The 144,179-nt window shown below is 36.4% G+C and overlaps 1 protein-coding gene and 1 long non-coding RNA gene across 3 annotated transcripts in view; one reads left to right on the top strand and one right to left on the bottom strand.

Annotated features, from left to right (window-relative positions):
• Window positions 1-9,653, bottom strand: part of LOC145673814 (uncharacterized) — a 23,935-nt gene extending 14,282 nt beyond the window's left edge. Inside the window, exon 1 of the mRNA XM_081743580.1 lies at window positions 6,709-9,653. Within this exon, the coding sequence (XP_081599706.1) occupies window positions 6,709-9,640 (2,932 nt within the window). The 5' untranslated portion in view covers window positions 9,641-9,653. The remainder of the gene's footprint in view (window positions 1-6,708) is intronic.
• A 14,033-nt stretch (window positions 9,654-23,686) lies between these two features.
• On the top strand, window positions 23,687-91,512 carry LOC145673816 (uncharacterized). Of its 2 annotated transcripts, XR_014128823.1 has the most exons (3): window positions 23,724-24,409; window positions 54,036-54,259; window positions 91,240-91,512. It is a non-coding gene; the product is annotated as an uncharacterized LOC145673816 (long non-coding RNA). The 2 variants fall into 2 exon arrangements; XR_014128822.1 differs by lacking the exon at window positions 54,036-54,259 and having other exon boundaries at window positions 23,687-24,409.
• Window positions 91,513-144,179: the final 52,667 nt, after the last annotated feature.

Raw genomic sequence — 144,179 nt, forward strand, 5'->3', positions numbered from 1 at the left:
GAATGATATTTTGTTTGTCCTCGTTAGCAAGAAAATTGCCATTTTATTTTCTAAACAGCACGGCCTAAGGATCTAAATACAAAGCAAAGACAGTGATGTGTTTATTTACGGGTTACAAACTTTAGAAGAAAAGAAATAGTTGTGCTCCCATTTGAAGATTTCCAAAGAGTAAGAAAAAAAAGAAACGAAAAAAGAAAGAAAAAAAGAAAAAGTAGGGGATTTGGAGGGAAGTCGGAAGTGTTAGGAACCGGCAGCTCCACGGTTTTTGTGTTCGGAATAGCGTGTGCTGCGATGTATTTCGTCACGGTATATTTGACGTTTTTCTTTTTTCTTTCATTCTTTTCACTTATAAGGGTGAAAGATATCGCAGTACGCGTTTTCCCGAATACAAGAGACCATGCTGCTGTTGGCCCTTAATACTTCCGACATCCAGCGAAAGGGTTCTGTGTTCACTGCTGTCAAGGCTCATCTTTCGCCTACTTTGGACCAATTAAAAAATCACAGCATCTCAAAATTAGGTTGACGCCATGTCTGGAAATTACACCCTGCAGGGAATACTCTGTATATCCATTGAACATGGAAGAAATATGCATTTTTTGGATTGCGTATGTGTTACTCCCTGTACGCTCATAAAGACCACTATCAACAGTTTCTCGAATTCGAAAGAGGGTCTGTTGAAATTTAACTGTCTCGCGATTTTGGACAGCCCTAACTCTGAAACTATGTACTTTTCCAAACAAGTCCATATGAACTTTTTTCTCTTATTTTGACGTAAGGAGTCACCTCTTAAAGTTTTTCGGTATAGTTCATTAATACCCTGTATAAGCATTTACTGCTTTTTAGTTCATTTTATTAAAATGTCTGTCCTAAGGTGGAGAGGGGTTCCAATGTGTGCCAAAGTAGAGTATCTCAGGAGGTCCTATGTTAGGGAGATGAAACTTGGTGTATAAACTCCTTATTTAAAAGAAGCGGACACATCCCCAACTTTTTAAAGAAAATCTACTTTTAACAAGAAGAAGAAGAATTCGTGCTATATGTTTATTTTAACATGGGTTCAAATACTGGTAAATCAAGCTTTTAAAATAAAGAATCTGCATTTAACTGACAAAGAACGTCCATGTTTGAATGCAGGAAATTTATAAATATATATATACTTAATAATTTTGTGATATAGTACATTTATATTAAACAAAATTTCAACTCCTTTTCCTCTTGTCACATTTACTTCTGTGTGAGAGAACCATATTCGGTTCCATGAGAGCTCATGTAGTTCGATTCCCGGTGGAAGAACACATAAAAATTATTTCACAATCATTAGCTTTTATTAATCATCCCTCTGCTTTAGCCTAAAGACATAATCTTGGGATGCAAAACTAAAATGTCATTGCATTTGTTTGTATTCGAAAGGAACTGAGAGAGTATTCCACCCTGACAGCAATAATTGTAAATACGCCATTGTATGCAACAGAACCAGGATATTGTATAGAATTTACTACTATAATTAGGTTTGTGACAACTGTGTAAAAATACCGCTAGAAAATTATTATATATATATATATTATTTTTATTTTTCCCAAGTTTTTAATTTTTTACTAGCCTTGGTTAAAAAAGTAAAGCAGATTTTACCCAAGATTTCTCCATTTTTATCGTTCCTTTACAATACTATTACTGGCCCAAAACCACGGTTGATTTTTAGGGGGGAGACAGATGTGTAGATTATCATAGTTTGGACCAGAAAAAGAAAATATCTCGTAATTTTATATTTTCTATGATACTTTTACATTACTATCTCCTGACTGTCTGAGCATCCCAACAGGTTCTCTGGGCATGTACGGAGTGTGATGTTTCACAGTGGCCCTTGTTTCCAAAAACGTGGTCAAAAGTCAAAAAAATAAATTTAATCCTTCTAAAACTTAGCACATGGAGGAATTTTAGATTCTTGATGTCGAAGTAGATATTTAAAAAAGTAAGCAAAAATGAAAACAAAATGACGAATCCGAAATAGCAAATATAATGAAAAATAATTAGATTTCAATTAAAATTAACCCTTTTAGGTTCTTTTGTAACTTTTGTTACTGTGCCGTGGTATCGTCTTTGATCGCTTATTTAGGTTCTATAACAGATATTTAGGGCGGAGTTTTTTTTATTGTTCAAGTCAAGAATAGACCAAAGTACGCACCAGATGCGTTTTGAAACCAAATGGTCAACTTGGCGGCGTCAAGTGGGGACGAAGGGGCGTGACCTTTTTGTTTTTTCTTAAGGCAAATTTCAAAAAAAATTCACGCGTTTAGTTTTCAGGATATAAGATTGGAACTTTGCATACGGATTGTGTGTACCTTTTAGTATGTCTCAAATTTTTTGAGAGCCCTATGCGAAACTGGAGCCGAGCCCGAGGGGCGCAAGTGTTCCCAAAAGGTGATTCTTTTCAGAAAAATTTCCGGATTTTCCGATTTTTCCGACTCAGGTGTATGATACGGACATGCGAGTGGTACCGTTGGAAAGGGCATGTTATACTAAAAAAATGACGTTTGAACCATGACTAGGCCAAATAGTAATGACGCAGTAAATTTTCATAGGGCCTACATGAAACATTTTTTTTCCGCCCTTTGTTTTCAGATACAAGATTGGAATTTTGCACACACATTATGTACACAACAATGTATTATTTTTTTCAAAATAATATCCCTACGTGAACTCAGACCCGGGCCAGAGGGGCAAAGTGTTTTGGTGGGTTTCTCAAAAAATATTCAGGGCTTTTCCTGAATTTTCCGGTTCATGTGTAGGCTATGATACGGACACGTGAGTAATACCGTTAGAAAGTGCTAGTTATACTAAAGAAAATGGCGTTTAAACCATGACTATTGGTCAAATAGTAATGACGCAATACATTTTTGAAGTATTCTTATATATATATATGTATATATATATATGTACCGGGTGCGTCATTTATAATGTCAAACCTTGATGACGGAGAAACCAAAAGAGAGAGAGAAGCGAAACTTTGCACGAAGCAACTATACAAAGGGGCACATTGGTAGACGTATTATTTGACATCACCGGATGAACAGTGTTCCCAACCCAATATAAAGATATGATTTTTTAAATAGAACGACCTAAATTGTATTTCATAATTTAATTCAACACTAAAAAGGAAGACGAAAGATATGCCACCCGCAGGTCAGTGTTGCAAACTTCTCGAGAAATAACGTTAAATATGTGTCACATTTAAACGCCTTTTGCACACACAGGGAGTGAGGTACACACTAGTTTTGCACAATAATTTAGATATTGGCCAGATCGGTTTAAATTGACACCAAGTTTAGATGGGTCCGTTAAACAGTGTTGACATAACAGAAAAGACAAAAGTCGAGTTTGCATATGGAGCAATAACTCGAAAAAGGCCATAAGTGCATTACGGTATAAAATTTATAAGACAATTTGTTATGTCATAAGAAGCATTCTCACGTTTATTTGAAGTTGATAAGTCAAGTACTTACCGATATATTCGGAATTTTGTAAAAGCTGGGAATTTTGCGCTGTAGAAGTTGGTAACGCTGTCTCAAATTCCCACTTTTCCCTCAACGTTGAGAAATTCGTAAAGAAGTGGTTGAAACAAAATATAAACATTAATAAACACACAAACGATGAAAAAGAAACTTTTTTCAGTACTTGAAATGACTAATTAAGCGAAATTTACTGGATATGAAAAAAAAACGTAAGGAATTAATAGGACTTCATATGACAAGATAATACAAAGACGTAGAAGACATGTAGGTACCTAGTACCTACTTTCGCAGGATGAAAATATTTATCCTCTTATAAGTTTGGGATACCAATATCAAAACAAACCAATACTCACTGTGTACATTACCAGCATGTTACCAATTCCTGTTAACAGATACATGGAAAAAGTATTCAGCATGTCACACATTATTTTTAAAAAAGTACAAAAAAATATTCCACTTCAAAATGAGAGGGTAGAAAAGTGAATATCTTGAAAAACAGTACATGTACTCATAAAAGAATACATCTGGTAACCCTACATATCAGTATGTGCAAATCTTTCAAACATATGATACATACCTTCGTAGCTCAATCCAGATTTGTCACAGTAAAGCAGCTTGACCTGTCGTATCGTTTAGTGGTGGTTATCGTTAATTGGATTGTTTTGATTTTGGTGTCCCAAACTTATAAGAGGATAAATATTTTCATCATGCGAAAGTAGGTACTAGGTACCTACATGTCTTCTACGTCTTTGTATTATCTTGTCATATGAAGTCCTATTAATTCCTTACGTTTTTTTTTCATATCCAGTAAATTTCGCTTAATTAGTCATTTCAAGTACTGAAAAAAGTTTCTTTTTCATCGTATGTGTGTTTATTAATGTTTATATTTTGTTTCAACCACTTCTTTACGAATTTCTCAACGTTGAGGGAAAAGTGGGAATTTGAGACAGCGTTACCAACTTCTACAGCGCAAAATTCTCAGCTTTTACAAAATTCCGAATATATCGGTAAGTACTTGACTTATCAACTTCAAATAAACGTGAGAATGCTTCTTATGACATAACAAATTGTCTTATAAATTTTATACCGTAATGCACTTATGGCCTTTTTCGAGTTATTGCTCCATATGCAAACTCGACTTTTGTCTTTTCTGTTATGTCAACACTGTTTAACGGACCCATCTAAACTTGGTGTCAATTTAAACCGATCTGGCCAATATCTAAATTATTGTGCAAAACTAGTGTGTACCTCACTCCCTGTGTGTGCAAAAGGCGTTTAAATGTGACACATATTTAACGTTATTTCTCGAGAAGTTTGCAACACTGACCTGCGGGTGGCATATCTTTCGTCTTCCTTTTTAGTGTTGAATTAAATTATGAAATACAATTTAGGTCGTTCTATTTAAAAAATCATATCTTTATATTGGGTTGGGAACACTGTTCATCCGGTGATGTCAAATAATACGTCTACCAATGTGCCCCTTTGTATAGTTGCTTCGTGCAAAGTTTCGCTTCTCTCTCTCTTTTGGTTTCTCCGTCATCAAGGTTTGACATTATAAATGACGCACCCGGTGTATATAACTAACTAACTAACTAACTCTATGGCCTATGGAACCCGGAGATTCAATGCCGCGTTCACAAAAGCTCTCCACTGACTTCTATCCTTAGCTAACTCCATCCAGTTTAACATATATATACATGAAAAATGGGTCACCTGCAGACTTTCAAAAATTTCTCTCGACCTTAGTTTCTAAGATACAAGATTGAAATTCTGCACACGTATTGTGTATATAACAATATCTTTTTTTAAAAAAAATCCGATCCCTACGTGAAACCAGGCTCGGGCCAGAGGGGCGCAAAAATTTCAAAAAATTATTTTTCGAAAAATCTCCCGGATTTATCCGATTCTCACGTTTTTGGTGTATAATACGAACAAGAGAGTGGTACCAGTATAAAGTATGTTATATCCTGAAAAAATCGAAGTATGAACCTTGATCCTACGATAAATAGTAAGGAAGCAGTAGCTGTTTACGTGAAAGTCTAAAATTTACCTCAAAAAGTGGAAATCCTAAAAGGGTTAATATTGGGATATTTCCGAGGATTTTACAGGATTTTGTGTAACTATTTAGAAACAAAATACTGGATATAAGTTAGCAGTTTTAAAATAACAATGATCCATTTTTAAAAAACAAAAATCTGTATTGAGGGTTTCGCAGGTCGCTGATTTTGAATTTTAGATAAACAAATCATAAATCAGATTTATTACTAGATTAAATGAGCATTTTTATTTATTTTTTTTTATCAAAGAAAAATAGAGCTTGCAATGCGTGCTGGAAATGAAATTTATATATTGCTGGTGAAAACCTAGATACAGAGCAAGAGGGAGAAGCTGTTTTTCGTTTTATATATATGAAGAACGATTTGGAAAGTGAAAAATTGTTTGAGAGTGGAATCTCGTAAACTTTAGACTTTTGGATATTTTTAATGTTTGCGATTTAAACTGAAAAGAATAAAAAGTAGTATAAATGCTCCAATAATTTAATAATAATCATTTTTTGCATTTTATTGACAGTTGAAATTATCTACTTTCAGCCGTTGACTCCATTAAAATAAGAAAAAAATAAATTACCTAGGAATACAAGAAACTTGGAGCGCGATTCAAAGCTATGTTGACTTGAACTCTGAGGGAGGTCCGATGTGACAAGTTCGATGCTTAAATTGAAATTGGGTTCTCGTCGTTTCTGACGACGAAGAGACCAACTTGACTATTTAGGATCTTAAAGGTCTCCAAATTAACCTTCGATTTAGAGGATTTTCTGCAACATTTCTGGTAAAAGGGACCACTATGTCTCATATGCGTTACCTCGGTCGATACATAGTTGCGTTACAGGAAGGTTTTCTACTAGATGTAAGGATAGGGCATTCTGATCACATCAATCCAATAGAATTTGGAGGAGAATATGGTTGACTAATATCAAATTTTATAGGCACGGTGTGCTGCATTTTGAATCGCATTTCCCATCTGATTATCAACGCTGAAACCTACATTACATCTTTAAATAATAACAATTGATTTTTGTCAAATGTACACCTAGAAATTAATTTTAGTGTATAATTATAATTATGAATTGAAAGAGTATTTGTCCACAGCTATTCCTCATTCTTAAAAAAAATCAATTTAAAGGTAACTGTCAAACACATACCTTTTCCTTGATCTACTTGGTCCTGGATTTCAGAACTTGTAGGTGTTGGCGGTCCTTCAATAGTAGTAGTATTACTAGCTGTATCCACCTTCAAAGATGTCAAGGAAATTTGTTCTCCATCTGCTGCTGGAATAGAATATCTTCCTTCATCATAACTACTTCTATCTCCTACATTTCCTTCACCACTACTGCCAGTATCTCCCTGGTGGCTCTGGCTCTGAATGAAATGCAATTTAGGTTGAACTAGAGTTGGGTTTTGTGATGAGAACGTTCCTAGAGGGAATGTCTGAGAGCGCTGAAGAGGAGGACGATCTTCTTGTGATGAGGGCGTTCCTAGAGAAAAGGTCTGAGATCGTTGGATAGGAGGACGATCTCCTTGTGATGAGAGTATTTCAACTGGGAACGAATGGGATCGTCGAATAGAAGGACGATCTTCTTGTGATAAGGACATTCCTAGAGTAAAAGTTTGAGATTGCTGAAGACGAGGATAACTTCCTTGTGATAAAGACTCTTCTACAGGGAAGGTCTCAGACCGCTGAAAAGGTTGATCTATAGGTCCGGCAGGACGAGGAATTAACTGGGGCAATGCTGCAGACGACATAACTGGACCTTCAGAGCTGTTCATTTCTTCCAATTCTGCGGAATTTCGGGGGTACATACCTTTGCAAGTGGACGTGCTATCTCTATGATAAATATCCATATATTGAGTCTGACCTACCGAAGTAGTCGAAGAATCTGAGATAGTAGCGATACAAGGATTTGTAGACTGCACCACTAAACCTGACACAGGTTGGTTTTGCGACTGTGACTGAACCTGGCTTTGCCTGAAATGCCATTCTGGTTGTACATACGTTGGATTCAGCGATGAGAGCGATCCTAGAGGGAACGTTTGAGATCGTTGAAAACGAGAACGATCTTGTAATGAAGGGAAGCTCTGACTTCGCCGAAGGCGAGGACGATTTTGTTGTGATGCCGTCTCTCCTAGATAGAAAGTCTGAGATTGCTGAAAAGGACGATCTCCTATAGGTCCAGCGGGATGAGAAATTAACTTTGACAATGTTGCAGACAACATAACTGGACTTTCAGTGCTGTGCATTTCTTTCCATCCTGTAGAAGTTCGGGAGTACATGGCCTCGTAAGTGGGCGTGCTATCTCCAGGATAAATATCTGTATCTTGACTCAGGAATTCGGGAGTATTCGAAGAGTTTGAGATAGAAACAGCAGAAGAATTTCTAGAGAGAGATATTCGCTCTACTAACTCCTGTGCAGGCTGGACTTGTGACTGTGACTGAACCTGGCACTGACTGAAATGCCATTGTTCTACTTGCGTTGGATTTTGCGATGAGGATGTTCCTAGAGGGAAGGTCTGAGATCGTTGGAAAGGAGGACAATCTTCTCGTGATGAGGGTATTCCTAGAGGGAAGCTCTGACATCGCCGAAGACGAGGACGATCTTCTTGTGATGCCGTCTCTCCTTGTGATGAAGGCTCTTCTATAGCGAGTGTCTCAGATCGCTGAAAAGGACGATCTATAGGTCCAACAGGACGAGGAATTAACTTGGGCAATGCTGTAGACAACACAATTGGACCTTCAGTGCTCTGCATTTCTTGCAGTTCTGCGGAATTCTGATGGTACACAGCTTTGCAAGTGGACGTACTATCTCCAGGATAAATATTCATATATTGAGTCTGAAATATGGGAGTGGTCGAAGAATTTGAGTGCACCACTGATCTTGGCACAGGCTGGATTTGCGACTGTGACTGAACCTGGCTTTGACTGAAATGCCATTGTGGTTGTACGTACGTTGAATTCTGCAATGAGGGAGCTCCTAGAGGAAACGAATGAGACCGCTGAAAAGCTGGACGATCTTCTTGTGATGAAGGTATTCCTAGAGGCAAGCTCTGATATCGCCGAAGATGAGGACGATCTTCTTGTGATGCTGTCTCTCCTTGGTAGAAAGTTTGAGATGGTTGAAAAGGATCATCTCCTATAGTTCCAGCGGGATGAGAACTTAACTGGGGCAACACTGCAGAGAACAAAACTGGATTTTCAGTGCTGTGCATTTGTTGCCATTCTGTAGAAGTTCGGGAGTACATGGCCTCGTAAGTGGGCGTGCCATCTTCAGGATAAATATCTGTGTCTTGACTCAGGAATTCGGGAGTATTCGAAGACTCAGAGACAGAAACGGTACAAGAATTTGAATAGAGAGAGGTCTGCGAATGTGATTGCTCAAGAGGAGGACAATCTCCTCGTGCTGAAAGTTCTTCTAGGGGGAAAGTCTGAGATCGCTGAAGAGGATCTTCGATAGGTTGAGTAGGATCGGAAATTAACTGCGGCAATATCGCAGTCAACAATACTGGACTCTCAATGTTGTGCATTTCTTGCCGTTCTGCAGAAGTGTGGGGGTGCATAGTTTCGTAAGTCTGTCTGCTATCTCCAGAAGAAATGTTCATATCTTTAGTCTGGGTTAGGGGAATGCGTGAATAATTTGAGATAGTAATGATACCAGGATTTCTGGAAAGAGAGGTCTGCACTGGTACAGGCAAGATTTGCGACTCAACCTGGCGTTGAATGAAATGCCATTCAGATTGTTCCTGCATTGTATTCTGCGATGAGATTTTTTCTAAGGATAATGTATGAGATCGCTGAAGAGAAAGACAAACTTCTTGAGATGAACCTTCTTCTAGAGAGAAGATCTGAGATTGTTGAAGAGGAGAACGATCTCCTTGTGATGAAAACTCTCCTAGTGGGAAAGTCTGAGACTGCTGAAAAGGATGATCATCTATAGGTCCACTAGGATGTAAAATTGACTGAGACAATCTTGGAGCCAACAAAGTTGGATCTTCAACGCTGCATATTTCTTGCGATCCTGCAGATGTGTCGGAGTACGTAGCTTCGTAACTTTGCGTACTATCTCTAGAAGGAATATCCATATTTGTAGTCTCTGTTCCTAATAGAAGGAGAAGAAATAACATTAGTAATGTCATATTTATACTAAATACCACAACATATATAGTCTACAGTCATTTTAGAAAAAGGTTTCGTGCTTTAGCTACACGTCTATCTATTAGAACTAAAACTGGAAAGATGCATACAACTACGAATTCACTTATAGATCAGTTTCTCTTAAATTTAGGAACTATAATACGAGTTAATAGACCTGAAAAGTGGCGTGACTTTAGGGCCTGAAAGACCTGTAATGCAGGCGATCCCGTCATGACTTGGAGACACTCAGCATCTTCCCTTTTCTGAACAAGAAAGGTTAATTTATGTATTATGGTAACATTGTAGAATAGTCGTAAATGTTTATTATAGGTAGAACAGGAAAATTATCAAAATATCAAATAATTTCATATTTTAATTTTCAACTGATCAGTGCAGTTGTTGAAAATGCTCACAGTCCTGGAAAACTCGATGATAGTTCATCGGCTCTCTCTTACGCATTCTGCTCTCCTTTTTCCAGCGTTGTCATACTTATCAGGCATGAAATTAACAGATTCGAACATAAAAACCAGGGAGAATATCTATTACGAAAAACGGAACATATACCTACGCAATTAACGATGCACAAAACAATAAATACTTAATATTTATCAAATTTCTGTCCACCCTACCCACATAAGAAATTTCGTATAATCTCTTGTTAATATTTGTCACTTTTAATGTACTTTAGGAAACATTTGTGACAGTGAAAGAATTGCCATGGGAATTGAATAAATCTTGGTATAGTTTTTATGCTTAATTGATTCCTTTGTTATGTTTCCATCAAATTCCCTGATTTAAAAATCGATATATCGTTATGCTGTAACACTGAAATGAGAGAAACTCGAGAGGTACCAAACAAACATTGATAATGGAAGCACTCCACTGAATAATGATGTATGACACTTTTTGGAACGTGCTGAGTTCCCAGTGGAATCAACTACTGTACGGAACATGATTACCATCCGCTGAAAGGCTCGTTTCTTCATTATCCAGGTAATTTCACTAGTATGCTGGCAAACCGTTTTTCAAAGCGATGCTATGCTATAAACCACAAACATACCGTTTTCCTCGAATTCACTGAAAAGTGTCACACATCGTTATTCGGTAAGATGTTTCAATTCTGAAATATCTTATACTTTAGTTCGCGGTATGTATTTCTCTTCCTTCCTCCACAAATGCTTCTACTGCGCACAAAAGAGTAATTTCAGCACTTAATTCAATAATTTCCGAATTCAAGGCAATTCCCATTGATTGAAACTTCACAAATTACTCCAAATAAGGCGTGCTCAGGGCTCAGGTTGCACCCATGAGATTTTGATGGGACATAATTATTCAATGAAACTGGCACAATTGATCTTACAACACCCACAAATAATGTAGAATGCTTAGAAGGAATACAAGATGGCCCAAATGTAGGTATACAGTCCTATACTAATCGGCTAATGACATTTTATATCATTTACTAATTGTTACACATATAGGCATTGCCTTAGTTCCTTTATTATTTGTTCTTAGTTCTTTTCACTTACATCTTAAGCTCGGAGAAGACCTAAGAAAAGACGATCATTATCTTAACAAACAAAAATGTCATACTGATTAATGGAGAACTGTATACCTACTTTTGGGCCACTCTGTATAGACTGATTCTGTTTGAGATGAAGAAGGCACATGCTACGAAATGTACAGTAGCCTCCTATGTATTTGACTTGCAAATTAATAAACCATACACCTAGCTTAAATATAGGCGTGTAAAAAAAACTTTCACGGCTTTAAAGTAATCATACAAAAACGAGCGCTACAACGATTTGCTATTTGACTTAGTATGTGAGCATTAATGGTGAAATAGAGTTATTACTAGATTTAAATACTTGCACAAACTGAGATTTGGAATAATATACGAAGAAAGAAACATTATATATTTGATTTATTACATTTTTTACGAGTAATGCCAAAATCGCGTGAAAAAAAATAGTTACTTTCTAAACGTATTTCGCAATAAATTCTTGTAAAGTTGAGAAAGTACTTAAAATAACAAGCAGCACATTGTCAAAATAGCAAGAATTACCAGCAAATTTCGATACTCAAACGCGATATCGGAAAAACTGCTAGTTTTATCAGGGAAATATCGGATAGTATCTTGTTCAAGGTCAGGATTGTTAATTTTTGAACTTACCTCGTAGGCTGGTGATGTTTTCTTTGAGAAATATTTTCAGGGAATCGTGGGACAAAACAAAATAACTGCATTATTTGGCGAAGGAGTGTCCTGCACAAGAGTAAAACGTAATTTATCTTTGCTATTGGGAACAGGTTTATTTGTGTTCGGCCGGTGGTAACCAAGTTCCTGGAAGAAACATTGCTTTTGGTTGCGCTAACCTTATCTTTTTTCCTTGTAAATAGCCGGGTATCAATTATAGATCATTTTCAATTCGGCGATAAATTGGTCGCATGCTGTGCTTGTTTCTTTAACAGGAAGGCACCGTGGCTCAGTGGTAGAGCGCTTACCTCTGGTGCGTGTGGTTCCTGATTCGATCCCCGTCCAAATAAGTTTGTGTGGACAACATCGTGTCCGTGGGTTTTCTCATGGTACTCTCGTTTCCTCCCACATTTCATTCCACCAAGTCTCTCATCATCATTCACTGACCTTAATCATCATCTCAATTAGCCTAATCGGCATAATGTGGGACGTTAAACTCAAAGGTTTTATTTCAATTCATTTCATTTCAATATCACAATATGGGTAACTCTGAAGGTGTGACTTCATCTTTATAAGCGCCTTTACTTCTGTGAAAGAAGTTTAGCGAGCCTATATGAGAAGTAGAATCCGAATTCATGAACTCCCGCCGAGAGTCGAACAGGGCGTCCCGCACTGACGACGCGTACGCTGACTATATAGCCATGGAGAAGCTCTTATCATTTGCGAATTCAGATTAGGAAGTATGGGATTTAAATACTTCTTTTTCTCCATGCAATGAAATTTAATTATGAATCTCGTTTTGTGAAATAGAAAATATTAATTTAGCCGAGATCATGTATTGTATAGAAAGACTGAAACTAGATTGGAATGATGATTGCTGGTGAGTGTACCAGCAAACCTCAACAACGATTCGCGAAACAAATCACGGACAGTATTTTTCTTCTGAAAACAATAAGTGCACGGCTATTCGTTGCGTTCGCAACGCCTTTTTATACGCTGCATGCGCTTGGAATACGCTGACCATGTATTAAAATGTGGATGGCTAATCACAATGCGCTGCGAACGTGAAAGCAATAAAAATGCGCAGAAAACGTTGGCTCGAGCGTATTTGGTGCGTTTCGGAACAATAAACCGCCTGGCCTTTCGGAATCAGTAAAATATTTTTAAGGAAGGGAAAAAAGGAAACACGTGTTGCCAGGCAAGAAGATTTTAGCAAGAAACAGCTGCTTGGAAAATGCCTTGTGCAGAGTATTGGAACTTTGCTATTACAGACGTGGACCTGGAAGCCCTGACTGCCTCACAGTATGATTTATAACTCTGGCAAAAGTAAAATTACCGAGCAGCTACCTAGTTCGCGTTCGCTGCAGGGGTAACGCGTCGGAAACGCATCCATGTTAGCCATACACTAAGACCAGACAGGTGAGAATGCCGTGGGAAGGGCAAAAGACCACTTGCTGCTCTTAAACTCTTTCATCTGAACTGCTTTTACGTACTGGATTTACTCCCAAAGTTAAAAGCACCCAGATTCTTCCAGCGTATAAAAATTCGATACGTGTCCCATACACTAAAGTATTGACAGCTGATAACAAGCAGATGTGCTTAAGCGGTAGAGATAGGTGAGTCAAGATTTGTGAGTGGGTGATTGGGTCGTGGATCGACATGACGTGACCCATTGCAACCCATCATCCAAGTGACCCATTCTGGCCCACCCATCAACTATGACCCACCAACGAACTCTGTTCAGTTCCTTGTAGACAGCATCTCCTGAACAGTAATGAATTTGTTTACCTTTTACCTTCAAGGCCTCCATTTTTCTTCCTCTTTCATTTGTTTCTATTTATTTACCTGAGAATCTAACGAGGAAACCTATCCAAGTGCAACTCTGACTTCGAGTCGAGACTGTGGCCGTTGGATACCTTGTCCCAAAAGAACATAACATGAAAAGGGATACATCCTCGATCGCGACCGTTGTGGAGATATAAGAGTGAAAAGTTAGAAATTGAGCTCCATACTATACCTTACAAAGTCAGATTCCGGGTAAGATTTTTCGGAAACGGTCGGGTAAGGAAACTCAGGGAATACATATCAAATTAGTGTGGGGAGCCCAGCACCTATTGAATGAAAAATTTCTGTCCCCGGGGCACTCGCAGGGTCCCGGCGGGTCCAACTCAAAATTTGCAAATGGGGTCAAGTAACATATTGTATGAAAGCTATTGTTAAATAAAAGAAGATAAAACAAATCTCAACTCTCTACGATAACCCTGTGCCAACGGGCAACTGGTCAAAATGTCAATACAACCTATATCTATGGCTACGCTTCTAAATCCGTTAAGTTGCGACAATAACAAAACAGAAAAACACGTTTAAAAGTGCAAGGTGTTGAAGTGAAGCAAATTGCTCTCTCACAGAGTCGCACAACGGACCTTATCCAAGTATAAGTGTGACTTCGAATGACCAATGGATCACAGAATAACCATGACCATTGGATTTCGTGTCCCAGAAGAGAAAGAATACATTGTCAATCGCAACCGTCGTGGAGGGCGAGAAGGTCAAAAGGCAACGGTATATGCTTCGAGCATCGGGACCCCAGATTCACAGAGTGTACCGTGGAATTTTTATCGGAGGATTTGCTGAACGAGAAACATGATGGTAAAGACGAATATTAGTGACCTAGAAACTGTGAGGCAACTTGGAGAGGAGTGGGGATGGAGAAACCTGGAATAATGGTGCAGAAATAAAATATATCGGAGGATGCTTTTGAGAGAGAGACTCTGCAGCAATTTGCTTTACGTCAATGCCTTGCACTTTTAAACGTGTTTTTCTGTTTTGTTATTGTCACAACTTAACGGATTTAGAAGCGTGACCATAGATTTTCTGATGTAGATTGTATTGACGTTTTGACCAGTTGCCCTCAATATGCACAGGGTTATCGTAGAGAGTTGAGATTTATTCTATCTTATTTTATTTAACAATAGCTTTCATACAATATGCTACTTGACCCCCGATTCCATTTGCATATTTTGAGTTGGACCCGCCGGGACCCTGCGAGTGCCCCGGGGACACAATTTTTTCATTCAATAGGTGCTGGGCTCCCCACACTAATTTGATACCTGAGTTTCCTTACCCGACCGTTTCCGAAAAATCTTACCCGGAATCTGACTTTGTAATGTATAGTATGGAGCTCAATTTCTAACTTTTCACGCTTATATCTCCGCAACGGTCGCGATCGAGGATGTATCCCTTTTCATGTTATGTTCTTTTGGGACAAGGTATCCAACGGCCACAGTCTCGACTCGAAGTCAGAGTTACACTTGGATAGGTTCCCTCGTAAGTGAAAAAAGAACTTCAGGCCCTTTTGGATAATGATGTATGTAATTATAATAATAGCAATAGGACTTAGTACTTGGCTTTCAATACACATCCGAATTTCAGTTTTTTTTCCCTTTACATTGGCCTACTTTGCCTTGATTTGAGACTTTCAAATGTCATTCTGTTTTCCACCAGTACTCTATATCGAGAACGACAGAATGCTCATCGTTGTCCGACTTACTTCTTACTATAAAAAAACATATATGTATAGGAAATTCTAGTCCCACCTACAAATAAAAAGTAAAAATCTTTGTTGCTTTTCTTTAGGGGGGATCATCTTGTTTAGGTCTAGATTGGTGTTGAATTATACCAATATATCCAGTCTGGTATTTATGGATTTTTAAGGAACTCTTAATGCCGTTTTATGTTGTATAAAATCAAATTAAGTCGTTTTATCCAATGTAAATTTGGCAGTTAACTATAAGCTTCATTCTGCAAAATTCCATGCACTGATTAACTTCTCTGTAGCCTGATGGTTAGGGCGCTAGACTTCGGTACAAAAGAAATAGATGTAATATAGACTTTAATTATGAAACAATGTTCCCTCCCTTATACTATTCCCCCAAGGGATTAAAAAAACTAATATGTGAGGGGATAAAAAGGTAAGTGAGAGGGAATTTCTCCCTACACCCTCTTGGGAAGGCAAAAAAGGAAAGAGAATGTAGATTATGGACAGCAGGACAGCATACAATGTGCAATGTTGAAACCTGGCCCCCCCAGTTTTTCCTCTAGAACGCCACTGGTGGAAAACCATTTTATGTGTCACAAAACACATTCTCTCTGTATGGCACAGCTTTGCGACACTTCTGTGATCACTTTGTACACTGCTTTATATAGCACTTCATTTCACTGTCTTTCGTATGGAGTAGGCTACTACGTGATAAAGAGCACGCTTTGCATTTCGTATTCCTACCTTATCATGCACGAAAAAAAGATCCAGATATACAGGGGTGTAGCCAGCAGGTTTGTGTAGGGGGGCCCGTCGTTTTTGAGGGGGGGGGCAGCTACAATGTACAAAGTCAAGAAAAATGTGTTGCTGTTAGTGTTTTTGAGGCCTGAAAGAAAGGAAAATTTTGGTTTCCAGCTGGAAAACTAAAACACTATTTTAGCTTATTATTATTATTATTATTATTATTATCCATAAATTATATTCAAGGTAGTTTTTATTATGCTTAATCAAGAACTACTGACCGAGACCAAACGCTATACTTTTGTGCATAACTATAAAGATAACCAAGAAAATTCTGTCGCTTTTCGTGGAGGTCTGTGTTCAATTGGACCTCACACCGTGAGTTGAATGCGAGTGGAAATAAGGCGAACGTCAGTTGTTGGTGTGGGTATATCCAACATACTACCTGGTTGTGGCAATTCAGACACAACGTGAACTTGCGTAAAGACAGAGGGAACATGGGACATCCACAGAGCGTCATAAGAGCATGTATGCTGAACGAGTTCAAATGGAGGTCAAACGCCGCTGTAGCGGGACAGAAGATATGCCAGGCCTTTGTTGAGGGTGTCGTGACGACGCGGACATTGCAGCGATGGTTTAACAAGTTTAAGGACGATGATGAAACACCCGAAAACACCACGTGCCAGAAGACCAACACATGTACAAACAGGAACTGGGACTACAATTCAGTGTATGGAGAAACCATTCGGATGCACATCCATCAACTTGTGAAGCACTACAAGTTGGGTCGATGGGTCTCACATATTTTGACCCCGGGCCAGAAGGCAACGCGGCAGTCGCCTGTGTTTATTTACTGTTTCGGAGCCATTTCTGGACAGGGCGTTGACATGTGATAAAAAGTGTGTCCTATACGAAGCTCCACGGCGACGTCATCATTGGTTAGCATCCCATGAACCGATTTCAAAACAGCCGAAACCAACACTGTACCAGAAGAAGGTCCTTCTGTGTTTGGTGCTTCGTGCATCGGGAACCGCTACCAGCTGGTCAGAGTATCAATGCAACTGTGTAGTGTCAGCAGTTGAGCTGTGCTCAACAAAAACTCAAAACTCTGGAGCCATCACTTCTGAATTGCAAATGGGTCCTCGTTTACGGGACAACGCTAAGTCCCACGTGGCTAGGATGACTCAGGACACCATTTTCCGCCTTGGATGGGAAACAATATTGCAACCACTATATTCCCCGGGTATTGCACCGTCCGATTATCACGTGTTCCATTCTTTGGACAATCGCCTTAGAGGACGCCAGTTCAAATCCCTAGTAAAAGTCCAAAATGCACCTGATACTTTCTTCGTTTCACGGCCCACCAAGTTCTACCGCGATGGATTCCATGGCCTTCAAGAACGTTTTCAGAAGGTCGTCGATGCTGATGGGGACTATTTTTGATCCTCCAGGTTAGGTGACATATCAATGTTCGAAGGTGGTGGGTGAAAAAGCAACAAATCTTTTCTTGGTTACCTTTATATTTAAATTTAAGACCTTGTATACAGAACCTATCTACACAAGATTGATTTTCTTTGAAATTTCACTTAATTTCTTTACGGTTTCCTGACAAAAATATTTATTTATTATTCGTGACTACAAAACGTAATTATTTTATTACACTGAGGAGAAATAAAAGAGAGACCAAATGAAATCCAAATTGAACAAAAGCATTGTTTCTCACCAAATTTTCCATCCTCTATGTCTTTTAAAACACTTGTTAAAGCATATAAAAATATACTGTACTTACAAATCAGTTTGGTACCTTTGTTTTATGTCTGTATTTGTAGTACCTTGTTAAAACGTTTGTCTTCAAACTGTCAAATATAAATCGCAGTAAATTGTGTAATCTGCTGCCACAAAAAAGTATCCTATTTTTCGATCGGTACAAGGAAGAGATACTATACTATTTTTCGATCGGTATGGAAAAACAATATTTCTCCATATTATTAATTGTCAATAAACTTCGTTACTTTTAATGAATGAAGCAAGATAATTTTACTATGATGTTTTAAAAGCTGGTCATTTGGGGGGCCAGGAAACCATTTGGGGGGCCTGGCCCCGATGGGCCCCCTTGACTACATCCCTGCAGATATATCATAATTACCTGTACAATCCTATCGTGAAATCAAGTAACATATTTCTACCGTGGAATTTATGTGCCTATAAAATGAGATAGTACCCAATATTTGGCCCCATTTGATTCAGATGCAATTCCTCTTCTTCTTAATACACGGCTATTCGATGCGTTCGCAACCCGTATGGCTCATGCATACGCTTGTAGTAAGCTGACCCTGTATTTTAATATGGATGGCTAATCACAATATGCTGCAAACGCGAAAGCAATAAAACCGTGCAAAATAGGTCGGCTTGATCGTATTTGGTACGTTTTGGAACAATGGACAGCCTACTGTTTCGGATTCAGCAAAATATTTCTAAAGGAAGGAAAAAAGGAAAGACGTGATGCCAAGCAAGGGGATTTTAGCAAGAAACAACTGCTTGGAAGCTCTGATATTATAAAATATGTACGTGTATAAGAAAAGAAAACTCACAAAAATAAAAGAAAATTCCGAAAAATTAGCTAATCACAGAAAAATCTATGTAACACAATAGAGTCAGGTCTATTTTTCGTGATTTGCATTAATAAGAATAAGGGTGTGGCAGTAAGACCTAGAAACTCTGACTGGTTCACAGTATGATTTATAACTCTGGCGAAAGTAAAATTACTGGCTAGACACCTGGGTCGCGTTCGCTGCGCTGGTTAACGCATTGGAAACGCACCCTCGTTTAGCCATACACTTAGTTTCCTTTCTACATTTCCATCCATTACTGTAGCATACACGTCCTACGTTAGTATGCACCCATATACTATTGCTGCGCAAAATTACTCACGAATTACTAAAATAATGAATACTTATCAAACTAGGGCCTACTTCTTTCCTGCATGCTAACCGTTCAATATGCGAATACTTACATTTGTATTTTTTTTAGGACCACGCGCACTCGTACAGCCTTAACAGTGTGTGGATGTATGGCATAGGAACTAGAGTGCATTAACCACAAACCAACTTGTGCTAGGTGGCCACCAAAAAGTACAAAAGGCTTGCATTACCAGTATGAACACTGCCTTCGGGTTAAGTTCTAAAATTGGTCGTCCGTTTCTAGCAAAATTTTGAAAATTACCGGGAAGAAATATATAATTTACTCGTTTCTGTGCTTGATAATGTGTAAGGCGAGCGGAAGTTATGTTTATATATATGTATACCCCTTAAGGGATCCGGGGTTTTTGGGATATTTTTTAGACTTTCAGTCAAGCAGCTACTGCATCGTCACTATTTATCCTAGGATCATGGTTCATACCTCATTCTCTTCATAATAGAACTGGCTTTCAAATGATGCCACTTGCATGCTCATACCATATACTAGGAGCGGGAAAAATAATGTCAAAGGAAAAATTTCGGAGGGAAAATTTTTTTCTCGCACTTTGCGCCCCTCTGGAACGGCCCTGTGTGAACGTAGCCAACTAAAAAAAATCTGATAAATAGTACTTTGTATACTGAATGTGTGTGCCAAATTTCAAATTTCTATCTTGAATACCAAGGGCGGGAGAAATTTTATCAGGAATTCCCACCATGCCCCAAATTACCGTAAAACACCATGATCTCGGGAAAAAATTTCCTGAGACATCCCTAATTACCCTAGGGTCATGTTTCACCCATCATTCTCTTCAGAATAGAACTGCTTTTCAGTTCACGTGTCCCCATCATGTATCTAAGGCAGGAAAATGAGAAAATACGGGATTTTTTGGGTTTAAATATCCTTTTTTCAAGATTTAGCCTCCCCTGGACCCCCCTGTTTTAACGAAGAGATCTGAAAAAAATCTGGTAAATACTACTCGGTGGGCTGAATGTTTATGCACAATTCCAATTTTCCACGTGCAAAAGTAAGCCCGGCAAAAAAAAAATATATACCGACAATGTCCCATTTTCCCGTATACAGAGGGAAATTTTTAAACATTCCCTGAGACATCCCTAATTACCCTAGGGTCATGTTTCGCCCATCATTCTCTTCACAATGGAACTGCCTTCCAGGCGGTACTATTCACTTGTCCCCATCATGTATCTAAGACGGGAAAATCCCGTGAAAGGGATTTTTGGTTAAAATTTCCCTTTTTCAACGTTTAGCCCCTCTGTACCCCCCTGTTTTAACCCAGAAATCTGAAAAAAAATCTGGTAAATACTACTCGCTGGACTGAATGTTTGTGCACAATTTCAATCTTCTAGGTGCAAAAATAAGCCCGCAAAAAATAGTACCGAAAATGTCCAAAATTCCCCTATACAGAAGTATATTTTGATAAAAATTCCCTGACACTTCCCTAATTACCCTAGGTCCATGTGTCGCACATCATTCTCTTCAGAATAGAACTGCCTTTCAGATGGTACCATTTACTTGTCTCCATCATGTATCTAAGGCGGGAAAATGAGGAAAAACTGCATTTTTGGGTAAAAATATCCCTTTTTTCAACTTTTTGACCCGCTGGATCCCCCCTGTTTTACCGCAGAAATCTGAAAAAAATCTGGTAAATACTGCTCGGTGGACTGTATGTTTGTGCAAAATTTGAATCTTCTACGTGCAAAAATAAGCCCGCCAAAAATACTTTACATAAACCACCCCCAAAAAGTATTACACGAAAATATAAATTTTAGACTTATGACGTCATCACCTCCTATGTCTCGACGCAGGAAGGTGTGAAACCATACGTAATGTCTTCTAAAATGCCTCTGGACTTGAAAAACAAAAAAAAACAAAAAAACCGGACGAAAAAGCTCAAATAGGAGAGTTATAACGCAATGTACCATGAAACACCCCGTATGGTACAAATTGTACCATAAGATCCCCAAAGGGATATATATGCGCAGTTATAAATATGGAACTATTTGACAATGTTATACAGCATGCTTGAATTTTGGAAAAGCAACAAGCATTTGTATTCTTTGAACATGGGTGCAGGTATACAGAGACGCTCCATTGGGTATCTTTAACCAGAGACGAGAAATTACACTATTAATTTTAACAAAATGTGTCCAAACTTCTCTAGCCCTAAGCTAACCCGACCCTACCTAACTCTACCCTAATCTATTCTATTATATAGTTTTAAAGTGGTCCTAAAAGTTGATGATTCTTAAATTATCGACTTTTTGTCGAAAACCAGGCGGAGGGCCAACTTCGGAATAAATGCAAAATTTGAATCCTGTATGACATACCACTTCCTTTCATTATGTCTTTCGTATTGAGTATTATGTGATACACAGTACATTTTCCGTTTCGTACTTCTATCTTATTATACATTTAATTTGTAACATCCCGATATATACTTTTTAATCATATAGGTAAATGAAATATAAAACTTTATACGTGTAGGCCTACTTTCAACAGTTATGCCCCCTTAAAATGGAATATAGCCCAACATTTCTCATTTCACTAAATTTACCTCAGATGCATATCACCCCTTAGTGGCTGCTGCTCTGTATTTATTTCCGTCCGTTACACCTAAATACACATCCTACCTTAGTTATTAAAATAGTAGGTTTGAAACACTGTCCTATGCTCCTCTGAACGTCCACATCATATCGAATCAATCCACAAACTCATACAGTCCAAGTTTTAGGTTTCTCGCTTATTAATCAACCTACACTGACGACCATTAACTTCTGTTTTTACTCTCATACTGACATTTCGTTTGATTCTGTTCATTTTTTTTCGTAAATTTTGCATTTTGGGGCCGCTATCGGTGGCTATTAACACCAAAAGTCATATTTGAATTATGATTGTTTCGGCTAATAACTAGCCCGCTAAAATATAAGATACATGACGAGATTTACATTTCATTATTTGTCCACAATTTTCCCTTCCCTTTTATAAAGTATATCCTGTCAAGCAATCCAGCATTCTTTGTATAGTAATACTTTGTATAATAGTGCCCCATCAATTTAATGTGTACCGAATACAAATGTCATCGTCCAGAGCAAGTCTTTTGCAACAGAATAGGAAGACAATTAGTAAATTTGAATTTTTGATCAATTATTTCCAGCAGTGCTCTTAAACTTAATCTGCACGTTAGATATTTATGCTTAATCACACATATACTTGAAACTTATAGTAATGTATCTAGATATGCATTATATTTATTACTGGAATTGTATCTTGTAATCCCTAACAGTTCCAAGCTATCGTTACGTATAATATATCCACTAAATACGCATATTTTAGTCTTTATGACTTTTGCCCTATTAAACCTACGCATTTGTTTGCCTTTCTGCAACGCAAAGATTTGCCTTCTATTTCCGGTTCACAACACAGCAATTACAATTTAGGTTTGTTTTTGAAACATACTAAAATAACTAATCAGGTGACAAAATTATCTTTCATGAGGATATTAAAAGGTAAATTGCAAATTTTAGCCTATCATAAAAGTGACAAGAACCAGCTTGTGTGGAAAATATTCACCTCAACATGTAGACAACATTCATGCAAGAAGTAATTAATTTAAAAAATTGCTTCCTTGCTGAAAGCAAAATTTACTAAAATAACATTCAACTACTTAATGCATTTTTCTGTTGGATTGAAATTCGAAAATTTTAAGTAGACTTCAATGTATTGAGGAGTCTGAAAAATATATCCAATGTCTATTAAAAGTAGTTAATTTCTAGTATTAAAACAAATTTTCAACGAAAAATATAAATTATACATATATTTAAATAAAATTATTCTAAATAAACATTAATTATCATCACCTTGATTTATGCTCAAAACATTTGATACTCAAATCAGTGATATCAGGTACATAGTCTAAGGATTTCGTGAATGAAGCGTAGAAATTCTCACAGAACTGTGATTTTTTTGTGCATCTGAAATAATATTAGAGAAATAAAATTTAGTAACAGATCTACAAATAAACGGAAGCTCTGTGTTCCATAATGGTGTAGTAAGACACAATAAACTATTTTATTTTACATTGATGCCTTAATTGGCAAAAATTTCTGTAATTCTTGTATCTAAACTACATATAATCCCCAATATCTCATTCGAATATCATCAATTCCAAAACTAGGTAGTTCACATTCAGGCCTTAAATTCACTTAATTTAGAAGTCATGATATAATTTATAACAGGGACACATGGTCTGAGATATTGAGGCATGAGGGGGCATTGCCCAACCCCCCAACTTTTTAACAAAAAAAAAATAAATAAAATTCCACCTAAAAGATGTCACCTTCCAAAACCTGTCAAACAGGTCCGAAATCAACTAAAGGTCCTAAGCGGTGAAAAGGAATATCTAGACTTGTTTCGTCAATGGTTACGAAATAAGAAGTAATTTTTTTGACAGCACAAAAAAAAAAAATGTTAATTGTACCTTTGCTGCTGTTTCATTTCATGGACCTGATTTCGTATGGGTTTGCGTTTACTTTGCGATAATTGGCACATACAACTGATTCCAGCTTTGCATTCCATTCCGATCTTACAACATTGGGAATTCTGGTTCGGACGAGATCCGATATTATTATTTCTCACATCTATTATTTGCATTCTGTGTGCCGCATTTGATCGTGTTTCAAAAAAACCTAATTTGCCTGCTATCTAGCGATAAATAGTGGAAACATCCGCACAAGAAGGAGAATATGAGAATAATTGTAGCATACTGTAACATGTTAAAACACAGGCATACCTTTACCATTAAAAATGTTAAAGATGAAAAAGAATACGAGAATTGGAAGTCAGTGTAGCACCGAGACATAGGAACTATTAACACGTTGCCAATTTAAGATAAGTTTTTACTTTTATTCATTTCATTCATTTTTCCGCGGGTCTTCGATTCGGTGATTTCGCTCCGGTTATGAGAACTTAACTGTTCCATTCATTACTGACATCAAGTCACGTGAGACGTGAGGTACTGTTTATGTTTTTTTGTTTAAGCTGGACGGAGATTTACCTTTAAGATTAGCTCCATTGAATGTTGATTTTTGTTACATTAATATGTACTACAATTCTAGAAGTTGTTTTCTGCAGAAAATGATGGAAAACAAGACAAAACCTTGGTATACAAATTTTTGCAAGAAGAAGAAGCGAAAATGGTAAAGAGTTAAAATTTGAACTGATTTTTCTTTGGATGAAAATTCTCGAGAAGGAATTATGGAAGTAAATAAAGTAAGTACTGAAGTTAATACGGTGCAGTTTTACTATACGGATCCACAAATTCTACAAGACCCAAAGAAATTTAGAGAATTCTTCAATTTGCCCATTTCATGTCTAGAACAGAGCCCAGCGAACCACTGTGGGCTTCTATCACGTTTCTACTCTTACTGCTACCCCTACTACTAATAATATGGATCCGTGTAGTAAAACTGCACGGTTAATAAAAGACAAGGTTCTAGATTACTGGTCCCCCTTCCCATTGAGCAGTTATAAAGACAGAAAACAACGTGCCCTGCGGAGCTCTAACACGCCTTCACTCGCTAACGCTCGCTCGGCAATACTGTGTAAATTAAAGGTATAAACTTTAGCACACAGAAAGAAACCAAGCCAGCTACTAACCTACATGGGGGACCAGTAATCTAGAACCTTCCCTTAATAAAAGAATGTCAACTTGTACATAATAACATACGTTTAACAGATCTTGCTTGAAATGATTTCGGGTAAACTTTGCAATAGACGCTCCAGTGGTTCATCTATAACTAGGGCCACTTGGGAAGGTTCTAAAACACATGTCCCCGTATATAGTTTGGTAGCTAGGTTGATTCCTTTCTGTACCAGTTTAATATTTAATTAACATAATATTGCCGAGGGAGCGTTAGCGAGCGAAGGCGGGTTACAGCCCCGCAAAGCACGTTGTTTTCTGTCTTTATTACAGCTAAATGGGAAGAGGGACCTGTGTTCTAGAACCTTGTCGGGCTGCCCTACAGTAAGTAGGGTAGGGATAGTAACCTATTAGCTTAAGATAAGGGAAGGTTTGATCCATTTTCAAAAAATTAGTAGACTGTAATTTTTCGTTTGTAACTGAGTGGGCGTATACCAGCTGGAGCAGGCATTGTAAAGTTAACCCATGATGTCTTTATGTATACTACACTGCTTTTTTCTTGGCGCACGCAGGGGTCACAATAGCTCCGTAGTAGATTGTTTTCCTCTAGTGCGTGTGGTCCGTGGTTCGATCCCGGACAAGAAAGTTTGTGCTGGACAACGTTGTGCCGATGGGTTGTCTTGTTCTTCCGTTTCCTGCTATATTAGTTGTTCCATCATCTCTCACTTGCATTCATCATCGTCTCCCTTGGGACAATAAGGTGGAATATTTCATTTCCTTCGCCCGTGTGCAAAAAGTTACGTACAGATTGATAAAATGCATGCAAATTGATTTCCAATGTAAATGATTATTCATACGAAAAAGACGCACCAACGTTCAATACAGCGTTTCAATCGGGCAAGCAGGTCTAAAAATAATTATAGCTAAAATATAATGTGAAACATTTTTCGTGAAGGAATGAGAGTGTAAATATAAGTGATTACGGCATTACTGCTGTATCGTTGGACCAATTTGAAAATCGAAAAAAGTACCAAAATGTTCTGCATTCGGTTATGTTTGGTTGGATTACATTACGTTACGTTAGATTACGTTATTAGACGTGTAGTTTTACTATACGGATCCATAATATAAGTAGTAATAGTAGTAGGAACGGGTTAGAAGCCCCCCATGGATAGTTGGGTTCTGTTCTCGACATGAAATTGGCAAATTAAAGACTTGCCCCTTTCACGATCTAGGGATCCGTATAGTAAAGCAGGTGTGCCGCTTATAACATCAAAAACAACAAAAAAATACAACCATTTTCTTAACTTTTACAATTTCCCTTACCTGACTTTCACTTATTCTTCCTCACAAACTTAAATCAATTCTCCAATTGACCCGGTAAATTTCCTAAAATTGGTCCGGCTATACAGCAGTTAACCCGTGATTACTATCAGTGACGAATGTACAGCATATTGAAATGAATTTTTAGTGATAGTGCAAAGGTTTTATTTGTGACTGTGTTCTTACACTGCCCTCGGTTATGTGCATATCCCTCGTCGCTGACGCGCCTGCTGCGCTCCTGCCCTGACTCGATTAGATAGCATTTTTTTCTTTTTTTACTCACAACCTACCGCAAGTTGGTTCACGTTTTATGCCGTACATCGTAACTGTATTTATGTTGAGTCCTCCTGAAGTCAAACTGCAAGTAGCAATGGAGCTTTCATTTATTGTATACTCTGCGAAAAGAAGTACAAAGCTGTGAGCCAGCTTGACAATGTTAGAAATGTCTCGGAATTTGGTAGAATCGTCTGCTCCAGTAATGCCTACTTTTACGGTTTCAATTTTTTATTTTATTTTATTTTATTTATTTATTTATTTTTTATTTATTTTTTTTTTGGCGTTAAATGATTTTTTAAAAAACTTGGCAGTGTTATTCTCTTCGTGCATGCGTAAATAAATGCATAATGTGTCGTACAAGTGGTTATTTACGTACAATACACAAGAAAATGTGCTACAATACCGTAGAAATAAATTTTTGGGGGGAAGTTAATAGAATGATATAAAATTAAACATCAGACGAACGAATAAAGTAATAAAGTTAGTCACTGTACAGTGAGTAATCACGAAGAAAATTGGACTACATGAAGGTGCTTGGTGACACCATGTTAGGTAAAATATCAGTAGTACATAATGTCTGTGTTTCAAACTCACTATCATTGTTAGTAACCCGGGAAGTGTTAGGCAACACTCAACAGTGCCTAAAACATGGCGTTCCTTTGGTGCTCTGTGCTAACCTATTTTAGGTGGCGTAAATTAGTAAAACCTACGGAAGAATTTTGCGAAATAATTTCACTACAGTATTGTATGAGCAAACAAAAACTATATTGGGATCTTGCCTCTCATATGTAGAATAAGAGAAGTACAAAGTGCAAATTGTGCTACACGTAAAACAAATGTTTTTATACCATAAGAAATATTTCACTATCCTCGTTTTCTCGCATATACCCAACAATGCTACCGCGATTGGTTCCCTTGTGCGCTCCTGCCCTTGCTCGGTTAGATAGCATTTGTGCCTTTTTACTGGCTATCTAGCACAAGTTGGCTTTGTTTCTATTGACACATTGTTTTCGTTATTTCTGAACGTGACAAGAGTTTGCAACACAGAACAGGTGAAATGTACTACTACTGCACAGTAATACAATATAGATCCATGTATAGTGAAAAATAAAACATATGAAATGAAAACGAATTTTTTGAGTTTTACGTCCCACGCTTATGCCGGTTAGGCTAAAGTGACGGTGATGATGAGTAATGAATGAAAGGGTGGAATGAAGAAAGTGGGAGGAAACGGGAGAACCCCGAGAAAAACCACGCACACGGTGTTTGTCCACCGCAAAGTTCCCTTGGCGGGAGCAGTGTTTGAACCCGAGACTCCAAGCACCAGAGGTGAACGCTCTACCACTGAGCCACCGCGGCCCTAAAATGAAACATAAAATTAACAAATATTCGCGGAATACGATAACGACTGAAGCAGAGAAATGAAAGGAGTATTGTGAATAAGGTATATAAACATAATCTTAAGTAATTAAGGAATTGAGTTGAGTTGAGTTGATTTTAGTTTAGCGTCCCTTTCAGCAGCGAGGCTATATGAGACGTGGACCTACTGATTAAGGTGGAATCCGAACCACATGAGCTCCCGCCGGGAAAATTAAGGAATTAATGACTAAAACGGCTTTATGCTCCTTGTACCGTGGAGTGCATTCAGACAAACCTTAATCCAGTAGTGTAGTTAATAGGAATGCTACGTTAAGTTATTAGAATACTTAGGTTAGGTTAGTGGTTGTTACATTTTCAACTGTTTTTAATGTGGATTCAAAGTGATAATTGCTCCTATAAAAATTGTGATGGTTTCACGCTAATAACTCTATATTTACAAACCTAAAATAAAGCTTTTGTACACTATGCAAAAATACTTCACCGGCAGAAAGTAAGGGTAACTTTTACCTTCTCTCCCAACCTTGCACTTATAATATCTCCACTGTTACTTCCTTCACAAAATATAGCTGAGTGAACGAAGGGGGTTAGAAGCCCCGCAGGACTCGTTGTTTTCTACTTCTTATCACAATTTAGGCAAAAGGAAAAAAAAAAGTTTCTGGAGACACGGAACTAGTTTCGGGGAGATTCTAAATGCCACCAGAAAATAAAATATAATACGGTCATTTTTTATATGGATCCATTATTTTAACTGTCTTATAACGCTTGTAAACATAAAATGCAGCTGTAGTACGATGTTCAGATATACTTCGCAGCCTGAAATTAATACCTAATACAGTTTTCTTCCATATACAATCATTCATTTTAACCGTAAAAATACCGTACCATTTATTGGCTTAGATTGCTTAGTTCGCACCCACTTTTCGTGAAGTATTATTGTGACAGTACTCATTGTCCGTGAAAGTACTTCAGTAGCTGAGTGTTAGTGTTCAAGTTCGTACATAGGGTGAAATTTATAACACTGACACAGAATTGAGGGTTCCCCCACACTCGTCTTTTTTTTAATAATAATATAGCTATTCGCAACTCTTGAGTGCTACAACAATCGTGCAGTTATTTTTATTCAGTCAATATTTACAGTAGTTAAGGAAATGAGTTCTCGGTCCCGTAACGTAATTGTTCTTCGGCCTATTACTACGGATATGACTTTCATATGTATAGTTCTGAGCCTGTCCTCTTGAGTGATTCGCGACCAAGGATGATATAAAATAGAGGATTTGCCCATATGTATATTCAACCTATTAGCTCAATGAAGCCCAAAAGATAACCGAGCACCGGCACGTCTGATTGGCTACTTTCGTTGCCGCCGTGAATGTTGGCTCAAAACATTGCGATCTTCTTGGGCGGAATGGGGATGGTGAAACTGTGACGTATGACTTGAAGGTTTTGTTTTATAGGCAGATCCTCTATTTTATAACATCCTTGTTCGCGACGGGCTCAGATTGTTCCATTCTCTCCTATTTTAGAGTTACATCAGGAGATTGTTTGTTGTGGGAGTTCTATTTTGGGGTAAAAATTCATTTTAGAAGTGCTTAACCGTTATGGATATAAATACGCTACAGGCTTTAAAACGACAATGCAAAAAACACCAACAGATCTACACTAGGTTCCGCGAAAAACACGAATTGTTTCTAATCGAGGAAAGGGCAGGATGAAATTGGTGGCCTCTCGCAAAGGTTGTCCGTAGGGGCAGACGCGTCTGCGATGGTGAGTATGCTCGTAAGCGACAACAACTTCAGTACATTTTGAGTGAGTGGTGGTTCGTGATACCGAAATAAGACAAAGTATAGACCAACCTGGGTCTATGCACAAATGCCTCGTCTCGGTTCTATGACCAGCCAAACATGTGTCGGAAAAATGCAACATTAGTAGTAGGAAGGTCAGAACGAGCAGCTCCATATATGAGAGACCATACGAGTCCCAAATTGTGGATTCGAATGAGCTTCCAAACTTAAAAGACTTCGACACATACAGAAGAGGGTGTTCGGAGATAACACCAAACAACTTTGGAAAATAATTTCTTACATCTTCTTTAAAAAATCGTAAATGCACTAATACACTATTTCGTAGCTGTAGTCCGTTGGAAATTTGAGGGAATTAGGTTGGGAAGGACCATAGCTCAAAAATGAAGAGTCGCATCATGGTCAGGTAAAAAGATACAGTATTTACTTTAGTTATTGTGTACTAGTCGGTGTTAAACAGGGCAGGCGCAAGGGTTAGCCTAAAAGAAGGAAATTTATGATATCTTCAAAAGCATCACTAATAGTTACCATTGGTAGATAATTAGGAACAGTTTGCAGTGTATTAATGTTCAGCACTGCAACGTTCTGCACCAGCATCTACACCTTCTAAGGGTGAAGTGGTGGTTTGGGATGCGTCCTGTTCATTGGATCACGATCAGTCATTACCCTGACCGTTTTCGTTTGTCGTAGCCAATTGATTTGTTCATCGCAGGTGGCAGTCCGATGCAAGGATATTTCCCGGTTATGCACTCAGAAAATCGCGCACTTCACAACGCATCAATGTATTTTAATGTTTCCATTTTATATGTAGATTTGATATGTAAGAACCTAACGTACCGCTTGAAGAAAATTATTCAGGTTGCAACGCTATTAATCTGTTTATATTGTCGAGTAGGTCAAACTTGTTCCCCCTCCCCCTTCTGATATTTGCTTGGTACAAAATTGCGGCTAGGTGGCGCGGTGGCTCAGTGGTAGAGCGTTCACCTCCGGTGCTTGGGGTCCCTGGTTCGATCCCAGCTCGCGCCATGTGGACTGTGTGGTGGACAAATCGTGCTCGTGGATTTTCTCGGGGTTCTCCCGTTTTCTCCCACATTCTTCATTTCACATCATCACCGTCTCCTTTATCCCAACCGGCATAACCGTTGGACGCAAAAAAAAAAACTCAAAATTTCAGCTATTTCTGACAATTTAGAAGTTACATGGAGCGTCACTTTAAGTGGTTCACTGGATAGCTATATATATTGTTTGAAAGTGTAGAAATCCTTAACAGTGTTCGTTCAATTAATATCGTGTGGTCTCAACAAGTCATCGTATTGAGAACCACGTTGATATGATTCTGCGCGTCTCTTCTGCCACATGAAAGGTATCCTTGCTGTCACTTTTGCTGTTTAGCAAAACAGCAAAGCACAAGGCACTTTGTTGTTCATGTAGATGCAACCCTTATAGTGATCGATCGGGAGTTATGTTTTAGTTGTGTGTGCCGTGTGTGGGGGTTCTGTAGTGCAAGCTTATGAATGTTTTTTGTCACATTTCTGTTTCACATTTAAGACGCATGTAATATATTGTATTCACAATTTTCGTTTTTTGCTAGGTATACTAGCATCACACGCTTCTGTATTCTAGCGCTGTCGGATGTGGGTGAGCCTCAGAGAGAAAAGATAGACGAGTAACACAATTGGATGGAACGTCAAAGGCGCCAACGTATGGAATTGCTTCCCTTACAGAGATCTCAATATGCGTCGGTTACCTCAGTCTCTTTGGCATTTTTTTCTTCCTTGAAATACATTTCTTTCATATTCCCAAGCTTATAACTAAACCGTTAAAAAATAACGATTAGTCAGTTATAAATTTTGCTAATTTTTAGTCAGTTAAATTTTATAGAAGTTATTTTTTAATTGTTGATAATCGTTAAAAAAAATAGGACGATTAAGAAATTAATCATGATTTTTTCTCAAAGTATGTGTGGAATTAATATTTTCTACGGTTATTTTGTGACTTATTTCAAAAACTTCATGGGTGGCTGGGATCTGGCTAGCCAATGGATATCGCCGAACTTGGAGATGATGCGTCCCCGTAAGTGTCATCGAAGGGACATTGACACCACTGCAGTATGACCGGTGTCACTGTCCTGCTGAGTCCACATGTTCCTTACGCCAAGCCTCGTCATATCGGGAGTGAAGGATGTTCATAACATTTTGTTGAACCGCTCAGTGATGACTGTGTCAATTATGTTCGTTCTCAAAAAATAGGGATCTATCACATAGGCGTGACTCGCTGCAGACCACACAGTAACTTTGGCACTGTGCAATGGCGTTTTATGGAACAGTTGAGGAATTTGTCTAGCCCAGAATTGACATTTTTATTTATTGACATAACCACAGAGGTGGAAATGAGGTTCGTCGGATGTGATAAGGTATTGCACAAAATCATCTTTACTGATTAGGCAATCACAGGATGTGGTTTGTTCGAACAATTTATGTACCACCTGTAGCTTGTATGGATACATTGTAAGCCCTTTCTAAGGATACGCCGCATACTGGTACGTGGAAATTTCACTTAATGTCACAGTTGCGTAGTTGACTTCTTTGGACTTTGGTCCATTACATTGGACTCACGTTCAATGTTTATTGCAGTAGCAACGATCAAAGTCTCACAGGGTACCGTTGTTTCTTCACTTGTGCGAAAGTTGTGAACAGCACGCAGTATGACCTTTCAGGATGGTGTTACCCGTTTCTTGAATTGTTGTTTGAAACGCCGTTCATTTCTGGTGATAGACCTTCCACTACTGAAGAATTCCACGACGTGCGAAATTTCAACGGCGGTCCACATCACGATGATTCCCTGTAACGATGAAACAAATATGAATCAGTAAATACCATTCTTTCACTTCCTGGTAAGCTATATAAAGAACATGCATGACTGTTATTGTTCGCAGTACTAAAATATAAATATCTCATATCAATGTGGCCAATGGGACTTAAATAGTTCTATTCTTTATGACATTTATGGCGTACGTTAAGTTTAAGAAGCATGCACGAAGATAGTCAGTACGGAAGTTATCTCTTTCGGAAAACAGTAAGCGTATAAACTATATACTAACTGAGGCTATGCTAACCTAATCTACGTTTGCAGAATAACCTTAATGTATTTGTGTGGCCGAGTGGTTAATATGGGTGTTTTATATTCATTTGTTTCCGGGTTAGATGTCTGGTATAGTTTTGCTTGCCGTGGATTCAACCTCGAGGAGTGGTTCAGATCCCTCTTTGACCAGCATCTCCTGTCTCATATAGCGTTGGTACAGAAAATGACGTTTAACTTGAATAAAACAACAAAACCAACCCACACGAAGCTAAGTTAACGTCATGACTTTAATGTAATTGGAGCTCGTGTTCTGTTTTGTGTCTGTACACAACACTGAGGCTCTGAAGGATAGACCCAAATTTAACATGGACTCTCAACCACGACCTGGGCTTGAATTGACTGCATAGACCATCATGCAAAATCAACCAACCCTCATACTATAAACTCTTCCCAATCACATTGTCTTGCGTGTAAGAGAGCTAGTTTACGGGACTGTGCCACCGGGCCCGGTTTTACACCGTATTTACGAGAATCTAAGACAGCCTTAAATGTAAGACGCACCTTTGGCGAAAATGAGAAAAACCTACATTGCATTGATTTTAAAGAAAGATTAAGAAATATGTGAAAATAAAGGAACATTGAACGTACTGCTGGAATTTACTTTATATTCATGTGCATCTGTTTTTTAGGTGTAATTACGGAAAACACTTGCTTGCGTCAGATTTACAGCAATCCATTGTCGGCATCGAATTAAATCACACCAGTATGTACTCACATACACACAAACAAACAACACTGATACGTTACTGCTCATCATCTGTTTCCTCATCGACATCACTATCTTTTGCAATTTTTCCACTTTTGATGGTCAAATACACGCGTTCTTTACAGAATCGTGACTAACAGGGTTAACAATTTTTGGCAAAACTCCATCTAATATGGTCTAAATTTGCATAACTGAAATCTAAGATGCACCTTGATGTTGGAGGCAAAAAAAAAAAAATGCGTCTTAGAATCGCGTAAATAAGGTAAATGGAGTTAAGGTATACTACAGTTACGGAAGCTAGTCTAAACTAATAGAAAGAGTACGTTTACTTCAAGGAAAGCATTTTTATTGTTACTTGTTTCAACTTATTGTTACTTATTTAGGGTGCATATTAAATAGTTAAGATTATACAACAGTGATGTACTTCGGCAAGCAATAGTTGTTTTTTTTTTTTTTTTTTTTCTGAGAAGACCTGTGGTGAGAATGGCAACAAGCATTTGCCAAAACGTACAGTTGAATAAATAAAAGTGTGTTCATAATGGGTACAATTTTAACATTTATAGTTGTTTTCTTTATGAACCTCAGACAGGGTTTGAACCTTACAAACCGGAGAGCCCTGAGTTAGAAACCTCCCGCACACGGTGTTTGTCCACCACAAAGCTCACTTGTCGCTAGCTGGGATCCAACCAGGGACCCCACGCAGCAGAGGTGAACGCTCTTCCACTGAGCCACCGCGGAAATGTTTTAGTGGGTTTTCTCGGCATTTTATCGTTTTCTCCTACATTGTCATTCTACCAATTCTATAACAAGAGGCCGCGTCATTAAGTGGTAGAGCTCTCACTTAAGGTGCGTGCGATTCCTGGTCCGATCTGAGCTTGCACCAAGTGGGCTTTGTGGTGGACAAAGCGTGCATGGGTTTTCACGGAGTTCTCCCGCTTCCTTCCCCCCTTGTTCCTATTCGGCCATTTCATTCATTATCTTCACCATACTCCACAGGGCACAGCCATGACATATAAAAGTGAAAGATTCAATTTCGCTTCTTCCATGCCAACGAGACATTCGCAAACTGCTGGATCGCTCGACGTAGGTCTGTGGAGTGCCCCAGCTCGATTTCCTGTTTTAACTTCACCTGACTTTTTCTTATGAGGTGTTTTAAAGGACAAATGTGTCAACATCACAAACGCAATTTGGTCGAACTACGGGAAGCGATTTCAAAACAGTCCCAAAGGACACCAGTACGAGTCTGTCAAGCTGCTTGTGAGCAATTTGCTCTTAGTCTCCAGATATGGGTCGATATGCATAGTGCATTGGTGGACCATGCCATGGAGAACAGAGATTAAAAGTTTTGTAAGGAAAGGTATGGGAGTGTTCATGTTCAAGCTATGTTGCATTTTTTTTTTTAACCGCAGTTTTTGTAATATCATATACATAATAATTATGGGCTACTCTGTATTTACCCGTTCATTCATTTAAACTAACTTTTTTTCGGAACTTTTAGGTAAGATTTTTAGTCTGCACAATAGTGAGCACGGTTTTAAGAAAGAAAAAAGGGGGGGGGAGGAATACCGTAGAACTATGTCTAATTTGTTGAGGTACCATCCCAGTTGGGTGCAAAATCATAATATTCAAAGGGGACTGAAGAAAGAGTGGATTAAAAAATAAATTACGGCCGAGAAAGACGTAGACAAATCCACAGGGTCGTTCGCTCTCTTCCCTACTGGCAGAAGAACCAGTCCTGCAAAAGCACGAGTGTGTACATAAATAAAACTAAATTAGCTTTAAGCGGTAATGTTACAACCTATCGCCTCCCCACCCATGAATCCATCCTTGATCCGCTTCGATCACACATTTTAACATCCATTATTATTAAATTCGGTAAGATTAGAGATACCACTAGTTCACCCAATAATTGCATATGAAATACATGAAATACTACAATTAATTGCGAACTTCTGACAACAGTATCACTATTCCTCCTCAGCAAGCTATTACTAATGATTTCTTCCAAAAATATTAAGTTCAAGAATTCCTCCATTCATTCCCCTTCCCAGTATTTCTCACCCTGATCAAAGTATTCTTCTGACTTTATTAAGGGAAAAACCCAGTCCAAATGGCATGACATCATTTTAGTTAGTTACAGTTAGAAGAAAAAGTGCATTCCCACATCTATAAAAAAAAAAATTCGGAATAAGTGACCCAATTGTACAAGGTTTTTGGTACTATACTCAGAATAACGTTTTTCCGCGTCAGGGAAATTTTCTTAAAATCCCTCAGTTTATTTCGAAACAGAAAGTAGTTTTTGTAATGCACTTTTGCTTCCGACTGTACCTACATATTATTACTATCAGTATTATTCCTTCGTTGCGAGTGGTCCCAACTTCGATTCCTGGTGGTGTCACTCGGTCGAAAAGGTGAAACAGCTCTTTCAAGCCATACTTCCTTGGTTTTCCTTATTCACACCATGTAGATGCTGAGACAATACCTAACACACTGCTCCCAGGCTGTTTCCTTCTTCTTTCCCTGAATAGTGCTCGGCGACGACTTGGGACCTTATCCCTCATATTCTGATGGGTTTCAGGCCATAGGCAAGAGCGCCGATTTCTCTACTTTTTGGGGGACGGAATTCAGATGTTTGGTTACAGACAAGGGTCTAAGAAGGCATATATGAGGATTTTAAGAAAATTTGAATTCAAATTATGTCAAATATTGTATATTCATAAAAAATGCATAAAATACATATAAGAATACATGGGGCCCATATGAGCATTTGCAAGTCCGTGCCTCCTATCCCCCCCCTCCCCAGGATTGGCGCCCTAGGCCATAGGTGCCGGTACTACCAGTAAATATGTAAATACATTAATAAAACTATTGGTATTGTTACTTACCTTTGATGGTATCACAAGTATTCTTTGGTAAAATTCGGTTTTCCAACATCAACATTCGTTGTTACTCTTCATATAAGTAAGTATTCTGTAGAAGCAACACCAGCAGAATTCAAACTTCCGTACGCTAGTGGAAGTTTCGATGTACAGTAAAGAAACCTGAATTTTCGGTAAAAACCCATTGTGTGTGAAACCTGCTCGGGAAATTCCCGTAATTGAACGCACAGAGCATAGGAAGTGAATACTTCAACAAAAAATCTATTTATTTTACGCTAAAAGATATTTAAATTAAGATCTTTTGAAAGATTTACATTATAAAATGTGAATTATATCTTTATTAACCCTTTTCGTTGTTATAACTACGATAGGGTGGTGGTTATTTTTTTTTCTTATTTAAAATGGCGGAGTTAAGGCATAACCTTTTCTTTCACTCAACCATTTACATTTTTCTTTTACAATCGGATCCTTTTTTGTGAATGGTATTGTTTAAAAAGTTGCTTTATTGTGCGAGATATGAACCATGATACTACGATAAATAGCAATGAAGCAGTACGTGCTTAACTGAAGGTCTATAATTTACCTAAAACAGACAGAATTTTAAAAGGATTAATTGTTTTAAATTAATTTCCGGGAAAGAACCGTCTTCCTACAAGTGCTCGGGAAATTCCGATAATTAAACGCACAAAATATCGGAAGTGAACTTCAACAATAAAACCATTTATTTTACACCGGAAGATGTTTATTTCATATAAGACATTTTGAAACATTTATTTCATAAAACATGAATTATATCTGTTTTAAATTAATATATTTGGTATTCATATTTGGCGAACGTTACTGAAGCTCCTGGGATGACTCGATCAACATTTGTTCGTTTGCCGTCTTGTATCACACACACTACAGGATGCAATTTTCGGTCTTTTAAGTTGAAATATTCAGGGTACAAACACGAGTCACTAAATTTCCTGTTTAGATTGTGGCGGCAATCCAACGTAAAATTGCAATTTTTTTTCATAATAGCGGGTATCCACGCTACAAAGCGAAATTTTCGATCTCTTAACTTGAGATTTCCAGAGTAAGAACGAGTCATTCTAAATTTGCTGTATATATTTTCTCGGCGATCCAATGTAAAATTTCAATCTGGCAGCCATGTTTTCAAAACAGCAATGAATAGAAAATAGTTGAAATTGTGACAATGACAATCTTGAAATATAAATCACATTTTAAAACTTTTACCCCAGAAACATTAAGATATTTCAAAAAAACTCAATTAAATCCGAAAAAACCCATATGTGTCCAGGCGGGTTGGGTTTTTTCAAACCCTGACCTTACAGCTACAGTAAATTTATATGTAAAGAAAATAGCGTATGTACAGGAACAACAGTGTGTTTTCTATAGCCTTTGTACACTGGTATTTTGATCTAAGAGCAATATTAGATTTCTGTGTGTAATCGTTATTACTTTTCTTTTAAACTTCCGTTCAAAAACTGCGTTTCGGAAATAAGTTATTTTCATAAAAGAAATAAGATGGGCCAGTACTTAAACAGAAGTGGAAATAAAGTTCCTCTACCTCTTGTAGTGTTGTACTTCTGAACATGTCGAGTTATACGGTGACGCAACGGTAGAGCGCTCGAGACAAGATGTACTTGATTCGATCTTTTGGAAACACGTATCCACTTGCTGACGTAACGGGTTGAATGATGTAAGAATGATTTGTCGCATGATCACTCCGCACCAAACTTCTTACCGACTTTTCTCCCTTGAAGTTCAGAGTTCGTGATGAATGAAGTTCCTTCCATATACCACTTTGATCGGCATTATACATCTGTATATGTTCCATTGTGTTCATTAAGGACATTACCTCCTTGCGAAACGCTTCACATCACACGTTAGCATCTGTATTCCAGGCTTTAGTGGTTACCCATTTTGTTATTTCCTGTGAGCCAAGATGGTGTCTCCGTTTAATCCGTGCAACCCAGCCATGGATAGATCCAGTGAATCAGGTCTGTCCTATTTCTCGGGCTTTTTCCAAACCCCATGCATGAATATCGATGTCGTGAACATTAGCGCCTAGAACATTTCTCGCTAACCTTAAATTTTCAGATGCATGATTGTCAAGCACGTGCAATTTTTAGCGCTGGCCTGCCTCCCTTCTCTCTACCACGTGACGTAATTATGTCTTGCACCATATGATATCGTTTCTGTACTGTATTGAAGCTTAATTGTTTAGGTTTCCCATAATATTGGAATGCAGTTATCTCGCTTGCCTTTTCAAAAGATATATCAGCTCACTTCTTCCTCTACAGTAGGCTTGGCGCATAAGCAGTCTTCCATCACTTCGTAACAGCTCTTCGTCACCATCAAGTTCTGGATCTTCACAATCGGACAAATCTTCAGCATATTCATGTTCTTCAGTATAGTCTGTTGTATTTTCGTTTTATATGTTATCATCATTGGTTGCCACCGTTTCATCTATTACATTGATTACGAATGCAGTTGCATTTCTTTCCTTTACTGTAATGTTTATGGATCTTCTTTTGTGTTTGTAATGGCTAATAATAATGCTCACTATATTTGCAGGATTCATTATCACACGATTGCGTTAACAGTGAGAGTAACATGACGCGCTAGGAAACCGGTAACACCACACACGGATGGATTAACTGCCGACGTTGATTCAACACAGACGGGGGTCTCTATTATACTAGGTTCCTTGCTCTTATGCGTTCATGTCTGTCTGGTTCCCCTAGATGTCGCCTCAGACCCTTCGTCAAGTGACCTTCGGTACGGCGCGGCGAGTGTCCACTATAGCATACACTGCACATACCTACATTAGCTAGAGGAATACTGTTTAAGATTAATACACTTACTAACGTCACGTTATCATATTCGGTTTTGTCCACTGAGAGCGGAATATTACATCTTCGTAGCTCACAAAGTAATTGGCGATGGCACTTAGTTTATACGTGTTTGTAATCAGCACTCCCAAACATATTAACACAAACCACAACTCAACTGCAATTGCAATCGCAACTTGCGCTAGCTCCCTTGTTAGATTTAATTTCAAATTACAGAAAATAGGTATGAACTGAAAATGATTTATGTCCGTTATGAATGTGTTACTATAACTTTTCTGGGGAAAAAAGGCTGTCGATGTCTGAGAGTGTCGCTAAAAGAAAGGGTTCTGTCACGTAAAAATACATACAATTTTTACCGGGACAGAATATCTGTCCATATTATACAAGTATCCATTAAGGGATGTTTCACTTCTGCTACATTTTCCAGCATTTACATAGTTAATATTTCCAATGTTTCTTATACCAGCATCTGGAAAGATTTACTTAAAAATGAATTATTAGAGTGCACATAAAATGCTAATAAAGCTTGTATTCAAGTAAGCACGCAATCAGTAGACAATGATAGTTTTGTCCATATACCTTTCATCGACGATTTGTTACCGTTATCAGCAACAACTTCCTAAGAAACCACTGTTGTTTGGAGACTTGCAGTGTCTGTAATTTCCAGCACTATAGAAACAAATTAAAACTGAGCTATCTTTTTAACTTGTTTACTGTAGAAATAACATTTCATCGGTTAATGAAGCATTCTTCCAGCTTTCCTTTGTAATTATTATTCTAAATTACATTTTCTAGTAAGGTTTGTGGTTTTCGACACTCACAAAATGTGGCGATTTCATGCCTCCGGGCTTGAATACAGATAGAGAGAAAGCAATATAAATAAAGTGTCCAAACGTTGATTTTTGAGGACTGATAAAGGAGACAAATCATTCTTGAGAGGTCTACGGCCAATATTAGCATTGTTTATCGGTTGCTTGCTTAGTTGGGTACAAGCTTTACTAGTATTTGGATGGATTGTTGTTGTTTCTTTCGCCTGTTCTCGTAACATCCTTGTTCAGCCTTGAGTAATGTAATTTTTCACAGGAAACATCGAGGATTTTGTTCTTGTTCGCTTAACGCTATTCCGCGTTCTATCTTCACTAATGATTGTGTCGCCATGTCCAGTACAAGAAATCCTTTTCTTTCTTTCTTTTTTGCTTCTTTCTCTTGAGCGACGATAGGAGAAAAGTATGTTAATCGTGAAAAAGATCGAATTCGAGATTTCAATGGATTTACACGTTTCATGGTCCCTACATACCGAAAAAATGATTTTTCGATGTCTATCCGGCCGGTCGTCCTGAAGTACACTCTCCTAGAAGTCACCGTTGAACGGATCTGGACCAATGTTTGGTGTGAGATTCTCGAGAAATTTTTTCGATTTTTTTTCTTATCCGCAAAAATAAGAATAGTTTACTGAAAGGTAAAAGTAATAAAAATGTGATTTTCTCGAAAACAATTCTAACGATTTTGTTTATTTTTTATAAATCCCATCAAAAACCCTATAATATAGTGTAAGCGTTCTTCCGGGAAAAATCCAGAAGGGAATCTTGGGGATGAATTTTGCTTGGACGATTTTTTCAAAAACAGAATCATTCAGTGATTACTTTTATAGAAACTTCTTAAATCCAGCCGGTGTCTGATTCTCTTGCTTGTCTTGAACCTGTATGTTCGTATTCCATATCTACACTTTCTACTACGCCTGCTGAAGTCAAGTCTCTTCTGTCAACTCTCCCTGACCATCGACCCATTGGACCTAACAGTATCAATACTATATTCATACGCAATATTGCTAAGTTAATTAGTGATGGGCGAAACGATTCACCGCTCATTGGTTCGCTCACCAAAATGAATAGGTTCATTTGAACGGCTCAGTGATTCACTCACATTTTTTACAGCCGGCAGAGGGTGAAGTTAAAAAATAAAATTGTATTAACACACTAAATACAATTTACAGATGTAATGTACAAAAAAAGTGCAATTTAAATGCAAAATAATGTACAATTTGGATTAAAAATACAACGCGAATGCAAAATACATATACAATTTAGACTAAATAAAAGTACTACTATTAAGTATCAAAGTACAATACAAATGGAAAAAAGAAAAACTATCTAGAAATTATTAATGAATCAAAATACACAGTGCAAAAATATTACAATTTTAGACTCAGTGAAATAGCATTACAGTTTTAGAGTCACGGCAAAAGTGTTACAACTTTAAACTCAACGCCAAAATATTATTGCGTTGAGCTCATCCTTAGACAACATCCTCTCACAAGAAACGATAGTAGTAGGTAATCTTTTTACTACAACTGAATATACATTTGGGTACTCATTTTCCACCAATTAAGTGGATCACTAGAACGGGGTAAATATGGTTAGGTAAGATATATATCTAACTCTATTACTGCCTCGACGGCAGGATCGTGTTTCTCTTGCAGACGACACAAAGAAGCGTAAAATTCTTCCTAAATGGACGATGAATTTTCAATCTGTGGAACAGGTTGGTGATTCGACACTGTGTCTTTGTTTTGTTGAGCAGCCCTGACCTTACCAATAAGCATTTCGTAGGCTGACTTGTATTTTGCTTCTTCGCCAAATCTTTTTTACCTTGGCTCCAGAATACATTGTGATATTAATCCATTTGACTCCCTACCTCCAAATCTTTTGGGTAAGGCGTCTGCAAATTGCTTGCCTAATTTAGATACTCTTTCGGGAATGTCGGGGTTGCTTGACCTTCCTTAACATTATTCTCGACCATGTAGTAGTTTTCGACAAAGAAACATTACTTTCGGAAGGCACTTCTTTTGTGACATCATTAAAAACCGACAGCATTTTTATAGTTTCCATTCATGGTGCTGAAAAACAACTTGTTATCTTTCAAGCTTAACAACGCAACTCTTGACACTATCGGTTCCTTATTTATCACTAATCTCTCTAACATGTCATAAGTGGAATACCAACATGTTGTCATATCCTGTTTAAGCTTCAGATTATCTTTTTAAAGAGAAGTTTGCGTTTCGTGAAGTTTTGCTAGAAGTACTTTTTTAAAATATTGTACAACAGTTTTTGCTTGGTCTAAAAGTTCATTAATAGACGATAATGTGGCGTCTTTAACAGTTAAATCCAAACTATGACCAAAAACGCGTAATTTGTCTTACGTTCAAATCGGCCACAGCAGCTTTCATTTTGGCGGCGCTATCAGATACAACAGCGCAAATTTTATGACGTATGGAAAATTTCCAGAACATTGTTAATCCAGGATGATATCTATTAATATTCGTGTGCCGTTCAGAAAATTCCGCACATTCAATTAAATATGATCAGAATTGAATAGCCTTGTCAATATAATGAGCAGTTTGCGTAAAAACTGACATTATTGATGTTAGTGCATCCGTTGCACGTTATACAAATAGCTTCAGCATCAACTAGCTCTGCTTTAATTTTTTTCTAAAATATTATAAATGGAAGGTAACAATTTATTCGTAAGTGTTTTACGGCTCGGGAGACTATAATTACTATTTAAGAGATCTACAAATTTTTTGAATACTTCGTTCTCCACAATAGAGAAAACATGGTGTTCTTAGCAAATCATTTTCAATAACTGAATGCCAATAGACGGGTATGGGGCGGATAATATCTACAAATCTACTCATGGATTGTTGAATCTGAGGCGTCGTTGCACGGGAGACTGAAGATCGTAGAGTATTGTCCACTGTGTATGAGTGGTCCGACGAAATGTTGACACCTAAAGAGCTAGGAACTGATGTAAAATCTGAAGAAAAAAAAAAACACGGTAGGTTTTTTTGAGGGATTCGGTTTGTTTCCGAATCCCAGTTCTTGATCGCTAACTGAAGGAGAACGAGATCGGCTTTGTCCTTGACGACTAATGGGCACTGTGGGATGTTTTGTTGATAAATGTCTTCCCAGATCTGAAGGTGAACGTGATGAAGGTATCGATAGTAGCATTTCGCTTTTTTATCCAGTTTTTCAAAATGATACCAAACATCGCTCGATGTCTTGCTTTTTGAAAACATATTCAAAACTGTAAACAAAAGAATACGTGGTTTTGGTTCTGTATCGATCTTGTGGTTTTCTCGTAAAAGGTAAAGGTTATAAAAGTAGATGAAATACAAAAATCAAAAAATCGTGCACACCAAGAAAGCGTATGCGAAATATATGAATCGCTCTTGTAATAACTGTATTGCTAAAAGGTGTGTGTCATTTTCCCAAGAGCAAATAAATTTTATTATTGAATATTATTTCGCCAGTCGCTCTTACGCACTTGCTATAGAAGAGTTTAGGCAAAAATATCCACAATATCAATTCAACAATAAAGAAACTACTCTCTGCTTTCGATAATATGGTTCAGTTGCAGGCGGGAGAAGTTCCGAGAGGCCAACCGTTTTGACGCGATTGGACTGGCGAAAGTTATAGGAATGATGCAGCGATCGTCTTCAAAAAGCCTAAGGAGGCTAAGCATCATCAGAAACATTTAAGGAAGTGCTCAGAAAGAGATGAAAATACACTTTTCTGCACATCATGTTCATAAGAAAAGAAACCGAATAAGAAACGCTTAGCGTACTGTATGTGGTTCAGTTGAATTGCTAATAAGCACGGATTGAGGAACTTGATCAGGTTTTCGCCATCAATGAAGTATGTTCCATCTTATTGTTTACGTAACTAATCAAAACAGTAGAATTTGGTCGTTTGAAAATGTGTTACGTGAAACACTGTTGCACTTCAGAAAATTGGAGAGTAAGTTTTGCGTATGTTATATCACGTCCTCGATTAGTGGTTCACATTGCCTTTGAATATATAATGAACAGTATAATAATATAACAAAGACACCTTACACAGTTTATTTCGATTCTTGAAGTAAATGCTACGTCCAATACAGCGGTGTTACATGTCACTCCTTCAATGAAACCATGCAATTCTTGCGTAAGTTTTTCGATAACTGCATTATTTCTGAACGATTATGGTTCCCGCGTTCAACAAATTTATCGTTCGCACATTTTTTTCCCGTTTGGGAGCACCTAAAGGAAAACTATATACATCCACTATAGTATTTAGAGGAACATTATGGCGGAAGTTTACAATATCAATGTACAGGTGTTAACACACGCACCTATACACAAAGCACGTAGATTTAAACGTGGAAAAAGAACTCGCGCATGCATTACTGAACAGTGTAAGCCGTTTCGAGTATATGTTATAAAGCAGGCTTTGATTCTGCATTTCTACATAGTTCTATGTAAGATACTAATCATTTTTAAGAGGTACCATATGTCTTGTAGTTTGTTTTAAAACAGCAAAATCTACTTGCTTGCATTGGTGTTCGGGTATTTTTGATCTGTGTTAAAAATAATAATAATATAAAACCTCATTCGGATTATTACCGACACATGTAAACAAATTTATGATAATAATTATTAATTAATTGGTATTTTACATGGTTAATACTACATTGAATAAAGCATGACGTATTTCTATTGCGATAATGCATGGTACATTTTCTATTGCGTCACCTATTTTCAAACTTTACAGTAAGATCGCAGAATTGTTCCTAAATCTATGTCAATATAAAATATAAGCAATATCATTGGTTCCCCTCTTAGTCTGCGAAACTCCACTCCCCTGTGTTGACAGGGGCCGCGGTGGCTCAGTGGTAGAGCGTTCACCTCTGGTGCTTGGAGTATCGGGTTCGATCCCAGCCCCCGCCAAGTGAACTTTTTGGTAGACAAACACCGTGTGGGGGGTTTTCTCGGGGTTCTCCCGTTTCCTCCCACTTTCTTCATTCCACCATTTCATTCATTACTCATCATCACCGTCTCCTTTAACCTAACCGGCATAACCGTGGGACGTAAAACTAAAAGATTTCATTTAATTTTCCCCTGCGTTGACCTAGTTATGTCTTTGATATTTATCGTTGCATGAGAACCAGAGGAACGTAACTCCATCTTTGTAGGTTTACAGGCGAGAGGACAAAAATATTTTCTTAGAAAGATGTGTTTTTGATAAGACGGTAATTGAGCTACAGTACAACAGATGATCGACAAGGAGAGCAGATGGCGTTACGTTCCACTTACACCAAAAGGGGCTTTCAAAATTATGTCCAAACATGAAGAAAACGAAACACGCATTTTTGGAGTTACGTTCCTCAGCTCTCATGTGACGATATGTGATACAAAACTGAGTTTCATGTTCTGCCTTGACGGATTCGTAAGATACTGTATTCTTCACATAAAATTTGAATCCCTCTACAGTCTTACGGTATGTTAAAATTTGAATCCCTCTACAGTCTTACGGTATGTCCTTTAATCAAAGAAACATGATAAAAACTTAGCTCGTGATAAGTACCATGTCCCAAATTTCATTGCAAATGTTTAACCATTTGTCCGAGATGCGGTTACGAACAGCAGGCAACATCGCTTTCAACGTGAAAGGAATTATACAGCATGCCCCCTCTCCTCTCTTCAAAACAGAAATTTTCAGTAACGCTAAGACACGTGTGCACACATTTTTAAATCGGAGTTTGTATACCGAGTTTCAGCTTCCTAGTTTGATGGGCTCGTGAAATTTTTTTTTTCAATAAATTTTGATCCCCTCCTACCTTCTTAAGATGCGTCCTTTAATCAAAGTAATATTATAAAAACCAGTTCAAGGTAGATACTAACTTGTTCAAAAAGTCATTTCAAATCGTTCAATTGCTTCCCCATGATGCGATCACAAACAGCCGATAACATCGCTTTCAATGTGAAGAAAGAAATTATAGAAATGCTCCATTCCCCCTTTAAAACTGGAATTCTCAAAACGCTGGAATATGGTTCCGCATATTTTTAGTGAAGAGTTTACATTCCGAGTTTCATACTGTATTCCTAATTTGACAGCGTCGTGGGTAACTAATTTTTTCTTTTAAAATATTGACCACCACTCCCCCTCCCCCGCCATAGGATACGCATTTTAATCAAATAACATAATAAAAACCGAGTTCGAGGTAAATAATAACTGTATCCAAAAATTCATTTAAACAGTTCAACTGTTTACCCGTGATGCGATCACAAACAAGATTCTTATCATTTTTATATAAAAGATTTATTGTCATTAATATAATATTGCGATTTAAGAATTGTTTAAGTATACAGTCTAAATAGCGGCATCGGCTCCAACCCTGTGTACTTCCACAAAATTCACCTATGTTTTAGATACACTTAGAGGAATTACGTTTTGAATTTTTTACATCACATCCTTAAGAATTTCCATATATGTTACAAATGTATCTTAAAATACCCTTAAGCAGACCTTCATTATTTAGGCTGAAATTACCTTCTACAAAGAAAATAATGAACCAAGTCGTCGAAAGAATTGATTCTCTTATTATTAAATATAATTAAAATTTACTGCAATTATTAAGAATTATAGCTTGCTAAATTTTATTTGCAATAAATGAAGTGCATACAACATTGAATAGTAAAAATATTACAATAAAATAAATCTGTATAGCTTATGAACATTTCAACTCCCAATAAATGTAATATAACAAGATGTCATACTTATTCCAAGACATATAATTATGTAATTTTTGAATTATTTTATTGAAGATTTATTCTAATAAGCTATTACAATAAGTCAGAATAAAACTTACTATTATAAGATTATTAACCGAAATGACATATTTGCACTGCATTCATATAAATTACAATTTAAATACGTCAAAGAAAAACTATTGTCCATGGATTAATATATATAAAACTCTTCTTACCAGAGTATAAACACCTCATCCAGTTCCTTTCCAGGACGTAAACTGCCAAGGACCGACGAGACGTTACCACGTTCGATGGAAACAGATATGCGCTGTATTAGATAAGATGTGGAGCGAACTTCGCCGTAAACGCAAGAAATGCGTCTTTCTACCTCTCTAATGAATTCAAGACTTCTTACACTCGAAGCACCACTGGTTTCAATAGCGATTGGAGTGAATAAAAAACTTTCGAGAAGGTTGTTGTATTTACTTTGCTTTTCAGCTTCTCTGCGATTAGCAACAACTCCAGTGTTCATTACTGACAGAGAGAGACTTGAATGAGCGTATGTATCAGCGCATTTGAAGTTCCAAAATAAATATTTACCTCTCATCCATGGAACCAGTGTCATGCCATACGGTCGTTTTCCATCAGAACGACAGCAACCAGAAGGTTCCCGTATTAAAAAAAATGAAATGAAATCTTTAAGTTTTACGTCCCAAGGTTATGCCGGTTAGGCTAAAGGAGACGATGATAATGAGAGATGAGTGAAATGGTGGAATGAAGAAAGTGGGAGGAAACGGAAGAACCCCGAGAAAACCCACGAGCACGGTGTTTGTCTGCCACAAAGTCCACACGGCGCGAGCTGGGATCGAACCAGGGACCCCAAGACCGGAGGTGAACGCTCTACCACTGAGCCACCGCGTCCCCCGTTCCCGTATTAAGAATTTATTTGAATTATATATGCTCATTTTAACATATCATTCCCTCTTATGTGTACTTTCTTTGCACTTAAGAAATTATACAATAGTTTACTGTCTGGTGTTGATGTATATGACTCTGAGAAGCATTTTAGAATAAAATTAATGTCTTTGTAAATATGGTACATATTTTTCTTTTTTTTTTTTTTTTTTTTTTTTTTTTTTTTTTTTTTTTTGTTTGTTTGTATATTTTGTTACATTGTTCCAGTATGAAATGAACTGATTCCATCCCATCTTCCTAACGATTTATCAGCCGCTGATATCTCCAAGATAAGAATGCCCGCCATTTTAGGCAAGATGGGAGTTCCCATCTTGCCTAAGATGTAAGAAGGGAATTTCTGCACTAAAGAAGGAATTTCTGTAGAGGGAATTTCTCCATTAAAGAAGGAATCATTTTAACCAGATGTTTCAATCAATATTCGCCGTTCGAATATGTCGGCAGTACAGATACATGGAACAATTACTACATTTTCTGAAACCATCACAAATCTTGGGATTGATCCATATTTTGAGTGGAAACCCCGTTCAACGTTGTGCGTAAGAAAGCGTTCTGGTCTTTTCATTCACTCACCAGACTAAAGAAAATTCTAACCATTGACACAAAATCACTCCTTGTAAAATCTCTAATATTTCCTCACCTCGAATATTATGATGTAGCTCTATCAGACTTAAATAAAGAACTGTTTATAACGTATCCAAAACGCCTGTATACGGTTTGCTTATAATCTTAAACGATCAAACGGCTGGGACTAATGAAACTTTCCGATAGACGGTATCTGCATCGACTCACACTTCTCTCATTTTGCGCTTTTAACAACTCTCTTACTTATTTCAACGATTGCAACTATTAAATGCTCATCACGATCACGATACAAGATCAGGGTAAATAAACTCTTTTCACTTCTCCTACACTCCTCTAAATATTACTAGAAATCATTCTTTGCATCCACTGTCCGTGCATGGAATGATCTTCCACCCAACATACACAATCTCAGTCAATCAATCTATTCAAGAAGTCGGTTGAGCAGACCATCCATGGGTCTCTCTAGGCCAGAGTTTATCAACCTAGGGATTGCAAGAAGCTTTCATGGAGGTCGCGAAGATAATTGGAAGAGATAAATATGATTAGAATCTAATACAGAAAAGTATTTTTAAATATTATTTTGAATTTTGTTCTGATAGGCATATTTTTTTATACATACTGTTAAGAACAACAAAAAATGGTGTCTTCCCACTTGAGTACGTTCCCATTTTCGTACATGTCAAAATCCTTCCCAGTTGCGTACAAGTGCCAGATGCAATGAAATGTCATGATTTAAAAGCGAGATAAGAATTCCCATTTCCGTACAGGTTCAATAGCTGGTACTATTTCTGTGAATTTTTGTTTGTTTTTGAGCAGAGGTGGATGTGGAATCTATTGAAACCAGTGGTGCTTGGGGTGTAAGAAGTCTTGAATTCATTAGAGAGGTAGAAAGACGCATTTCTTGCGTTTACGGCGAAGTTCGCTCCACATCTTATCTAATACAGCGCATATCTGTTTCCATCCAACGTGGTAACGTCTCGTCGGTCCTTGGCAGTTTACGTCCTGGAAAGGAACTGGATGAGGTGTTTATACTCTGATAAGAAGAGTTTTATATATATTAATCCATAGACAATAGTTTTTCTTTGACGTATTTAAATTGTAATTTATATGAATGCAGTGCAATTATGTCATTTCGGTTAATAATCTTATAATTGTAAGTTTTATTGTGACTTATTGTAATAGCTTATTAGAATAAATCTTCAATAAAATAATTCAAAAATTACATAAAGGTTTCGTTTCGAGTAGCAGCCACAACGAATAAGAGCCCCTGAATAGTTTCATTTTGCACGCCAGCACGACCTTCTTTATTGGCAGACATTTAAGAGCTACAACAAACTTTCTTCCCATTTTTTTTGTAATTCATGCAGATATTGAAAGTTCAATAGAGGAAACTAATGTGATTCCAGTGGTTTTTAGCCTTCTCCCGAACAAGAGAAAGTATATATATGAAAGGTTAGTCCTGAAGTTGTAAATGTAGACTTCAAGGAAGCAGTAATAAATTCTTTTAGCACAATTTTCCCTTCAGCTTCCATAAGTGGGTGAAATTTTCACTTTAACCAGAGTCTTTGGTTTAAGATACAGGATTTGTTCTTGGTTACAGACTACAAAAACAATGACTTCAGGTTCGAATGTTTGCGTCATTAGCTTTTCTTCTGTTAGAAATGGTCGACAGTGGTTGACTGTCTATTCAAGAAGACATCCCCTAAGCTTGAGCAGTTCTATGGTTATTTCATTGACCAGTGGCTAGAAAATTCTACAGTCCTAATTAGCATGTGGTACTGTCATAAAGAACACCATAGAACAAATAATTCCGCAGAGGATTGGGATAATAGATTAAATACTCTGCTAAATAAGCAAAATCCTCATGTCATCGAATTAGTCCGTTTTCTCAAGTTAGAAGCCAGGAGAAGTGACCACGCTTACGACGTAAAGTATCTCAGCTTGCAAGGTAAAAAAAGGATATATGCATCTTGGAAAAAAAAAAAAAGTTTTGGGTAGTTTCGATGTTTCAAAAGATGTTAGATGATATTTGGTTGCACTTTCATATATTCATAAGTTGTCATAAACTGTAAATCGTATATCTATATATATTCATAAGCATTACTTATAGATGGTGGTAACAACGGTAAACGGCCTACTGCACATGGACCAAGATCATAGAAGTTCTACATCAGGGGCGGTCTGGCCAGGTCGGCATGTCGGCAATCGCCGAGAGCCCCGGAGATGTGGGGCCACCAAGAACAATACGATAAATTTTTGGTTGTTATTAAAAACGTTTACTACTCCATCGCATTCAAGCATAGGATGTGTGAAAATTATTTCAAAGCTGTAAGGCTATGCCTCGTTCGCACTAACTTGTAATAAGCATTAATATAAACTTACCTTGCAGTACACAAATTTGGTTGAAATTCTGAAAGAAAGCAAGCCTGGTGGGCTGCTGAAATTTAGACCAAAAATATGAAAATTATATAACTTAGTGATACTCAGTAAAGAATAGCGACAGTGGAAGCATTGGGACGCGCAAGGGCCCCCGCTCAACCCGTTTATTATTCCGTACTTAATATTTATATTGTTATTCGTTTATTATGTGTGAGAAAGAATTATTGTGAAATTTTAGATTACTAGCAATTTTTGGTACCATTTTCTTCTGTTTTGGGGGGCCCCCTTTGAATTGTCAAAATACAAGAGACGTTGGAAATTAAAAATATTTTCGCTGATTGGCACTTTCAACACGGCGACAGTCATGGCTTCGTTGAGAACGCTACTTTTCTTTCTTCTTGTTCGCGCCAAAAATGACCTATCACAGACCAAAACAACTGCAAATCGTTGAACGAAACTTACACAATCACTGCACGCCGTTTCGAAGCACAAATGTAATAGGGGACACTTCTATATCGATTTTAACCAACCCGCACAATTGTGTTTCCCCGTGTTGAAAGGGTTAGTATTGTTTAGCTAAATGGTTAGTGCACGTGCCTACGATGCTCATGGTCTCGAGTTCGATTTCCAATGGGGACACTCAAAAATTTCAGTGTTGACCAGCATCGTAAGGACAATTGGAGAGCTATCTCAATTAAGAGGTAACGGACTCTGGTCTAGAAATCGACATTAACGACTTCGGGTGTCGTTGCACTGATTTCGCATCCTCGTGGCGATGGCACCTTTCGAAAGCCAAAGCGGACATGTTATTTCAACATTATTAGCTTCCAATCAGATAAAAAAGAGAGAAGCAAAAATTCAAACCAGAAGATTGGTTATACAGCGTTTAATCAACATAGTGTTATTTATAGGAAGATAAGGTTTTGTTTACAGAGGGGCGGAGAGGGAGTCAGAAGGGGCGCATTCATTAGATTCTCTCAAAAACCATGGGAATTCCTTGAATTAGTCATGCTCATTGCAAATTATGATGTGATTTTGCAAAATCATGTTACAAAGTGTATTGAAGACACCAAAGCACACAAACTGAAAACAAAGAAGAAAAAAAAAAGGAAGTAGAAGGAAAGTCGACAAAAGGACAAACTGGACGAGGCTCGCTCCGTTCTTTTTTTTCATCAAAAAGTTAATCAAGATAATACATTTGGATGAAATATTATTTTGAAAGACCTTCAAGACAGTGTTGTTGATAACTTGATAGTGGATAGTACACAAAATATAGCTTTTATGGACCAGTTGGCAATCTGTGTCCGCTACATAGTCCAAGGAAAGGTATATGAAATACTTAAATTTAACAGTTGTGATGATTCAAGTGGACTTGCTTTGTGCAAATGTATAAAGTCAGAGCTACTTGAATGTGGCATTAAAATTTCGAATATTATTACGTGTTCTTTTGATGGGGCGAGTAACATGAGCGGCTATTACAACGGTCTTCAAGCGCATTTCAAAAGGGAGAATCAGTATTTAATTTACATTGCATGGGGCACGTACTAAATTTGGTTGTAGCTGTTCTACAGTAAACTTGCTCCAAGCAGAAAATTTATTTGGTTTAGTAGAGGAATCGGCTTTTTTATAAGTTCTTGTTACAAGAGAATGACTGTCTGAGAGAAAGAGACTAAAAAGAAACAGAGCCAGCACCAAACTATGCAGACTCAAAAATTGGTGCCACAAGATGGTGGAGTAAGCATACGGCACTTTCATCAATTATTGACGAACAGTTTTTGATAAGTGATATCAACTCAGGAAAGTTGACCCATTTGTTGAACGTTTTAAATAAAATATTGAATGGAAGCTTAGATTGCAAATCAAAGTTCGCGGTCATAAATCTGATAAAGCAGTAGTCCAAATTCGAATATGTTCTCATGCCTTTTGTCATGCTCGATATTTTGATCACAACTCCCGTTTCAAAATACTTACAGAAATGGATGAATGTACAGCTTGGAAATTGCTGCAGACTTTGTTATAACAAATCACTGCTAAAATTATTCAGAGCACTTTGAATTTCTGCTTGAGAAATCAAAATAGTGTGCAATTGCCACTGCTCCAGGCTTACTGATCTGACGAAAATGCTGATTTTTTAAAATTCTTCTAACACTTTATTTTTCTCTTCTTCCCTAAATATATCTGAAAATACTTTGTATTATATGTTTATTTGTAATAATCTATATGTGAATGTGACATATATATGTGTGTGTGATTGTGAATGTAATTTTTGTTGTGATTTCAATGTTCGTCATTTCAATTATTATTTTATAAATACTTCGTATTGTCATATTAATTCTGATGATTGCATGGTCAAGTGGTAGACAAGGCAGATTAGCCTTAGTTTCACCATGTAAAATAAGACTAAATAAATTAATAAAATATTGGGAATCTCTGTCAACTAGAATATAAATATCTAATAAACACTACACAACAAGAAAGCACAGGGGGGAAGGCGATTTAGTGAATTTAGTTCACTTTTAGCTTGTTTTGGGAATACTGGAAGATGATTGGCTGACAGGAGCCATAAAAATATATACTTTTAATGAATTGTGCTGCTGATATATATAAAAGTAGCAGCAGATACACTTTATGAGATTGTTGTAGTTAAACATGGCTGTGACTTACTTGGAGAGTATACGCGGTGGGAAGTTAGTGTGTTATGAAGAGTACATATATCGTATTAATAGAGTTTGTGGTAATAAAACCTATTGGAAGTGCAGTGAAGGTTGTAAGGCTACTATTGTTCTAGTGGAAGATTCTGTTGTGCGTACGTCGGGTCTGCATGCACATGAGCCCAATACTGCAAGGAAACGAGGGTAAATATTGGTGAACAAAATGAAAGAAGAAATCCTACCTCTACTGTGCCAGCAATATATAGGTAGGTTAAGTAAACTAAAACCAAATGTTGTCTTACAAATGGTTGACATCAGGTTCGTTAGAGCAAGCTGCTGATCATATTGATCATACAGAGTTAAAATAAAGAACTGCTTAAATTATAAGAATATTATTTGATAGTTCCATATATTAATATTCATAGTTAAGTTTGTATATGACGAGAAAAAATCTATCAGTCGTGACAAAGTAGACAGAGCATCTAATAGTATAAACTAGTATTGTGCACCTAAAATCCTTTATTAGCTGCAATTAATCTTATGCTGTGATTTGAGTTTTTTTCTGCTTATGTCAAATGTGTTGTTTACGTAGGTGGTAGTATGTAGCTAGTATAATTTTACTTATTTCTTATAATGCTACCGCAGGGACTAGTTCCTCTAAAGGTTGTGTCCTTTATTTAGGTATATACTTATGTCTGTCTGTATTCAAGATTATATCATCTTTTTATTCATTCCAGCAAGATGTGAAATCATTTCAAAACTGACAGTGGAAGGACGAACAATCCGGCGGAAGGATGGCATGCGAAATGGAACAGAAAATTTCCAGGACACCATCCCAACACATTTTCATGTATCCAAGCCTTATAAAAAGAGCAAGCTTCGAATGAATTAGTTATAAGAATGTTGGGGCTGGGCAATACCCCACAAAACAAAAGAAGAAGTGGAGAATAATTGATGAAAGGTAAAAAACTTAAAACAAAGCCTAGTGAGCGAATATATTGATTTGTTCACTTACCTTAATGCAGTATCCCATAACGTTCACATAGGGTAGCTTCTCTTTTTCTGTGTGTGTATATACTATTTCATGGGGCAAATCATTGTGACATGAGCATTAATGTGCTTTCTTGTTGTATAGTGCTTAATATATATTCATATTGTAGTTAACAGATATTGCAAATGTTCATTGAAACATACTGAAACTAGATTATTGATTTTCTTATGTAGAAAGATTAATACATAGATTATTTCTTTTCTGAAATGTGCGTATGATTTCACAATTTCTTAGTGTTGGTGGTTAATACTAGTACAGGAATTCCCTCTTTAGAGCAGAAATTCCCTTCTTACATCTTAGGCAAGATGGGAACTCGCATCTCGCCTAGAATGGCGGAGATTCTTATCTTGGAGACAGGGTTGGCTGGTTTAAACCAAGGTGGTTTAAACCATGGTTTAAACCAAGGTTTAAACCAGCTGTTTTTTTCAAAAAAACCAACTGGTTTAAACCAAAAAACAAAAAATGTTCGTAAAAGTGTAAGTGTTTGTAAAATCTTGATGAACACACATTTGTGGGTTATCACGTTTCACTCCCGTATATTATTCGTATTATATTCAGACCTAAATTCCCCATTCATTACTCAAAAAGATTACACTACAAAAGCAACTTTTTTTTACAAGTTTATAAATGTTTATTTTGTGATTTTTTTGTAGTTGTTATTATTGTTATGTAATTGCAATCGAAGAAAAATTCTAAATATTGTTTCGTTTCAATGTTTACTATTGATAAAATACATCGAAAATGCCGTACTTTTTGTGTGTGGGGGGGGGGGGGGGTCATACAGACCCCACGAGAGGCATTTAGTGAAATAAGTATCTTTGGTATCTATTTATGTATAAATGAGTTTGAGCCAAAGTGGACTCAAATAATTCGTATCTTTATTCACTTTTCTTATTGATATGCAGATTAAGTCGGTGTATTTCTTTAATTTGGACCAATAAAAGTCGTTGTTAACTAACTTGAACTAAATTAGTTCTTCTGTACTCCGTAGTACTTTGAAATTGTTCATATGTAATTCTGTGTAATGGTTTCACTTGTGCAACTGTTTATCTTTTTGTCCTTCTGAAATGACTCTTGACAGGTTATATTAAGAAGCAGGTAAAGATCAGTACATCGTATTTTTTATCAGGATTCCTTCGTGAGTGAGTCGGCAGACGTATCGCATTTGTGGCCAATTAGTCCTGGTTCTGAGTTCAAATGGACGACAATTTCTCTCAGATTTAACTCGAGAAGCGGTCTTTATTCCGCTTTAAGCTTATGTGACCCTTTCCAGCATAACCCGGTTGTTGCATAATAACATCAAGGCGAAACAAACTTATTTCTGTCCATATATGATATGAATATATAGAGCAAATCATTTAAACCATAAAAACCTGGTTTAAACCAAAAAAACCTGGTTTAAACCAAAAAAACCGGTTTTTTTGGTTTTTTTAATAAAAACCATGGTTTTTGCCAACCCTGCTTGGAGATATCAGCGGCTGATAAATCGTTAGGCGAGATGGGATTAGGCAAGATGGGAGGACACCAATGAACTAAAATTTGTATCTTAAACATCTGTAAATAAATAAATCATTTTTCGTTTTAAAAAGAGATCACAAAGGCTGTTCGTTTGATTTTGAGGGTAGTTTTCTTCGGAACGAAATTTGTCGAAAATGGCTATTGTAATTTTGCTCATATTTCGTAAATAAATGATTCCGTAATAGCTACAGAATGATATTGATTCAATTTAAGGAATAAGATCGAGAAAACTTAGCGTGGCGTCCCGTACCCTTTATTTATTATTTATTTTATTTATTTATTTATTTATTTAAGTTGGGGTGAATTCACCCTCTTATCCTTGACTGATTTCAATCCTAAGCGATATAGATGGTTCCTAATTTTCAAAGAGAACAGTGTCTTTGTTAGGAGATGGGATGAGAAAGAATCACCTGTGTATTCCCAAGCTACTTCAGCAGCAAACAAATTGTGATCTGTTGAATCCTCAAACAAAATACGTATCGTATTTAATTAAATTAGTTTTTTCTATGTTTCTGTCGAAAGCTACGTCTACGTAAGAAATTCACATTAATTCAGGTGTCCTATATATCAAAGAGTTGAGCTTGTTAAACTTCAGGTCAATTTAGTTTGTGGTTGTTTGTAAGTTACGGCAGCTAGTTACTTGTGCTTAAGCTCATTAGGCCTAAGCTAGGTTTGCGTCTAGTAGTTGACATCATATTACTTTATTATAGGTTAGGTTAGAGGTTAGTAAATACACATTTATAGTCATTTTTTCATGCAAGTTCAAACTTCATATGAAGCAATAATTAAGGTGTCGCTGCACTAATACGACACCTTATAAATGAAGAAATAACTTCTAACTTGAAACAATGTATGTATGGCTATTGTGTGGACTAAACGGTAAACTTTTATGAAGATGTGTAAATGTGATTCACTGATACATGTTACTTTGTGTATACATACTCCTTTTTCGTTTGAGATAACAAAATTGTACCGGGATAACCAATTTGATGCAGTCAACTTCTTCCTCTACATGAATAAGGCATTAGGAATCAATTTATTACCAGTATTAGCGATGGTCCCATTAGATATGATTCCATGAGAGGATTTGTTTCGTTACTTACCGGAAAGTTTGGTTACCTAACTAAATGAAGGCAGATGTGAAACAGGATTTAACAAGAAAACGTGAGCAAGGGTTCTACTTAAAGTCGCTGTCATTTACAGGATTCTCGTAATTTTCCCCTGATAAAGTAAGTGTTTTACAAATTTCAAAAAAGAAAAATAAATGTTTTCCTGCCTTTTGCGTCTTTTATGTGTTTATAAATCCTTATATTTCATTCACTTGCTTCTGTGAGCATCGTCACAAAAAAAAAAAAAAAAAAAAAAAAAAAAACCTTTTGATTATGTACAGTCATGTCCAAAATGATTGTCGCATGTCTATAAATATGTTGTTGTAGGAATATAATTTGATAACGATTTCGCCTTGTGTTTCTTATAAAGTTAGTATGCGTATAATCGGCAGACATGTGTGTGGTAAACTTCATGTGAAAAGAGCAGTAAATAAGAACAATAAAACGAAAATAAAACTTTCTTGTCCATTTAGCAACATTTTGTTTTACTCATTCTAATTTTCGTATTTATAATTCTTTTCCTGTGAAATTTACCTCAAATATACATTTCCCGATTATACACATAGTAACAGTATTAAAAGTACCTTGCAAAATCATTATCAAATTATATTCCCACAAGACAGTTATAGGTATGCGACAATCATTTTGGACATGACTGTACCTGTGTGTTTTCTTTTGTTTACTTCCTCACGTATCTTCCTATGTAAGGGACTTCTCTGCAAAGTCTTAAACATTTGAATGAAAATATCTTCTCAGCAAAATTCTGAAATACTTCACACTATTAAAAAATGAATTCACAGTTTTTTTTATTTATTGTTTCATAGTAGTTGTGTGTTAGGTGTATGCGTAACACTGTGACGAGAAATCAAGCATTAAACACAGTCTTCTAGATAACAGTGTACATTCTTCATATTCAGTACATCAGTAAATAAATGAATCTATTCTAGCAGAAGAAGGACTATATCAGATTGACAACGAACAAGTACTTTTTAACACCATAAAATTCGTATTTCTCTATTTTCTGGGAAATTACGCATGAGAATTGTAATTTTGTGTAGCTCGATATGATGTATCGATTGATACACGTCTTATCGTTGGACAATGTGATAGTTAAACAAGAATTGAGGTTTAAATCTAAATAGGATAGCCCCTAATTAAGCTACGAAGATAGTATTCATATCAATGTATTCCTGAACGATGAACCTTGCCGTCGATATCCATTTAATGTATGTAGGGGTTACCACGGCGGAGTTGGGGCCAGGGTAAAGGTCTTTTTTTGTGGGCATGGGATATTCCTCCCGGGTACAATCATAAAAATTTGTATGTGAAGAAATAAAGTAGTCCACTACAAGCTAATACCCTGAAAATAAACGTGTTTCTTATATGGAGGGAGTAGGAGAAGGGTCTCGGTTTTTTGAGTCTCGGTTTTTTGACGTAAATTATTTATTTTCTGGACGGTTCCATATAAGACAAGATATCTTTTCAATAAATTGGTCTAGAAGCATAATTCTCGTTTCGGTATTTTCTAAGGAGAAGGACAATAATCAAAAAATGATATACATATAACGTGGTACTGTGGAGGAAGGGGGCAACAGCCTTTCGAAAATGATATATACGAATTTTGTTCTGAATTTTTATTTCTTTCTGTATTGCAGCAATGGCTACGATTTTTTTAGTATTATTGTCACAAGTGTATTGCCTACACCAGAGGTTCTCAAACTTTTTGCAGTTGAGGCTCCCCTCAACCACCAAAATCTGAACGCGCCTCCCCTGTTAAAAATGAAATGTGTCACAACATAAATACATTTATCCGTAAAAGAAAGACTATCACTATGATAACTATGTTTCATTTATTAATCACTAATGGAAATATCTCATTAACACAGGTGATCTACATTGTACACACTGACTACACTTTTTAATGTTATTAGCCGGTGTTAATAATTATTAATTGTGATAAGTCAGATATTTATGTGAAAATTGAAAAATACGAGCAGAGAGGGAGTTTAAATAATAAAAACCGGCACATTTAAATATTCAACAAAGTCAATGTTATAGTCCACTGTTTATTATTAAGGAAGAAGGGTGAAGACTTTATTATGCATGGTGCATTATAAATATGTTCTTTTGTAGGATCTTTTTTTAAAAGTCCTCGAGCCTCCCAGGGAGGCGCGCGACATAGTTTGAAAGCCCGTGGCCTATACATTAGCTTCATTTTGTCAGCGTAGAGTAAATATAACGATTGCCAGAGCCCCCTAAATTCTATCTTTTTCATATTTTTTAGAAATACTTTGTTTCTTTTCTTTTTCTACGAATAGGGCGGGGGCACGAATGTTACCTCGTTGGAATCAGTGAACCCTAAGCTTTCCAACGAGTTATCAATCATTACTCTGTAATAAATATGGGGTTCACCAGGGCCCCCAACGTGAGAGTTTGCGATTTTGTTCACATCCCTGCCAGGTATATAAAGGTTAAGATTTAGTCCAAATTTAAGGTTATATCACATTAATCATTCTGTGTGCTACTAATATCATAATGAGGAACTTGATTAGTGTATACGTCAGTATCAGTTCCATCTTAATAGGTTTTGTTGTTATTGTACAGCACGTAAGTTTTAGATTTGCAAATACTTAGCTTTTCTCCATTTGCTAGAAATTTGCACCTATATCATTTCGTTCATCTTAAGGTGGATCACTACCCGGAAGTCAGTATAAGCATTAGTTCATTGTCTTAACCAATGCATAACGAAATGGCACATATTATAAGTATTGCACTATAAAACAGAGTTATGCGTCAGCTACAATATAAGATACTATTTCCTTTGGTTATGTATTCTGTTATCTAAAAAAGTAACATATAAAAGGAAAACTTGATTAGTTTTAAGATGAGTACGCAAGATGGCGCTTGCTGTTAGATTTTGCTATTCCTGTGCTTCGTTTTATGAAATTTTTACTTACAGGCATAAATTATTTTACAACTAGTTATCTGATTACGGAATATGGGTATTATATAATCGTTTTTCGTGTTATGTTTTACGTCTTATCCAAATATTATTCTATGTTTACGGAAATAGTTTTAGCGGCTGAATCTTATGTTTCCGCAGGACGCCATAATGCTTCGTTGCCAAACGTGCATGTGTACTGTTGCAGGCACAGTAGTAGGGCAATTCCTTGTAAGCGTTTCAAGTCCAGAGGCGCAATCCGGAATTATGAAAAAACGATTATAATTAACAAAAGTTTAAAATGGGGAAAGAAGAACACAACTCAAAGTAAAAGGTCGAAGGGCCAAAGAAAGCGAAGAGAAAGTGAGAATAATTTGAAGAAACAGCTAAGCGCTTTTCAATTTTTAACTGTTTGTTGCCACGTAAATATTATACACGCGTGTAATACAAAGATAGTTTATCTTGACGATCATTTTGAACGTTAAATACTCAATATGTGTTCTTTCTTTATTTTTCTTCTTTTATTTATTTATTTATTTATTGCTGAAACTTAATTTGCTTAGGTAAAATATTATATCTTCTTGAAAATAATGTGTATATGTTTTTGAGCTTTCATATGTACACGAATAGTTGCCTGAACCCGTTAGTGGAAAATACTAATTAATTTCACTTTCTAGGGAAGGTCGTGGAGTGTTACTCTGATTTCATATTGATACTATGCTCAATCGACTCCTTTTGAGATATGAAACAGTTACGTGACCGGAGAAATCCTCAATCGCAAGCAAATTCCCGTTACAAGCGTTAAAAATTAAAAATTGAACAGATTCTGAAGTTTGAAGTAACCATTTTCTGAGATACACACTTCACTTGTGGTACTGGGGTGTTTTCTTGGGTGCTCGACAGAATGGTGAGGTCAAAACGTACACATTTAGCAAGATAAGGGAACTTATTCGGGAGGGGTTGAAGGGTAATGACGTCTTACAATTTGCAAATTGCCTCCTATTTGGTACATTGGGTCGGTAAGCTAATAAAATTTATGGGGGGTTGAGGGGGACATGTCCCCTCCAATCTGGGAACTAAGGGGTACACTTCCCCCCAATTATCCGATTTAAAACGTATTTTTTGGGGAGAAATTTGATGATTTTTGTCCAATTGCCACAAAGGAACGTGAGATGAAATTGATGTCCCCCAGAATAAGCCTCAAATCTGCCCGCCTTTCAACATTGAAGACTACTCTACTCCTCTGATCCTCCACAACATTGTTTTTCAATTTCATAAATATATTGGACATCGCAAAAAAAAAAAAAAAAAAAAAAAAAAAAGGGAACGGTCTTACCCGTTCCCCCAATGTTGAAGACAGATTTGCGCCACTGTGCATAAGGCCCTATAAGTCTCAGATTCCTCTTTCCACCTGGATTGTGGTACAAATCTGTCTGTGTAAGTAAGCAACCTAGTAACAGTTGGTAAGAGTTTTCATTTAACGCAGTTTAAGCCGTGTTTTGTCCAGAAAACGCTGGAATATTGGCCATGATATTTAAGCCCCTAAAGTAAAGCAACTCCAAGAATTGTGACTTCGCTTATAAAGTACCATTTTTGAACGTACTAAGAATCTGTTTTGTCCTATGTGCCTAGGTAATGATTTTGTATTTCTACACATATTCTAAATCTGCACCATAGTTATACATGCATTTAGTTATAAATACATGTATAACGTTTCACTGATGTTTTCTGAGAAACTATTATCATAAAAATGATACAGTGAAACCTCTCTAAAGCGGACAGCCGTGGGGAATCAAAAATTGTCCGCTATAGAGAAGTGTCCGTCTTAGAGAGGTTTCGATATTTTCTTACGTAAATTAGTAAATAAGGTGATATGTAATTACAAACTATTGAAGGTAATTTATCAAACCGTTCTATGACTGTGGGCATGCCGACATCTGCGAATTCTCCACAAATCGCTTTGAAAGAAATTTTGTGTCTAATCTGAAACTTCTCTAACCACTCGTTCGAGACCTTGAAATCTGAAACATTCATTTCTGTTGCTACCTCCAAATTCTTAGCTTTTAGCATCGACCCTAACACAGGAATTTTTTTTATTCCGCACTCTATAAAAACATTCACTTGCACACCAACTTCGTTCAAAGCAATGAGACACTATTTTCATTGTCATTTTCACACCACAACTTTATTAACTTGTCTTGGTTTTGTATTATCTCAGGTGCTTGTGTTTTACCGATACAAAAATTTTCAGCTATCCTTCGCACACAGTATTCTTCGAAAATTCAACCAATTCGATTTTAACATTGGCGCTTCTCGTGGCACTTCGAAAGCTCACAACAACTTACACTTTATTGCTTATTCGATGCAGAATGACTTTAAAAAAGATTTCCGTGTACAAATAGAGGCACTAAGACAATATGCGAATACGCGGACAAAAAATACCAAACATGTCTTTGCTTGATTCCAGCGGAACAGTAGAATGACGTGTCATCCCAAATAGCAGGCAACTGTCAATCACTTTTGATTCTAAAACAGGTTAGGTGGGAGTGGAATGCAAGCAAAGGAGGGAGTGGTGTTGTTAAACAAAGACGCTTCATCTGAGTTTCTGAACAGCCAGTTGACGAGGGAAAATATTATTACAATGCTTCCTTGGTGATACATGTATGCATTTCTAAAAAGGTATTTTTTCTGTACTTTTCAACTTGTTTCTAGAGGAAGTGTCCGTAATATGGAGGTAAATAATACCTATAAGAGACAGAAAAGACTGTCCGTGTCCGTACTAGAGAGTGTCCGCTTTAGAGAGGTTTGTCAACATGGTTTTTTCCTATTACAGTGTTTGGGGATTACAAAATATGTCCGTTAGTAGAGGTTTCATTGTATAATTTTCCCCTAAACGCAAATTGAGTTGCACTTTGACCAGAAAATGCTGGAATTTTAAGCATGATAATTAAGCCTCTAAAGCAGAGCTACACCAAGATATGCAACTACGCTTATAAAATATCATTTTGAACGTAGTGAGAGTCTGTTTTATTCAAAATATTAAATTTATGTAGTGATTTTGTATGAGTATACATATTCTTAATATGCACCGTAAAGACATTTAGTTTGAGAAAAATATGCGCATAATGTTTCGTAAGTTGAAAAAATCACTTTTGATCAAAGAATATAATTAATTAATATTTTAAAGCAGGAAGTATTGAGTAAAATGGAAATAAAAGCTCCCAAATCTCTTCATAGTAAATCATGTTTAAAATGTGACCGTGTCTAAACACTCTTGTATCCGTAACTCATGTGACAACATCGCATGGGTCGCAATGTGCTCTGCCATCTAGTGAGAAAGTTTTACGCTAAAGGTGACTAGCGATCCAGCTTAATGAAATTTATCGATTCGTATATATAATTAAAAGATCGGAAATCAACCCAATATGGTAGTTCGGATTACACAATAAGCTGTAGGCTCTTAGCTTCGGTGCTGACAGGAGCACTAAACTCCAATGCAACCAACCTATCTAATCTTTTTTTTTTTTTCTGCATTGAAAGTAGACATACCGGTTTTACTAATCAAGTGGGAAAGGAAGGATTAATTTCTCTATCTCCCTCTCTTATTCTGCAGAATCCTTCAGTTCTGGAGCAGTGTGTTTGTCCAATACAATACATTTCAATTCGTCAACTAAGTTTGTCTGCTATTTGCTTCCATTAACCAAATCCATTCAATAAACCAGTCACTTATAATGAATAAGTATGTCTTTTGATTCTGGTTCCTTTATAAGATGCGACCTTTTCATCCCACTGTAGAATTCGTTCTTTTGGGATGAATTTTTGCGGAAAATTACTCATTACAGGGTGAGATTTTCTAGGGGTAATTTTCTTAACAGAAAAGGAAGGAAAATGTGTTAACAATGAGGCGAAACACACACACACACATACTCATATATATTGAGTAGACTATACACCTATGTTAGTCGTCCCCACCATAGAAAATAAAATAAAGCACACAACATATTACCCACTTAAGTTCTTAAGCGTAATCCTGTTTCTTTTCTGAAATTAAACTTCCTTACAGGTGCTAATAATTCTTCATACATCCAAAGAGATAAGGTGCAAATTTTATATTCGGAATGGCACGTGTGTAGATCTGACAAACTAGACAGCATCCAAATTTTTCTGAAGTTATCATATCCATACTGTAATATTATTGTTCATTTTCCACCTCTTTCTGTGGTTAAAATGCAGGGAAAATGGACCCGACCTAAAGGGAATCCATAAATATCTAGTCGAAGTTTTAGACTTAGTCTCCTGGAGGACAGTTTCGGATCTTATGAACAGAAGTGTACCAAGAATGTTCAAAATCATGCGAAGTTTTTGCATGATACTGTTGAATTTGAATTTTAAATCGCCCCAGCTGCGTGTCTCCCTTGTTTCTCCAGCCGAAATGAATAGTTCATACGTATCATATGTATCGTATCATTCAAATTTTACTACCCAGACATCCCCTTCTTCGTCATCCATCCGTCGCGCCAAAAGAAATAGTGAAGTTTTCATGGTTAAAGGAATACCTAGTAAGAAAAATGCCCCAACTTGATCAGACCGTTTCTGTGTGGTGCTGAGTTCAAATTCGGCCACTTCCGTTACATATCCCCCTTTGCTCACAGCACCATAATAAAGACAGTATTTAAAAAATTCCCATACCTTGCTTCGTGCCAAGCATGGTTCAGATGATTCCTAAGATTCATCTCTGTTTTCTAGAATTTCTGTTATTGCATGTTGAACACAATCCTACATTAATTTGTTCTTTAATTATCTCAAACCAAGTTGAGGATCCATCCAATTTCACAGTTGTTTTAGTGTAATATCTTAATATGTGAAAGTGTCTGATGCTCCCAATAACCGTCCAAAATGTAAAAAAATAAAGAAAATTTATAGAGCTTGGTTAAGTTTATATACCCAGTGGGATTTAAAGTGAAACGGCTTATTTGGGCAAACCGTGACACTGATTGTTACTTAGAACAGCAACATGTGCTAAATTGGTTAAATAGTGGGTAAGTATGTAAATGTTTCGAAAGCAAAGTTTCCAAACATAATGTTGGCCTAACAAAGTGTAGCAGTGTGTGAGTCTAGTAACACAAGAGCAGCTTCTCAAGAGCATGTCCTTCCAGAGTATACAAGAAAGTTATTGAAAATTACTGAAGAAATTTTTAAAAAAGAAATCCACATAATATGAATAGTATTGCATCTGTTTAAATGTGTTTGAAAGTTGCAATTCATTTTTTATATTTATTTTATTTTCATTTTTTTAATTGTAAATACGTACCTTTATCTAATAATGTTATAGGAGAAACTACAAAGAACTCTAGCTCTGTCCTCCTCGAAGATCGAAAAGTTCCAGAGGAGCTTATATTACTATTAATGTGTGACGGCGTCCTTGATTTTAAACCATTCCCCTGAGGTTATATGTCCTCATAGTAAAGAGATATTTCGACTCTGGTCCCTCTATAGTGAATATTTGTAAGCTTTCAAAAAATAACATTGTTTTGGTTGGTTTGTTTGTTGAAGTTCAGCACCAACGCTATATGAGACTTGGACCTACATTTTAATACGGAATTATAAACTGCAGTAATGCGCTCAGATTTGTAATGCTCTACCTCAGGAATTGAATCCGGGACCACGTGCACCAAAGGCGCACGCGCTAGCTACTAAAGTAGCTGGGACTGAAAAAAAATTAGCAATCCCATGAGAAGTAATATTGTAAGCGTATTCTTGAATTTTCTTCAGTGAATTATGAGTAATCTATGCTTTCTTTTTGACCAGCAAAATTTGGAAACTGTTTCACCTACAATCTTCGTTTTCGTTTTCTCTTCCTACTTTATTCTAAACATCTAAATATTTTTAATAATCGCGGTGGCGTAGTCAGTGATACGTGAACCAATCAAATGGACTGCCCAGGCTCGATCTTAGTTGGATCCGGACTTACTTCCTCCTACTTACGTTCCAAAGCGGCTCACAGGGGCAATAGGTGAGTTTGCCACGAAGGTGAGTCGAACTAATTGGCCCCTTCGATAGAAATAATGAAGCTGAATAACATTTTGAAAAAAAGTCTCGATTGGCATTGGTGGATCTAGAAGGTAAAAACTGGGACAGTCAACACAGACAATGATAGGCATATCATGAGTTGATTATAAACTTTCAGAAATATATATATATAAAAAAAAAGAAATAGCTTAAATTATTTTGCCAATCAAAAAACTTGGGAGCCTAGGCTCCCCGGCCCCAGGCTAGATTCGCCACTGTCGATTGGGTTTCTGAAAAATCACTTTCAAACATTTTCCCCAACTGACCGGACACATGGCTATATTCTGTTCGAATCATCCATTAAATTCGAATTTAATTTTGACTGAGAAAACTATTAACTACAGTACCACTGCATTTATGTTCTTGGTTCAAAGACAAATGTCGAAACATTTTCCGCAAATCTCGAACAAGACTGTAAATATATTTCAGACTTGCATAATGAAGCATTTACAGTTGATGTTAATGACAGCAAATTTCATTGTTATCCTTCTGACTGTGTCGATTAATATAATAAACGAGCTCACATGTTAAAATTTATGTATACTATGATTAGAACAAACAGTTGATTTATTGTCAGATTCTAGAATTAACGAGAACATACGAATACAATGTTATTGCCGTTAGTACAATTTACATAGGCACAATTAAATCCGAATTTAACAGATTAATCGAACTCAATGTAGCCAGAATTGCGTAAAATGTTTGAGAGTGATTTTCTGAAATTTCAATCCTTTTCTTTATATATATATATACAGGGTGTTAATGAACTATACCGACAAACTGTAAGATGTGATTCCTCGCATCAAAATAAGAGAAAAAAATCATGGATCTATGGCGAAAAGTGCATAGTTTCAGAGCTAGTGCTGTTCAGAATCGCAAAAAAGCTAAATTTCAACAGGCCATATTTCGAATTTCAAAAACTGTGGATGGTGGTCCTTATCAGCGTAAAGGAAGCCACACATATACAATCCTCAAGTTCATATTTCATCAATTTTCAGTAGGTGTACAGGATATTCCCTGCAGGGTGTAATTCTCAGATATGCTCTCAATAGTTTTCAGACATACTATGATTTCAAGGAAGGTCCAAAGTAGGCAGGAGGTATGCCTTGACAACAATGGACATCCAATGCTTCAGAGGGAAATCGGAAGTGTTATGAACCAGCAGTTCCATGTCTTTTCGTGTTCAAAATAACGTGCAAAGCGATGTATTTCGTCATGGTATACTTCACGGTTTCTTCACTTACAAGCGTAAAAGGAAACATCGCACCATGCGTTTTCCCGAGTATGAGAGACTGTGCTGCTGACGATCCTTAGCACTTCCGACATGGCGCCAAAGGATTCCATGTTCACTGCTATTAAGACTTATCGTTTGCCTACTTTGAACCAATCATAAAATCAGAGCATATCTCAAAATTCGGTTGATGGCATGTCTGGAAATTTCACACTGCAGGGAATACTTTGTACACCCATTGAACATTAATGAAATGTGCATTTTTGGACTGCGTATGCATAACTTCCTTTACGCTGATAAGGACGACCATCCACAGTTTCTAGAATTCGAAATTAGGGCCTCTTGAAATTTGGCATTTTCGCGATTTTGGACAGCCCTAGCTCTGAAATTACGCACTTTTCCCCACAGGTCCATATGAACTTTTCCTTGTATTTTGATGTGAGGGTTTTAGTTCATTAACACCCTGGATACATATATATACCTTTGTGACGAACACGTCTACTGTTCTTGTTTGAGGTTTACTAAACCTCTACAAAATGGGTATTTAGAGAAACCTGTAAGACACAGGTATCCAGACCGTGTTATTGATTACATTACATCTTGTATGTGCCGAAACTACCCTTAGCAAAATTTTTATAGAAGACGTTGGGTGAAAAGTTACTTGTAACGTATGATGAAGGAACAAACTTTCATACTCCGGGTATAGGACAAAATATTATTCAGGCTCTTCTTAACTCGTTAACTGAAGAAAAAAAGAGGTTGCAATTTACGTATCATGTATGCGTTAGTGTGGGTTAAATAGAAGTCACGTGGCAGTTAATGTATTAAATGTCAGATTAATGTCAATGAAATTATGATCACAGGTGATTTTAACACCTCAAATCATGTAAGGACTCAAAATAGTGACATTTTTATACCGAAGGATTAAGTAACAAGTTGTACTTTGTATCCCGTGTAAGTCACAGTCACAGTCCCGTGGTACATCAATACATTCGTTGCATTTTACTTCCTTACTTTTACTTCCATTCGTTGCATCTCCGAGTTCTCTACCATCAGAAATATTTGGATTCGTGTTAATCTTTTAAATATTCTTTGTTTTATCCTACCATGTGCTATGTACGTATTTTTTGTGTAAGCTATATGTTTTTATGTGTATTTAATTTTCTTTATTGAACCTAGTATTTCGTATTGCTTTTGGAGTTTAGCTTTCTGTTCAGCATCAAAGCTATATGAAACGTGGAGTTATAGACAGCACCACACGAACCAAATTAGCCCCTGCTGGGAATCGAACCCTTTTTTTCTTAGGGAGGGTTTAAATTGTAGAAAAGCGCTTCGAAAAGAAACACTTAGTTTAATTCAGGCACCAAATGCTAAGTTTTTGCTGGGCGCGTTATTATTTTTGTCGGCGCTAGAACCCGTTTAAGTTTGGTTGTTGGTCCATTGCATGACTATTACAAAGTTCCTAATATTGTATAGGTTGTGGTAATGGATTCGCCAAGGACAACACTGACTGTACAGTGTTATGCCTTACGTTACCCATGTCTTAATTTTTAATTAGATATTCCAATGAAGCAGTACGTAGCCTACGAGATTTTTCATTTTTAAGCATTATGCGTCATTTCTCCGTAACTTCAAAATCATTCGGAGTTTTTCCATGGCGGCTGGTTGACTCATACCAAGAAGTAATGTTTAGCTTATAAACAACTCTTAATGGTGAGAAAAATATCCTAATATGTGCAGTAAACATATACTCGACAAAAATGTATATGAGCCCGCTTAGTTGTATGCAGTTATGCTTACCAGGTGATGTCACACTTATTCGGTATACGTCGCATGTTTCCAAATCCCAGTTTGCGATGCTGCTGCTTGCAGATTTCTGCTTTTGGGCATTTTGACGGTTTTGGGAATCGGCGTTTTGACTCTATTTTTCTGAGATCTGATTTAGTCCCGCGTTTATATACAAGCTAAGATTTCATTGTTGTGTATAATCATTAAATAAATAAATGGAAAGTACTATAAAAGGAAGAGGAGTCCGTGTGTGTAGATAATGAAAGTAAGGTGGAAATGACAAAGTGAAGTATGATTAAAGAGCATTTTATTGTTACATTACATATAGGATTTTTTTTTTTTTTTCATATTTTTATTTCCATAAAATATGTTTGTATCGTAGTTTTCATCCTGGTACTGTCACAGAAAATTCTATGAAAATGCTGAAATGAGGGACTTCATAATACATACTCTTTTTGATAGTTATATTGATACTAGCAGAAGTGCCCGGCTTTGCACGAAAAAAAAATGTTTATGCACAATATTTGAAAATGAAAAACAGAGTAGAATTAATAATGACCATACGAAAAAGAACGTCTTCGGCGTTGTCCCAAACAGTATCTGGGCCAGCTTGCATGTACGTTTTTGACTAAACTTGAACTTAAATGTGATTATTACTGTCACCAATCAGCTTTGCAACCCCGAAAACTATCGGTTCAAGAACATTCTTGGTCACTTTGAAAATTTTATTTTTTCACTCCTTGTCGATGCTGATGGCAGCTGAACATGGACTTAGCCGCCATCTGGAGTGTAACTATTCTCTCAGAGACCCCGAAAACTATGTATTCTACACTAATATCGGTTGCTTTCTATTATTTTTTATGTCATCACTAGGGCTCGGAAGTTGAAGACTTAAAAATTGCCTAAAAAGGATCTATAAAAAGACCTAAAAGTATCTAAAAGAGGACCTGAAAACTGGAAAAAGGACGTAAAAATAAGATCCAATTTAATTAAAATTACCCTATTTAATGAATATAATGCTCAAGAAATACAAACTTCTGGTAGGTCTGTCCTACCACAAATTGAAGTACAAACTAAAATAAGAAAACTTCCCCATCCTAACCTCCCCCCCCCCCTCCCCGTGCTGGAGGACATTGTTACGCCTACGTATCTGACTTGTGATTGTTGCAGATCTGGTCTTATCAGTCCAGTCGTTGAAGAATGTCTTACTGGAATTTTCTTTACTAAAGAAAAGATGTTTAAGAGGTGGTGGTGATTCGAGTTAGTGGCCAGTAAATTTATTGTCGAAAGTGCAAAAAAAAAAGACGTTAAGACCTATGAAAAGCTTAAAAAAGACCAATAAAAAAACCGAAAAAGAAAAAAAAGGACAAATAAAATCCACAATTTTCTGGTCTACAATGACTCAAAATGGACATATGTTAAGCCTCGTCTTTGGGCACTCGTAATAAAGAGGATTTTTCCTCAACTTCCGGGCCCTAGTCATCACCCATTTCCAACCTAGTGGTGTCTTATCTCCATAGTATTTTCTGTTTGCAGATTGTAAGTCATATGTGTATCTCATCTTGTTTTGAAAAATGAGTTTACGTGCCGAGTTTCATTTTCCTAACACAAGGAACTCATGAGATACTCTATATTTGGCATAAATTTTAAGGCATCTCTCATTCCTTTCAAGATACTCATAAACGAATTTTATGGTGCCTTCCATTTCAATTCAGGCAGAGCATGTACCATCACCATCTCAGATATTGTTGAAACTTTTTTTATAGCAACTAGACATGTTTTTAAGAGACCCATATTTTTTTGTTTTGTCGAAAAAAATTTTCCCGCCAAGTAATGGGCCATCAAAGACGGGGAGTACAATTTATGAATTGTAGAAGACATGGAAAATGGTCAATTTCGGAGCCTCACCATTCGGCTATGGAGACAGGTAGAGTTATCATTCTTGTTGTGGTATGTACATAGGGATATAAATAAACTATATTTTATTATAGTTTGGTTTGCGCATGCGTATCTTTTAGTACATAAATTAACAAATGAACGTCAATTTATCTGAAAAGTCGAAGTTTGCGAATTTTTTTCGAGCACTTCCGGTTCGAATTTTAAAATTCTGTTTTCACGGTTGGTAAGACCTAGTTACCCGCTTTCCGAAAAAAAATTTGTATCGCTTCTGTGGTCAACCGTTTTGTCGCAAAAAATTCAAGAAATTGTAAAATTTTCAAAAATCGCCATATTTGGGCGCCATTTTCTCGAAAACACCATTTTTTAAAATTCTGAAATTTTGTCAGATGGTTCAACCTTACCTGAATAATAAACACACCAAATACCATTCTCGACCAATGCTTCATGGATTAACTTCAACCTTTTAAAATTAGCGAAGTTTCGCTAATTTTGATGTCACAGTTAGCAACACTGGGAACAACAAAAGTGCAATGATTTGATGATGTTTGTGGTTCATATTCATTAAATGAAGAATAAAAGGTTTTCTTGGCAGGTTTTTTTATTATTTTGAACAAAGAGGCTCTCTGAAATAGTAAAATAAGCCCCCCCTAGTCCTCCGTTTTCTTAAACTGAAGTAATCTGAGGTGGAAGTTACGATTACGAAACACACAAAGTTTAAGTTTACTTGAAATGGCCATCCAATGAATTCTGATGATCTATAAAAGGCCTAAACTATTACCTCAGTATGATTTGGAATGCTCCAGACAAAGTCTCTATTAAATGCGATGTCATTACAGTGATCGAAAAATGACAAAAAGTTAAAAAGAAATCGAAACGTTTTCTTACACGTTCCAAAGAAATTTACTGAATTTTTAAACAGAACAATCCCAGCATAAAAATGGGTCACTCGGAATTTTATAGTATTCGACTAAAGTGTGTCAGTCCGCAACCTGAGAGGGAAGTGTGTGTGTGTGTGTATTGTGCAAATTTTAAGTTAGCTGCTACTGCGTTGCTACAAATCAAAGGTGCAACCTGTATTGAAGCTGTCATGAGTGACCTATTTTCTTTAGTAGTATGATCCGTAGAAAATGACAGCTGTCTTCTTCAAGAATGAGGTGAATGTCCTGGAGTGGAAGAAATAAGTGCAGTGTCTTTAATTATTGATCCTGATGAAAATGAAAGTGGTTACGTATGCCATATGGGAGAATAATGATCTCGTTAAAAAAAAAAAAAATCTGTGCCACTTTCTGTTTTTGTATCGTACATTGCCGGTTTAACTGTAAGAATTGTAATTCATGACTACATCAAGAAAATCGAAAGAGAATCAATTGCTACCGAAAACCATCGTATAAAATTTCAAGATACAAATTCTATTTTACTTCATGTGGACTTCGTTGAAAACTGGACTGTTATACTGCAAAGTGCAATTCAGAGTTATCACCGAAATATGAAACAATTGACAGTTTTGTTGTAATAAACGACGATAAAACACACGATTCGGCTCATGTACTGATAGTCATAGACAAGATTCTAAACATACTCGAAGAAAAGCGAAAATATATTTTATAGAAAAAGGTTTGAATACGTGAACATAGGTATCTACAATTTCCCAAACCGTGTCAGTGATTTCTGATGGTGCTGCACCCCACTTTAAAAATCGCTTTCAGATGTTCGAGATGCAGACAGGTCCGATAAAGCAGTGTTTTTGCAGTGAAACCGGCCATGCAAGAGTCTCTGCGACGGTAGTTGGGGGCAAAGAATGTGGCAACGCGCCATAGCCTTAGGCTAAAACAGATACACAGTATTAAAACCGCAGAAGGAAAAAATGAAATGAAATCTTTAAGTTTTACGTTCCACGGTTATGCCGGTTAGGCTAAAGGAGACGGTGATTATGAGAAATGAATGGAATGGTGGAATGCAGAACGGCACGAGCTGGGATTGAACCAGGGACCCCAAACACCGGAAGTGAACGCTCTACCACTGAGCCACCGCGTCCCCACTAAAACCGCAGGAGAATTCGTGAGTATAGTGCAAGTACAAACTCCGGGTATTACTCTCGTTTTGTTACCTGGAACTGAATTCGACGACTTCCGGAAGAAAAAAGGGAAAGTATGCGACCGGTAACTGGTATTCAACGAAGTTATCTTTGGCTTTCAGAAAATTGCGAAGTTTTTATGGCAGTAACGGGTCACCATGAACTAACTTCATACTTCCCCCAAAATCGAACTTTTGCAATTCAAAGTGTAGATTTAAGAAATCTGCAAAAAGGAACTTTTGTTATATACATATATGTATGATAACCAGTGGTGCGTAGCAGAAATATTATGAATAAATCATGAATTACGTGAAGTTTAAGTGCTGTTTATGCTTCCACATGAACCTTCAGCAGGGTACAGGTTTCCAGAAGAGCATAAGAGAAGTAAAGAGCTACAAACTCTGGGATGGGTTATATATATATATATATATATATATATATATATATATATATATATATATATAAGAAAGTTTCTTCTTTTGGGGGGGCGGCAATCGTCCCCCTAGATCCACTCCTGGATGAGTTATGAGTGAACCAACATCTATTGGAGCATCTGCACGGTTACATGCTATTAGCAAAGAAGACAATAACCAAGCAAATGATTGGTCCATGTAAAAAAAAAAAAGTGAAATTTTGTTTCCGAAGACCATTTTAAGTAAGTGAACTTGAAATTTGTGTGTTTCGTAATCGTAATTTCCACCTCAGATTATTTCGGTTTAAGAAAACGGAGGAGTAGAGGGAGGCTCATTTTACTATTTCAGAGAGCCTTTTTAATCAAAATAATAAAAAAAACAGCCAAGAAAACCATTTATTCTTCATTTAATGAATGTGAACCACAAACATCATCAAATCATTGCAATTTTATTGTTCCCAGTGTTGCTAACTGTGACATCAAAATTAGCGAAACTTCGCTAACTTTAAAAGGCTGTCGTTAATTCATGAAGCATTGGTCGAGAATGGTATTTGGTGTGTTTATTATTCAGGTAAGGTTGAACCATCTGACAAAATTTCAGAATTTTAAAAAATGGTGTTTTCGAGAAAATGGCGCCCAAATATGGCGATTTTTGAAAATTTTACAATTTCTTGAATTTTTTGCGACAAAACGGTTGACCACAGAAGCGATACAAATTTTTTTTCGGAAAGCGGGTAACTAGGTCTTACCAACCGTGAAAACAGAATTTTAAAATTCGAACCGGAAGTGCTCGAAAAAAATTCGCAAACTTCGACTTTTCAGATAAATTGACGTTCATTTGTTAATTTATGTACAAAAAGATACGCATGCGCAAACCAAACTATAATAAAATATAGTTTATTTATATCCCTATGTACATTCCACAACAAGAATGATAACTCTACCTGTCTCCATAGCCGAATGGTGAGGCTCCGAAATTGACCATTTTCCATGTCTTCTACAATTCATAAATTGTACTCCCCGTCTTTGATGGCCCATTACTTGGCGGGAAAATTTTTTTCGACAAAACAAAAAAATATGGGTCTCTTAAAAACATGTCTAGTTGCTATAAAAAAAGTTTCAACAATATCTGAGATGGTGATGGTACAATTTTATATTTTTTTGCCTGAGTTGAAATGGAAGGCACCTTATATACCCTACAGTCTCTTCTCGACTTCGATCTGTTCGGCATACTTCCGTATTTTTCTTTAGAAAATGATGTACTTGAATTGTTTTTAGAATTATACTATAATATGTAATATGCCATTACAGTCTAATGATATTATGTTTTTAATAGGAGGGTGCCCGAAATTTTTTGCACCGACTGTACTTGATGTTTAACAAAAAATTTCTGGCTGTTCATATAATTCGTAATTTTATTTGTTATTCTATTTCAAATTAACATGAAAAAACTGTAAAAAATTCATTGGGAATGATAGTTTTGGGAATCAATATCTTTATTTATATTTTAAATTAGTTATAAGTCTTGCATATGTATATGTAAATGGATTATTACAATTCTTACGGTGTCAGTGCTATCCGAAAATATAGATCCACTATTGGACGGAACTTTCCAGATCAAATAACCAATCTAAAATTCGACAGAATTTTCAGGACCACCCTTCACCTCTCTTTCAGATACCTAGGTCCTTCTAAAATCTAGTTTAATCCAGATTTTACCAAATTTTATTCGTTTCAAAGCCCCACCGCCAAAATGCTTAGTTTTGATTGGCTGATAAACCCACGCTATGATATTAGGGCGCAATTATTCCATTCCATGCCTGAAAATTTGTTGACGACAGCCGACCCGGATCTTCCAGCATATAAAAGGAGAAATTAACTGGAAAAGTTGCATTAAGAAGGTAAAACTAATATAATAATTGAATAAATACCGTCCAGGAAGCTATGGAGCCATAATTTGCCAATTTTATAGTAAAAAATCGGACTGTAGAGCAGAAATAGGAAGTCAACTCGGTAACGCCATGTTTTGCTGATATAATTATTGGTGGACAGGTTCTGTGAAGTGCATCAGTTTGCTAGTTGTTCTTAGAAAGAAAAAAAATCTATAAACAGTTTCGGAAGAGTAGTGTTTCTCCCTTAAAAGATTCTCATCCTGAAAATTACTCCTTTTAGAGTTACGTTAGGCCTGCCCCACTGCCGATTGTGTTCGTGTATGTAGTAAATGTGATTTCTTTTGTACTTATTTAGTAATAACATGGCGGTATTTAATTTCTTTGTAGCTAGGATAGTGATCACAATGCACGTGTGAATTATCAGTAAGGGCTCCTATCTGACTCCCAAATTGGGAGTACGGCTTCCAGCGGGATGAGTTAAATATGTAGTTTGTTCCGGGTTCCTGCCCCTTCAGGGCAGGGGTCCTATTGTTAGCTAATACTTCGATACGTCCCCTCAGGGCGTTGATAAAACACTTAAGAATGTGATTCAGTGAAACAAGGGCCAGTTGGCCCTGTCCCTTTCTTTCCTTTTCCTTTCGAGCCGATTTAAAATGGTAGAATATGAATGTTTTCTGTGTGTATTTATCAGTACAACATGTATTAATGGTAGTGATAATTGGTGTGTATTGGCATGATGTGTCTTGTAGTTTAAGTAGTATGTGTATATTTGTAATGTAGTATCAGTGGTAGTGGTAGTTAAGTGATGAAAGAGTGTGTGAGACAATTAAATACGGACAGTGTAGTATTTACTATGCGATAAATTTTTATTACTCCGTCATTAAGTGAACGTAATATAGTATAATAATTCCGTGTACAAGGTCACATTCCGTTGTTCAAGGGTTGATTATATCGTCGCTAGCTCTAGTGTCAAAAGTCAGTACTAACCGCCATTCTTCCGTCGAGGTGCTTAGTGACTTAGTTTTCATGAAATTGACCTTTCTTTCCGAAATAAAACCTAGAAGGTATAATTCACAGCCCATATGAATGTACAGTTAGGTCAAGTGACCCAAAATTAATATATTCTGAAAGTTTCAACATTCTGCATAGTCTAGAAATCGAGATATTTAAGTAAATAAACAATACGTAAATTTTTAACAGAAGTCGGGCGATATGATGCTAGTTCTTCGCTTTGGAATTATATTAGATGTTCATTTTTTTCTTCGTGGCTGCAGAAGTCAATTGTTGCTGCAGAAATTTCGTAAACATTAAATATTATCGCGGATAATTCTAGTTTCAGTGAACATACGTAGGATTTTTTTTTTTTTTCGTTCTTAATAAAGCTACCAGGTATTACATAGTATTGTGTGTGGGATGAAAGAGTCTCGGGTTCGAGTGAGGTTGTCGTGCGGTGATCGGAGCGGGAAATGTTTGTAGTGATTATAGATTTTAAAGTATTATGATGAAATGTGTAAATAGGCTGGGCGTAGATAGAGGAAACAGGGTGTTTGTAGAATATAGCGTCGTGGCAAATGAATATTAATGTGAATATGAATATTAATAAGTATATGAATATTGTAGTAAATGAATATAGAATATAGGACACCCATATAGTTAAATATATAGTAGCCCAGTGAATACTTCGCCGCGTGTTGATATATAGATATTGAATAGATACGTGTAACTACAAACATCTCAGGTTCTGACCCCTGCACCATAATATCACGCGGACCGGAGGGCAATATATAGTCGGACTATGGTAATACTTTGTAGTTTAATGTGTTATAGTAATAATCAACCATAGTAATACCATCTGATAGAATGGGTAGCATCATATAATCGCTGACTAGACATATTGAATAATAAATTATGAAAAGACAGTAGCAGTTATACAACAGGGCTGTAGTGAATTATATTTTCTGGTCGGTTTTTTTAAAATAGAATATCCTGCTCCGTGAGATTTTTTTTCCCCACGTTACCTACTCGGGCTAGCTTACAATGTTCATGGAGGCGACAGCTCTGACTGGGTACAGAATCAAAACAATTAGTTATTGAAATTTATTTTCGCGTACCCGGATGTCGACCCCTAGTCCCTTTAAGTATTTTCATTTCTTTTCTTAGTTTAATTAGACGAGGGAAATTAACGACATCCCAGACTGTGGTCTGTCTGCGCAGGGTAGCTATCGGTGAGGTTTGACATAGAAATCACCGATCCAAAATTCAGTTTATTTAATTTTTTTTTTATTTCGGCAAATCATTAGTTAGGGATATCTTAGATAATACTTCTATTCTAGTTTCATTACTGTCCTCGAACCTTCTTAGTTTTCTAAGGGGTCGAATATTTTTTTTTACTTAGAGATTTCAAAATTGGGGACGCAGTTACCTGGTCCCTTTCCCCCTCTCCTTTTATCCTGCTGGTCTGGGCCGGATACGGGGATCGGATTTCAATCTTACAAGCCAACTCTTGTGGGATTGGGATCTGATGGACACAGAACTTGCATCCTTGGCAGCAGGGCGCCCCTTGAGTCTACGTATTTGAGTAGACCACCCTTTTGGCATGTTAAGAATATTTTGGCTATGGATTTTGTTGAGAGCGAAATTCGACTTCTAACTTTGTAGCGTTAGCTATTTCTCACTTAAGTCTTTGGCGCCCCTATTCTTAGTCTTCCTTCTTCTCTATCTCTCTCTCTGTCTTCATTTCTTCAAGTTTTTTTTAATTTTTTTCAACCTTCCCCCCCCCCCCCCGAGATTTTGAACTTGTTACTTACGATTTATTTAACGTACAACTCTGATCTGAAATTACCAGCTGAGACGTTGCAAGACACGATTCATGAATGGAGTAGATAATGATTGGGTCCTCCATCACATTTTGACCTATCGCTGAAATGAACAAAGACTTAGTATTTGACGACACTTCGATTACGTTCTTTCACCGTCGTTCCTCTTAAGTTTTTTTTTTAATCCGTTGGTCACTTTCCTTTCTGTTTTGGTTTTCAATTACTTTGTAGTTAACCTGGGCCCAGAAATTGTATTTTGATTTACCTAGTTATATCTAGAAATGCTCTGTGTTACGTGCCTGCCTCACAAAGTTTTTTTTTTTTTTTCCTTCATGATTTAAACACGAATTGATTATATAAAGTTAAAAATTTATAGACGCGCGGTATCAGATAAAATTTAATTTGTTTCCAAATGTAATGTTGGAAGTCATTTGTTTTCTTGGACAATGTTGCAACCTTGTAAAATTTTATTGTTGGGGATGATTAATTTAAATGTGTGCGCATTTATTATAAATATATATATAGAGAGAGAGAAATAAATACTTCGAAATGTATGTGTAATTAGTATGTGAATATGATGTTAAAGTAAAAGTATGATATTAAATGTATTATGAATATATGTAAGAGCGCTCGTGTCTGTCCCCCTAGACGTGTATTGGTTGCTATAGTTTACCAGAAGTCTTCCGACGAATTTAAGAACGTAGATTTTGTTAAGAATACCGCCGTGCACTTAAGTAATTTTCCTTTTCCTCTGAATCAATGTAAGTGATAACCTCTGTACTTATATAATGGCATGCATTGAAAAAATATCGGCAGGTCTAAACGTAACCCACATCATAACAAATATTATCCCTGAACAATTAACCTAAAACCATTGTGGAAAGTGCACCTTAAATCCTTCTCACCTACATGTGTATCCTATGACTTGACCAGTTTTTTTTTTATCCTCAATTTGAACCATCATACTCCGTACACCTGTGGAAGATCATTTTTTTTTTAATCCGAACCATGTATAAACATATACGAAAGTGATCCTAATGAAAGGTCTCGTGAAGTGTCCCAGTGTTGGATAAATAACTTGAAATTATTCGATTAATAAATTTGGAAATAGACCGTCTAAGAGGAGAAACTTCCTCTAGTGAAAGTTATTTTCTCGAAATCCCTAGATGGGTATAGACGTAGCAGTGTGCGATTGCAAATATAAACTGTTACCAGTTACAAACCAAATATAGACGACGAATGGTTTTGTAAACCAATAGATATATATATATACATATAGAGATATATATATAAATGACCACAAACTAAGTTAAATGGAGCGAAACGTTTTGGACACTACGACTAGTGCGTGAGTTGTGATTTGGACGCTCGAAATTATTAATATTTTAATATCTCGACGTGAGGTAGAGACTCATATAAGTTCTAATACACCAAAAAGTTTTTTTTCTTTCCTCTTTGTCCAATTTTTTTTAAGTGAAATAAGTTTTTTCTTTTGCGTAGGTCGCAAATCATCATTTTGCTTTAGCATGCCTAAGATATGATACGTGTAATTATTTTTTTTTCTTTCTTTTTCATTTGTCAATATGATTGAATATATAAAAATTACTAAAATATAACACTATGTACTCTATTAATATATAACCAAGAACTTGTGCTTTTAATATTTTCTTCATAATTATTTGTTTTGTCCCTTTTTTTCACTATGAATGTAATAAACTATTTGTACCTTTGTAGTTAGTTGGTTTCCTTTAAACATATATACATTGTCCTGAGTGAGTGAGCGTGTGAATGCATGATAGATTTAATTTAAGTAATTTTAGTGATATCCTTTGTCATATTAACATCTGTAATATATGTGTCATGTTTTAATAGATGTGTTACGGTAAATAACCTAGGTCATGAAGGACCGTCACTAATGGTTTAAATCGGCTCGAGGAGTGAAGCAAAAATAGCAAGAATAAGCCTAAATACGACATCTTTCTTCCAGGAAGTTGAAATTCTTATTGATACGATACATAAATTTATATTGAGTTTATAAGTTTGATTTTTTTTTTTTTCCTTGGCTAATTCATATGTGTGGTCGATCCTAGAGGACAGAGTTCAGATGCTGGATAGTTATCAATCACCGGTTGGAATAACATTACAAAGAATTAAATTTCACTTTTCTCATTTCCAGGTCTAGGTCTGGGCAACCCCATGATCGTGGTGCCTGGAGCTAGGTCTGGGGGGTATGAGGGAACATGTGTCTATTCCGAAGCATTCCAAAATTGATTAGTTGTTAATAACATTTAGAATGATTCATCTTTCAACGACTTTCCCGACCTTTTACTATATTTCCGGAATTATCCAGTAATCTGTTTCTCATTAAAATACCCTATCTCTTTTCTTTCTTCTTTACCTACCTCCTTCTTTTACCCTTCTACTTTCTTCTCTTTCTTTCCTATTTCTAAATGAAAGAAAACGGAGTCATGATTGAGAGTAGTCGCTATTGGCACGGTCAATAAGTTGTTTCGATGAATTTTTTTCGGGAGTCCGATATGGAATAATTAACAATAACAAAAGGTTTATTGGAAGTTACTCTATTGGAAAATAATCTGGATTTCAATCAGTAAGTGATCTTTCGTAATCGTCCTCGTTAAAGAGAATTAATTTGTAGCGACTCCTCTCCAACCTCTACATTAGCTCTTTTATCTTCGTTAAATTTTTACGTCTTCTTTCAATTTTGGCTAACCGTGACAGGATCTGTTGCCCTAGAAACGACGGTTTCTATGGCAACGGACTGAAGTTTTCTTTCAAATACATAGAATCTTAAATCTATTGGTAGTATTTGGCCTGTTGTAAAAGTTAAAAATAGAGGTTTCTGTTCGGAGCGCCAAATTTTGTATAAAGGTTTAAAAACCAGTGAGGTGTTGGGTTCGTGATCCGGCTGCCACAATTTACCTTATGTGCACCACCGTTGAAGTCACCGTTCCCGAAACTAAGATAGTTTATGACTTGATACGCCACTGTATCCGATCTGGGCATGATGTCACACATGTAGTTTGAATGAAAGAACAGAAATGAGGATGTATTCTTCTATGCTAATAAACCAAACAAAAGAGTGAGCTACATGAATCACCGGGTGTTTAAAAAATATAGTTTTTACACGGAAGAATGAGATCTTGAAAGGGAAAGTGACCTATTTGGGTTTCCCTGTTAATTAAATGTTTAGTGATAAAGAAAATAAAGACTGGTTTCACGGTCATGAAATCCTATCTTCCCGCGGTATTCCAGGACATTAGGAAAATAAGATCCCCTAAACCGTGAAAGCAAGCGAAAATGTATTTGTTTTACTCTTGTAGCTATTTATATTATCACATACTGCAGTGCTGAAAAAGAGTTAGGCTCTAATGTTTGGTGTATAGAGACGAATTAGACTGACTTTCACTTTCCATGAAAATTGAAATAAACGAATTTTGAAATAAGTGGACAAATATCCTGGACTCAAATTTTGACTGAAAGTCCTGAAAATCAGTTTAGTTCCGTCCGTGATAATTGCACTAGAAATTTCCTGCATTTCCTAACATTTTGACCTATCAAAGCCTCATAGAAACGGTATTATTATTATAATTATTATAGAGGTGAGGGATGCAATAAGTGGCTTACAAAAGAAAAGTTTACAAATTTAGGTTAACAGTGAAAAAAGCTTTAATGATTAAAAATAAATGTTAAAGAAATCAAGTATATACGAAAGAATAACAATGAATTTTGAAAGTATAATAACAAATATAACAAAAAAGAGGGTAAGGCCGTAGCACCAAAATGTAATCTAGTCAAACGTATTGCAATTTTTCTCCTTCTTGACCTTTGACTTGAATTATTTTCTGAATAATTTTACATACTTGAACCAGGTAATGACATAGGTCTTCATTACAAGTTTTAACTACATTAATTTTGATTTATTATTACACACTGATTTCTTGAAAATAAGGATTCAAATATAATTAACTTATTAACCTTACATTGACCAATATCGATTGACATAATTATACGGATCAGCAGATAATCGCTCTTGAACAGTTGATACATCATCTCAGGATTTATAAAATTAAAACGAATGTGTATATCTTCTCTGGAATCTTAGACTAAGTAAATCAAGTAAATTAATGGAAAGAGTGACATAAGGAAATAGAGAAGTCATGATTTTTAAAGAAAATTGATAAAGTTTGAAAGAAAACTGGGACTGCCTAATAAGAAGAATTGAGTGATAGCTGAGTTTTGATTTTTACAACTACGACTAAGCTTTGGGGCCTAGCTGATGCATATTTACATATTTCGGTATTAGCAATAAACATAGATTATATATATCAATACGAATTACATTGTCATTTTAGCACACACAGAAATATACTAATATACATGTATAGGGATGAGATATTGAAATGCATACACATAACACAAATACATGAATATTATATATAGATCAAAATATTATATAGATAGATAGATATAGATATAATGCAAAGACGTCTGTTCAAAAGGCTTTGGGTAAATTCAATTGTTTTCTGCAGTTTTATTATTATTATTATTATTATGTTGCAACATTTTCTTTTGACCTGGTCGTTGATTGTTGTCTTTGCGCATAGATCTTGATCTCCCTATTGCTTAGGAGAATCAAGATAATTAGTTGATTGCGGCTTTGCTTAGCCTAACGTTTTCATGATATGTAAATAATTATTCATTTTCTAGAATACCATGTCTAGCCAACGGGTACCCTATCCTTAACATGACTACCTATAAGATTTATGTATTTCATTTTTCTAACCAATGCTTCTCTATTTGATTTCTCAATTCTACATTCTTTCAACTCTCATAAGAATACTAATTGAAGTTAATTTTCATTTCACAAATACCTACTAGAAAATGTTAACACATATCATTATTTCATACTAACAAAAATATTCACTGCATGAGTTTACGTATTATACATACAAGTAATGCTTGGCCATAGTATGCTTTTGGACATTTCTAAATAATTCGACATAAAAAAAAATAAATCATAACTTGAACGCTGGCGTTACTTTCTGAACTAACATTACATACTTAATATCATAAAGAGTATCTGGAGTTTTTAGGAGTTACATCTGGTTAGTTTCTTTTCATGAACAAATTTTAAGCTACATCTTGTGGAAGCAATTTACTAAAAGATTTCTTTAAGTCAACAAGAAAAATGTAGAAGTTTTCAAGATTATTCAGAATCGCCATAATTTCTCGAGAGCTAAAAAAAAAGACTTTTAAAACTGAAGATATTGCTTATTTACGTCCAATGTCCGAAATAGAATACTAATTTCGAAATGATGAAAGCAAAGTTAACGTTTTTCCAAATAGCAGTTATTCTGGCATTAGTGTTTACGCGGCAACGTCTTGCATTTCTATTTAAGGATGAAAATTTCTCTCTCAACACCAGTAAGTAAAATAGGTTGGTCCTACCTTTCGCTGCCAGTGCTGTTCTCACCACATACACACAGAGGTCTTCGCAGTTCCTGGGTTGGTGACCCTTTGACGACACTTCCGGATGTTGAATTGCCGCTAAGGAGAATTGCTGGGCCTTCATTTCTATCTGCATGAGGCGACGAACCCTAGACCTTCCTTCCTCACTGTCGGAATCCACTTGACACTTCCTTTCCTCGCTATGCGTGGCCAAACTATAGCACTCCTTGTCACTACACTTTACTAACACCATTTGTTTTTGTTATCTCAGGTGTGTGAGTGTTTCGGAACATGTTCTCAAAAAGTGTCTATGAATCTAAGTTTCGTGCTTGAGCCATGATGCTGTTACTGTTTCAATATTGTGATCACTAAGTCTCGATAGGATGTAACGAGAGACTCAGATATGTAAATAACTTGATTCTTGATACAAGTTTGTGGCTCGCTAAAGAAAGTGATGAGTAAGTAGCATTTACGTCAGTCCGTGTTGTGGAATTTGGACACTGCTGCTATGTATTAACTTAGCCTGCCATCATTGTTACGATCAACTTACGTGTATGTGTATAATTCTATATGGTGTTGTATTAAGTGTATGAATGAAGTCGAAATGTTGTATTGTACACCATTGATGAGTTCAGACTGTCTCGAGGTTTTTAGTTACCAATTTTCCTGATGATTTGGATCCGTCTATAACCTATTTTCTGAATTTTTCTTCTTTCTGATTCGTTCAGTGGTTTTTGCTTGCGTTTTGGATTTTTAATTAAGGTATACGCCGCTTAACGGTGCTGGAGCGTCCGTTTTCCGAAAAACGTGATTTTTTAACATTTCACAATATGCTTCTAAAATTTTCTGGAATTTAGAATCGGCGATGTTCCGTCCTGTGTGTGACTTTGTTAAATTCTCAAAGATGTGTAAAAAGTTTATCACATCTTGGTTTGGAGATGAACGGTCTGAAATGTGCTCTTCGCAAATTTTCAGGAATTATCTTCCATTCCGATTCCATTAAATTTGGGTAGGTTTGCCGTTTCCTTACTCTTTCACAAGATGGTGCTAAGAGTTTTTCGACTTCCTTGTCCCTTTCTTCACTGGGTCAACGGTTCTCTGTGTGCGTGTGTGTGGTCGGATGAGAAACAACGATGGACAGTATTGTTAACCCTTTCTATTGAAACTGTTGCTCAGGGAAAAAAAGACACCTTGTGCTTGAACTAGGAGGAAAACTAAAGAAAATTGTGATTCTGTTTGGTTTCTATTTTTTTAATACATAGACACAAAATTTTAAATGATATTCACTTCTAATAAGATGTATATGAAATTAAATAACAATGGACATGGATAGCTATTGTTACACTATCAGTTTTTTTTTTTTTTTTAAGTTAAATAAAAGAACTAATGTCTCTCGGTCACCGTGTATAATACCAACCTTTATTTTAAAATAAGAAATGAATTTACATAACACAGGGCAAATTGAAGTATAAGAAAGAGAAAGTCCCTCACCACAAAGCATGTTTTTTTACAATATAAAATGAAAAAACGTGAGAGACCACAATAGCTTAGATTTTCGAATAACTAAACTTTATGTATAATAAGGTAAAGAGGAATTTATATGATTAAATGTGATAAAAGAGATCTTCGCAACTCTTCAACTACCACGCTATTTCACTTATGCTTCTGGTTCGTTCGAGACTCCTCCCTTCCGTGCAGGATGCAAGATATCTTGTTTTTTTAAACGTATCTTTTTAATTAATACACAAAATCTTTTACCTCTAGCACAAACCTATGTGATCATTGTCAATTCAAAATTTTTTGTTCTTAACCTTTTCGGTAATTTGTACCCCATTAAGATTGGATATACGTATCTTATTTTCTTAAATTTGTTTCTCATCATTATGATGGCTTAGAGGCCTGGATTGACAAAACACGTTAAATTTATCAGTGCTCTTTGAATATTTGTCCCTAAGTTCTTTCTTTTTTAAAAGTAATATTTTATGGTACTGAAAACTTAACAGTAACAATTGAAACTTAACAGTAAGAAATGTGACGCTATTACAATTACTCTGAAAAAGTCTCCTGTTCCCTCCAAATACCATATTAACGATTCCCCTATAACACATTCTGCCAGTCATAATGATCTTGGTGTCATCTTTGATTCGAAACTCTCGTTCTCTGACCACATCTCAATAGTTAAGAAATCAATGCGTATGCTGGGGCTTCTTTACCGATTCACTGAACTACGTACTGTGGCATCATTAACAACATTCTATAAAACTCTAATAGCACCCAAGATCGAATACTGCTCTCCCATATGGGCCATGGCCGCACCTACACATCTCTCTAGACTTGAGTCTGTTCTCAGTTTCTTTATTGCAATAGTACGTTTTCGTGTTCCCGCACTTCGAATATTACCTAAAGAGGAAATTTTGCGATATCTTAATATCCAGACGCCGAAAGTACGCAGAAATAACTCTGATTTGAAGTTTCTTCATAAGATTGTTAATGGGAACGTAAGATCAGAAACCCTAATTCAACAACTATCCTTACATGTCCCTTCCCGCAAAACCCGGAATACCTACGTATTCCATCTTGCACGCCCTAGGTTGACAATTATACAGAGGTCTCTTTTTCACCGAGTACCCAACTATTCTAATAATCTAACAAGTGAGGTGGACATTTTTTCGAGCTATCCGGTGTTTGAAAGAGCAATAAAACGCGTGCTGACTAAATAATATTACTTGTGCACTCTTTGTTAATACTATTGATGTTATAGTTGTTGTTTACTTTTTTTTAATTCTTTTTCTTTTTTTTCCGCTTGTTGACATTTCCCTGTGTAAAATGGCACAATTATGCTGTATCTAGGAATTTGTTCAATAAATAAATAAATAAATAAAAGAAACAATAGTATTATAAAAATACATTTATACATGTGGTTTATTGTATATTTTTAAAAATTTCACTGTCCTCTTTTTAACACACAGAAGCATGCCAAGCCAATGGTATGGATTTAAATGCCGGAGAAACATACAAACGAACAAACATACATTTTTAGATATTGATGATTTTTGCATTGATGAGTTTACATACCCAGCTTTCTTGAAATGGTTAAATACTGTTTAGTAATGGATGTTGGTCCTTGGTAATATCGTAATTCTTTGCATGCCGGTCTTGCTCGACTTTCGCCAGAGTATCATTCACTTTTGCTATGATTGGTCACTTACTCCGAGAAGCATCTTGGACATCAAAATTTCCAGAACGAATGCGACTGAACCTTTTTTAAGCTGTTGCTTTTGATAACATATCTTGCTAATAAACAACACAAATTTGTTCACGGACCTGTACAGCATTTGCACCATTACCCAAATAAAACTGTGAAATGTAGCATAGTTCTGCGGAAAGTTCACTCATCTTCACGGTGCTTTTTACACATCTATTTGGATTCAATTGTCAGCCATCAAATGACGTTAGGCCTGACCCACTTCGACCCATATGCCCTAAGATTTGGGACACTAACACTGTCTTGTGCGCATAAGACTGAAGATTACCTGATATTTGAGGCGTCTAATATCAAAATCCGACATATCCATTTGGCTTAGTTTCGAGTAATCTCGCAAAACGTGCAGTGAACCTCCATGTACACGCGTACAAAGTCTCGTATTTGAACTAGTTTTTTAGTATGAAATATTAAGCTTTAAACAAAATTGTTTCAGTGGAATTCCTTTAGATTAAACATATAACAAGCGATATATAACTGAATTTCGGTTAAAAAAAAAATGAATTTGGTGGCTTTTGATACTAGGTGCTTCATTTACACTATAATCAGATACGTAATTTTAGTGTTGGGTTTCGAGGGAACTATTAATTATTGCATCACACTTTTTCTCCATGTTACCTTTGTCCAAATTCAGTTGGGGTTTGTGGTTCTGATGGAGAACGACTGTTATACATTTCTGTGATGGAAGACGTTGTGCAAAGTTCTTTTATGCGTTTAGTTTTATGTTTGGAAGGATGAGGATGTATTGGCAGTCTTTTTTATTTCCTCTTCTAGTGTCTGCAGTGATCTTCATCCAGATTGTGATGTTTCTTTTGGTAATGCCGATAGGCCGATTAATTGTAGGCTACACTACAATTACCATCCACTTGGTAAACTCCAGACGTTGATAGTTTATTTACAAAGTAATTTTTATATCTCGATAGTTTTCTGTGTATTGCTTGTCAATTTTCTGTGATCTATACGTGAGGCTAAAACGGTATCTAGATTGTACCCATTTTTGTTATTTAAATCTATTATGGATTCGTATTTTCTTTCTGGTTCCTGTGGGGAGGGGGCACGTAAACGGTTTGGATATCTGAAGTAACATCTGATGGCTTAAAATGTCTAATATCAGTATCGAAAGGGCTAATTTGATCGTTTTATGATAAAATCGGCTGTCACTTAGAACAACTGAATGTGTGTGCTTTAAGGGTATAGAACTAACCTAGATGCTAACTCTAAGCTTATTTATATTCAGAATTAGAGCAACTAAAACAGAAGTTTACTTTCAAGTAGAATTTTATTTATTTATTTTTAAAAACAAGCTAAGTACGCAAATTTCGACCGGAAAGTGACTTAACAAATTTTACCTTCGATGGACAGTTAGCTAGTTTTAATATGTAAAAATGAAACTGATCTTGTGTGGGATCGAGTCACGGGTAAATCACTGCACCGTTCGAAATGAATTTTTGAATGTAGCTATATTCTATTTCGAACTGAGAATTTATAGTATCAACTTGATTAAAGTGTATGTCCTGAGGGGTGAATGAAGAGGTCACAATTTGTGCGAAAAATTTAGTATCTTATGAGCATGTCAAGTTAAGAAGATGAATAAATTTCTAATACAAATAAGCACTTACATGTCTCAGCGTTTTTGAAGACTCCTGTTTTAAGGGGGTATTTTCTATATAATGTTTTCGCCTAATTGAAATTGACAATGTTGTTTGTGATCGTATTATGAGCAAACTGCCGAACCATTTTGAGATGGATTTTGGCACTTAGTTAGTACATACTTCGAATTAGAATTTTATAGTATCCGTTTGATTTAAAGAACGTACCTTAGGAGAAGTGTTTGCGGTTCAAGATGTATTTGTAAAATAGAATATTAACCCTAGGAACACCAAGGTATTTTTAGGTTACATGAAACACCGAGGCCCATAACTTAAATGTCATAATTTCTTACGGAAAATAATTTATCTTGTCTGATATGAACTTGGAATGTCTAAGACATTATATGTATTTATTCTCTAAAATTACTAAGTTTCTAGGTACAGTGTTGCCAACTATATATGTAATTGTTTAAGTTACCATTTTTTATTTATGCCACTAACTACGACCTATTTATTTTATTTCTATAGAAAAACTATCATAAAAATCAATAGCAACTTTAGTACACTGTTGTATGTGTGCAAAGGCGGCTTCTAATCGCATTTCGGTGGTGGTACAGTACAGTGGGGTGGAATGAGGAAGAGTGGGGTATAGTTGTATTCCAATGAATTCAGGGTTAACCTTTTATACTTTTCATCCCGGTTATCCTTGAAATGGTGAAATTATTTTAAATTTTGTTTTCGCGAAAAGATAGCGTGAGAGACCTTCATTGGGCACTTTAGGGGATGTCACCAGAGAAGCAGTGTTGCCAACCCAATATAAAGTTACAATTTTTCTGTTAGCACAATGGCAGGTTTTAGCCCCTTGGAACGCACATGTAAAACGTAGGCAAACAAACTACCACTTGTCTGTCAGTTTTGCAAACTAACACCACTACAGCATCATGAATATTACAAGGTATTCACTGCAAAAAACGTACCACAGCTTCCATTTGTTCCATTTGCATTTTCAAATAAAATGTTCAAATCACTGTTCTCATCAAAATCTGACAGGTTTATTTCCACTTCGCTATATTCGAGCTCACTACCTTCTATGTCAGATAATTTAAGTTCTTTTTCAATTGAACTTTGGCGATGAGCACGATTTACCATTGTTCCAATGCTGCTGCAGAAGAATTGCTTCAGCGTTCCCGAACAAAAGGAGATCAGTTACTACGAAGGATTGTTGCAGTTGATGAAACCTAGATACGAGATTTTGAACTAGAACTGAAGTCTCAGTCGTCACAATGGAAAAGTTCCGACTCTCCACGCCCAAAAGAATTACACTGCCAACAATCAAAGGTTAAACTCATGATGATTTTCGCGTATGACATGAATGGAGTGATAGCTACAAATAGGGTGCCACAGAGGACGTCTGTAACAGACGCATAGGACAAGCTCTTTGTGCAAAATGTTTTGCTTCCGAAAATTCGTCAAAGAAGGCCTGATATGCTTGCAGCTGTTTTCCTCATTATGCACGATAATGCAAGACCGCATACTGCCCTACAAATGAGGGGGAACACTCGGCAAGTATGGAATGTTTCCTACTCGTCGAGTATGGGACGACTTCCCCACCCATCGTATAGTCCTGATTTGAGCCCGCCAGACTTCCAAATTGAAGGAACCACTCCGTGGAAAACGTTTTGGTACAATTAACGAAGCTTCCTGTGAGGTGTTCCGAGTGATCAGACAGGTCAACAATGAGGATGCCCTATCCAGAATACAGAATTTACCTAAACGTTGGGAAGCTGTCATAAGCAAAAGTAGAGATTATATTGAAGGCCTGTAAAGGTATTTTGTACAACAAATTTAGTTCCATAATATATTTCAGAATAATGTGCAGAACTTTTGAAATGACCCTCGTATATTGGACCTAGCCGATATATGGGTGTAGCATGTATGGGGCTTGGATATACTGCAGTTGGTAAAACGCAGAAGTGCGTACAGTAGAACACTGAAACAGTAAAGGCATTATCCAGCGTCGAAAATATAGAAAAATACACTCGTCTTTCTCTCTCTTTTCTTTTCTCTTTTCATTCGAAGTACTGAATGCTCATTTACGCCCCTTGTAAAAACCTACATACAGTATTTGCAAGACTTTTCCTCAGGAGACGCCACGAACTTAACTCATGAAACATTCGACCAAAAGGACTCTCCCTCTCTCTTTGTGTGTGCGTCTGAAGAAAGAACACCCAATGCATTGTTTTTTGAGCATAATTGTGACTAATTTTACGAATCTATAATTACTTATTATAATACAGAAAATGCGATACAAAATTTACAAATTGATATTTATATTGCAAGTTACTACACAAAATGTGAATTGTAAAAAAAATTTTTTTTAAAGGAAGGTTGATATATTTCTCTCTTTATTAAAAATAAGCAAACATGTGTCCAGCGTTTTTGAGAATTCCCTTTTTAAAGGGGGGATTGGGGGCATTTCCTATAATGTTTTCGCCACATTGAAATTTATGTTGTTTTTTTGTTTGTGATCGTATCACAGTAAAACTACTGACCAGTTTGAAATTAATTTTATCGTTTCACTTTGATTAAAGGGCATATCGTAAGTGGGGATTCAAAATATGTTTAGCGGGGAATTTTTTTTTGAATGAAAATGCGTATTCTATGAGTTTCATATATTTTTCATAAAGCTATTGTCTTCATTCAGAAACCGGACATTTTAGGTAGCTTACTGTAAAAGTGATAGATGAATGGGTTCAGTACATTTTAACTGCCATCCGTATTGGTTTGTGTGTATTAATACTATTTGTTTTTTTCCTTGCAGATAAGCAAGAGAGAGATGAAAGCAGGGATCGCTCCTCATGGAAGAAAGAAACGAGAACAACTTCTTGAAACCAGTACCTGTTCAAGATTGCAGCACATGTCATGATTGATGAGAAGTTTGCCTCCAATGTTCATATGCAGTGTTTATATGCAAAGTCGTCAGAGGAAGTACCCATTAGGATGTAACATTTGCTCACGTCGAATTACGGCTAAGTTAGACTTAGGTGTATAAATCAAAGATAACCATGAGAAGTTTGGTACTGTAAATGAAGAGGATATAGCAAGTGTGTTGTGCTGTTGTAAATGAATGTAACATAAACAGTTTAACATACTTTGAAAATGAGTACAAACTGCATGTGGAGAATCCGAAATTGTCCTACAAAAAGTGATCAGTTCCACATAAAATCCGTCAAACAACTGCTCGTATGTGTTTTAGTTATTCCGGAAGTATTATTTAGATAAATATTGAGTTGCGTACTAAGTGTTAGATTAACTTGTTATTTGCTTGGTTATTCGTAGTTAGGCATGATGCCTAAAGACAAACAATGTATACTATTCCATCACCTGAAATGTCCTATTTATCAATCTTTATCATGATAAACAATTTCTGTTTGAGACATTTTTATTGAAGCCAAATAATAATTTATAAACCAATGCACATATTTATTTTGTAATATTCCAAGCTAAATTCTCATTCTAGTATGTTCCAACAATTTATACGAAATCTACAATAGGTGCCTTCCGTTTCAACTCAAGCAAAAAAAATATAAAATTGTACCATCACCATCTCAGATATTGTTGAAACTTTTTTTTATAGCAACTAGACATGTTTTTAAGAGACCCGTATTTTTTTTTGTCGAAAAAAAAAAAATCCCGCCAAGTAATGGGCCATCAAAGACGGGGAGTACAATTTATGAATTATAGAAGACATGGAAAATGGTCAACTTCAGAGCCTCACCATTCGTCAATGAAGACAGGTAGAGTTATAATTCTTGTTGTGGTATGTACATAGGGATATAAATAAACTATATTTTATTATAGTTTGGTTTGCGCATGCGTATCTTTTTGTACATAAATTAACAAATGAACGTCAATTTATCTGAAAAGTCGAAGTTTGCGAATTTTTTTCGAGCATTTCCGGTTCGAATTTTAAAATTCTGTTTTCGCGGTTGGTAAGACCTAGCTAACCGCTTTTCGAAAAAAAATTTGTATCGCTTCTGTGTGCAACCGTTTTGTCGCAAAAAATTCGAGAAATTGTAAAATTTTCAAAAATCGCCATTTTTGGGCGCCATTTTCTCGAAAACACCATCTTTTAAAATTATGAAATTTTGTCAGATGGTTCAACTTTACATGAATAATAAACACACCAAATACCATTCTCGACCAATGCTTCATGAATTAACTGCAGCCTTTTAAAGTTTACCTCCCCGATAAACACCACCTTTACGAAGACACTTATGTGTCGGGTGGGGAGGATTGCGTGCTACAGTGAAATTTAGAGCTGTGTCGGAGGTAATTCGCTACCAGAAGGGCCACCCCTACCGAATTGGTCTAAATGGAGTAGCCAGACGAAGAGTGTTCTGGGAGAAGGCAGCAGTTCTCCAGTAGCCAAGTTGGCGGAAATCATAGTGATTGGTACGGCAACTTGGACATTAGTCCCAGGCGTGGTCAGAGTGACTTTAACGGCTGGGATACTGCGGGGTGGAAGGCAACGGGAAACCACCACTCTATTTTCCCTAGTTTGCTGGCAGCAAAAAGAGAACATATAAACAATGGTCTTTTGCAGGTCAAAATGTATTTCCGGAGGTAAAATATCCCCCCATTCGGATCTCCGGGAGGGGGATGGCTTGGGAAGGACTATTGGACGAGAAAGTGATAATGGGGGGAAGACAGACAGAGAAAGAAAGACAAGGAAGAGCAAAAGGTTTAGGATAGGGACATGGAACGTACGTACTATGTTGCAGGGAGGAAAATTAGAAAATCTTAAAGAAGAAATGAAACAAAATAATTTAGATTTGGTAGGCATTTGTGAAGTTGGATGGGAAGGTAATGGGGTATTGAAAAGCGAAGGATGTAGAATGTTTTACTCAGGTAATGAAAAGGGCGGTCATAATGGCGTAGGAATAATAATTGGAAAGCGCTTAAAGGAGAAGGTAGTGAAAGTAGAATTTATTGATGATAGAGTTATGATGTTAAGACTTAAAGGGAAAACGAAGGATCTAGTGGTGATACAGACATATGCACAGACGACTTCGCATGGAACTGAAGAAGTAGAGGAGAATTATGAGAAAATAGAAGAAATTATAGATAGGGACAAGAAGGGTGCATGCATAATTCTAATGGGAGATTTCAATGCAGTTGTGGGAGAAAAACAGGAAGGTAGTATCGCAGGTAAATGTGGTTTAGGCGAAAGAAATGAAAGGAGAGAGAGACTGGTGAATTTCTGTAGACAGAATTCACTAGTAATTGGGAACACTTGGTTCAATCAGCACAAGAGAAGAGGATATACATGGAAATCACCAATAGACGGCGGAAGATATCAGATAGACTATGTTATGATTCAGAACAGGTATCGGAATAGCTTAAAGAACGCGAAGACCTTTTCCGGGGCTGATATTTTCTCTGATCATAATCTTGTGCTGGCCGAAGTAGATACTCAACTGAAAAATGTAAGCAAAAGAAAAGTAAGTAACAAAGTGTTGAATACTAAAAAGTTGAAAAACGAGGAAATAAGAAATATTTTTCGTTGAAAAATTCGAAGAAAAATGTTCAAACGAAGAAAGAATAGGTGCAGGTAGTAACGCACGGTGGGAACATATTAAACATTGCTTACAGCAGACTGCAGAACAAGCAGTAGGTTACCGCGAACACAAAACTGCTAAGAAACCATGGGTTACAGAGCAGATGTTGCAGAAAATGAGGGAGAGGAAGATGTGGAAACAGGTTGATACAGAAGAGGGAAGAAAGATGTACAGAACGTTAAATAATGAATTACGAAGAGAAACAGACAGAGCGAGGGAAGAGTTTTACAAAAGAAAATGCGAGGACATAGGAGAATTAGAAAGAGTTAGGAAATGTGAGGAAATGTACAAGGAGGTGAAATCTATGGAATTTCGGAGGAAACAAGGGGGTATTATGATGGCAGTAGAAAATAAGAATGGGAAGGTAGTCAGCGAGAGAAATGAGGTCATACGAAGGTAAAAAGAATACGTTGAAGACTTATATGAGAGTAGGGATAGACCGTGTAGCCTAAATGTTGAAGTAGAAAATGAAGTAGGTGAGGATGATAAAGGATTTAGTATTCTTCGGGATGAGTTTGAAAAGACTATATCCCAGATTAGGAATGGAAAGGCAACCGGAATAAATAACATACCAATCGAATTCATTAAAAATATAAGAGACAAGGGAAAGAAAGAATTGTTCCGACTATGCAATGAAATATATGAAACAGAAGAATGGTCAAAAGACTTTCTGGAAACGATCATGATACCGATTGCTAAAAAATCGAAACCAAAGAGATGTGAGGATTATAGAACTATTAGTCTCGTATCTCATGCACCTAAATTCTGCTCCGAATACTGAACAGAAGGTTATATGAAAGAACAAATAAAGAAGTTGAGGAGGGGCAGTTCGGGTTCAGAAGAGGCAAGAGCACAAGAGATGCAATTGGATTATTAAGGGCGATCGGTAAAAGATTTATAGAAAAAAGGGAAAGAGGTGTATGTTATATTTATTGATCTAGAAAAGGCTTTTGACCGCGTAAATTGGGAATTTTTGTTGGGAGTTCTAAAGAAGATAGAGTTGGAATGGAAACATAGAAGAAACTTATACATGAACCAACAAGTAAGTGTTAGGATAGGGGAAGAACTGACGGAAGAGAGTGCAATTGGAAGGGAAGTTCGACAAGGATGCTGCCTTTCGCCAACACTATTTAATGTCTATCTAGAAGAGATAGTGAAAAAGAGTTTACATGATGATGATGGCATTTCGGTAGGAGGTAGAATGATTAGATGCATAAGATTTGCAGATAATATGGCGCTTGTTGCAGAATCTGAAAAGAAAATCAATAAAATGTTAGAAAAAATGAGAAAGGGCTTTGAAGAATATGGGATGAAAATAAATGTTATAAAGACAAAAGCCATGGTGATTAGAACGAAGGGGTCTTTGTCAAATATAAAAGTAGGAGGGGAAAAAATAGAACAAGTAAATAGTTTTCGATATCTGGGTAATATTCTTAGTAATAACATGAAGTGCAAACGTGAAATAAAAGCAAGGATAGGAATGGCGAAAGAAGCCTTTAGGAGGAAGAAAAGTCTGTTTTTTGGGACCTTGAAGAAAGAGTTGAGAAAAAGACTCATAAAATGCTTCGTGAGGAGTGTTGTACTGTATGGGGCGGAAACGTGGACATAACGTAAAGGGAGATGAAAATCGACTGGAAGCCTTCGAAATGTGGGTGTGGAGAAGAATGGAAAGAATTAGTTGGGTCGAGCGCAAAACGAATGAGAGAGTGTTAGAAATGGTGGATGAGAAAAGAACACTTTTAGATATTATTAGGAAGAGAAAGAGAAACTGGTTGGGACATTGCCTAAGAAGAGATTGTATCATGAGGGACGTCCTAGAGGGTATGGTGTCGGGAAAGAGAAGGAGGGGGCGAAGGAGACTACAATTAATGGATGATATAAAAACAGAAAGATCATACGCGAAAACGAAGAAGTTAGTGGAGGACCGTGGAGCATGGAAGCTTCTCAGCTGCGGCGAGTGACCTGCCAATAAAGGCAGAATACCTATGATGATGATGATGATTTTAAAGTTAGCGCAGTTTCGTTAACTTTGATGTCACAGTTAGCAACATTGGGAACAATAAAAGTGCAATGATTTGATGATGTTTGTGGTTCACATTCATTAAATGAAGAATAAAAGGTTTTCTTGACTGTTTTTTTTATTATTATTATTATTTTGATCAAGAAGGCTCTCTGAAATAGTAAAATGAGCCTCCCCCTACTCCTCCGTTTTCTTAAACCGAAATAATCTGAGGTGGAAATTACGATTACGAAACGCACAAATTTCAAGTTCACTTACTTAAAATGGTCTTCGCAAACAAAATTTCACTTTTTTTTACATGGACATTTGCTTGGTTGGTGTCTTCTTCGCTAATAGCATGTAACCGTGAAGGTGCTCCAATAGGTATTGGCTCACGGTGGACAAACACAGTGCTCGTGGGTTTTCCCGGGGTTATCCCGTTTGCTCCCGCTTTCTGAATTCCACCATTTCATTCATTTCTCATAATCACCGTCTCCTTTAGCCTAACCGCCATAAGCGTCGGACGTAAAACTTAAAGATTTCATTTCATTTCATTTTTTTTTCTTTTGCGGTTTTAACACTGTGTATCTGTATTTGCCTAAGGTTATGCCGCGTTGCCACATTCTTTACACCCCCCCCCCCCCTCAATACCGTCGCAGAGACCCTTGCATGGCCGGTTTCACTACAAAACCACTGCTTTATCGGACCTGTCTGCATCTCGAACATCTGAAAGCAATTTTTAAAGTGGGATGCAGCATCATCAGAAATCACTGACACGGTTTGAGAAATTGTAGACACTTATTTTCTCGTATTCAAACCTTTTTCTATAAAATATATTTTCGCTTTTCTTCGAGTATTTTTAGAATCTTGTCTGTGGCTATGAGTACATGAGCCGAATCGTGTGTTTTATCGTTGTTTATTACAACAAAACTGTCAGTTGATTCATATTCTGGTAATAACTCTGAATTTCACTTTGCAGAATAACAGTCCAGTTTTCAGCGAAGTCCACATGAAGTAAAATAGAATTTGTATCTTGAAATTTTATACGGTGCTTTTCGGTAGCAATTAATTCTCTTTGGATTTTCTTGATGTAGTCATGAATTACAGTTCTTACAGTTAAACCAGCAATGTACGATACGAAAACAGAAAGTGGCACAGTTTTTTTTTAACGAGATTATTGTTTTCCCATATGGCATACGTAACACTTTCATTTTCATCAGGATCAATAATTAAAGACTCCACACTTATTCCTTCCACTCCAGGACATTTACCACATTCTTGAAGAAGATAGTTGTCATTTTCTACGGATCATACTACTAAAGGAAATAGGTCACTCATGACAGCTTCAATACAGGTTGCACCTTTGATTTGTAGCAACGCAGTAGCAGCTAACTTAAAATTTGAATAATACACACACACACACACACACACATGCACACTTCCCTCGCAGGTTGCGGACTGACCCACTTTAGTCGAATACTGTAAAATTCCGAGTGACCCATTCTTATGTTGGGATTGTTCTGTTTAAAAAGGGAGTAAATTTCTTTGGAACGCGTAAGAAAACGTTTCGATTTTTTTTAACTTTTTGTACTTTTTCGATCACTAATGACACCGCACTTAATTGAGACTATGTCTGGAGCATTCCAAATCATCACTGAGGTAATAGTTCAGGCTTTTTGTAGATCAACAGAATTTATTGGATGGCCATTTCAAATAAACTTAAATTTGTATGTTTCGTAATCGTAATTTCCACCTACGATTATTTCGGTTTAAGAAAACGGAGGAGTAGGGGGAGGCTCATTTTACTGTTTCAGAGAGCCTTCTTGATCAAAATAATGAACAAAACAGTCAAGAAAACTTTTTATTCTTCATTTAATGAATGTGAACCACAAATATCATCAAATCATTGCACTTTTATTGTTCCCAGTGTTGCTAACTGTGACATCAAAGTTAACGAAACTTCGCTAAATTTAAAAGGCTGCAGTTAATTCATGATGCATTGGTCGATAATGGTATTTGGTGTGTTTATTATTCATGTAAAGTTGAACCATCTGACAAAATTTCAGAATTTTAAAAAATGGTGTTTTCGAGAAAATGGCGCCCAAAAATGGCGATTTTTGAAAATTTTACAATTTCTCGAATTTTTTTGCGACAAAACGGTTGCACACAGAAGCGATACAAATTTTTTTTCGAAAAGCGGTTAGCTAGGTCTTACCAACCGCGAAAACAGAATTTTAAAATTCGAAGCGAAAGTACTCGAAAAAAATTCGCAAACTTCGACTTTTCAGATTAATTTACATTCATTTGTTAATTTATGTACAAAAAGATACGCATGCGCAAACCAAACTATGATAAAATATAGTTTATTTATATCCCTATGTATATACCACAACAAGAATTATAACTCCACCTGTCTCCATTGGCGAATGGTGAGGCTCCGAAGTTGACCATTTTCCATGTCTTCTACAATTCATAAATTGTACTCCCCGTCTTTGATGGTCTATTGGCGGGAAAATTTCTTTCGACAAAACAAAAAAAATATGGGTCTCTTAAAAACATGTCTAGTTGCTATAAAAAAAAGTTTCAACAATATCTGAGATGGTGATGGTACATGCTCTCCCTGAATTTAAATGGAAGGCACCAATATATGATTTTGACAAACATATCTGTCACTACCATAAATCATGTTGAGCAACTAACCACAAACTATATACTTGTATGAGGCGTTGCGGGTAGTGAGACCAAACTCAGAAAAAGTTACGTGAAATCTGAACTCTCGAAATCACATTTGAGATGTTCGAGTAGTAATACCAAATTGTTCTGTAGAAGTGAGTTCTTGTGCCTATATGTGTAGTTTATAGAAGTCATTCCGTTTTCCCGTAGAAAATACAGTTTCAGAATAAATTAAAATTATTTTGACCGTTCAGTGTTGATTTTCAGAAACAAGCCTGTGTTGAGTTCGCCCTTACTACCCGAAACGCCTTATATATTCAGTAAGAACATTGTTCTTAACATTAGAGTCTGTGCCACTAAAGTAAGATTTGCAGCCAACCCAAATAACTAATTAGTTTCCTCAACAGACAGGATAACCTATAACATGAAATAGGCAGTTGCTAATAAATGAGGTATAGAATCTTCCACCAAGGACAAGCTCTTTTTTTTTTTTTTAGTTAAACATAAATTTCGATCCGATAAAAGTCCAAACCTCGAGATTTCAAAATATTAATCTTATTCAACTCAGAGTGAATTCAAAAGACGATTTAGTTAGATTTGATTAAGACAACAGACTTACGCTAAACACGGTGGAATTGATTGGAAAATCATTCATAAACGATGACCAAAGTACACGCTCTGAAGATCCTTCAACGGCTTACGCAAATAGTGAGTGACATCAAGGAAGCTGGACACGAATCAGTTGTTGCTCTACCCCTTCCCTTGAAAAAAATGCGAAAGTTAATATAACCAGTTTAGTTGGTAATAATGTGAATTGCGAATTTCTGCCAACAAACTAACGAACCAACTAGAAAACTTTTCAGAACAGAGGAAAGCAACTCCTGATACTGAAAGTTTAGATACAAGAACTTGAACAATTTAGTCATGAGTATGGAAGTAGTAACGAAACTCCAACTGAACAAGAACATAAGGTAAATGCACCGGATCTCGCCATGTTATAAAAGTATACTTCCTTCTGCCTTAGGACTCCCGGGTGCAGGTACCACTTATAAACGTACACTCTCGGGTGTAGGCATCATTTTTAAAAGTACACTTCCGGGTGCAAGCGAAACCCTATAAAGAAATCTTGTGCACCTCAAAGACATGACCCTGGTGAATAACACCATATGTAAAGGTTTTTTTTTTTTTGGAAGTATGAGTGTTCAGGGCAAAAGGTACCATATGTAAGGGTAAATTTTGAATGAGTGGATTTTTCCATCACATTCCGCACTAAAATTCTAGATATTTTGAGATGAATGAGTTTTTCTAGGCAGGAACACAATTCGAGAACCAAGTAGAGATTGAAAGTAACACAGAAAGTTTGAATATTTATTATATCTTATGTAATATACATGCCTTATTGTAAATACACGTTTATATTACGGAAAGGATATTACTAAAAAGGATTAGCACATAGGAAATGGTAAATACGTATGCAAAATCACAGTCATTTCTTCAACTCTCATGATAAATATCAATTGCCAAAATCACGTGATTCCCTAGCACAAAATTCCCATGGTCAATTTTTAATGTACACGTGCATCAAGTAAAGAGAAATTAGGTACAGTCTTCAAGAAATATAGCATAACCAGAATTATATATACTAACAACGCTGACGTTAGATGAAAGAAAAATACCAATAAAGAGCAAATGATGAATTCATTTATTGAGGCGCCAATAGACTGCCAGCCTGTTTCTAGTCTGCATGATAAGCGGATGAACATCCAACCCAAAAAAATCTTTCCCGAAAAAAATTACTACCACGTAAGACACGAAAGGAAAGATATGGTTTATGATGTAAAACAAAACGATGATTTACATAAATCTAAAAGATGATGTAGGAATCGTGTGTTTGAGGAAAAGAAAAAAAAAATACTTTCAAGCAATTGTGTTTACGGTAAAACCTACTATGTAATAGCCCTACATATTTCAAACTTTGGTAAAATTCACCCGTACAGCATTGAATCACATTTCAGTTACAGTACAAACTTTCCTTCAGAAAGAACAAGAATTCTCTATTGTGTGCACTCCGGCAAATTACTAAAGTACATAAACATACATGTGTATATACTTCAATACACACACTAACATAAACATTACATAATTGACCTGCATCCTTCACAATTACATTACCTCGGTTCACTAAATATCTCCAAGTTTCACCTGTATCGAACTGGGGACCTTCAACACAAAATCCAGTATCAATAACCATTATCTTAAACTTCCATTTTCTTTTTCGTTTACGACTTAATCACATGGATGACTTTCTCTTCTTGATATTCATCTTACACAAAATTAATAAAGCATTGTAATTACCCATACACTTATTCTTCCACAGTCGCTTTTTAGAATATTTACACTTCACTTAACTCCTCCAATAGAACACTTTCTTTTGTTTACGCACATTATCAAGTTTACAGTTTCGTTTTTCTTCTTATTATTATTTTTTTCAATTGTGGTTGACAGATTCACGACAGATCTATAGTACAGACCGTTATTCTTAGCACTCCACCTTACGGCTCACTTTTTTCCATACTTTGGGGGGCGCGGTGGCTCAGTGGTAGAGCGTTCACCTCTGGTGCTTGGGGTCCCGGGTTCGATCCCAGCCCCCGCCAAGTGAACTTTGTGGTGGACAAACACCGTGCTCGTGGGTTTTCTCGGGGTTTTCCCGTTTCCTCCCACTTTCTTCATTCCACCATTTTCATTCATCTCTCATTATCACCGTCTCCTTTAGCCTCACCGGCATAACCGTGGGACGTAAAACTTAAAGATTTCATTTCATTTTCATTTTTTTTCCATACTTTGAATAACGACACCTTTGTTCCTCTTTTTCCTTTTCTTCTACGAATAGCAATCCGTTGATTTCGGATATAACTACAACATTGATTACTCTTGTTGTTACTTAAATGTTCCACACATTTTATTTTCTTTCTTGTTTTGCAAAATATCATCATCCTATGTTCATTTCTCTCTCTTCTTTTATGCACACTATGAAGCAACACTGAAACAACAAAACACTGTTTACGCTTGTCATTCGCTGAAAATCCAAACACAAGATTCTTCTTCATTTCTTTCTTTTTCTTCTTCCACAAACTAACAGCTGTTTTGATAACACTCACACTAGACCGTTTGTACTTGTTATGATAATTGCTGAAACACTTCATACCACTTGCATTGGTTTCTATTATCGCGCACAACACTCGCTTCCTTTTTCTTTGTTGTCTTGTACGAAGACCACTCTGCTGAATTCACAACAATACTATCACATTTACTACGCTGGCATTGCAATGAATAATCCAAATCACACATGAGCTGAGCTCTTTTCTTCCTGTCTTGAGAGCACAAAATCCTTTTTATTTCTTTTCGGGGAAGCCCTATACGTATTTTTACACACAAAGACGAACTTACGTTTCGGATGCACAAAAAGTCTTGCGTTCGTGTAAGTAACAACATTTAACCAACATATATTTTGTTTTTCTTTTCATATTTGTTCTTCTGGTCACCGTCAGTTACACAATAAATTCGATTCATGCACTCAGAATTCAAACAAACGGTCAGTATGTAACGCACTTCTTTTACACTGCTATTACTAGACTCATCTGGCGGCACAAACATTGGAACATCGCAGTTTTCACGATACCCTGACATGGCTGCAGAGGCGTACATATGGGGTATGCTTGAAGGAAGCAATTTTTCCTTATAGACAACCCCTTACCACAACACCGGAGTTGAGAGAGAAGAGTCATTGTTTTGTCGTTCTAGCAACCCGTATTCACTGATATTCATCGATCTACAGGACCGCTATGAAGGATGTGTGCGACGGAATGGTCAACATTTTGAACGTACAGGCGCGATTCCTCTCAAATGTACAATGTGTATTGCGTAACATTTAGTTGACATCCATTTGAGAACATTACGTATGTTTCATTATGTTGTACAACAAATAGTCAACGATGTCATTTCAGTACTGTTTGTTTTGACGCGTACTGTACAATTCATCGCATACTTCTTGCTGTACCTCATAAGAAATACAATCATCCGGCGTAGCGATATATCATTTTCAATCATTGCCACTTCGATATTTGGTTCTTCCAAAACAGCGGTAGACTCGACAGCTGCTTCACTTGACTACCTTCCTAACACTACATTCTTTACACGTTTCTTCTTACACTGCTTAACAGGTTACCCACCTTTCACTAGAAACATGAATTTTACAGAGTGGGATTTCAACTTTGGACTGTAATGCTTTTCCCACTGTGACTGACGTCTTACGATTGCTCTAAATCAATAAGAAGCAGACACATCCCATTCAGAACTTTAGTTGCAACCAGTTATATGTTTGTATCTCAACTTCGCACTTTTTTCTGTGGACGCCAGACTTCAAGAAAATGTTCACCAATTCATTTGACAAATCTCTTACCCCATTATTCAATTATTAGTGTTAACTTTAATTTCATCTCCATCCATTTCTCAACCTTACCGTTCAGTAGACATTTAATTTCCTTCACTTCCGAACGAACACTCCATATTAGAATTCCCTCTTCAGTACAATGTCACTATTCGCTCCAGCTTAGAAGTAGCACCCTCCTGTCCTTCAATAATTTCTTTATTCTGTTACAACAAAAGATTCATACCAGAATAAATGTCTTTCAACCTTCTTTTCATGCACTCGGAACGCCAGTAGAAAGATCGATATTAAGAGCTTCAAACGTTTCTGCCATATTAATTTTGCACAATAACTAACACAATAATTACTTAATCCACAATACTGTATTGTCTCTTGCACTGATCTCCCAGCGCGTTGTAAAACTAACTTACTATGACTGCAACTCTTTGACTTGTATTCACTTTCACTACGAAACAGGCTCGTATTCGCGCACATATTACAAAATAATCCACTAAGCTATTCACTGTAATGCACACCTATCTCACGCTCAAACACAAATACAATATATCTGAAAAGTCCCCTGACATAGTGTGTGACCGCCCGGGTGTCAAGTTGCTGTTCGGGCTGCCATTTATTTGTAACCAATTCGAGTTCGGTGTTCGTGGTTCTCTCCTCCGTGGTCCTGCCAATAAGTATTCTGCGGAGACCTGAACTTACCTGGATAGGACGATGAAGGACCTCTTCAACAAGGGGTTACAAATTGTTTCGAAATCGCTCGTCGGTCTCAATGACGAGATGAGCATTAGGCGCCGAAAGAATCGGATGTCTCGTCTCGAAAACCTCACGGACGATCAGACGGTCATCCAGACCATAACGCACATAAACATCATTCACACACACAACGAAAAAACACTGGATTAAATAACACTATACTTATTTATTAGAATACTAATATATAAAAAAATAACGAAGAGGAATGAACACAACACTTAACACAGAATATGTATAATAATCTTCATTACTAAAATCACACTTTGCCCTTTTAATGCAATGTAGCCCTTTTTATCACTTTTATATAGAAGATTATAATTCAGATTTCACTGGAAATGCTTCTCTCACACCATTGACGCACGTGGGGATTAGCACTGGGGGAAAAGTTGCCTGGATAATCCCACGTAGAAATCCAGTTGCTGCGCCAAACAATCCTGAAAAGTTAAGATGAGTTTTCAGTAAAATATCACAGTTTCCAAAGTGGAATGCTGATGTTGGAGGGCGCGTTTAAAACTTTTTTGGCGCACAAGGTTTATGAACCTGGGACTTATTGATTGGGGCTAGCCGTAAGAAAACGTCCTTCACCGACTAATAGCTTGTGCGTGGTGGCTGCACACAATTCCGGAGTTAAACTCCTCGAGCGCTAAAGTTCTAGATACGAGCTGCAGTGGTTGACTGAAGAGTGTAGGCAGTTCATTCCAAAAACCACTCAGTTAACTCATCTGTATGCACATGCAAACAGAATACCGAAAATAATTTATGTTAATTTTAGTCCACTGGCCACGATGCACAAAACATTGTGATAACTCGGACGTGAGATAATACAGATAAGGAACTTCAAAAACAATGCGACTGGCGTCACTCTGGTCACTCGACCACCTGGTCAGCTAATATTTCCGTAAATGATTAAAGAAAGCACTTAATTATTTCCAAATAACTGCAGAATATATACTGTGCATATTAATAAGTCAGGGAGAAACACTGAAAAGGTTCGTAGTTCACTGAAATGTTCTCACCAAAAAGCAATGTTTTAAATATATATATGAAAAACAATGAAAGACTTCTTTGTCCATTTGCGTGGGAAGGAAGCAGTTCCCACCGAAGAAAGAACTTATTTGCGTCGCTTCGCAGAATATAGAATAAATCGAAAAAAATCACTGTCTTTACGGAATATACAGAGCGTCCACAAAATACTTCTATAACCTGGTAGCGGTTATAGATGGCGCCTGGCGTGTGGAACGACCTGTCAAGTACACATGTAGACAGGTTGAGAACTCCTTGCCGTATAATAAGATTTAAATAAAATTAGGTTTTTCACCAAAAATTTAAAATCAGTTAGTTGGCAACACTATGATATGGTGTGGGACTTACGTGCATAAACGATGAATGGTTGTTCACCTGAAAAAGGGCTATTTGAAATAGTTAAACAACTCCTTCACTCACTACAACATGATTAGGTTCCTGCGTGAGCAAATCCAAATGTCCATGAAGTAATAAGATCCTTTAAAATGTCTGCTGCAGTTGAGTTTCCTTATCTTCTGTTTCTTCACATGTTGAAACCATGCTATCTTCCTCTGTTGAATGTCCTCCATGATTCTCCAACGATGAGTTGATGAAGGGAGAAGGGGAGATTTTTTTTAAACACTGGTGTGAGAAACGAAGTATGGTTTAAACACGTATATGATAACTTCTTTTTTTCAATGGAAGTACGCAGAAAGCGTTTATAGTTCTATTTAACTTATTTTTTTTCTTTTTCCTTTTTTAAAATACTTTTCATAAAATGTTTTAAGTGTTCCGTTTTGATCACTTTATTTGATATTATATGAAGTAAATATATACACTCAATAACTATTCATGAAAACATCGACTTAAAGAATTATCAAACATTGCAATAAAAGTTAATAAATTTCTCCTTTAGAATATACTGATATCTGTACTAAAACATTAAAATATGAATGAATATGCAAATAGCAAACATGTTAAACGTATTAAAAGTAAGGTCAAAGTTTCAATATTACTAAAATATATTTGGAAAATTATGAAGATCGTTGAAAAATTAAAATGAATGAAAATGTAAACACATGATAAGCTGACAATATGCAAACAAAATAAGGTTTTCACCTGTATGTCCCTTTTTTAGCAGTGCCTTGTGTTGTTTAGGGAAAAAGAACGAAAAATCGTTTTTCAAATATAAAAAATAAGCTTGTGTCAAAAATGACGCTCATAGTGATTCCAACAAACAAGCATGATTCTATATATCAAGAAAAAATTGTGATCTCGTTGACATGTATGAAGAAAATTCGGCACGCCATAAGATCAAAATGACGTCTGTCGCCATGTGAAAATCGAGACTTCAGTTCGATAATGCTCAATATAACATTTTATTCTGAAACAAAGTTATTATTAGCTAGAATAATGGTTGTTGTTCACTTCCAAAAACTTAAATATTGTAGGGTTACCAGAACATGTGGGTATTATCTGCAAAAGAACTTATTAATAAAGCGTTGAAAACTATACGGTGTTGATCCAAGTTTCCCAAAGGTCTGAATCAAGGAAGTTGACACACTAGTCCAAAGATTCCTGAAAATAAACGGTCATTACGTCATGAATTGACCAAAACCATAGGTGGGAAAAATATGTAATACTACACGTACTTACACACAAAATATGCGATCGTTTCCTACGATGCAAAACTAGAAACATGAAAAGGCCCGCAACCATAGTCACTTTTAAAATGTTTCTATACAAAACTGAAATATAAACACTTTCATATTCAGTAAAACACACGTATGTTCCCTGGAACATAACGTACGTCTTCCACCTAGAAAAAGATGTGTACACACACAAAAATGCTCTCGTAGCATCGTAAAAATATGTCTCTATAAGACGAAATACATGAGACCTAGTAAAACAAACATGGGATACAGACAAAAATCTAGTCAACGACATTACAACTTTCTGGTCGGCCTGAAACATCAAAATTAAATTCCCTACAAGACAATTATGTCATTCCACGACAGTTAAATTTTCTTAGGCATCTTCGCTACAAAATTTTCAAAATGGTCTTATTAACACATTAAAATTCAAAGTCATCGAGCATATAAAATAACTAACGAAGTAATATTCATAAAACATTATGGCTTCATGCTGTTGGAAAGAAAGAAAATAAGTTTATTTTGTGGGATCTATATCGATATCTCTAATACGGCTGAAACCTCATAAATAATGGGCCATGTCGATTTTTGAAGAAAATCATCCGTCATTGGTAGTATGGCTGAAACCTAAAGATTTGTACTCCAAAACCTTTGGCCATGTTGATTTCTGGAAGGAAATCCTACATACTGTTTGTTATGGCTGAAACCTGACGACTCGTATTAAGAGACTTTCGGCCATGTTGATTTGCAAAAATCCTCCATAACGATAGCAATTTAGCTAATAAGTTCCAAATAGTTTTGGGACATACTGTGACTAAAATATAACTCTCAAAATTAAAAAAATCATTACAACGTATTACCATATAAATGCACATAATATAATTACGGTTCATAAACATTAAAATATTCACTGAGATATTACTAGGCAATAACATATACTGGAAAAATATTTAACCTAAGAATACATATGCTTAATTATGGACTACTGAAAAATAGAAAATCTATATTAAAGTTCTATATTCTACACAAGAGATTACATACTAAATATCAATTACAAATATACAAAAGTGTATGGGGCATCTCGATACATTCTTTTTTTTTAATTCTAAAAAGAAAATCAAACATTAATTATGAAACATACGCATGATAACATGTTTAAGAATTCGGAAAGTGGGAAGGGATTCTAAAAAGAATTTTAAAAATTTTAAAAAACAATAAAAATATAACGCCAAAATATCTTCCCACTGGCTGAGGTACGGAACTGCGCTACTAGCTCAAAATTGCTTTTCGATAAGTGCAATTTCCCTACGTATATAACGTAATTAAGAATTCGGAAAGTGGGAAGGGATTCTAAAAAGAATTTTAAAATTTAAAACACTTAACAAAAATATATTATAATGCCAAAATATCTTCCCACTGGGTGAGGTGCGGAACTTTTTCCAAAATTTCAAACTGTTTTTAGATAAATAAGGTTCCCCTACGCATATAAAAGGGATTAATATGTACTAAAAATCAGAAACTTAAAGTTCATGATATTAAACTAAAACTAAATTATTAATAAAGTTTGCAACATTGGTATGTAGTTGAATGTATGCAGTACGACGCTAAGCAAAGACAGAAAAAAGAAAAAGAATCTATCAGCTGTGTGTCACCCGTTATTCATCGGCATAAACAGGTGGTCGAAAATCCAGCGGCTGTCTTATCAAAACAAGAAAAAGAAAGGAAAACATAATAGCTGCTCTTTGCTGAACAGTTAAAAGCTAGAAGCAAAAAGAAGTTTTAAAAGAAATGCGTAGTTCTCTTTTCATTTTTTCCGTGAGTCATCGAAACTAAAAGCAAAACAAAGATTTAAAAATACGTCGTTTCCCTGGAAGAAAAATTTGTATCAATGTACAAAATGTCGGTTACTTTTTTTCCTTTTACTGTGACTACTATTTCTGTTTTGATAAAAACGGTTTGTACGGCTATCTCTACAATGGTTACTTCTATGTACAAATCTGATGTCACACAAGTTGCAATTCCTGTCTAGTTTGTGATAAATCAGATTACGTGAGCATGATTTACGACTCGTTTTGTATCTGTTATTCTTTCGTGTATAGTCTTGGTTCTGTTTCCCTTTAAATTTTGTATTGTTTACGATCTGATCTTTGTATCTTTGCTTATTACAATAACCATAACCTCGTTTGTGCTTTTTCACTGTGGTTTGTGACAGCTGTTTTAGTGCGCTTTCGACCTGTCCTCTACAATCATAATTTCATGATTTTTACTACTACTACTAACGGTGTCATTGGATTCTGAATAAGCAAAGTCATTATCAGGTTTGTTGCGAGAGTGGTTCAGGACGTCTGTCTCTGGTTGAGGTTCCGATTCCGATGTTTTGTTTACAGTAGGAATATCAGTCACTAACTGAGGCTCAAATTCCGGTCTTTCGTATCCAGTAGTTATATCTGACTAACTGGGGTTCGCATTCCGGTGTTTTGTTTTCAGTACTTTCTATTCTTTTGTTATTTTCACGAAACACATCCCGTAAAGCGTTCTGACCTATTTTCCTTTTTCAAATCTTCAATATTTTCTTTTAAAAGTAAACTTATCTTAGTAACCATATCTACTTCCTGGAGTGCCATCTTGGACAAAAATAAACTTAAAACGTACGATTTGAATAAAATAAACGATCACAAAATCATATTAGAATCACCTGAAAAGGATTTTTTTCAGATTACTGGTTCTAAGCTGAAAGAGAAATGATATATTAAAATATTGATCTTATAAGTATTCGAGCACCAACGTTCTCGATTCGGGTCAGTAGTTCGCGCGTCATTTATTTGTAACCGCTCAGGTGTCGAGTCGCTGTTCGGGCTGCCATTTATTTGCAACCAATTCGAGTTCGGTGTTTGTGGTTCTGTCCTCCGTGGTCCTGCCAATAAGTATTCTGCTGAGACCTGAACTTACCTGGATAGGACGATGAAGGACCTCTTCAACAAGGGGTTACAAATTGTTTCGAAATCGCTCGTCGGTCTTAATGACGAAATGAGCATTAGGCACCGAGAGGTTCGGATGTCTCGTCTCGAAAACCTCACGGACGATCAGACGGTCATCCAGACCATAACGCACATAAACATCATTCACACACACAACGAAAACACACTGGATTCAATAACACTATTCTTATTAATTAGAATACTAATATATAAAAAAATAACGAAGAGGAATGAACACAACACTTAACACAGAATATATATAATAATCTTCATTACTAAAATCACACTTTGCCCTTTTAATGCAATGTAGCCCTTTTTATCACTTTTATATAGAAGATTATAATTCAGATTTCACTGGAAATACTTCTCTCACACCATTGACGCACGTGGGGATTAGCACTGGGGGAAAAGTTGCCTGGATAATCCCACGCAGAAATCCAGTTGCTGCGCCAAACAATCCTGAAGAGTTAAGATGAGTCTTCAGTAAAATATCAGTTTCCAAAGTGGAATGCTGATGTTGGAGGGCGCGTTTAAAACTTTTTTTGGCGCACAAGGTTTATGAACCTGGGACTTATTGATTGGGGCTAGCCGTAAGAAAACGTCCTTCACCGGCTAATAGCTTGTGCCCCTTAACACAAAGTCAGACTTAATTTCCGACGCAACGTGCGTGGTGGCTGCACACAATTCCGGAGTTAAACTCCTCGAGCGCCAAAGTTCTAGATACGAGCTGCCGTGGTTGACTGAAGAGTGTTGGCAGTTCATTCCAAAAACCACTCAGCTAACTTACCTGTATGCACATGCAAACAGAATACGGAAAATAATTTATGTTAATTTTAGTCCACTAGCCACGATGCACGAGACATTGTGATAACTCGGACGTGAGATAATACAGATAAGGAACTGCAAAAACAATGCGATTCGCGTCACTCAGGTCACTCGAACACCTGGTCAGCTAGTATTTCCGTAAATGATTAAAGAAAGCACTTAATTTAGTTCCAAATAACTGCAGAATATATACTGTGCATATTAATAAGTCAGGGAGAAACACTGAAAAGGTTCCTAGCTCACTGAAATGTTCTCACCAAAAAGCAATGTTTTAAATATATATATGAAAAAACAATGAAAGACTTCTTTGTCCATTTGCGTGGGAATGAAGCAATTCCCACCGAAGAAAGAACTTATTTGCGCCGCGTCGCAGAATATAGGATAAATCGAAAAAATATCACTGTCTTTACGGAATATACAGAGCGTCCACAAAAAAATACTTCTATAACCTGGTAGCGGTTATAAGTGTAACTGTTTATATCAGAATTACAACAAATTGTAAGAGGAAAAACTATCTCCAAATATGAAGTGAAGATTTTTTTTTAATCGGACGAGCCGTTTGGGCTGTACACTTTTTATGCGCCCAATGTTAAATGAAAATGCAACGTTTCCATTTGCCTGAACCCACAGGATAAGTGAATGAAGTTACTGTTTGAAATTGGGGCTGGCCATCAACATAGCGTAAAAGACAGGAACTTCATTCACTTATGTGTCCAGGTAAATGGCAACTTTGCATTTTCATTTAATATTGGGCGCATGAGAGTACAGCCCAAACGGCTTGTCCGATTTAAAAAAAATCCTTCACTTTAGATTGAAAACATCATATTTGGAGATGGTTTTCCGTTTTACATTCTGTTGTAAGTCTGATAATAACAGAGTTACCCTTGGTCGGGGGACTTTTGAGACATCCTGTATAAATGTATTTTCCCGTGTAACATTAAATATATCACTCAAATAAATAAAGAAAAATGCATTTCTTAAAAAAATCATGAATTCAACAAGGTTAATATACAAATCCTCTAATTTGAAAAAATGCTGAATGGATTAGGACTTTGGAATCTCTAAGTATATGAGATACGATTCATGCCACAATTTGTATGCGTGCACTCTACGTTATAATGCAAAAGTTAAGAAAAGCAATAAAAAAAACAGCAATATACAAGGTAACACATGGAAACGGGAAATTTTGAATCTACAATTAACAACATTATATGCACGGCATTTGTTCGGGACCGATAATACAACATTGAGAATTTATTGCAATTTAGTAATAATGAAGCATTCAAGTTATGCGAAACGTGCGTGCGCTGTGAAAGCGTTTGATAGAACAGACATCCTATGGCCTTCACGAACCCCTGAATTTAGTGTGTGCGATTTCTCTCTCTGGTGAATCTATGGGGATATCCTGCAAACATCGTTGAACTGAAACTGAAAGTTAAAGAAGGACTCACTGGCGCTTCTCAAGACGTAGCATTCCAGAGAATTTCCAAAATATACTCCTATCATAATGTGTATGCCGAAAAAGAGCACATCTTTCCAATGTCTTCAAGAAGTAAAGCGACGTAAATGCCATAGCTAATGTCATTGTTAATGACATTCTCTCTACATGCATTTGAATCATTAAATGTATTTTTTTCTGTGTTGACTACGCATTTCATGTTAAAATTTTCCTGTTTTCTTGCACCACCCTGTATCTTTTTGTGTCCTTAAGAGTCTTCATCCCGGCGAAATTAAAATACCGCTAATTTTACATTAATTATGTGATATCTTCAAATAAATAAATGATAATCGAAATGTGGAACAAGAGCGCCCTCGACAATATCACTTTACATGAGAAACCGTTATTACGACTCACTTATCTGCTTTCGATTTCGAGTCATTTTGCAAATCGGCATTAATTTTCGCGTTTCTAAACAGCTGAAAACATAAAGCCACTAGGTGACTTGTGATAACGGTACCTCACGCAAAATAATATTGTCTACGGCGCTCTTGTTCCATATTTCAATTATCTTTTATCTATTTGAATATATCACATAATTATTGTAAAATTAACGGTATTTTAATTTCGCCGGGATGAAGACTCTTAACATATCAATTTTCATGAAATTAAATCTTTAAGTTTTACGTCCCACAGTTATGCCGGTTAGGTTAAAGGAGACGGTGAGGATGCGAAATGAATGAAATGGTGGAACGAATGAAGTGGGAGGAAACGGGAGAACCTCGAGAAACCCACGAGCACGGTGTTTGTCCACCAAAACTCCATACGGCGCGAGCTGGGATCGAAACATATCAATTTTCTAACAACGAGAGAAGTTCAAATATTTGTAATAATATTTGTAGTGATTTCATTCATTATATGTAAAATGCCATCTGATTTTGTAACCTAGAGAGAATACTTGTTAAGCTCTTTTTCACCTGCTAATGTTTTTAGAAGTTTGTTACCTTATTGAAAATAATTATACCTGCGAAATTGATAAATATAAGTAGTAAGTTAATCCAAGTAACTCAAAGTTCTGTTTAGGTCAATGCTGTTCTCAAATATTGTACATCAATAACACTACTGAAAACATAATACTGATCAACACTGTCTCCTTTTATCGTAGGGTTTGATTGATTTGTGACATTCACATAAAACTTTTCACCACCAACAGGAATGAAAATTTTCTTGGTCTTCTCACAAAATTTTTAAAATGCAAATTACACACTTCGAAACATGCAAACGTATCTAAATTTTGATGCGTTTCTTTTCCCTCCGGTGATTTCTACAAGAGAAAAGTAATCATGCTTGCAATTATCTTGAATAACTTCAAGTTCGATATCATTTTGATTATTCAAATCACTAAATTCAAGGTCAGAAGAATCAGCTGACTTGAAGACATCATCATCGACTGTTGATGAGAGCTTGAAGACAATATTCTTTTTCCCTTTGAGCATGTACAGGGTGGCCCAAAAGGAGGTATTAGGACCGTACTGATCAGCTCATTGCATTTATAGCATTTCTTACCGTTATCCATGAGGTAGACATAGTTCCTTTATTATTTGTTCTTAATGTCCTTTTACTTATACCGTAAACTCGGAACAGCCGAAGCAAATAAAACCATAAACTACAATGTTATACTAGATCAATTCAGGGGTGTATACCTACTTTTGGGCCATCCTGTACTGGTGGACGTTTGAGTATAGCGCCCTGTTCAGCAGCGAGGCTATATGAGACATGGACCTACAGCTTAACGTAGGATCCGAACTACATGAGCTCCCGCCGGAAACTAAAAACTCCTTTTTCGAGAAAAGTATCTGCCCATAGTCAGTTCTTACTGGTTGGGGTTGGAACAAACCTTGCGGTATATTTGGTATTACGAAGCAGTGATGAAACTAGTTACAAATTTCGTGAGATGAAAGTAGTTAGACCCGTGACCCGGTATGTCCTGAACAGACCTGGAGACGCACAGTGGTACGAAATGCCTAAAACGTGGCCAAAAATGAAAATGTGAGAGTTCCTATTTGGTTACTTTTAAGTATCACGTTGGCTACAGTGACGACTGGTCTCCTAAAACTTCACCCATGGAAACGGTTTGCCGTTTATACCAGAACTAGTACCGGTATTTGAAGTCAAAGTGAACCTATTTTTGTGCGTCTCGTAACATTTGATGCGCGCGATAAATATAGCTCGAGTTTCATATGAAATAGTTCATTGTATACTTTTCCGATCTATTTAAATCAAAATGGACGTTGTTCCGGGAGGTATGTAAAGTATTTTAACATATATTATTCATAATAAATTATTTACTATATATTTATTTTCATTAATGTTTATATCAAAAAATTGTTGAAATTATTACAAAGTGTATTAAAAACTGAGCTCAAAAGTTATATATGACGCTCCATTCCGCTAAATTTTTTATTGGCGCATGACCGATTTAGTACAAGGGTGTGGTAAAAAACAGCTGCACCTCTTATTTTACGTTACGAATGAATAAAAAGTTGCAGTTAATGAATATTTAAGCATTTTGTTAATGTTGAACAAAAACTAAAAACAAAGCTAAAATTATTATAAAATAAGTGAAAATGATGTTTATATGATACATATAAATAACATAGTGAAGGAGAACAAATAAAGAAAGAGAAAGAATGAATACTTCGTTATAACATAGAAAAAGATAGTCGATGGATACATATATTAAATTCCATTATTTTATAATTCATATGAAATATATATACAATAAATTGAGTTAAATAATTTAGTAATACAAGAAGTGATTATTTGATCATATTAAATATATTAATTTCATGTTCAAAAGATGAAATCATCTAATTGTCGAGAAAAGAGAGATTTGTTTTGATGAAAGGCCACTTGAAAAGCGATCTACAAATCATATCTGATAATTTAGAAAATCATCTATCTTTGGGGAGTGGTTGTTGTATTAAAATATGTGACGATATGAAGACAGACATGGCATCTTTATTTTATGAGAAAAAAATATTAAGAGGCCATAAAAAGGTTGACCGATTTTTTTTACAAAAGTAATGAATGGCTAAGTGTTATTATTTCGTGTGCCTGGTAATACTGCGAAGACACCAAGGAAACCAAAAATGTTATAAAATAGAGGATATGCCCATACAACAAAATCGTGAAGCCATACGTTACAGTTTCGCCGCACCTACTCCGCCCGTTCGGTAAATTGAGCGCTTCAAAAGTTCTCAAAGACGTTTAATCTTCAAGTCCATCGAGAGCAGATAAATGTATGAAAGCTGTAACATCAATGTCTTCAAACACGAACATATATACTAGTAGTGGGCACAAAAAAACTGTTTTTTGGTTTTCGGTTTTTTACCGAATCCGGTTTCGGTTTTCTTCAAAACTGGTTCAGTTTTCATCGAAACCGGTTTCATTTTTTCCAAAGCTGTTTCTGTTTCTGCTCAGAATAGTGTTTCGTTGTTCTTCGGAAACCGATTCCATTTTTACAAATAGATTTGTGTGTTTTCCAAAACAGTTTTGGGTCTTTAGTTTTAGTGAAAACCGAACCGGTTTTGGAGAAAACCGAAATGTCAATTTTTAGGTTTTTCTAGAAACCGGTTTTAGTTTTTGTAAAAACCGGCTTTGGCCTTCCCTAATATATGCCAATGATGAACCGCTAGCTCTTTTTCTTCATATGGGAATATCAAGAAGAAAATGTCAAACGTTGAGAAACAGGGCACTAGTAAAAATTTCTAAACTGTACCCACCGTATTTAAATGTATTCATTTGGTCCGCCATATTGGATTCACCATTTTCAATTTTTATATAAAATTTGTAGTCAGTCAGGTAAAAAATCCCCAGTATACAATTTTTGTTGCTTCATTCCACTTTTTTCGAAAATGATCCGCCATTTTGAAGTATTCAATTTTGATATCACATTCGTGATCAGTGAAGTCAAAAATCACAACATACCGATTTTTGTGCACTTTGAAAGAGATTTTGAATTTTGGCCACGTTTTAAGCATTTTGTACCACTGTGAGACGATGAAACATCGCCATACACATGGAGAATTTGTATGACACTGTTAATGTGGTTCTAATCGTTCCTGTTGGTCTAGGGGCTAGGACATGTGCCTTTGGTGTATATACTGCCGTGTTCGGTTCCCGGTAAAGGATCAGTAAAGTTTACTTTAGCATTTACTTTCATTGATCATCCGTCTTCTTTAGCCTAAAGGGCTTTGTCGTAAGAGTTAATGTTTGATTGCGTTCATTTCATTTCTAAATGTAATTCTAGCAAACACGGTCCTGCCTTCTCTTCTGTAATTTTTCTCTTTTGACGTGTGAGTTTGTGTGTGTGTGTAAAACCATTAGATTGTCAGATAACAAGGTCTAAGAGTATAAATGAGTGTAAATTACAGAAAAGATAAGTTGTATGGCTTACTTATAAGGGGTCGTCAAAATGTAATCAAGCGAGCTTGTAAAACATGTAGTGTAGAATGTAAGAGGTATATACACTCCGCATCAAAAAAAATTACGTCAGCAGACGCCATGCAGCTAGGCCACCCAATTTACAAATTCTTATCCCATAATCGTGTTTGGTAAAGACACCTCCTCTCGCTCCTACAATCGTCTCTCCCATATTAAAATCAGCAAACAACATAAGCGCAGTATTGATAACATGAAAGCATCACAAGTTGATGAGGGGAGAAACTTAAACACACACACACACAATGAACAATTGAAACCGATGTGTGTCTGTTGGACAGAGATACAGAAATGAGACAGAGAGAGAAAAGGGTAGAGGTGGTGGTGATGATGAGAATCGGAGCTCAAATAAAAGTATGGGATTTCAGCTTATTAAAAAAGAACCTTACATTATAAAGTTCCGTTTCCAGAAATCTAACAGGAATATAGAAGTAACGTTTGTATTGTATATATTTTCTCAAGACTATTCGAATATGTAGAGGATACTTCAAAATTCGTTAAGTCACTTTCAAAATGAATACCAACTTGGTGGTCATAAATACTCAATTTCCAGCAGGGTTGCAAAAAATAGTTTTTTAAAACAAAAAAACAAGAACAAAACATGTGTTTAAAATATGAAAAAGATGTTTAAAATGTTTTAAACATGTTTTAAAACACACGAAAAAAACATGTTTTAAACATTTTGAACAGTTTAAAACATGATTTTAAACATATATTTTAAAATCGGGTAATAACTTATTTGTTAAGATTTCTTGCTCTTTACTAGCAATCAGTAATGTTATTCTAATTCTTTAACAACCGGTTCTGTATATATACATACATATCATTATATATATATATATATATATATATATATATATATATATATATATATATATATATATAGAGAGAGAGAGAGAGAGAGAGAGAGAGAGAGAGAGAGAGAGAGAGAGAGACAGACAGACAGACAGACAGACAGAGAGGGAGTAGATGGATAGGTAGAGAAATAGATATAACTCTCTTAGGAAACAAACGTACAAGGTAGACAAAAGCAAATTTTTTACTGGATACCACAAGTGACAAGAAGTAACCTACACAGCATTCTAATACAAGGTGGTGTGACGAAATTAGGTACTACTGCAAATATCTAGGAAACAAATTACCCAACATATATTCTTGTCAAAAAGCATTGGAAAGATCTTAATCCATCAATGGATCAGCAAGTGTTGATAATATGTATGCGTTTCAAACATACGTAGACCTAAATAACCCTCATCACTATTGTGAGTTTCAAATGATAAGCGGCATGGCCTTGAGTTGGCTTCACGCAGCGTCCAATTGGCTTCGAGCGGTGTTGACAATTCGCGACAAGTTCTGCACGCTGACTTCTCGCGCTACTGCGAGTCTTGATAATACCAGAAGCGCTTATTAGAAATATTGTACTAGCACATTAACTGCTCACTTTGCCAAGTAGAGAAAAGAATTACAAACACATATGTGAAAACTACATCTTTTTGTGACAACTGGTTGTCATGATACACACTTTTAAAGGTTTCCATATAAAACAATTAGTAAAACGAGCGTTGAGTCCCACGTTTAATTTCCAGTGGATTTTTCTTCGATTTGGAACTGGAACTCAACTTTTATTACAGGAGAATCAGGGGTGTAATCAACAGGTTGTTCTAGGGGAACATTACTTTCAGGGAGAGGAAAGCTTTTCACACATTAAAAACCGAACAAATGACCTCTTTCAGAATATGAAAGCATTTTAACTCACCATGAATAATATACACATATTATGTTTTCACGATGCAACCTTATCAAAAGACGGATCTTGACAGTACTGAAGTTGAAAACCGGATTGTAAGACATAAATGAACAAGCTATTCATAAGAAAACAAATGCTGTTTATAGCAGTCTGTTTATCTGACTTTGTGTTCATGTAGGTTAAAATACTAAAGGGAAAAAATTCTAAAAAATAGCAACTCACATATTATTATGCAATAATATAGTAGCGAGTTCACAGTGCCCCAGTTAGGGAAATGAAAATATAAAGCATATGATTAATTTTAGTTGTTTCAGTTAGGCATAGAAACCGTATTGATGATGTTTGCTTTTTTTAAATTTTGATATTTCACTATAAACGTCCCTCATTTGCTTTAACTGTTAAATAAGTTTATAAAATAGTTTTGGAGTTGGAAATAGTTTGGAAAGACAGGTCCTCCTTTCCCCCCGTGGCTACATACCTTTGCAATCTGATTCATATATATACGCCTAACATCGTAAGAATAAAGCATGGGATGTTTGTAATTTGTTTTGAAATTTACTTCAAGATAGGCTCTTTCTTATTCGATAGAAGAAACGCAGTATGTTTTCTGTTCCTTTTTTTATTTCACGTGCCACTGCCTTATTATGTGCGACTTTTAACACCCTCTTTTCTCCTTGATAAGGGAACCAAAAGCATCAGGCGTCTGAATGGTGTCATAAATTATCGTAACACAAAATAAACTCGAGCATGTCGAGTTGCTTAGAAATCAGATGGATTGGTTTCGTGGCATCTACACCAAGCCCAAGCATGTTACTTGTTATGAAAACGGCGCGGGAAACCCGGGTTCGATTCCCGGCGGGAGCTCATGTGGTTCGGATTCCACGTTAATAAGTAGGTCCACGTCTCATATAGCCTCGCTGCTGAAAGGTCGCTAAACTAAAATCAACTCAACTTGTTATGAAAACGGATAAGGAAAGAAAGGAGCTATTTGTGTAGGAACGTAACTTCTCTTCTAGCATAATGTGAATTCATCAGTGACTCGTTTGCTTTCTTTCGTGGTAATTCGTTTGTTCTCCAAAATTATAGTTGACAATGTTTAAGCAAACCGAGTACAGCAGAAGTTTTATTTTCTTTCTTAGTTTTTTTCTTTCTTTTTCTTTCAAGTGCTACGAAGTTAAGCTCGAAGAATTATTTTTTGTGTTTACAGTTCTTGGAACCCATAGCAATAAATTTACAAGACTTAGATTCAGACAATGACGAAATATTAACTGACATAGACGATAGTGAAAGTAATGTTGAAGACGAGTGTTTAGCATATCCACTGGAAAAGTTAATAGGTAAGTTATTTAGTTACTATATATACTTTTAGGATGCACAGTCAAAATTCTTGAGTTTACTGGAATAGTACATTTACATTGTGAATAATGTTGCCAATGTATGTGTCATAATCTCAACTGGAGGACGAGCGAGAAGGAAAAGGGGAGTCCGAAATCCGGCAACATCGCGCGGAATATCGTGCACTATTGGCCACTGTCCGTGATGCTTTAAATCTGAAGCACACAGTACACTCATGTGATCCCAGTTTTCATTCTTGATATCTGAGCATTTGAAATTAAGAAATAAATCGCTTATACATTGTTTCTCGGAATCATATGTTTAACGCTTTAGCTCTGAGAATTCCTAAAAACAAAGATAGTTAAACTGAAATTTACTGTTCCTGGGTATAACTGGGTAAATTTCACTGTTATGTCTGGTTATAACAAACGGTTCTGCGAGCTCGAAATATTTAACAACCGGAACTGGCTGAATAGCACCACTGCTTGTAACCGACATTTTCATTTATTTTATCCCTGTTAAGACTACAATGTATTGGGTACAGAATATTTCAGTATAGATTCACAACTTTTTTCATATCATGATCCCCTTTTACTAACCCTCTTGTCAGTAACTCTCATAAGTACTTTCTTGGTTGTAATAAGCTTTTTAGGTAGATTTTAAAATCTACCTACTATGGAGATTTCACACAATCTATCAATATACATGGTGAAACAAAAGTACTCACCAACCTTGTGTGTTGAGAACGGGTTGAGGGAAAATGATGAAACTTGAAAGTGGTCTGACACATCAGATGGTGCTATCAAGCATCATGGCGGCCATCTTTGATTGCAATTCGACATTTCAAATGCAAAGGGAATCATTTTACATGTTTTAAGGTTAGAATTTTACCAGAAATACGCTTGTGCGGTTATTTTAACCCTAAAACAAGTCATTTCAAAGTTACTGTTTCTGGAAGTTTTCTAGTTATGTCCTCAGGGGCTAAACTCACGTTTCGTGGAGGCGGGTGAGATTTTAGTGGCAAAATTCGATTACTATTTCAGAACACTGATGCTAATAAAATTATTTTAAAATAATAAATTTTCGAAAAGTAATATCTGAAGCACACTTCGCGTAGTGTTAACTTTAATTTTTTTTTCTGCAAGCCTATGTAACTGGTTGCTTTTTTTCAAGCCAACAATTTATTGAAGAAGAGTAATGTTTGGGACGTTCCGAGCACAATGGATCCAAGTCCATTTTCAATAAGGTTCAGTTTTACTCAGGAAATGGATTCTATTTCAAAACGTAATATCTTCGCAGTCAAGAGTGCGGCTAGGAGGGCAGCCGCCCCAACTCCACCCTGAATCTCAGATTTTGGGGACAGTAAGGCAGTTTTAGAAACCTTTTGATAAGCAAAGTCCAACAGAACAAGTTTGAGGTCCTTACACCGAATAAATACGGAGGAAATATAGATTATCAAAACTGGAACGTTGCTTAGGCCCAATTTCCAGAATTTTAAGCAGGCCCGAAACTCGAAAGTAGATCCACCTTTGAAATCCTAGGCTAAAAAATAAACAAGAGAGCAATTTAGGCCTATAGTTCCTTACGATCAATATATATGGGGATCGAGATCCGTGTTTATTTGGTATAAGGACTTCAATTTTTTTCTGTGGACTTTGCTGAGCAAAGGGTTTCTAAATCTGCATTACTGCTTCCAACATCTGAAATTGAGGCTAGGGGGCGGATGACCTCTAAACGGACGCCCCTCTCTAGCGGCAATCATATAAAACTAGATTGCACCTTGTCATTAGTTTTTCTTTCTTTCATTTTGGATTCTTTCTTTCTCTAAAGCAGCGTTTCCCAACCATTTTTAACTTACGGCACACTACAGGTTTAACTTGAATTACCGCGGCACACTCATAAATATCATTATTATTATTTGTAAATATAAAATATCGTGATATATATATTGTGATTACTGATCTTTTCACAGAGAAGCAAGCCCAATCACTGGTTTCCCCCGTGGTAAATCATTATGTTTATTTTTTTATTCTAATTTAAAAATAGAAAACAGTTGCAATGAAATGTTGGACTGAGGTTTTTAAAAATACGTTTCCTTTTTCGAAAACTGCATGCAATCTTTCACTAAGAAAGATCACTAATAACGCACGAACAAACAAATCTCTTTTACACAAATGCAGGTAATTTGTATGCATGTTTGCTTTGTTGAAAAATTCAGTGTAAATTTAAAATTTCTAGTTACGAAATAGTCTCCCACAATAAAGAAGCAATAATGGTCATAACAGTGACAACAAATACTTTTTCAACATTACAAATGTACAGAAAAGTAACACAGTATGAAACTTAACCCTTTCAGACCTGATTTTTTGTTTACTCTCCGGTGTTATTGTTATTTTGAATTATTATTCTTTATGACTTAACAAATGAAATACAACCGTCAATTCGTTTGCGGATGTCATATTTAGAGAATTATGGACGAAACATTTTGCGTGCATTAGGGTTGAAATACGTATGTAAAATAAAAATGGGATTAATCGAACACATCATTCTGATCTATATAGTTTAGAAACTCAAAATACATCACTAAAACAAAAGGAGAATTTATTGCAAATAGCTTGTTTCGCCAAGAATAAAACACCCTACGTTGGTGAACTTTGTCCATTGTGATAGCTCCTGCAAGTAGTCTACAAGAAATGTGCATTGCTTCCTGACAACAGATTAAAACACCACAGAAATAGTGGAAAGTGATTTAGAAAAGTTCAAAGAATTCTGACATAAAAACCCAGCCATTTAGAATCGTTCAGAGTAATTATATTAAGCTTAAAACTTAATGTACACAAATGTGACCACCAGGTCTGAAAGGGTTAAAATTGTAGATTCATAGTAGAGGTTCATAGTAATGTGAAATACAAATATACATTTTCGCTGTCTTGCAATTTGATTGCTATAGAATTAATAATTTTGTTTCGGTTTCCTCGTGGCACACCAGCGGCTCATTCACGGCCAACCACTGTGTCGCGGCACCCCGGTTGGGAAACGCTGCTCTAAAGTACGTATGTACGAAGACTGAGAACCAACATGTACTGTATCAATGAATGCCTGCGGTATTTCAGAAGCACAATTTAGCAAAGAACTGTTTGTTTTCTGAATACAACACAAAAATTTGTTTCCATGATAATTCTTTTATTTTTTATCAGTTCTACAAAAAGTGCAACAAAATCAATTGTTTAAAACAAGTTTTAATCATTTGTTTTAAACATTTTGTTTTAAACAAAACAACCCTGATTTCCAATGAAATTGTAAAGCTCTAATTGTGAGACACACACAGAATAATGTCAGAAGTTTATCACATGGTTTGCATGTGATTCGGTTGCAAATTCGGTAGTGTTCGTTGAAAGGTCTAAACCGAAATACATTATAATAAACCCAGTAGGTAGAGTAGGTTATACATTCTTTCCCTACTATTAATGCAAACTGAACACACGCACATACGAAAAAAATGAATAAGTGCTATTTACTGCTACATTTCTATTAGAAAGAGCCAATCTTAGAAGTCCAAACTATTGTAATGAGAAGCTACAAATGAAATATTTTAGTTTTACTTCCCATGTTTATGCCATGTAGGCTAAAGAAGACCGTGATTATGGGAAATGAGTGAAATGGTGGAATAAACAAAGTGGGAAGAAACGGGAGAACCCTGAGAAAACCCACGCATACGGTGTTTGTCCTCTAGAAAATCCACTTGCCGAGAGCTGTGATCGAACCAGGGCGCCGGAGGTGAACGTTCTACCACTGAGAAAAATTTACAAATGTTCAAAGCGAAAATTGTATGTTGCTTATGAACCTAGCAGATCTTGCATGTTTCACATTTCAAACGTGAATAAAATACATTTAATCATAGGATTGAAAGGAATTTTTTGTCAAACTATTATAAATAAAATCTTCTCTGGAATAAGCAAATAAGTGGAAATTTCTAGTCATCTCTGAATATTTATCTGTACTGAACAATCACTCTTGATTTCACCTATCGAATATGACGCTCTAATTCGAGCAGATAGAATGAACATGACAAAGCTGAAACGAGTCATCGCCTCAGTCGAGTGATGTGGATTGGTTAAGAACGGCCACTGGCTTTTGGGTTGAAACCCGTATTGACCCTGTGATTCCATTGAGCCTCGGTAACCCGGAGGACAAAGAACAAATTTTACTTATTTTCTTGCGTTTAAACAGTATTTTTTCAGAGGTGTCCAGAACTGAAGATGTCCCCAAAGGACGAAAAATTCGAAGCCAAAAATCCTAGGTAATTAGATTTTCCATACGGGGTCTCAAGCCTTGGACCGAGACGCTTCTGTTAGGGTCAGGGCTAGTCACCAGGACATCAAAACTGGTTTAGTTTTAACTCTGGAACACGCACATACGCAGAAATTGTGTGTGTGTGTGTGTCAGAGAAAGAGAAAAAATCAATAAATAAGAGACGAAGATAAAGATGACTAGAGAGAGGGAAGAAGAGAAATATGCAGACATAATAAGGATAAGTCAAGAAAAATAGAGGGAGAGAAAGATTAATATAAATATGAGAACTACTTATCATTACTCTTTATGACAAAGAATGCATACATTGTTCACTCAGATTCTAGCCAGTTATGCCTTGTAGGATCTGCAACCGCAGATGAATCTGTTTGCAGATATTTTTTATGCGAAAATGATTTTACCAGACGGAGAGGTTTTCCAGCTGGAAGCCCAGCATGATACCGATATTCCACATATTACTCTACTCAAAACTTGCTTAACAAATGGTGTAATGTTTGTTTCTAATACAAATGAAAGGAAAAGTGGATACTTTAGATCAATGGAGAGTTTCGAACTGTCCTGTCATTCCCCGTATATGTTTGCCTATTCCCAACCAACATTGATAAATTGTGTCCGTGATACAGATGTGTGCTTCTACCTTCTTAAGGATTGCACGTTTGGTATGAAAAGTCACTCTTCGATTCCTCACGATCGCTTTGTAAAAGAATCTTTGACTTGAAAAGGATTTGAACCTATGTTGATTAGCTGTATTACTCATAAGTCCAGCACGTTACTTACTCCTACACTATCTTGCCACGTAAAATCATAAGCCAAATATTGCTAAGTTCAACCCTGATGTTTTGAACGAACTGGTAATGTTCATCCTGTAATTATATTTTACTAAACTGCATGCCGAAATTTCTTCAGTCGATGACCTGGAGAAAAGTTAGTGCTCACTAATAAGCTAAATAACATACAATCCAGGAAAGACTACAAATTATATAGTAATTTATCCATGCAAGTTGAAAAGTACGCTCATTACAATAATAATAATAATAATTAAAGTAACAACAATAACAACAATAAATACCTTCACTGTATAATTGTCACTTCAACAAATTACTTATATCTTGGTGCGCATGGACATGGGTTCGAGTCCGTTAAGCAGTGGCGGCTAATGTCAGAGTTCCAGCGTTGCGCAACGACCAAAGTATTTCAAGAAAAAAATATTATTAGCAATAGTAGTAAAGAACAGAAAAAGTACTTTCTATTACTCCCACATATACTTTAAATAACATATTTCTTTAATTCTGTAACTGTCCGTTTCGTTAATCTGTTTTAAAAAGTTAAAAATAATCCGTCACAGAGTCTCTAATTTATATTGTGTTGCAGCGAGCATACAACGACCAGGTTCCTTCAGCGCAGGAATTGGAGCGAATGTTAAGTCTCCTTTCCCCTATCTCAGAAGTTAAAGGGTCTGGTCGTTGCAATGCTTCTGCAACACAGCACGGTTTCCAGTGAATAAGAAGGTTTTTCGCGCTAAATAAGTTTTCTGAATTTTATTTCACTAGCAATTAACAAATGGAATTTGTTTTTATGCATTCATATTTTTAAACTACGGTACTTATACTGAAGCAAATCAATGTAATGGCAATTAAAAAAAAGTGATAGCAGAATTACAAAGTAAGAAAGAAAATATGTAGTAGATCAGAAATCAAATGAAAGTAGATCCACATTTACAAGTTAATTCTTAGCTTAAATAGATAATGAAGGTTTCTTCTACAGCAATTTGTGAACCAAATATTAATAAGTCAATATGCAGAATCCCCCTTCTGTGGATAGTATTTTAGTATATACATATTTCCTTTATAAAACAAGTATATTTTATACTCTTGATAAAACTGTATGGCGGGGAACGCCACATTGAATTTGGGACTAGTTAGCAATGCTCAGAGGCGTAACCACGAGGGGGTCCACCGGGTCCGGACCTCCCCAAAATTTCGAAACTCGACTACCATTTGTAGACTTTCTTAGCGAACTATACTTGTTTAACAGAAATGATTGTTGTAAACTAAATATTTTATTTTACGCCTCATCATGTACTCTTTCTTTTCTTATAGAAATAATCGTTCTATCATTTTTTCTAAAAATATAGGTGACAGTAATTAAGAATTACTTATCTTTTCGGGTACAGTATAAGACAGGTTCGTTAACACGTAGACGTATTGGACCTTCCTCAAATACTTTGGACCCTTCCCAGCTAACATGTTGTTCCTATATCTGGTGGGTTTCAAGGTTGCTTTCCAGAACATATGACATTGATGAACATTGTTTCCCCTCATGTGGAAGTATATTGTGTTCATCGTGCATTGCGTAACAACCAAGACGGATGATTTGAAATGTAGTTTTTCTTTTCTTTCACGCACATGTGTGTGTGTGTGTTGATGTATGAATAGGGATGCCAAGTCTGTAAAATAAAAAAAAACGGCACTTCCTCAAAATTCTCTTTGATATAGGTCTCAGCATGAAGTATCTCTGTTCGGACCTATTCATGGAAATAAAATGTACTATCGTGAACAAAAGTGCATTAACACATATATTCTGCATGTCCTTAGAACATTCACTAATAAGCTTAATAGATACATTGTGCTATACATGAGAAACTGATATTGATCAATCGGCATTGATCAATTTATTGTATTTACCAGTAACTATCATTTCTTTAAAATTATCGAAACAGATCAGCAAAAGTACAATAATCTTTACGTGACAATTTTGGATTTGGAAAATGAAATCCACTCTTTAAACATATAGTCTCTACCTCAACTATAGGAAATTGCCTTAAGAAATCCTTTTCCACTCTTACTAAATGTATAAAATTCCTTGAAAGTAAATTTCAAATTTTCCCCGACACAGTCCCTGTCATCTCTCTAAAATTTTCTAAACAGGTGAACAAAATGTATTAATCGTTGATAGATGGTGAAAGGTAACAGTGTTGAATTTACAGAATGACAGCTACTTTTCGATATCTATGCTTCGAACTAGATACAAATTTAAAAAAACTGTTATAAAGGGACTGGTGAGAAATTTCTACCCGTCACTAGCTTTAATCAAAACAACAGCAATTTTTCCAACCAGTTGACAGCCCTATGTATGAGTATGTGACATTCGCAATTCATACTGTATATCAGCTGTATGTGTATCTCTTTTGTATCAGCTGTGTATCTCTTTTGTATCAGCTGTTTTGGTTATAAGTTACTAGATTTAATTTTATTGTGTGTGCTTCAATTCTGTACATAACCTACAAATTCTGAATGAATTGCATACTATGACTTCTGTAAATAACTTACAAAGAAATGTAGTGTACGCAGATTCGCAAATTATTTTTTAGCTTTATTTTTTCTTTTTTTTGCATTTTTAAACTGCAACAGAATCCGTATTTCATTTACTTCTTTTAAAATACAAATTCGTGTTGATTGTTGTTCTTTTCTCTTAGAACGAAAGACTTTTTCGTCTTCTCGTTCTGAGCATCCGAGTTTCCCCTTCTTGACCTCCGAGGTCAACCATCTGATAAATTACATCATCCCCTCTCAACAGGGAGATGTTTGGCTCTGTGTCTGACATATATGTAGTCTTGTATTAGTTATATTATTATTATTATTATTATTATTATTATTATTATTATTATTATTACTATTATTATTATTATTATTAGTGGTAGAAGACTTTTAACGAAGTCCATGTAATCTGTATGTTTAAAAATCTTTTCATTTTTGCTTCTAAAAAGAAGATTATTTTTCTGTCCTCAAACTGCAGATGTTAATTTAGAAGGATCTACAGATAAATTACAGTAAGAAGATCCTTGGTTCAAACATATATAAAATCTTGTTCTTTAGTATTTAAAACCATTTATGTTTTATAGTCTAAGTGATTCAATGTATGAATATTGTATATCTCGGTGTATACTACTCTGCCAGAGTTTGGGGATAACACATCCAAGAACACGGAGTACATATACACGCATGCGCACCAACATAATCTTCTCTTCTCATTTAGCGCCGCCCAGGCACCCTATTGTAAACCAATCTTGGTGTTAGGAGCATGACCTGTTCCAATTGCTTTTCTCTCCACCCCTCGGAGAAGCGCTTTTCTCAGTTGACTTTGCCCTTACTGTCGTGTGCACACCAATCAGCTTTCTTTTCAGGCTGCTGGCTACTCTTGGGTTCCTCCCCAGGGAACTTTCGGACTACCACGCATGTCTAACCTCTGACCTCACGGTCCGAGTGCAATGTCTGCACGCGTTACAATCGTGCACACGAAACGTAAATTGGTGCCGTGCGCCAAGCCGACCGAGCCCCTTAAAAACTCGTGTTTTTGGCTCGATCGTCGGACAACGTCCCTTTCCTGAGGCCCCTCAAGGTCGTGCTATCTAGACGGAGTCCGCAATGTCTTAGGCACGATCTAGCCCAGGATTTCCGAGTAAGTTCCTAGTTGTCCTAGCCGTCATTCTGCCTCTTACTCTCTCGGATTCTCCGGAGGCCTCCCTACACTCTTGGTTCCATCCATACCTTATCCTAGTGGCTAACTTGGCACTCTGTGTCTGAAAGCTCGACGACAGCCAGGGGTCTGCCCATAATTGCTGGTCGGCTTAGGAAACTGACGGTCAAAGTTACCTCCTTCGAACTTGGTAATCTACTTCTGAAAGCTAGCTCCAGCCGGGACCTGTGCGCCCAGAAACTGCTGGCGAGCTTAGGAAGTTGACGGTCGAAGTTCTGTCACTCCCCTATTTGATGTGTGTTTTGACAGACTCTAGGTTCATTGCCTAGCTGGCCTAAAGATACGAAAAATCAAATAGTTACACCTTTGCACGTAACCTTCTACTAGGACTGACTCGTGCCCTCCCAGTCTAGTGAAGTTTTATTTTATTTTGTGCTTCTCTGTGCAGTGATTATCGATTGGAACCCGTCACGTAAGTCAAACTATTTACCACACATATAGTTACACTTAGCGCCCCAAGCTCGTGGACTTGTAATAACATTAGGAACAATAGACAACAGGCTTACTGCAAGGAACTTTGTTTCTGAGTTTTGCTTTAAGTGATATCCCAAGGGGTTGGTAACTATCAAGTTTTCGTCGAGATAACGACTCCACCGTTCTCTAGTTAAAAGTTAAGTATTGGCCGAGGCCATCGCCAGGCCCGTGCTGGCCCACCAGGACACCGGGACACCTGGACGTGTCCCGGTGCGCCCTCCGAAACATCACAGTATAAATAAAGGTACAAGTTTTTAGTAATACATTCTTACAGTTTTATTGGTAAAGGACCCGTGGAAGGCGTAGTGCGCCCTTTACATTAGGCGCCCTTGCGAGACCACATCAAAGATGAACGATTTTATTTACTATTCTGTATACCACAGTTCTGTACAATAAATACATACGTTACTACTTTTAAAGAACCCGTGAAAGGTACAGTGCGCCTTTTACATAAGGCGCCCTACGAAACATCACATTATAGATAAGTGGTTTTAGTTATCCTGTGTACCAGCTTTATATAATAAATTCAAATAATGATTGTTAATAAAGAAGCTGTGAAGAATAAAAGGCGCCCTTTACAATTCATACAGTTGCTATTGCAGAGAACAGGTAAAGAGTATAATCACTTACAAAACTAAAGCTATGTAGTTATAAAGTTATGTAGCTATAAAACGAAAAAACGTGATACATCAAGAATAGTTCGGATAGTCAAACGTACGAGCATTCATGAAATACTACACTGACACTAGTGTTTAATTTACGATTTTTACGGCATCAAAGCTTTCACAGTCTTAATATGCATTCATATATCCGAGCATATTGATTGTTCCTGTGTGTTTTAAATCAGTGTTCGGATAATCAGTACCTATTGTAATTCTAAAACATAGCTATATTAATTTCCGTAAAATGTGGTATTCCTGCCACGACGGCACGGCGTGTCCTCAGGTTGTGGATCGAGGAGAAGTCCCCAGGGATATAGAGGTTAGCTGCGAATATACTGAATAAGCAGTCGTGGACATACAAGGGCTGATCTTCCAACTTGGAGATTTGGTGCGGGGCTAACAACCTCATCCTGTAAAAAAATGTTCAGATAAGTTCGCAGAATCCTCGGATCAAAACTGATAACTTGGCACAAACTCAGCAAGGTAAAATCGACATGAGATTTGGAACATGGAATATAAGAAGTCGCGTTAAAATGTGTAACGAATGAGTTTAGAAATAGAAGATGGACCTAGTGGGATATCAGGAAGTTAGATGAGAAGGAAATGGAGGAGTCACTCGGGAAATTTTACGTTCTTTTACGGGGAACGAATTAAAAATTACCGACTAGGATCAGGGCTTTTCGTTCATAAACGAATACGTAATATCAGCAATTACATTGGTTGAATTTGTTAATGATAGATTTTCTTTTACTTGTCTTAAGAGTCGGTGGTGTAATAGTTTTTTAATGCACAGGGCATAGCACCAATCGAAATCCATCGTCAACTGTGCCAGGTCCATGGGCCTAACGGCATGAGCAAGCAGTTATTGCAGATTTTACGCTCCTTATTGCACACCACTGTCACGGAGTGCATGTTGATCAAGAAGTTTATAGTGTTGAAGCAACTGACCCTATAGCACAAAGCAAGGCGCACAGGGTCAGCATTGACATTTTTGCAACGATACACCTGACGATGGATTTCAATCGGTGCTATGCCCTGTGCATTCAAAAACTTTATCACTGCTCGCACTTCACACGCGGCGGGAGCTGGAATAGGAACGCCAATCTTCAATCACTGCCACGAAGCTACTGACAGAATTAGGGAAGTTCTGCAGGCGCATTCGCCATGTTAGGACCTTACTCTCTCACATACAGACAGTCGCTTCGCGCAAAAATACGGTTTCCTATCTATGGGACGCGTGGGAAACTTACTTTCTGGGTGCGCCTTGTATATCAAAGAAAGCAAAAGGAACAGTTCCCACTGATCAGGATAGCATCTTAAATAGATGGAAAGATTTTTTTGACGATTTACTTAATACATAATCAAAAACTACTGTGCGTGGAGAAAGTGAAATGCATACAGCATATCCGTATATTCCAGAACCTAACCAGACTGAAATAGAAATCGCTATTAAAAAATTAAAGAAACACATATCTCCGGGTGTAGACGAAATTCTGGTTGACTTAATTTTAGCTAGGGGTGGAATTGTAGAGCAAGATACACAAAATCATTCTCCTTATCTGGAAAAAGGAGGAATTACCACAAGAGTGAAAAGAATCAATCAATGTTCCAGTTCAGAAGAGAAGCAACAAGACTATTATTATTATTGAGGCATTTCTCTTCTTTCAATATACAATACATTTTCTTAAGCATTCTATTAGCAAGATTGACTCCATACGCAGATGAAATTATTGGAGATTATCAGAGCGAATGTAGGTAAAATCGATCAACTATCGACCAGATATCTACTATTCAACTAATACTTGAAAAGAAATGGGAATACAATATTCTGGCACATCAACTATTGACTTTAGACTAGGGGAGGAGGGAAACATTGTACAACATGCTTACAGAATTTGCAATACCAAAAAAGGTAGATTAATTAAGATATGTTTAAATGAATCCCAAAGTAAGGTTCGAGTAGAGAAATTCTTGTTCACGAGCTTTCACGTTGAGAATGGCCTGAAAGAAGGAGATGCGTTGTCGCCAATATTATTTAATTTTGCTCTGGAGAACAATATAAGGAAAATCAAAGACAGGAATCAGGTCCTAGGTTATGGCGTATGCTTATGATGTAAATTTAATAGGGGATGATAAAACAACAGAAAGAAATACAGAAATCTTAACGCTTGCAGAGATATGGGCTTAAAAATAAATGCAGAGAAAACTAAATAAATGGAAGTTTGTTGGGATCTTAATACTGCATTTTCTGGATGCGTTAAAATACCAGATAATATTTTCTTTCGACAAAGTGGATACTTTCAATTATCTAGAATTATTATTAACAGACCAAAACCATAATCACCAAAAAAAAAAAAAGATGTCCACTGAAAGCATTGATTTCGTGTTATTATTCAGTTAAAAATCTTTTGTTGTCGAGAATTCTGTTGAGGAATTTGTTGCTTAAAATATAAAACGATAATCATGCCTGTTGTCCTGTATGGTTGCGAAACATTGTAACTGACTCTGAGAGAAAATCGCAGACTGATAGTATTTGAAAACAAGATTTTAAAACCAATATTCGAACTCCAAGGGGAACGGGAATGGGGAATGGCGGAAACGCCATGGCGATGAACTGCATAATTTTATACCGTTTACAAAAACATTGTTAAGGTCATCAAGTCTAGGAAGCTCAAATGGGCAGGTTATGTAGCCAAAATGGAAGAAATTAGAAACACTTTCAAAGTTCGAACTGGAAATCCAATTAGGAAAATCAAAATTTGGAAGACCGAGGTGCAGATGGGAGGACAATATTAAGATGGTTCTCGCAGAGATTGAAATATAAAGTGCAAACTGGCTCCAGTAGGGTAAGGACGGAAATCAATGGAGAGCTTTTGTAAATGCGGCACTGAACCTCCTGTGTCCATAGGCTATAGAGCTATATTAAGTTGTTGATACATTTACCTTCTTTTTATTTAACAGAAATGTTACTACAGGAACTAAAAAGTTTTTCTCTAGTAAAGAGGATTTCGATTCAAGTTTTCCACAAATTAGCTATGTACGTTAATAATGATGGTGATTTTGATGGATATGGAAGGGCATCTATACTTTCTTTCAATATATATATATATATATATATATATATATATATATATATATATATATATATATATATATAGGCCTATATTCCCGTTTGTATGGGCGCCCTTTTACTAGACTTGTCCACCGCCCTCATTAGTATACCAGCACGGCCCTGGCCATCGCTACCTTGTAAAAGCTATGATCTTCAGATTGGTTGTTAGCTGAGTTCCTGTTCCAGTATAACTTTGCCGCTCGAGTTATAATTGGTAATTTTGCAGAAACTTCGTTGACTAATTAGAAGTATTTTTGTTAATTACTTAACTCTCTTTTGTGGGTGCCGGTCTACGCAAACGCATACCGCCGGCCCGCCACATAAATTTGGTGGCAGCTTAGTGGGATATCTTGAACAACCTTAGGATATCTGGAACAATCGTGAGGGCGTAAACTTTGACACCTGTTTAAGTTGTTTTTAGTGAACTGTGTTAAGTGCATGTGCATTTTGCATGGTGAAGTTTATTGTGTGCTGAAAGTTTTCCCATCTAACTTTCATTCCATCCTCCTTGGCGAAAGCGAAAAAGGGAAAAGGACGCTTTTGTTGTTTGACTGGCCATCAATCAGCAAAACATCCTGCTCACTGTTCGTGACGCCACACGCACATTAGTGAATCCAGTTCATTAAGTGATATTAGTGATTATTAGGTGCAGTGCAAATTAGTGTTGAAAATTAGGCATTTAAACCCCCTTACAAGTGATAAACTCTTCGTGAATTTAGTTTGAGAGATAGATTTAGTAAGACATTCCTCTGAGAAACCATTGTTACTCAAACCTTACGAGTTTTCGCAGAATCTCTTGGAATTGATTCATTCATTTAATTTGTTGTTTCCACGTAGGCACGTATATTTGAATTTTAAACATGGCGCAAGCCGACGGCAATTCAGTACAATCAGAATATATTAAAGTTTCTCAGGCGATTCAAGTTATTGTAGAACCATTAACAGGAGATCGTTCCAAGTTAAGACAATTTATTGACAGTTGTGAAATTACTTTAGGGTTAGTTAACCCCCGTGATCAGCCTGTATTGTTGAAGTTCGTTAAGTCCAAAATCTTAGGAGAACCTAGAAATCGTATTTTCGTCAGAATGAACACTAATTGTTGGGAAGCAGTTAAGGAAATTTTAGAAGAGAATTATGCTACGCATAGATAAATTGATTATTATGCTTGTTTATTGTTTTCTGCCAGGCAAGGCAAAAACGAGAGTATTAGCTCATGGGCTAGCAAACGATGTAATTCGAGCTGAAAGCTGCAACTTCAAAAATCTGTCGTGAAACGGAAAGAGCCGGTGCTCACGCACTCATTGATCATTTGACAAAAGCATCTTTTTTCCAGGGAATTAGCGATCCTCGCATTCAAACAGTAATTCGTGGTAAAAGTACAGAAGAAGATAAATTCGCGCAATTAGTTGATTTTGCTCTAGTTGAAGAGTCGCACATTTTGTCTCAGAGACGAAAGCCATTAGATTCTAGAAATGAAGATAGGGCAACTTCTTCAAACCATAGTCGTGACAAGTCAGAAAAGAAAGGAAATAGGAAATTTTCCCATATAAGAGTTCTGAAAGTAAACCCAGAGATTCCCATAACTCTTCTCGTTCTCATAACGAGAGGGCTAAATTTAAGAAAAAGGTTCATTGTTTAGAAGATTGTGAACATTCAGTAGATTCTCATGAAGATGAGCATGATAAACATGGTAGGTCTGATACAATTGGACGTTACGACCAATTATGCCAATGTTCCACCAAGAGTATAATTGACGAAAAAGGTAAAATAAAAGTAGGAATGATGGATTTAAATAAGAATTATGAGATGTTATTAGATTCAGGCTCAGATCTTTCGGTCATCAAGTATAGCCATTTACGTGAGTCGATGTTGAAAATGATTCATAGATGTGAATCCACTCCGGTGCATGGATTCAATAATTTTCATGCCCATACTTTAGGTACATTAGATCTTAGATTATAAATGGGTGTGAATAGAGTGACCCATTCTTTTCATGTAATGCGTAGTGACTTATTACCTCCTAATGTAGCCGGTATAATAGGTAGAGATTTTCTTCTCAAACATAATTGTGTGATTTCATATGACGTACAAGCTGAATTGAAAATAGATGTAGGCACTCGAGTTAAAGTCCCTGCAGATACAGAAAAACTAATTGAAATTAGGACTGAGAATAATGGAATAGGATTTTTATCAAAACGTACTTTGGCAGACAGTGTATTCCTGGCTGACGCTATAGTGAAAGCGTCTCATAACAAATGTGTCACTAGTATTTTGAATTTGACTGAAAATGAAGTAGATATACAAATTCCTCCGGTTTCTTTAGATTTTGAACCAGTAGAAACCATGACGAATTATCCTAGTGTTTATGTATTGAACAAGTCTGATAGTGTAAATCAAACCAGAGGGTTAAAATCGCGTTTAGAATTACTTAGGAAAAACTTGCGATTAGATTATTTGAATGCTGAAGAAAAAGCTTTAATATTATCGCATTGTGAGGAATACCATGATTTGTTTTATTTAGAGGGAGACAAGCTCTCGTATACTGATGTGATTGAACATAGTATCCCTATTCATCCAGACAAACGAGGAACCGTTGTAACTCAGAAACCGTACCGCATTCCTGAAGTACATAAGGCAGAAGTACAAAATCAAATCGATAAAATGTTAGATGAAGGTATAATTTCCCCAAGTAAGAGTCCTTGGAATATTCCGATATTGATAGTGCCGAAAAAGATGGATTCCTCAGGCAAACCTAAGATTCATATATTTTTAGATTTTCGTAGATTAAACCAGATTACAATTGGTGATGGTTTTCCTTTACTGAATGTTACTGAGATTTTAGATCAGTTAGGGCAATCTAAGTACTTTACAACCTTGGACTTAGCCAGTTCGTACCAATAAATTAGAACTAGACCTGAAGACCGTAGCAAAACCGCCTTCAGTACCCCATATGAGTATAACCGAATGAGTTTTGGTATATGCGGTGCCCCCGCAACTTTTCAGCGAATGATGAACATTGTTTTATCCGGATTACAAGGACTAAAGTGCTTTTCCTATTTCGACGATTGTTGTATATATTAGAGATTTAAAGGAACACATGTCGCGATTGAAACTTGTATTTGATAGGTTTCGAACCTATAACCTCAAACTTCAGCCTGATAAGTGTGAATTCCTCAGAAAGGAAGTAACGTATTTAGGACATCAAATAACAGATCAAGGTCTGAAACCAGACCCCCGTTTAATTGGGAAAGTGTTGCATTTTCCTCAACCGAAAAATGTCAAACAATTACGTGGATTTTTAGGATTAAGTTCTTACTATCGTAGATTTATCGAGGGTTATAGCAATATAGCCAAACCTCTCACCTTTTTGCTCAAAAAAGACGTTCCATTTAATTGGGGAACCAAGCAAGAGCTAGCTTTTCAAACTTTAAAGGACAAATTGACTTCACCTCCACTCCTTCAATATCCTGACATGAGTTGTCCCTTCATTATTACCTGTGACGCCTCAGAAGTCGCGATTGGAGCCATCTTGTCTCAGGGCCAGATTGGCCAGGACAAACCGATCGCCCATGCTAGCCGTACCCTCAATAGTGCTGAACGAAATTACTCCACAACCGAGCGTGAATTACTTGCGATAGTTTGGGCAGCCCAACTATTCCGTCCTTACATATTTGGAAAAGAAACAACCTTTGTGACTGATCATAAACCTTTGCTTTGGCTGTTTAGTGTAAAAGACCCTAGTAGCCGACTTTTAAGATGGAGAATTAAATTAGAGGAATACAATTACAAAATTGTTTACAAAGCCGGTTTCCGCAACACCAATGCTCATGCATTGAGTGGTATTGCTTATTTAGATCCAGAAGGACAACCTTCTCCCCTTGATGAAGAAACAAAAGATGGGATTCTTAAGGAGTTTCGCAACCTTCCTACCAAGGTATACATCGAACTATAGCCAAAATTAAAACATACTTAGAGTTGAATAATATCGATCCGAAATCATAGAAAAGATTAAACACTGACGTTGAAGAGTATATCAAGAAATGGGAGTCGTGTCAGAAGAACAAACTCACCCAGCCTAATGTCAAACTTCCGATGGTTATCACAACCACTCCGGACGTAGTCTTTGAGTAATGTGCTTTAGATATAGTAGGGCCGTTCCCTGAGAGTTCTCTCGGGAATAAATACATATTAACCTGCCAAGACGAACTATCCAAATATTTAGTAATCATTGCCCTACAGCAACAAGATGCCGAAACCGTAGCTGAAGCCTTTGTCACCAAATTTGTTTGTGTTTTCGGTGTACCCCAATCCATCCTAACCGATCAGGGTACCAAATTTTATGAACGATACCTTCAAGAAAATGTGTCGCATGTTACAAATCAAGAAACTACATTCTAGTGCATTCCACCCTCAAACCAACTTTGTGGAAAGAGTTCACAGATCTCTTGCTGAGTATCTGAGGCATTATGTGTCTGAAAACCAACTGGACTGGGACGTCTGGTTGCCATACGCTGGTTTTGCTTACAATACAACTCCGCATTCAGTGACTAATTATACACCACAAGTGTTGATGTTTGGCCGGATGGCTAACATCCCTGGTATATTACAGAAACAAACAACCGACATAAATTACGCGTATGATGATTATCTCAAGACTCTAAGGCAGAAGCTTCAGAACAGTTACGAGTTAGCTAGATCAAAACTCAAACAAGCTAAGGTTAAGAACGAAGAACAATATGATAAGACTGCCTCTCATAAAGAACAATTGTTTAAAGTAGGAGATCAAGTTTTGCTTAAAGATGAATCCGTCAGAAGAGGACGATCCAAGAAATTAGAATCACAGTGGATCGGTCCATACAAACTAGTTAAAGTTAGAGGTGTTAATTGTACCATTGAAAGAAAAAGAATTTCTTGTAGTTCATGCTAATAGGTTAAAATTATATTATTAGTAGGTAATGTAGTTTCCATTTTTGTTCACAGCAATCATGAGACATCCTCTCTCTGCTTGCTTGCTTGGCGATAATTCTACCGATTATACAGACAGCAAATGTCACTAGCTCTCAAATTCATCCAATAACTAACACCGTTCGTATATATTATGACTTCTTAGGAGAAGCAGTGTTGTATAATAGACAATGGAAGCTTGTGATCTTTGTTAATCTGTCCGATTGTGAACGTACCCTTCACCGTGTCTCCACCTATTTGGGAACAGCAAACGAACTGTGAAAATCAAAGGTTATATATTCCGATCTTTCTCGTCGAGAACTCGATTAGATGTACTTATCCGAAAACTTCACAAGGTTGAGCAAATTCAATCATAAATCAAATTGTTAAAATACAGGTGAGAAGCAAAAGAGGAATATTTAATTTCGTTGGTGAAATATCAAAAATTTTGTTTGGTACTTTAGGCACACAAGATGCTAATTACTATACAGATCAAATTAGTAAATTAGAAAATGAACAATCGAATTTTCTGAAGTTGACTAAAGAATCAATGACTATTGTTAAAGCTACTTTAAAAACTATTAATAACACTGTGTTGTCTATTGAACGTAATGAACAAATTTTACAGAAAGGTTTGGAAGATGTTAAAAGAGAAATCAATAATCGTAGTCAACAATTATGCAGTCAATAAATGAACTTGAAGTGAAGGTCGAATGGGATAACTACCTACATTCTATTTCACTCATGTTAGAGGAATTAGACGTTGCATTTGAAATTTTGTTACAATCCATCTGAAGTGCTCGATCTGGTATTTTATCTCCCCATGTCATTACTCCTGAAGAGTTATTGGAACATTTTAAATTAAGTGCCCCTGTGATTCCACAAGGTATGTCATTACCCATTCCGCCTGGCTCTTCAATAGGTTACACATTATTAAAAATTGTGGATTTAGATTTTTATAAATCATAAAATTCTTGGTTATGTAATTAATTTACCATTGACTGATGGATTAAGGTTTAACGTATATAAATTGATACCATTTCCTACTGTGCTTAAAGATAAGTATTTCTTTATTCAACCTCAAAATCCTTATTTGGTTATTGAAGTATCTAAACAATATTACGGTAAAATTGATGAAAGTATGTTTAATACTTGTAAAGAATTAACTACTTTTTCAAAAGTGTGTAAACAAACATTTCCGTTGAAACCTACACATAGTAATGAAGATTGTGAAGTAAAACTAATTGATTTTGTTAAATCGATTCCCGCAGATTGCAATCGACGCATTGTAGGATTACAGAATATTTTGTGGATTTCTTTAGATAATGATTGGCTATTTGCTTCGCTGTTCCCTGAAAAATTAACAATAGTATGTGGTAATGATGTGTCAAAAACTGTTTTGATTCATAAGACTGGTAAATTGATATTAAACAAAAACTGTAAAGCTTATGGTCCACATTCTTTGATTACTTCTCAAGAGATTTATGTAACTAACAATACAAGTAAAGATCTGCTTTTACTACTTAATGATAGCATTGATTGTCGTATATTTTCAAACTCAAAGCTTAATATTAAGGATATGGAATTCACTTTGCCTTTAAGTCATATTATACACAAGATTACAGATTTGCAGTATGCCAGCTATCGTGTTGAGGATGTTGGAAGGTTAATCAATGAACAAGAATGGCAAATGAAACAGAGTAATCAAATATTTTCATACTCTATTTTGACTTATGTAATCATGTTTAGCATTTTAATATTTCTTTGTGTATATTGTAGTTTTAAGTTTGTAGACATAGAGACAAGTGGTGTAATTCTGATTGCATTAGAACCATGTTTCAAACCAACAATCATTGCAGGTGTACAATCAAATAGTCCAACTCTTAGTGCTACTTATCGAGCTGCTTCTGGTGAAATAAGATTTAATGGCGTATCACAAGATGATGACTCACCTAATCTTAATCAGAGAGTTACTCGGTCTATGAAAAACCGTTAAAATTTATTTTGATTTAAAATTTCTTTGATTGTAGTTAGCACGAAAATTTTTGCCTTACAGTTAAAATTTTTCTTTCCCTAAGGAAGGACTGTAGTGTACGCAGATTCGCAAATTTTTTTGCTTTATTTTTTCTTTTTTTGCATTTTTAAACTGCAACAGAATTCGTATTCCATTTACTTCTTTTAAAATACACATTCGTGTTAAGTGTTGTTCTTTTCTCTTAGTTAGAACGAAAGACTTTTTCGTCCTCTCGTTCCGAGCGTCCGAGTTCCCCCTTCTTGACCTCCGAGGTCAACCATCTGATAAATTACAACATCCCCTCTCAACAGGGAGATGTCTGGCTCTGTGTCTGACATATATGTAGTCTCATATTAGTTATATGATTATTACTATTATTATTAGTGGTAGAAGCCTTTAACGAAGTGCATATAATCTGTATGTTTAAAAATCTTTTGATTTTTGCTTCTAAAAAGATTATTTTTCTGTCTTCAAACTGCAGGTGTTTATATATGTTAATTTAGAAGGATCTACAGATAAATTACAGTAAGAAGATCCTTGGTTCAAACATATATAAAATCTTTGTTCTTTAGTATTTAAAACCATTTATGTTTTATACTCTAAGTGATTCAATGTATGAATTTTAAGTGATTCAATGTATGAATATTGCATATCTCGATGTATACTACCCTGCCAGAGTTTGGGGATAACACATCCAAGAACACGGAGTACATATACGCGCATGCGCACCAACATAATCTTCTCTTCTCATTTAGCGCCGCCCAGGCACCCTATTGTAAACCAATCTTGGTGTTAGGAGCATGACCTGTTCCAATTGCTTTTCTCTCCGCCCCTCGGAGAAGCGCTTTTCTCAGTTGACTTTGCCCTTACTGTCGTGTGCACACCAATCAGCTTTCTTTTCAGGCTGCTGGCTACTCTTGGGTTCCTCCCCAGGGAACTTTTGGACTACCACGCATGTCCAACCTCTGACCTCACGGTCCGAGTGCAATGTCTGCACGCGTTACAATCGTGCACACGAAACGTAAATTGGTGCCGTGCGCCAAGCCGACCGAGCCCCTTAAAAACTCGTGTTTTTGGCTCGATCGTCGGACAACGTCCCTTTCCTGAGGCCCCTCAAGGTCGTGCTATCTAGACGGAGTCCGCAATGTCTTAGGCACGATCTAGCCCAGGATTTCCGAGTAAGTTCCTAGTTGTCCTAGCCGTCATTCTGCCTCTTACTCTCTCGGATTCTCCGGAGGCCTCCCTACACTCTTGGTTCCATCCATACCTTATCCTAGTGGCTAACTTGGCACTCTGTGTCTGAAAGCTCGACGACAGCCAGGGGTCTGCCCATAATTGCTGGTCGGCTTAGGAAACTGACGGTCAAAGTTACCTCCTTCGAACTTGGTAATCTACTTCTGAAAGCTAGCTCCAGCCGGGACCTGTGCGCCCAGAAACTGCTGGCGAGCTTAGGAAGTTGACGGTCGATGTTCTGTCACTCCCCTATTTGATGTGTGTTTTGACAGACTCTAGGTTCATTGCCTAGCTGGCCTAAAGATACGAAAAATCAAATAGTTACATCTTTGCACGTAACCTTCTACTAGGACTGACTCGTGCCCTCCCAGTCTAGTGAAGTTTTATTTTTTTGTGCTTCTCTGTGCAGTGATTATCGATTGGAACCCGTCACGTAAGTCAAACTATTTACCACACATATAGTTACACTTAGCGCCCCAAGCTCGTGGACTTGTAATAACATTAGGAACAATAAACTACAGGCTTACTGCAAGGAACTTTGTTTCTGAGTTTTGCTTTAAGTGATATCCCAAGGGGTTGGTAACTATCAAGTTTTCGTCGAGATAACGACTCCACCGTTCTCTAGTTAAAAGTTACGTATTGGCCGAAGCCATCGCTACCTTGTAAAAGCTAAGATCTTCAGATTGGTTGTTAGCTGAATTCCTGTTCCAGTATAACTTTGCCGCTCGAGTTATAATTGGTAATTTTGCAGAAACTTTGTTGACTAATTAGAAGTATTTTTGTTAATTACTAAACTCTCTTGTGTGGGTGCCGGTCTACGCAAATGCATACCGCCGGCCCGCCACAGAAAGTTGCCCAACTTTCAACTGAGGAAAAACTTAAATTTAAGGCTTAGACCAAACAAGAAAAGTGCAATTCAGGAGAGTGTTCGACAAAAATAAACGGATTAAATTTACAGGACATCTTATGGCAGTAATGTTGTATGCAGTAGATACATTTCCACAATTTATTTTAAATTTTCCTAGATAAATTGTGAATAAAGCGTGTTCAATGTACATTTTTCTTATAAAATTAATCCCTGCTACGAATTCTCTTCAGTCTACACTGAAGAGGAATTCCGATCACTGTCAGGGACTGAGTTTGCTAGAATGAATTGTTCACAATAGTCTAGAAAAAATATTTAGTGAATCTACAAAGCTTCTGAAATTAATATTAGCTGTACCTATGGCGTCAGTAAAAGAAGAAAATTTTCTTTCCATATCAAAAAGAATTGACACTTTCAAGAAATTGAATGTCCCAAGAAAGGTTATCACAATTGGTTATGCTTTCCATCGAAAACACCTGACAATAATAATACTAGAGTTCAACCAGCATGTATTAGGCAGGTTTGTTCCAATCAAAGAGAGAAAAATGAACTTACTAATTAAATAAGGTGATTAATCGGTTCAAATGTTCTGAATTTTTTATTTTTTAAAAACAGAATTTTATTTAATTTAACATGTCACGTAGCATTTGCATCTAAAGTTATGCTGATTAGTCAATGAGCTCATTTTGTATCTTCTTTCCCCGATCGTTCGTACTGCAACACCCGAAACCACAATCTACCGGCCCCCACTGCCGTAAAGTACTATTAAAAGCACTGGTTCTTAACATAGTTTAGCCAAAATTATAAGTCCCGTCGTTAGGAACTCAGTTGTTTGTTTTAGTCTTTCGTAGCAATTATTATCGATAATGTTTAGTACTGGTAATACTTTTTGTCTTTGCGTATTGCTTTTATTCTTCTCTTCATTTCTAAAGAGAATAATATGCAAATAAATGCCATCATAATTCCCCTTATTTTGAATGTGAACAGTATTTTGAATTGGTGAAGAACAAAAATATACTCTTCCGACGTAGCTGCAAAAAGTAAAACACAAACAAGTAGAAATGTTGGTTTTCGAACCCATACTCATGGATATCAAAAATACTATAACCACATGTCTGAAACCACTCCGCCATGCTGCTTACATTTACAATTAGAATATAATTTATTCAAGTTCTATACCGCTTCTATTATAGCTTGTTTATACAGATGCTTTTCTGTCCTTATTCCAGAGAAATTGAAAATGTGGACCGGGACGCTTATATTTAGGTCAGACTGGTGAAAAGTTTTTAAAAGTAGCCCGATTTTAGCTCCGGCACACGCACAAGTGCGAGAAAGGAAACTACGTGTAAAAGAGAGAAATAATCATTAAGAGATAAAGATGACTAGAAAAAGAGAAGTAACAGAAACAAAGGCATGATAAAGAAATGTCAAGAAAGACATGAGGAGAGAAAGACAAATGAGAGCATGCACACTATATTCTCATTATTGCAAACAACGCACACACTGTTTACTCAGATTCTTGTCTGTGATCACCAGGGGTGTAGTCAGCAGTTTTGTGTAGGAGGGGCCCGTCGTTTTAGGGGGGGGGGCAGCTACAATGTACAAAGCCAAAGAAATTGTGTTGCAGCTAGTGCTCTTGAGGCCTGGAAAAAACGGAAAATTTTAGTTTCCTTCCGGAAAACTAAAAAGCTGGTTTTTAGATTATTATTATTATTATTATTATTATTATTATTATTATTATTATTATTATTATTATTATTATTATTATTATTATTATTATTATTATTATTAGTTTTTTCCCCATAAATTATATTCCAGCTAGTTTTTATTATGTTTAACCAATAACTACTGTCCCCGCCAAACGTTATACCTTTCTCCATAACTATTTTAGTTTAAGCCCTTGTATCTTCATAAGACTGATTTTCTTTGAAATTTCACTTAATTTCTTTAAAATTTTCTGACAAAAATATTTATTTATTATTCGGCACAAAAAAAAAACAATTTTATTAACAGCTATATCTCATTTACTGATTTAGGGGCACTCCACATATTTCGTAACGCTATTTTTGGCCAATTTTTACCCCTTCTCCTCCTTGTCACACTTCGTAACGCAAGGCCGAACGTCTTCAACTTTGTTACGTAATGGGGCGTTTAGACGTAGTCGATTTGCGTTCGATTCAGTTGAATTGACGTCACTTTCAACTTAATCGACCGTGTAAACGGGACTTCAACTTAATCGCTTGTTGATCGAAGGCGACTAATCGACTGGCAACTGAATTAAAAGACGTTCTATTTTCTGTGGTTGTAATAATTGAACACATCCATCAATCTGATTCGGCCTAGTTGCTTCGATTTAGTGGCAAATGCAGCGGGTCGATTTAGTCGTGCGACTAAATCGACTAAGTGTAAACGCCCCATAACACTTTTGATTTTTGTTTTTTCACCAATTTTGATTATTTTGGGATTATTACAGTAAAAAAACTATTTTTAATGGTAGAACTTTTTATTACAAAATGCTTATATTATTGTAAATATATTTGTAGCGTTTTTCGCCAACAAATCAATGTAATTTTTTTATTAAAAAATGGTAGACCCGTAATAATATTTTAACCCCATAAGTTTGTTTAATTAATGGGGCGT

The sequence above is a fragment of the Thermobia domestica genome, chromosome 17 (assembly GCF_964235325.1).
Source record: "Thermobia domestica chromosome 17, izTheDome1.hap1.1, whole genome shotgun sequence".
Classification (NCBI taxonomy): Eukaryota; Metazoa; Arthropoda; class Insecta; order Zygentoma; family Lepismatidae; genus Thermobia; species Thermobia domestica.